The following is a 143,206-nucleotide window of genomic DNA, read 5'->3' as shown; positions in this document are numbered from 1 at the left end:
TGTTTTCTATAAAATTTAAACTGGAAAGGTCTAACCTCCATTGCTCAGGATGTTTATCACATGTCTACCCTCTCCACTGAAAAATTGTTGTCCTTCAGAAACAGAGTTCCAACATTGTTCGAAAAACAAGTGAGAAATGTCAGGCATGGCTGGAGGCCAAAATGGCAGGTTTCTGAACTGGTTAGGTTTCTGAACTGCCACTTCCCTTTCTGATACAACCAAAGCTACAGCAGATGCTGATGTGCTGCGGGGGCATCTTCAGAAGGAGACCTTGGTGGAAGTGGTGCCAGCAGATGGCAATGGGATTTTGTCCAATGGCACACAGAACACGGGACAGCTGAGAAAGACAGTGGGATCAGTGAGTATTTGCACCTTACCAAGACAGGAGTTGCATTCCAGGAAGGAACTTCTTGTTCCACCATTTCGATGCCCACGATTCCCAAAGACCATATGTCCACTTTGGGGCCACATGGTTGACCTGTCACCACTTCAGGCGCCAGCCAGCCAGCAGCGCTGGCCACGGAGCTCCGTCTGCCCTGCTCAGGGCTGAGCTGAGCAAAGAGGCCAAAGTCAGCTGTGGAGAAAACAACAAACCATGAAAGCCAGCTCCAATTAGGAAACCAAGCAACTGAATTCCCCACTCTCAGGCTAACAATGTGCTGTTGGATCTCCTGGAGAACTGTCCATGCTCGATTTCCTTGGGGCTTTCCAAAAAATCCCAGGTTTCTTAACGCTGCTCACAGCAGTGGACTTCATTCCCCTGAAGCTTTAGATTGTAGCTCCCTCTGTCTGGAAGGGACACACACAGAGCAAGGCCACTCTTGACTGCTTGTGGTTCCTTCTACCTCTGTGCACGTTGCAACTGTGCCCTCAGCTCGCAGCAGGGGTCCCTGCACTGCCACCAGCACCATTTCTGGGGAGCTGGCAGTCACTCCAAGCAGCCCCACACCCACATCCCTGGAACGCCTGCACCTGACCAAGAATATACTGACCCAGCTTGACAGAACCGTCAGTTATGAGAAGGATGTTTCTGCTCTTCACATCTTGGTGGATGACGTGGTTTGAATGAAGAAATTGCAGTCCTTGCAGGCACTGAGAGAGAAAACAGAAAGAGGAGGTCAAAAATGAGTGATGTGATTTCATCCCACAAGAAAGGAAACAAAGAATCGAAAAAATTCCCTCTCCAGGGGAATGGGGAGTAAGGGCAGAACAGTAATGGCCACTGAGAGGAAGAGCTTGCTGCTCCAACACTTGCAGAGCAGGACCTTTCTGAGGAAAGGCACGTCAGCCTTTGAAAGAGCAGCAGCACCTGCTGTTGTAGGCTGTCCCCTGCCAACCAGCCAGGATGACTCCTTCTGCAGTAGACGTGCTTTTTCCTTGCAGAGGACAAAGGAGGGGTTTGGAAAGGAAAAGTCCCTCCCTTTGGTCTTTAGTGGATCACTTTTGGGTGGGAGGCTGCATGACAAAGATTTTCTTGCTGGCCTCAGCACAGGCTTGGATGTATCACACCAGTCACTTTGTGGAAGCAAAGAGCATTTTGGCTGCACTTCTATCCTTTTCAGCTGAGTACTGTGAGAAATGAGTCTTTTTTCTTTGCTGATCATTTCAAATCCTGCCACCAGCACCTTTGCTTTCACAGGCAAGGAATGCAGTGAAGACAGACTCCAGGCAAACATTTAGAGAGGCAAGGTGGAGAACAGCAAATACAAATACAAGAGACAGAGCGAGAATACAACAGCAGGAGATAAGAGTACTGGCACTGAGTACAGGGAGTGCAGGGGCACTGGCAGGCCTTTCACTTGAGATGCTTTTACTTGCCCATAGAATAGCAGCAACACAGAAACAAAGCTTGGCACAGGAAATCACTCCAGCTCTGAGGCCCTGTTTCCCAGACAATGCTGCCCAAGCCCTTGGAAACACAGATGGGATTGCTGACCTCCCTACTGATGGCTGCCATCTCATCTTCCGACAGGTAGGTCTGGCTGATGACATTGCTCAGAGTGCCTCCATCCATGTACTCCATAACCAGGGACAGTTCCTCACCCACAAGATAGCTGAAAGAAGGAAACAAGGGCGTGGAGATGAATATACATGGCTAGGTTGCTGTTTGGAAAAGACGGGTTGACTCTTCTTTTCAGATCCCTTTGAGACAAAGACAAAATAAAGGAAGAGACATCCACTCTTGGCTGTGCATTGTTTGCCATCTGTGCAGTCTCAAAGAGAAAGGCGCAGCTGCGAAAAAGGAGATGTCTTAGATGGGCAGCAAGCAAAATGTGCAGCTTAGAAACAGCCCAGATAAAAAGCCTGTCATGCATGGTGTTTCTGGAAAAAAGCACTTAGTCTTCCTGGCATGCATAGCAATGGAAAACAGTGGCAACAATCCAAGGGAAAACCTTGTTAGTTTACCTGGATGTAAGAAGACACTTGAAAAAAATCAAGCTCGAAACCAAAGTGGTGGCTGTGAATATAGAGATCATTGATTTAGTAAGACACAACTCATCCGGGTTTTTGAACAATTTTCAAATGCCATGTGCCAGCAAAGACTCATGCAAACAAAATGCAATCTCTTCCCATCCACTGGAGATGAAAAGAGCAATCATAATTAGCCAATAATTACAGCTCTATTTTCTGCCAGTGACCAAAGTGGGATTTTACCTTGCATGTTTGCAATATGTGAACAAATATTCATAGGACAAAAGCACAACACACCTGTCTAAACAGTTGACCAGGTTGGGATTCCTGTTCACCTTCATGACCAGGAGTTCATTGACTTTTAGTTCCTTCATCTTCAGTCCTTGAACATGTATTTTCTTGATGGCCACCTAAAATGACATTGATAATCAGTAACTTGAGAGGTTGGTGGCACGAGACAACAAGGCATGTGGAGCAAGTTATTTTGCAATGACACAGCTGAGCTGTGCCAAACTGCCTTGTGATTAGGCAGTGCTGTAATCAGGAGCTGACATTCCAACAGCCCATTTCTCTGCTCCCTTGGGAGCCAGTTACAGGACACATGGGGCCACTGACATTTTGCCTTGACCACTTGGTAACAGCAGTGGTCACCCACAAACCTCTGACCACACTCTCTGCTGTGTCATTTGGGATTCAGAAGAAGTAATCCTTGCCTTAATACTCTGTGGATACATCTTGTGATATCGGCAGGGCTTAGGGCTTTCAGGGACGCCTTGCTGATCTCTCCCTATGTGCAGTTCCCAAGTGCAGAACTGCAGGTGGCTAAGGATCTGCCAGTAACTTTGAGATGGATTTGCTGGCAGCCAGAAATGAGAATTCAGGACTCTGAAGCTGTAGCCCCAAAGAACAGTGAGGTGCTCGAAGGCACCACCTTTGTTTTAGCAATGGAGAGCGAGTGAGCGCGTCCTTCTCTGAAAGGAACCGCTGCCCTCCGTGCCTTCCTTCCGGCAGCTGAGGAGGACAAAGTCCCAAATGTGTTCTGTGGGCTGGCACCAGTCTGTGCTTCTTGTGCCTTTTCAGTACAGCTCTGCCCAAAGCTCCAGCCACAGCTCACACCAGAGGGGAAAGCCCTCGAGTGCAGCAGAGTCTGCAGGGGCTGTTGACATTTACCTCTCCTCCTGTGGCAGTGTCGAGTGCTTTACAAACATCTCCAAAAGTCCTAGAACCAAAACAGAAGCAGAGAAAGGAGAAGCCATTTAGATCTTGCAGTGAAAGCCAGCGCAAACAGGAGATCTGTGCTGGAAATGCCTAAGACCTGCAGGATACTGGAAGCATGGAGATGTCTCTGACAGTGCCTTCTGAGCACACTTAGAAATTCTGATCAGCACTGACAATCTAAGCCCAGTGCCTGAACACACTTGCAGCTTGTCTGACTTTATACTTGATACCTATTCCACACGCAAAACACCTGATGCATAGTTTTGTACAATTAACATTGCTTGGACTCACCCACTGCCAATATTTTCCAGTTCAATGTATTTTAGAATAGGATTTTCCATCTTCACTATTCTCCCTGAGGGAAACAAAATGCAAGATGTTCACTTCAAAGCAGAGATCCCACCTTCTAGGTATACAAAAGGCAGCCCCACTGTCTGGGGCTCTGAGCCTCCCTTAGTGGACAGCTGGCTAACAACAACAGGAACAGGAACTGGAACAACAAGAAAAGAACAGCAGGCCCACAGCACAAGTGGCTGGCACAGAGACTGATTTCCATCATCCTTTGAAGAGAGAGACCTCTTGACAGCAGGCACACAGGGAAGCACAGGGAGATATATTCAGAGGAGACTGAGATCAGAAGAGAATACCTACCTAGGCAAGTAAGTTTGCCATCTAGAAACATTAAGGAGAGCTGGAACTAACAGTGCCTTTGTTTTCTTGGGAATAAACACTGTGAGATTTAGAAAAGGTTTTCTACTTGCTAAGATTAAATGCACCTGGACATCTGGAATCAATTCCTCTGAACAGATGCCAAGTTCAGAATATTGCCAAGTGTTCCCATCTTTTCCACCTTGCAGCAGTTTGCCAGAAGAATGCCTCTGAGTTTGTAAACCAGAGCAGCTCATGCTAGAACCAATCCCCACGGGGCTTTCAGCATCAGGACCCTCACCCTTTATGAGCAGGCTGAGCCCAAAGACGCCCTTGCCCGTGCCCCGCGTGAAGAACCGTGCCGCTTCTCTTCACCCTGACAGCGCGGCTCAGTCGCTCCCATTGCACTCGCCCTCTCGGCACCGCACGCGTCCTCATCTTCCCAACTCGGCACGGCGGGCACGGGCACAGAGGACAGCAGAGCTCCTCAGGCGCCCCTGTGACACAGAGAACTGCCAAGAGGAGATGCTGACCCTCTTGTGAGTCCAGGCCGTGCGAGGCAGAAGCCGGCCCAGAGCAGGGGCTGCGGCCTCAGGCAGCTCCGCGCTGCAGCAGCCGGGCAGCAGCGGGACCCTCCCAGTAAGGAAGGCTCCAGCCTCTGCATTCCCACAGCCCTCAGGGGCAGGGCAGAGACCACAACAAGGCTGGCAAAGCCCAAGCATGAGCACTGACAGGCACTGATGGGAAGAAGCCAGAGTCAGCCTGAGCCCCGGACAAGCTGTTGCCCCCATTCAGGACACAACAGGATTGGCTTTGAGATCAGCCACACTGAGGCACAGATCAGTGCCCTTTTTGTCCCAACTGGTGATGGTATACACAGAATCCACTGGGCTCTCTTCTCAACCCTACCAGATCTTATCTGAGAGCACAGCACTGGCAGGGCAAGAAGCAGATTCATTGGGTTGTGCTGCAGAATCACAAAGGGCTTGATGTGTTCTCCTAGAGACTGATCTCAGCAGGGCTTCTGCCAGTGGCTGGGACTCAAGCAGTCACAGCCTTCTGCTGATCCAGGAACAATCCCTGCTTCTGCCTTCGGCAGAGAGGGAAGCCCAGGCAAACTCCAGCCAGTCTAAGCTGCCCTCAGAGGCAGCAGGAACACTCAGAGCTCTCTCTTGCTGCCTCGGAGCACTGCCAGCACTTCTGTGACACTAAACTGAGCAGAACCCTTTGGTACAGCTGTGCTGACACGTGCACACAACATACTGTCCCTCAGATGAGAAAGATACCAGACGTACTCTGCTGCTCCAGGGAGTCACCCGCCGTCTCCTGTTGCTGAGCAGCAGCTGGGTCAGCACGGGAGGTGAACCAAGGGCTCAGGCTCTATTTCTTCAGCTGGGGAGCAAAGGCTCCTTGGGACGGCACTGCTGCTTCTGCAGCAGCTTCAGTGTCAGTGTCGGTGTAGATCTGAGACAAGAAATGAATTGATGTCAGGAAGGTGTGGCAGAGATTGCCCTGAAATGCAAGAGAGATTGCCATTTGAAATGCAAGCCCTTAGGAAGCTGCTGTCAGCCACATGCAGAGCTCTTCAACTGGATTGCTTTGGATGTCCACTTGTGAAACCAAATGGTCAAAACAAAAGGCTGCTTTTACTCGAGTCCATAGCCAGTTTCTTGTTCTAAAGGATGACTGCAGCAACGACTGCTACACTTCTCTCAAAGATTCCTTTCCCCCTCCTAGGTCTGCAGATACATTTGCAGCTCCTCATTCTAATGTTCTACCTCCTGCCATGAAATTCTCTTTTTCTGCACCTTCCTCGGGACGTGCTTATCCTGCAGCATCTCTGGATGGGTCAGTTCCTGGGCCTCATGCCAGCCTCGGGGCTCTTGGTTGCCCGTCATTTGCTGGAACTCTCTGCAGGCTGCCAGGTAGGATGGCAACACTTCCACCTCAAGTCAAACAGAACAAGGCAGTCAGAGACTACAGCTTGTCCCTGTCAGCCAGGAGTCATCGACTGGGAAGAAAGTAAAGGACAGGAGCAGATCCGCAAGGGATACAGACAGTTTGTAGCTTGTATTGCAAATCTATGTGAGTGACCTGTTCACCTGCAAAAACAGCTCAAGAAACAAGGCCACCTGGAAGAAACCAGCAGGAGTTTATTCAGATGACTGCTGGCTAAATGGCCAGAGGAGTAATGCCACTGTCTAGAGCATCAGCTGAGATCCAGCAGAGCAGGAAGTGTCCTTGCGAGCAGCTCTGACAGAGGCCTCATCAGGATGGCACTCAGAGGCATCACCCACCCCTGCTGCTCTGCACTGGAAAGGCAGGGCAGGCAGAAAGCACCCCTTGGGTGACTGCAGTGCCTAGTGCTATTTCACTCACTTGCTTTTCTAGAGCCTTTTGCTCCTGAAGGAGGCAATTCATTTTCTCTTTGATCATTTTAATTTTTTCGTCTAGCCTCTTCTTCCTTACCTTGATCCTAGCCTCAGTTTCCTGCAGCTGTGCCTCCAGCTGTTCGTCAATTTTCTGTAAACAACAACGGAAAGGACTCTCTTTCATGAGTAGAGTGGCTGCCATTCCTTCATTCACCTGTTTTTGTTGATGGCCCCTCTGCATAGGGAGATTCTTCTCCTCTTGGATGTCTTCATTCCTTCTCTTCGCTGCCATGATGGCACTCTGAGCTTCAGGCAGCTCTGCTTGTGGCTCTGCCTTGATGTTCTGTGCACACAAAAGCAGAGCAAGGGACTGAGAGCTGCCATCAGGCTCAGCTTTTCCCTCTTTTAGCCTCAAAATCACATTTATTCAGCCCCTTCTTTCTGCTTCCCTACCCAGCTCTGCTTCCACTGTAACCCTTCTGTGCTGGTGCTGATCTCTGCAGATTCCAAGGCTCTGTGCTTCCAGTGCCTGTGGGACCCCTGGCCTCCTCAGTCCCAGGAGCTCTGGTTTATTTATGCCCCTCTTCCTGCCCTTCCCTCTGTCACCTGGCCAGTCAGGCTTACCTGGCCATTCTCCTGTGGCTCTTCCACCTGCTGCCTGAGCTGCTCTTCCTGCCCTCGGGCTGGGAACAGCTCTCCCTGAGTCTGGCATGGCATCTCAGATGAGGCAGTGTGCTCCTGCTCTTTCTCTAGAAGCACCTGCACAGAAAGCAAGAGAAGATGGGTTTCAGCTTCCCATACGCCCTTTGTGGGCCAAGACTCAAAGGCTGCTGGGCTCACACGTTCCCAAAGCACTGTACTGCTGCTCTCCTGGGTCGTTCTCTGCCCAAGTGGAGGCACAGATTCCAAAGTGACCCTGGCCCTACAATCAGGGGCCATCTAGGACTGAAGCTCCAGCAGCCTCTCAGGCAGTTGACAGGGAAGGGGTGGCATTTCTCAAGGGTCTGGTGAGGGCCTCCCTCTGCTTCTGCCATGTCCTGTTTGTCTTTCAGTAGTGACTGACTCCCCGCCCAGTCCCACAGCTCCATCCTGGCTCTGCAGGGGCTTCCTGGGTGAGCTCACTCCTTGTGAGAGACACTTCTGGAGTTCACATTCTCTCCAGGCCTGCACCAGCATTCCTTCCTCCTGACATCCACACTCTCGTTAGAAAACCGGGTCATTCAGGAGATAAGGATGCACGCAAAGATCTCTGATGGAAGTCAGAGAACCTCTATGGCCATCTCAGTATATGGAGGAGGACCAAGGTTTTTCTTCTCCCTCTTTTGTCAACTGAGAATTCTGACCAGCAGTAACAGAGTTTCTCATAGGGCCCCATTAATGAATGCACTTACACAGCCCTGGGGATGCCAGTGAAGGAAACCATGTGTCATGTAATGCATGTACGAGCAAAGTCGCCAGATCCCAGCTACAGCATGGGATAGTTCCACTCCCTTAGGAAATGCAAAAATTTAAAGAATAAAAAGAAGGCTTCAAGGCACAAGAGGTTGGAGAGGAAAACAGGAGGGGCAGAAACAACCATCTCTGGAGGGGGAAACATCTCTGCCTGCTCAGGATCCATCAATGGAACTTGTCGCTACTCCTCTCCTGAAGGGATGGCTTTAGGTGAGCTTTGCATCTTCCACTGCTTTGGAGCAGAGCCAGAAAGATTCAAATAGATAGATAGACAGATCTCACTTTTATAATCTCTCTTTACTGTGCTGTGGTATTTACATTCTTTGAACACAGAGAGATATAATTCCCTCTCCTAGGTTTTTTTAAGGGAAGGTAGTGAGAAACTTAGAGAAGAAGAGAAAACAATTATTATCTCTACTGGCTGTTCTTTTTGTTTAGTACATGTAGAATGTGTCACAGTGATTGTTTACTGAAAGTGATTTGTTAATTGGATTTTAGTGATAGTTGTTTAGCTTGATTAGCTAATTAGATAAAAGCTGTGTCATGACTTTCTGGAGACAGTCACGAGTTTTTCTTTCGTAGCTTTTTAGTATAGTATCTCTTTAGTATAGTTTTAATATAGTACTAGTGTAATATACCATAGCTTAAGAAAGCATTTCTTTAACCTTCTAAATCATAGAGCCAAAGCACATTATTCCCCACGGGGGGTTACCCTGAATCAATACTGTCCTTTCTGTCACTACACACATCAGCACTCGGCAGCAGTGCCCCAATCAGCAGCCATCCTGAACTTGCTCTCATGTTGCTTCAGTAACCCACACTCTTGGGGAATCTGGAGCATGTGGGTCCCTACGGAATGCAACCAGACCCAGAGCATTGCACTGGGAACAGCACTCTTTGTGCATCTGTGCTCGGGCAAGTTCTTCTGTTGGACTCGGCCACACTGATGGTGCTGAAGTGGCTGGAATCAAAAATGCAGCCCAGCCCCTCCCAGCTCCTCTAATCTCTGAGCACCAGCTGGAATGCCAGGGCATTGATTTCCTGCTCAATTCCCAAACACAACAAAAACTGATTCCCTAGGCTGCCAAAAGACACAGGAGTCATTAACCTGAAAGTGATGTGTTTCTGTCAGTGCTGGAAAAGGGCAGGAAAGATTGAGAAAAAGCTCCCTTGCTCCCTGGAGAAGGAGAAATTACCCAAGGCTTGTCCTTCTAGCAAACAAACAAATAAACAAAATATGAAAGTGTTACCTACTCCAGTGTCTAAAGCACTTGGATGCAGTGAAGGGATGTTTGGCAGGGAAACAACCCTCGTGCTGAGCATTGGCTCTATGGATCCAAGGCAGGGATCAATGGCAGTCTGCCTGAAGGTCCCTCATGAGCCCCCATTGTCCAGGCTAAAGCTCCCTCAGCACCTCCTCCCTGGCCTTGTGCTGCACCCCTTGCCCAGCTCCCCTGTCCCTCTGTGCCCACGCTGCAGCCCCTCCATGACTTTCTGCTTCCCAGGGCCCACAGCTGCACACAGCACTCCAGCTGTGGCCGCAGCGCTGCCCAGCACAGGGCCACGCTCCCTGCCCTGCTCCTGCTGCCCCACTGCTGCTGGCACAGCCACCGTGCCCTTGGCCTTCTTGGCCCCCTGGCCCCACGCTGCCTCATCTTCAGCTGCTCACGGCCGCCAGCCCTGCGTCCTTTGGACCCACGCAGCTCCCCAGCCACAAAGGTGCCCATTGCACTTCAGATACAGCAGGCACTTTTGCAAGATGGCCTTCCTGTTCTACAACGATATCTTCTAAATAGATATCATAAAGTTTGATAAGAATAGAATTGTAAGGCACTCTGACTAAATCAAAATAGTCTAACTCAACTGTACAGGAAATTGCTCTTAAGTAAATATTCCACCCTATCTGCCGTCAGCAAGCAAGGTTCTCTCTGCAAAACTGGATTTGTAGTTCTTCAAAGCTCTGAGATGGAAATTTTAAAATATCCACTTATGCCTTTGTAATTTTGGTTGCAGGCATGAAAATTGATTTTCTTTCAGCCTTCCTAGCTGGCCCTCTACACGCTATTGCTACTGGCCAAGCTCTCAACTTCCTCTACAATTCTTAAACACCAGGAACATGAAATGTTCCTTTCTCACTCACCTCAGGGCCAGCACTGCTGATTACACGCTTCAGGTGACCTGTAGTGGGCAGGGAAAATGAACCAGATGGTGTGTGAAAACTGCTTGGGCTGCTGAATCCAACAGAAAAGTCAACCCAAACAGAGAAGATTTCCCATTTTGTAACATCCCTCCAGGAGGTATATTTCATTCACACAGCCAGCAAGGAATCAGGACAGCATTCTTGCTTTTGCCTATACTTCAACCTGTTTAGCCAGTAAATGAATACAAACATGACCAATAAAATCCAAATTGTTCTTTAACACTCAATGCTCCTGTTCTAGAAAACACATAAAACAGCTTTTTAAATCCACTCCTTCAGGTCTTTTTTTTTGGTTTTTTTGTGTTTTTGGTTTTTTTTTTAATCAACTGCATGCACTAATTCTCTTTTATTTGCTGGAAATGCTTGCCCAGAAATGCTTCCCCAAAATCCCCCTGAGCTGTGGCAGACACTCACTGCTTTAGAGTTTGCATTTCCTTGCAAAGAGAATCACTAGTTAAGCACTTGGTAATGGGTCAAGTTAGACAGTTAAATCCTTTCATGACAAAATTTAAACAGAAATAAGCTTTCCCTGAATTCTGGGAACAACTGCAGAGATTTTAAAAGGCATTCCAAGAAGGTCTGCCAGTCTGCATTTTCAAAGGTGTCTTGCTTGTCCCAGCAAACTGAGGAAATGACAGACTCTGCTGCCACAGACTCTCCCGTGCAGGGAACGGAAGCCCTGCCGGTTCCCCTGCAAATGCTGCCCCTGTGGCTACAGACACCCCCTTTGTAGCTGAACGTCATGACGGGAGCTTTACCAAAGCACTGGCATCCTAATGCTCTTTCTGTTTCAAAATCAGAAACTCCGTCAATAAGAAAGAGCAGGAAGACATACAAAAGCCAGGTTAGTTTACACCCTAACCAAGCAGAAGGGAAACCTCTACTTACGTGCAAAGTGTGTTATATAATAAATAGAAAAGGAAACGCCATAAGCAGCAAAAGCTGCTTTGGCAAGGTGGTGAATCATGCTATTAGTGTTGTGCAAGTTTGCCCCAACACTAAAAGAACAAGCCTCTTGTCAGTGGGCAGCTTCCCACTGACAAACACCCGGACCAGGAGGGGACTCCTGCTCTCAGCAGGCCTTGGGCTGCCCTGACACTCAGGCCTTCCGTGCACCAAGGCAACCTTCTGATGCCACTACGACAACGTGGCAACCATGGCCTGACATCACAAAGGGACAGCTCTTTGTTGGTCTGTGAGTTTATGCACAGCAATAACCAACCTTCCCTACAGCAAACACAAAAGAGCCTGGGAAGTTCTTCTCTGTCACAAAGCAGCACAAATTCCCCTCATGAGCCAAACCCTATTGTTCAGGGGATCCAAGAGGAACTCCAAGAGTGTCTCAAGCACCTACAGCCTGTATTCCAGCTGAGCACTCAATTGGGACCCAAGCAAAGGAAACCAGACCAAGACAATGGCCCACAGCATTGCACATGTGAGAAATGACTCTCACTTTTAAAATTTTAAAGGTTTAGTAAACCTTAACAAAGGACTGACTAAGAAAAATTATTGCAATGGGAGTCTCTGTGACTAGCAGCCACCTGGTCATTTACAAAAAGGACGCTCTGTCTTTCATACTCTCAGCTCCTCCAAAAGTTTTGTCAGTCAACTCTTTCTCTGCTGTCCATTGGTGGAGATTACTTTCCTGCATCCTGACTGGAGGTCAGGTGTTGTTACACCCTGCCTGCTGGTCACAAGCCAGCCCTCCCCAAATGCCCTGACTACCAAGGCTATTACAAGGGGGATGGGAAAGAGGACTATGGGAGGATATATTACAATGCCATCACTACACATTTGAACATCCACATAACATCTGCTTCTTAATTGTCAGAGCCAACCATTGCATTACTCATCCAGAACACACAGAACCAGGAGAGAGGCCACTGTTGGCATCACAGCTGAAATCCTTCCTAACAAATCTCCCCACATATTTGCACCTTTATTGGACATGCCCAGGGCTCCGGTGCGGGTACATCTCTGCCTTTCTTCCCCTTTGGCAGCAGTTGAAATGGCAGCATCTGCCCACCAGCAGCAGCTGCTCCAAGCTGGGAACGCCGCTGGCCGTGCTGATTTCCAGAGGCTTCTGTGTGCCAGGGGAAGCCAAGGCAGGAGCGGGTTGAACGGTGCTGGCGCTGCTGCTGCTCTGTGCCAGAGAGCCCCGGCTGGGCAGGGCACGGTGCCCACTGCGCTGCGGGCTCCTTCTCCTGCCACAGCTGGGCACACCTGGCAACAAGGCATGACAACCTATGGGCAAGCCAAGGGGTGTCTGGGGCTGCACTGCTCTGCACACACCCAGCACAGCTGCAGCACACAATTTTAACCCTCAAACAGGTAAACTAAAGGGAAACAGCTGGAAAAGATTTCATTTGAACCATTCCTTATGCTTCAATAGAAATGACCAAAATGAACGTTACTGAGCAGGGCCCAATCCACACTGCCAACTCAGTGTGAGAAAAGAGGCATTACTTTATTTCAGTGCTGGGTGCATGAGGAATCACTTCCCTGAAACATGCACACCCACGGGTTAGTATCCACGGAACTAAGACATGACTTTCATTACTTTTATTCATTACTTTGCTCAAACTCACAGGCTAAACATTCTCACAAAGTGTTTGACATGTTTAAATCACTTCCCCAAAATTACTGACATTTAGAGTAGGGGTCTCTTGAGGGTCTCTGGTGGTCATGTGGTGAACCTCCTGTTCCTCAAATTCTCCTTCCATGGTTAAGAGCCTTCTTCTCCTTGAATGCATTGCAGCTATGTCCTCATTAGGCCCGCTGTCTTTATTCTCAAGGCTAAGACATCCACTTGCACACATTAACCACTGGCGTGAGGGAAGGTACGACTAAGCACTGCCTGTTAAAGATTAACACATTCACAATTTGTTGCAGGTCAACACTTCCCCAACATCTCTCGTTCCTTCTCTGGGAATCAAACACAAGCATTTTGTGATCCCTGAGCCCAAGGCCGCCTCCAGCCCTCCTGTCACCCAGCAGCCCTTCTCTCCTCACAAACAGCAGGCCCAGCAGGGCCTTCCCTCACTGGCTCCGTCACCAGCTGTGTCAGGAGTTCTCTGTCACACACTGCAGGACCATCCTGGACTGTTTGCTCTCCGCTGCACTCTGTTGCCAGCAGACATCCCCACCCTGCTCCATGCCCCTTGCAGAACCCTGCACCTGCTGTCCATGGGCACCTGGCAAGGGGAGGCACTCACGGCAGAGATGCACCAGCTGCCCTGGGCAGGAACCAAAACCCTCTGGCGGCACAGCTGCTGGCCTGGGTCTGGCACAGCTCTGCACGCCCCACTCCTCATGGGCTTTGGGCTGGAAATGCAATTGCATTTTCTGCCTCATGGAGAAACACCAGGGCTGCACAAACAACGGCCAGCAGGCCACATCCCAAAGGCACTGCAGCATGGAGCTGAGAAGGAAGAAGATCCTTCCCCAATTCCTAACCATACCAAAACCACCATAAATGGGATTTTTAATCTTCTGAATGTAGAATTGATTCACAGGGTGACAAGGGAATCTTCCAATGGAGTTGAAGTTTGGTAGAGTTTTTATTCTGAGTCCTACTCAGACTGTTGATTTGAAAATTTATTTTAAAATATTTTTAAAAGGCTGTGCAGTCATACAGTTTTGTTCTAATACCAAAATGGCTAGGTGAAATGTACTGGCATTTTAATTACATCCAAACTGATTAGACTGTAAAAGCTTTCCTGCAGAATAGCCACTAAACAAGAAATGAAAATTTGTGGACTGTTGACTTTGCAAATTTCTACTAAACTTATCAGACAATGAGGCATTTTTAGGTAGATCATAGAGCAAACTAATTCCCATGGATAACTTGATTTGGATGAACCTGTTGATTTCAAATTAAAACTGCCAGCACATACTAAGTGGAAATCTGAATACTCACTTCCATGAGCTCTGAATTATTAGATAGTCATTGTTTGCCATATTAACAAAAATAACATTCTGGCTATATTTTTACTTACAGTCAGCTCTTCAACACTCTTTGTAACACCAGAATGAGAGTTTGTAGCAATGTGAACCATGGGTTGGTGGAGCATTGCAGAAGGCTCTTATGCCAGCACTAAATGTTCACATTTACCATAGCATCACTTCTTGCATTTAATTTCAAGCTCAGTTCCTGCAGTATAGATTCACACTTGTAGTCTGTATTTGCAGTTGGTTCTTACTTTCCTGTCCAGAAAAAAAATAATGCTTGGATCTCATATCAAAATAAAACGAGGAGAGAGTCAGGTTCTGGATAGGTATAGCAAGAACTAAGAGATTTATTTGCAAATATGTTGAAGAGTTTTTTGTACATGCTGCAAAACCAGCAGATTAAAAACTTGCACTCTAACTTGCAAGCTGAGGTTTGCCTGTTCTCTCTGGACTGATTTCTTGAGGCCAGACACTGAACCTAACCAGTAAGAAAATCAAAACCACAGGAGTAGTTTGGAGAATATTGTAAATTATTCTGTCATGATGCTTTTTGCCAAAAAGTTCTGGCCATCATCCGATTGGAGTAATTAGAGGAGATCGAAGCCATCACACTGTGCCTGTGCACACAATTCCTTCCCAGGAGTAATCCATGAAGCAACGCTGACAAATCCACACCAGCAGCTGCTGCCACACAGACATGAAGCAGAGAATATGTATTTCTGCTACACTTGGACAGCTGAAGATGCCTCTGCTGAGCTAATTTTAGGGACTGCCCACCACAGATGAGACCTTGTGGTCAGTCTCCAGCAAGTGAGGGCAGTTAATATTCTGCCTAGATGAAGTAAGTCTAGCAATACATAGACCATGGAGCCTGAGGAAAGCCAGAAGCTGTGGGAGATTAAATTTGTTTCCGTGTCTTTCTTTTTACTCATTAATTACAATCAATTATTTAAAGAATGGAAACTTTTGGCATACCATTGGCTGGAAGGTTGGTCAGTCTTCCATTCATGACTCCTCTGAAAGCATCGCCACAGTGTTTTTATCAGTAGCTCTTCCATCATCATGGCTCACACAGCATTTCCTGCAGCTCTTGCTGGAGTCAGGGAAAGGCACCAGGAGAAGGGGGAGGAAGCTGTGTGCAGAGACTGTGTCAGCTGAAGAGACATTTGTTTCCTCTGATTTGGCTGAATGGCTGCAGGAACCTTGCTGGCACTGCTGGCGGGGTGGCCTTTTGCAGGGCTGGGCAGAGTTTGGGGCCCAGGATCCCTCCTCTCGGTGGGACACCAGGGTGAGCAGCCCCTGTCCCAGGCAGGAGCAGAGGTTCTGTGGCTCTGCCCTGGGCACAGGGACCTGCCACTGCCATGAGCTCCTGCCGCGGCTCCTCTGGGGCAGCTCCTGCTCTGCAGCGATGATGGGCGCAGCTGGGAGTGGCTGCAATGGAGGGGGGCTTCCAGAGGGCTCTGCTGGTCTGCCACACTGGAGCCAGCAGAGCTTCTGGAAGGAGTCTCCTCTTGTGAGCTGCTGGAGCTGGAGCTGGCACTGGCCACAGAGCCGCTGTGTTCATCCCTGACAGGACCAGAGCACAGCAGCCTCTGGGCCTCCTTGCTGCACGATGGCACTGAGGAGGCCATGGACCAGAGGTTCAGTATGTGTGACTCAGTTTCCTGATAAACTGCGCTAAGAAAACCCTGCAGATCTAAGACACTCCAAGAAATCTGTTGGCACGTTGGGAACTCAGAATTGTTTGCATTTTGAACAATTGTCCTATGAGCGCTTTTGATTGTTTTTGTAATTTTGTGTTGATTCAGTTGATCCTTCAGAGAAGCTTTCCTAATAATATAAAACACCGGGAATTGTGGAGACCCTGGGGGGCATTCCCTGGTCTAGGGAGACACAAGAAGCTTCCCTCAAACGCTGTTAGACCCCATTGGCTCCTTCCCCTGTTCCTGTGTCTGTTACTGTGCTCCTGAGCCACACCTTCCCTATTCCCTGATTGGCCCCCTTGTCTTTGTACTGCCCCGAGATCAGGGTCAGCCCCCAGGCCCCTGTGGAGACAAAGTGAGACCCTCTGTGTGTGGGTGCTGGGAGCTGAACATCTCCCTGCACAGCTGAATAAAACATCTGTGGAGATTATGCAAAGGTCCTTTTTGCTTCTTTACCCTGGACTATGCTAGCAGCAATTCAGACTGCTACAGAGGAGAAGCTGCAGTACTGGCACCAAGGTTTTGGCAACTTGACCATAGGCACAGAGGGTGTGCAGGATGCTGCTCTATGAATTCCTTAACCAGCCATCTCTGGTGCTGGCATATTCCCTCCAGCTTCTGGTGCAGCCAGGGCCACCTTTGGTCCAGCAGATGACATTGTTATTTGAAAAATTGGGCCCACTCCTTGGGCAGGAGGCCATCCACAGGCTCTGGTCCTGCAGCCCCTGCTCAGCTGGGGACAGTGTTCCCTGTGGGGAAGATGGAGCAGACATCACAGGGTCTGGGGGGTTGTTTTCAGCAAGGTGGCCAGGCTCTCTCTCTGCTGGACTCTAGCAATTGTTTGGGGGAGCTGATGGCAAATTGTATGTAGTCCTGTTCATCCTACTCAGAAAACATGACAGCTTCTATCATTCTTCTGCAGATTTGGCACGCTGGATTTCTCTTTGTCCGCTGCAGGATGCAGCCCAGGCAGAACTGGTGGTGACAGGGCAGAGAAAAATTCACATCCTTCTTAGAGCCCTGGCAGATGGGGCAGCTCTGTTCTGTCCCCATAGCCATGTCTGTCTGTCACAGCAGCAGGGAAGAGCTGAGGACCTTGAGCTGCTCTCATCAGCAATCTTGCTTGGCCAGAGCCCAAGCCCGAGCCAGAGTGGTCCAGGCTCTGTCAGTGCCCAAATATAAGCAGGAAGGGATGTTGTATCACAATCCATTCCTTGGTGAAGGAGGTCCATAGCAGCCTCAAGAGGCACCTCAGACACTCAACAGTCAAGGCAGTAACATATGGACAGGACACAGATGGCAGTTCACGGCTGGGAGAGCATTCGTAGGCATATCCAAGGACAAATTTCCCAGGAACTCTCCACAGCTCTGGAATCTGCCCACCAGCTTTGTCAGAAGCTTCAGCAGAACAACCAAAGTCCTAAAAAGCAGCTCCCAGACACTTTTCCTACCATCCTGCCTGAGTAGCCAGGTTGCCTGTTGCAAAACACTCTTTTTCTCCTCTTCCCCAATGCCCTGTGGACACTTGCGGCCAAAATAAAAAGCTCCTGGCCCTCTGTGTGATGTGACAATACAGTTTTTATATTTCCATGCTGGGATGAAAGAAAGCTGTGCTGTGGGTCAGGAGAGGCCCGGACCCACTTGGCCTTCCTGCAGGCTGAGGGGGTCCCAGCAGACATCCTGCTGCTTTTTTGGGGAATGTGTGAGGGGGAGTGGAGGGGGTGACAGAGAGGCCGAGATCACAGAGTGGAAACTCAGCTCCAGAGTGGCAGTGCAGACTCTCCCTGCTGAATGCCTGCTGGGGCTGGCAAAAAAGGAAAATGCCCCAATAACAACCCGGTGGCACTGTGTCTCAGGGACAGGTACAGGGAGGTGACAACAAACAGCAGCATGGCCCAGTCGCACAGCTCCTAGGAAGCAGTGACAGAGGGGCCTCATGTGCCAGAGATTTCAGAAAGGCTGTCTTCTCAAATGGCCACTCTGAAACCCCTCTCTTTGCCTCTTGGGTTTGTGAATGCTTTTGACAGCCACAGCATCCTGGGGCAACGCGTTCCATTATTTCATTAAGCACTCCTTGAAAAGCACCTCCCATTGTTCAACTGAGCTGCTAGCCTGGTCATTTCAGAGGGTGCTGCCTTGGTGGAGAGAAAAATCAATCTTGTGCCTTTCAGGGAGCTGAAGGAGGAGGGACTCTTCACCATCAGACACCTGGCTGGGTCCCATTCAGAGGTCCTGCTTTGTAGACTTGGTGAGGTTTGCTTGGCAGTTACCAGTGAGGTGAGAACATTGTTCTGAATTGTCCCCCATACTTCATACACAGTGTGTAGAGTAGGTATGTGCTTGTTCATCTCCATGTGTGCTCAGGGTCTGCCTTCATTTCTGGTTTTAGACCTGATACTTCTAGTGTCTGTCAGCTATCTGTAGGAACTGTGGGTACATGCTGCTGTATTTACTGGCAGGTTCGGTATCTGACACTCATCTTTGAGTGTGGAGCCTTTATAATGCAATGTGCAAATGCAGAAACTGAGACACTATCGACGTTATTTGCCAGAGTCCCAGTCTCTGCCCAAGATGTAATACAACACTGCAAATTATTCTGTCGACCTGAGCCTGCGTTTTCTGTTTCCTGGCATAGTACTTCAGCTGCTGGTGTTGATTTTTTGAACAGGAGAACCTGACTCTTTTACCTTTATGACTTTTTCCTTCATGATTTGAAAGCAGCTCTTTATTTATTTTCTAGTAAAAGGGCCTAAAAACAAAGATGTGGACATTTAAGAAGGATTAAATAGAACACTTAATGAAATTTTTATTTACGCCTGCAGTAAGCAGGTCTGAAGCCAGAAATTGGTGCCAGAGTAAGTGCCTTTTTGTGCTTGTGCTCTCCTGCTCTTCTGTCCTTGTATGTTCCTCTGGACACAGTGGGATGTGTTGTCATTTCCTGGGACTTCTGTTGAAGGCAACTGGTTTTCTTTCCAAGGTGATTCTTATGTTTCCCCTCATGGCTTCCACAGGTGACCAATCTCGGTTCCAAGGTGTCCTGCTCTGCCATTGTCACTCTGGGAGAGCTCTCTGTGACCTTGAGGAAGGACATGGACTCTGAGGTGGATGAAGTTGCTCGGGTCCCTCTCCAGATGGTGTCCAGCTCTCCAGAATTTGTTCAGAAAGCAGCCAGTCAGAGCCTGGGGATCCTGGTGGAGAATGTGACTCCTGCACGAGCAATGACTGCTCTCATGGACATGGGAGTCAAGTAGGTTCTTCTTCTTTTAGTGATGTTCTTCACCTTTGTGTGTGTGGGAGGGAGAAGGGATGAGACAGAGAAGGGGAATGGTGGGAGGGAAGGGTCCTGTATCCTGCATCTTCTGTGAACTCAGTGACTTGATTCTCCAACCAACCTCACTTCTGTCCTCTCATCACCTATTTCTGCCCTCCTGCAGCCCATCAGTTCTCAGAATCACAGAAGTGCAGAATATGGGGAGCTGGAAGGGGCCCATCAGGACCGTTGAGTCCAGCTCCTGGCCTTGCCCAGAACAGCCCAAGGGTCACACCAAGTGCCTGAGATTGCTGTCCAAATGCTCCTTCAGCCCTGTCAGGCTTGGTGCTGTGACCACTGCCCTGGGGAGCCTGTTCCAGTGCCCAACCACCCTCTGGGTGAAAAACCCTTTTTCCTGATGTCCAAACTAAAGCTCCTCTGACTCAGCTTCCTGCTGCTTCCTGGAGTTCTCCCAGTCTGTCAGATTTTCCTAGATGTGGTGACTGATGGGGAAGGGAAAGTGCCTGCAAAGGCCAAGGATAGAGCCTTGTGCTTTTGTGGGCAGAGGGACAATTGCAATTGCAGCTGTGAGCAGTGTTTGGTATTTCACAGTGCTAACCACAGAGGCCCTGGGAAAACCACGTCTCCTCATGATGCCACTAACTTGAGAAATGAGGAGGGTCCTTGCCCCCATGGAGCACATGGGGGACAATCTGCTGGGTGTGGCACAGCCTGCACAGCAGGTGCAGCTCCTGCCAAAGGAGTCTTGTATGACTGTCATGGCCTTAGAGCTCTACTTTCTATTCAAAGTGATGTTTCATGTTAGCCTTGAGATGATGAATCACTTTACGGGCACGTTCACAGGCTGACAGCCATGGGACAGTTGAAGCAAATGCTGCCTTAAATGTTGGTGCTGGGCCTGATAGTTCCCAAGAGACACTCTCTAGAACAGGACAGCCTGGCTAAACTGCCTGCCACCCTTTCCTCAGCTTTGCAATAGGGTAAAACATTCAGATGGATCCATTGCCAAGCCCCACAGAAGAAACAGGCTGCATTGCTGGATATTCTGCAACTTCATAGCCCACAACGTGTTTTCCCTGCATTTTTTGTTTTCCAAAGTTCTGCAGATTTGGGGATACATGGGTAAAAAGAGCCTCAATCCTGCAGCAGGTCTCTGTGGTGGGCATCTGCCCCTGCTCTCTCCATTGCCCTTCCTACTCATGGCAAGGGGGGCCTGAAGCAACTCCAGACTGAGGACAAGGTGAAGGCAATCATGGCTGAGCCTCACACAGAGGTGAGGGGGGAGCTGGGCCAATCTCTGCTGGCAGGAAGGGTCTTGTGGCAGCCCAGAGAGGCTGTGCACATTGCCAGGGAACAGCTGTGCCCTGCATGTGCCCCTGCAATGAGCTGTGCTGCTGCCAGTGCCCCTGGAGCTGTGGGGCTGCTGAGCTGTGGGGCAGGCAGAGGAGCAGGAGGGTGCATGTGCAGCTGAGCCATTCCTGGGGAGCACAGGGCTCTGGGCTCCCTGCTGTCCCAGGGCAGCCCAGAGGCCAGGCTGGGCCTGTGCCAGCTCTGGGCAAGTGGCTCAGGGTTTGCCCTGGCCTGCCTCGGTGTCTGCCAGCAGGAGCATGTTTCCCTGTGCAGCTGTTTGGACATTTCCAGGAAATGTGTCCCATGAAATATGGAGCTTCAGATGCTTTAGGTTTGCATGGTGGCCTCTGTTAAACTTTGTGTCTCCGCTTTGCAGATCTGACTTGTTACAGTCTTACCGAGAAGTTTTCTCTGGACACTTCCGATGTTCCCTCACCCACAAAGTCCTCGCCTCCCGTCCAGAAGAGCTCTCTCTCCTCCAAGCTCAGGAAGAAGCTGCCGCCTGTATGGAGAGTGTTTGAAGAATAGGATTGATGCGTTAGGCTTGATAGTTACAGCTGTACATATGTTCTGATCTTTAGATGTAGTTTTGAATTAATGTGTTTTGATTCTGTCTTTAAGTTTTGATGACATGTTTTTAATTCTATATATTTTATTTTGATGATGAAAAAAGTAAATAAATAAACAAAATTGAAAAAACCAAGAGGAGAATGTGAGACCAGGACCTGCCAGCCTAGAGATTATGGGACTGCAGCTCCCTCAATGTGCCAGTGTCTCACCACATCCTTTCCTCATTGGGCCTCTCCTCTTCCTCTTTGGCCATGGTTTCTTTGTGTCATTTGTGCTGCTCTTTGTTACTTAGCATTACAACAGAGTCACCTGTTGACCTGTTTGAGGGACAATGGATCCAAAAGATCCTGTCTAGTCAAAGGTTTTCTACCTAGGTGTGTTCTGTGCTCACCAAAGGCCTGAGCAAAGAAACCAAGAGAAGTGTGCCCAAATCCCAAAGCTTTGCTCCTTTGCAATCTCCCACAGATCTGGCTCACAGGTGTCTTCAATCACAATTCCATAGGTAAGAAGAGGTCGTGTATTTCACTGGGAAATGATACACTGCTTTGGCAAAGTCACCTGTACGTATATTTACCCGGGACAGCAGTGCAGCTGTGTTGTTTGCACCTTGTTTGCAGAAGGATGAGTGCACTGTGAGGCCAATAACAAGTGACAAGGGTTCCTCAGATCTGCACTGCAGCCTGGGTGCAATTCAGCCCAGAGCTAGGGATCATTTGTTCCCATGGACCAGTGCTTGCCAGTGGAATGAATTCCTGCACAGCAGGAAGAAGCAATTCTGGATTCAGCTCCAGCTCTTGGTGGGCTGCATGATCATTGACAATGCTGCCTTCCAGAAATTATTCTGCAGTTTCCTTTCATAGTCATTTGCAGCTTTGAAACTTCACATTTCAATTTGCTTTGCCTTAGGGAAAAACACTTCTGGGCCCAGTGCAAACTGAAACCTTTTGACAGCAAAGTCCTTATGGTTGCCAGCTTCTGATGTTACACAATGTCACCTGGCTCCATGTGTTTGTTTAGCTCTGGATCTAGTCCCGGCCTAGTAAAGCCCAGGCAGGCTGGCACATTGCAGGGAAAACTGGTCCATGAGCTTATGGGGTTGCCATCAGCGGCAGAGTGAATGTGCCCTGTGGGGATTCCTCTGGAGACAAAATTAGGGACCTACCCCATGCCACAATATTCTCTTAGATCTTTCTAAAATATCCTAGAAAAGGCTGTGAAACTTCACATCTCCTTGCACACCCACTGTTTGGAGAGGGGCGTTTTTGTCCCTCCTCAAAGTCATTGCTCTTGCACATCAGAAACATGAACATCCACCAACAGGAATGATGCATGGTCCTGCTGCTGCTGCTGCAGAGCTCTGGGAAGGTCAGACCTGGGTGTTACCAATATGAGCACTTAGTTAGCATTCCATGCTCCTTCAGGCTGTTCAGATCTCAGGGCTTTTTGTTTCAAAGCAGCCACTGCACCATCTCTAGGGAAGAACAGGAAATGGGAAACAGTGACTTGCAAGGGTGTGGGGGAAAACCTGAGGTGTCTGCATCAAAAGATGAATGGGAAGAGTGTAATTGCCAAAGCAAATGCTTCATTAAGATAGCAGGACCAGTTCTTTACTGCATGCTTGCATGAAGATCATTTGGGATCTCCTTTTTGTATCTCATGCAGAAAAGGAGCTCTTAATAATACCACGCCACTTAAACCAGATTGGGATGCAGCTCTGTAGTGGTTCACAATGAAGCAGACTGCCTGCTTTGTCACTGCCAGCCTGGTGAGACTGCAAGGGACCAGAGTGTATCCCATGCCTGTTTTGCCTCCAAGCAGAGCTTGGTTTTCCTCATTAGTGTGGAGTAAATACAAGTGTAATAAAATGGACAATTAAACTGGCCACTTTGGAGGATATGCTCATGCTTTCACACATCAGTCATGTACCTCATACACCCACGGCTTGTTACTCATCAAGAAGTATTTTAACAAAAAAACCTCAGCTCTCATGTTACATATGAAGAAAATTGCACAAGATCATCAAGAATTCTGCTGTCAGGAACAAGACAAGAGCCTTCCGACACTCACTTGCAGCTGTCCTGGATTGCTGCAGCCCTTTGTGAAAAGCTGCAGCTGACAGAGTGTTTGGAGTTGGTTTGGGCCTTTATGAAAGATCTGTGGAGCAGTGTGCAGGGCTCTCCTGGCAGGAAACTGTTTGTCCAAGCCCAGGGACACGGTGCCGGCAGGAGCGGAGCTGCCCCGCTCCCAGCCCGAGAGTCTGTGGGCTGAGCCACGCCGGGGAGACAAGGCAGCGAGGGGCTCCAGCCCAGCTGCTTCACTGCCCTGCCCGCTCCATGGAGCTCTGCCATGGGAGAAAGCCGACGCCGGACGAGCCCCCGAGCTTCCATCAGCTGCTGGAACTGCTCCGTGACAGCTCCTGTTCTTCCGAGAGAGACCCCAGCGCCTTCTTGTAACGCGTGTCATGGGAGGATTCTGTTTGTTAATAAACTGTTGGGGTTTTCCACTTTCATCTATTAGTAATAATTTCCTATTGCTGGAAAGGGGTTGTTGGAACACTTTAGAGGAGACAACTTATTGCACAATATCCTGTTTGAAGTTGTCTGAAACTGTGTGAGACAGATGGCTTCACACAGGAGCATCCCCAAGGCTGCTGAGGGAAAGGCACAGAGGAGGACAAACCCAGTATTTCTGAGGGAGACTCCTTGACACCAAACCAACCTGAGTGGTCAAACAGCAGACCTGATGTTTCGAGACATGGGCCACAGGGGAAACCTTTCAGTGTGTTTGGTCCAGGCTGGGTTATGCTCGAGGCAAAGGTGTGTCAGTGTGTTGGATAATACTCTTTTCTTGACCTAGAGATGGTGACACTGAGAGGTGTTTTAAAAACTTTTATTCCTTTTTCAGTCTCATGAGAAGGGTGAGACAATACAGATGTTATAATTCACGCCATCACAATCAGAAGCCAACTACTTCCTAATTATAATACATTATAAGCATTTCTTGGTCTATCAGCCTTTTCGCCATGGCATGTTGTAGATGCCTTAAAGCCAATTATTTGAAACTACTCCTAGTGGGTCCCACTACAATGCATCTTTCATAGCTCTGTTTTTCCAAAGTCTTATTTGCAAGGCCATCTTTAGAAACTTTTTTCTAGCTCCATTTCTCTCTCAACAATATCTGTCCTATTCCATGGAAATTTTTAAGTTACCATTCCTTGTCTCAAGATTTATATACATATTCATACTTTGTGGGCCTTCTATTAGGCTCTAAAAACTTTCTACAAAACCATTTTCCACATCAGTGCACTTGGCTCCTTCTCTCCTCATTGTGCCTGGCAAGCACAGGAGCCCAGAGCTCCTGCAGAACCCATCACAGCACTCAGTGGGAGCAAACTTGTGTCCAGTCCTCACCTGGAGCTGTGGTGCCCAGCATTCCACCACATTGGAATGAGGAACTGTTCCTGCTCTTTCAGAAGGAGCTAAGGAGCTTTGGCCTCCAGATCAATTGTCTGCAGGCTCCTGCAGTGCCTGGTGCTGCTCCCTTGCCAGAGGCACCCCAGGCCAAGGGGGCACATCTGGGCTGCTGTGTCTGGCTCTGGGGCTCCCTGTTCTGGGCAGTGAGGAGGAGCTGCAGAGGCTCTGCAGGACTGACAGGATGGGCTTTGGGGCTGGCAGGAGAAGCTGAGGGACCTGGGCTGCTGGAGCTTCTGAAGAGGAGGCCCAGGGCTCCTCCTGCAACTGCTGCAAGGGTGGTTTCAGAGAATCCCAGAATCAGCAAGGGTGGAACAGGCTGTGGAGATCATCAAGTCCAGCCTGTGCCCTGACACCACCTTGTCTCCCCTGAGCCTCCTCCAGGATAAACAACCCCAGCTCTCTCAGCCACTCCCCACAGCTCTTGTGCTCCAGACCCCTCCCCAGCCTTGTTGCCCTTCTCTGGACACGCTCCAGCCCCTCCATGTCCTTCCTAAATTGGGAACACCAGAACTACAAACAGCAATCGAGGTGCTGCCCAAGCAGTGCCCAGCACAGGGGAACAATCCCTGCCCTGCTCCTGCTGGCCACACCATTCCTGAGCCAGGCCAGAAGCCATTGGCCTTCTTGCCCACCTGGGCACACTGCTGCCTCATGTCCAGCCTGATGTCCATCAGTCCCTGCAGGTCCCTTTCTGCCTGGCTGCTCTCCAGCCCCTCTGGCACCTGGTTGAGGGAGGGATGCAGGGAGGGAACGGGTCCAGATCCATTCCTTCCTGAAATGTGGTGTTTGCTGGCACTGCCAGTTCCCAGATCTTGATATTTCCCTATTCTGGCACAGCCTAAGTGCAGCAACTTGCTGGCAAAGAAAGCCAAAGCCAAAACCAAGCAAATACAAGGTACCTACAGCAGCCCGATCTCGGGTTTGCTGACACCGCCAGTACCCAGATCGGGAATGTTTCAGATGCCTGCACAGCCTAATTCCAGCAGTTTGCTGGCACAGAAAATAAGCATCTGGCAATTTCCCAGTGCCGGCACATTCCCCACCAAGATCTGGCAGTGCCCACATCTGGCAATTTCCCTCTTCTGGCACCACCCATATCCAGAATTTGCAGGCAAAGAAAGCTAAAACCTGGCAGTTTCCCCTTGCCAGCACCGCCCAATCTGGAGTTTGTTGGCAGCAGGATCCCAAAAAAGATGGAATGAAAGAAGGAAAGAAAAGCGGAAGGCATCCAGACCCAGTCCTTCCTGGAGCCTGGAGCCTGAAATGGGCTGTTTGCTGGCACTGCCAGTGCCCACATCTGGAAATTTCCCTATTCTGGCACAGCCCAAGTGCAGCAATTTGCTGGCACAGAAACCCAAAACCTGTGGCAGCTTCCTGCTACTGGGTCTGGCACCACCCCCACATCTTGTGTTTCATGTAACCAGAACCCAGATTTGGAAATTTCTCAGTGCCAGCAGAGCACAAATCTGGAAGATTTCTGTCATTGGCAATGACACCACCCAGATTTGGTGTTGGCTGGCAGTGCCAGTGCCCAGATCTGAAAACTTCCTGGTGCTGGCACAGCCCAAGTCCAGTGATTTGCTGGCACAGAAAGCCAAAATTTGGAAATCTGCAGGTTCTGGCACCAGCACCATCCAGCTCTGGTGTTTCCTGGGACCACCAGTGCCCAGATTTGGAAATTTCCCGATGCCTTCACAGCCCAGGTCTAGCAATTTGGTTTTAGCTAGCTTAGGAAGAGAAGTTCCTTGGACTGTGACTTTCCTTTTTCTCGGAACTATTTAAACCTGCTCTGGACTGAAAACCCAGACAAACACCGGCAGCAGCTAAACACCTGTGGCCCACCAAGCTCTGGGACGCTGCATTCCAGCGCCAGAGGGACTTAAAAGAGACCGAGTGAGCCAACTACAACTCACAAAAAGGACTTTCTGAATTTGCCATCTCCACCACTGTCAGAGGTTTTATTTAATATTATTCATTTTTCATGCTTGTGAATACTTCACTTGTTAAATAAACTGGGGCTTTTTTCACTTTTCTCGAGGGAAGTCTTTTCCTGAACTAGTAGGGGGAGGGGCCATTTGAACTTGCTTTCTAGAAGGACCCCTTTTGGAGATTTCCTCCCAAAATTTGCCCTAAGCCAGCACAGTCATCATGAAAATTTCACCAGTGGCGTAATTTCCCGGTGGCAAATCTTGTGACAGAAGCTTGACCTTGTTCTCCATGAGAGATTCTTGGGAAGAGCAGACAGGAGAAGATTCCTGGAAAACTGAAACAGCTTTCCAGAACTAAAATGAAAGAAACAATCCAAGATGTTTTCCTCTATTTATTTCTATGCTCCCCTTTTCTATGTTGCATCCCAGTAATTCCAGATGCACCTCACCTCTAAGATTGGTGACTTAGTGATTTTTAGACACACTAAAATACCATGAGCCACACACAGTTTTCCTTCCCCTGTTTTTACAGGAAAGCAACACTGGAGATGTAAGTGCAGTGTTGGGCTCAGGTAGGAATCCTACCCCAAGGGAAGGTGGCCCTACAGTGTTTGACCCTCAGCAAGGACAATGCACAGCAGCAAGTGAGGGGATCGCTGTGCCAGCGTGCAGGAGTCAGGGCTCTGCATCCGGGCTCAGCACTGCAAAGTTCCCTTGTTTGGGCAGACGGAGGGGCTGTCCCCGGGGCGCGCGGGGCTCGAACGTGGGGCTCGTGGGGCGAGCGGGGAACGGACACGGGGACGAACGGCCCCGGTGCTTCAGTTCCAGCAGCAGCAGCGGCGGCAGTGGCAGCAACAGCAGCGGCGGCAGCAGAAGCGGCGGCAGCAAAGAGATATTTTGGATTACTCTCTTTCTTTCTCTTCTCTCTTTCTTTCTCTCTCTCTCCCTTTCCCGCTGTCGAGCACCCTTCTCTCGGGGTCCCTTGCCCGGCGTCCCTCTCCTCTCCCCGCCTCCTTCTCCCCTGCAGGGCTGGGCCATGCCCCCGGCCCGCCCCCGGCCCCGGGCGGGGCTGTCCAGTGCCCGGCCCCGGCCGTCCCGCCGCGGTCTCGCCTCCGCCCGGCTCTGGCCGTACTGGCGGTGGCGCTGCTGGGCGAGCATCGGTGCCTGGGGCGGAGGCGGCATTGCCGCCCTTTGCCTCCGCCTGGCCCCACCCCGGCCCCAGACCCAACCCCGGCCCCGCCCCCGTCCCCGGCCACAGCCCCGGTCCCAGCCCTGGTCCCGGCCCCGGCCCCGGCCCCAGCTCCTCCCGGGGCCCGCGGAGGACACACGTGACGCGGCCGCTCCCGCCGCCTCCGCTGCGGCTTCCCCGGCCCGAGCTCCGCCGCTCGGCAGCGCGGCCGCCGGCCCCGAGCCTCCCGTGCTGCGTTCCCGGGAGCGAACGCCTGGGCATGGCCGGCCCGGGGCGGGTGAGGGGCGCTCGGGGACCGTCGCTGGCCCCGGGCCGAGCGCTGACAGCCGCGTCCCGCCCGCAGGGATGGCGCAGGAGGCCCTGCAGGAGCAGTACTGGCTGGGATCGCTGCTGGGGCACGGCGGCTTCGGCAGAGTCTTCGCGGCCACGAGGCTCTCGGACGGCGCCCTGGTGAGTGGCGGGGCCGGCGGCGGGCGCAGGAGGAGGGGATGGAGGAGGAGGAGGGCGGAGGGCAGAGGATGGGGCTCGCAGTGCGGGCGGCGAGCTCACCCTGCTGCTGCCCTTGGCTTGCAGGTGGCCATCAAAAGGGTGCCACGGAACCGCGTCCGGCACTGGGGCGAGCTGGTGAGTGAGTGGGGCCAGCAGCCGGGGCTGCCGGCCAGGGATGAGCCGGGGCCCGGCACAGTGGGAGACACCAGGACGCCCCGAGGGAGAGCGGGCGTGGGGCCAGCGCAGGGCGCAGAACATCCCGGGCTGGCTGAGGGCTTCCCCAGGCCTGGCACGGCATCGCCCCACTGACGGCATCGTGCTCCTCCCGCAGCCCGACGGCACCAGCGCACCCCTGGAGGTCGTGCTGCTGGCCAAGGTGTCCACTGGCTTCCCCGGTGTGGTCCAGCTGCTGGAGTGGCTCGAGCTCCCCAACTGCATCGTGATGGTGCTGGAGCGGCCAGAGCAGTGTCAGGACCTGCAGCGTTTCATTCGGGCACGGCGGTTCCTGCCCGAGGAGGAGGCGCAGGAGCTGTTCCGCCAGGTGCTGGAGGCCGTGCGGCACTGCACCAGCTGCGGGGTCCTGCACAGGGACATCAAGCCAGAGAACATCCTGGTTGACCTGGACACCGGGCAGGCCAAACTGATTGACTTTGGCTGTGGCACCTACCTGCAGGACACAGTCTACACTCACTTTGCAGGTGAGCCTACACAGGGCTGTGCTCCCGCTGCTAACATCTCATGGCCCAACATCTCTCAGCCCAAGCTGGCTGGGGCAGTGGGAGTTCTCCCTTTTGCTGCCAGTCAGGGCACTGAATCTTCAGCTGAGTTGCTTTAGAGCGGGGCTGGGTGGGCAGCCATCTTCCAGCCCTGCTGGCAGCCTTTGCCAGCCACTCTGCCCAGGACTGGGGCTGTGCTAGGGCAGCCAGCCCGATCAAAACCCCCGTGGGTGGGGGTAGCAGAGAGGGAGGGTGGAACCTGTGCCCCAGCCACTTTGGTGTGCAGATGAGAGGAAGGGCTTGGGCTGCTCCACTCGCCCTGTTTGCCTTGGCTTCATTATATTTTTGGGGCAATGCAGGCAGGGAGGATAAGGGCACGTTTTTCCCCAGCATGGAGTGGGTTTTTCCTTTGCATGTCATGGGTGGGCCTATCCAGGGCTGCCCTCTTCCAACACCAGAGGCTTCTTTTCCAACCCTAACTTTGTGCACAAGTCCCAGGTGCTGGCGAGAGGGCAGTGGTCACCCTGTGTGCCCCTGATGCAGCCCCCGCAGGCGCAGGGATGCTGGGGCCAGGCTCTGGGAGCAGCAGCATCCCCCTGATGAACTCCATCTGTATTCCATAGGAACACTGTCCTACAGCCCCCCAGAATGGAACGACTTTGGCTGGTACCATGGCGAGGCAGCAACGGTCTGGTCCCTGGGCATCCTGCTGCACCAGATGGTCTGCGGGGAGCACCCTTTCAGAAGGGGCCAGAACCTCAGCTGGGGCCAGCTCCCGCTGCCACAACGGCTCTCTCAAGGTGGATCCTCTTCTCTGGGCACGGGGGGAATGCCAGTGCTGGGAGACAGCAGCGGGGTCGTGGGCATCCCACTCTGGCAGCTGCTGAGGAGGTGGCACATGTGCTGCTCTCCTCCAAAACAGGGAATTGATGGGAAAGTTTAGGCCCAGCTCTGAGCACATCCAGCATGGCCTGGGCACGGGAATAGTGAGGTAAAGCAGACAGGAGTGTGGAGAGCATTATTAATAATTGGTTAGCTGAGAAAGGCCACACTGATATAATGCCACTGGTTAAACTGAAGGAGAAAAGTCAGCAGTCAGCAAGCTGAAAGGAAGAGTCAGCAGTGACCTTGCTGCAACATGAGGATAGGGAGTTGAGATTAGTCCTGAATACATCCTAAGAATATGTAGAATGTATCAAAAGTAGAACCATAGGAATGTAGAAGTAGGCGTAGGTGCTGATATGTAACTGACCAATCCTGAGATCAACTTTTGCAATATGTATGAAGCTCATTATTAACTGTATTTAACCCGCCGTACTGATCAATAAAATCGAGCCTGTGATGATCAAACTGATGTCCTGGTTCCCTTCCGTCGACAAATGGTGGAGAATGCGGGCATAACCGAATCTCTGCCCTTTTTCTCGGATTAAAAGGAAAAGGGATTACGCCACGTTCGAGGAAGTTGGGTTTGGGTCCCAGCAGCCGGGACGGTGCCGGAATTTGAAGCACCCTTAAGGTTCACAACTGTGACTTAAGCCAATACGTGTCCGCCGGAGCCTGGAGAGCTGCAACAGCGCGCGCTGATTAATAGGTATGGATAGGCAAGCGGCATATGATTTATTTACCGCCTATTTAGAGCGGCGTGGGATAAAAGGGATAGATTTAAAAAAGGAGTTACCAGGGTTATTAGCTTATGGCCATGCTAAGGGTATCTTTTCTAATCCTCATACAGTTCATGAGTTATCAGAGTGGAGAAAGTTTGGGGAAATATTGTGGGATACAGTACTAGATGATGATAAGTCAGCAAAGAAATTCGGGAAGTTATGGCAGGTGGTGTATAACACGTTACTTCAGCAGGTCTCTGAGAGAAAGGCAGCAGAAAGGGCAACAGAAGCTCATAAGAGGAATATAGGGTATGGTCGTGAAGATGATCCCCTGGCACCTTCTGTAACTAAGGTACTTATGCCTAAGAGTCCCCAGCAAAGTGGTGTGGAGGATTTCTCTATAGGCGCAGTGGAACCGTCTGCACCTTTCCTGTCAGAGGGGGAGGGCGAGTCGGATGGTGGGGGTAGGAGCAAGCCAGCTTTGCCTCCGCCACCAGCTTCAGGCGGGTCGGATGGTGGGGGTAGGGGCAAGCCAGCTTCGCCTCCGCCGCCAGCCTTGCCTCCGCCGCTTCCCCTCAATGAGCCGGCTCAGGTTACAGCTTCGGTGGGGGGGTCACCTCCCCCACCCGAGCCGGCTACAGCGGGGGGGCGGATTGCCCCCCGCAGGCTGGCTCCGTGTGAGCCGGCTCCGGTTTCACTGTCAGCTCCAGCGGGGGAGGGGGGGCTCCCGCTTGCCCCGCACGAGCCAGCCTCTGCTTCACTGCCCCCCCCGCGCGAAAGCTCGGTGTCTGCACCGAAGCGCCAGCAGCATAGCACCCTTAAAGGGCCAGATCCCATCCCAGGGGCACACCGTGATCCGTGGGGGGAGATGGCTAAACAGAGGAGGGAAGCTTGGGCTGCTTTGGCGAAGGAAGTAATGCAAATGGGGGATGGTGAGGCGGTGGAAATAGCTTCTAGTCTTGCATGTCCAGTCACATACACACCACAGTATGATGCACAGGGGAACCTTACGCATAATATAGCAGAATATACTCCCTTAGATTGGAAGTTGTTAACTCAGCTACGTTCTACGGTTAGTCAGTTTGGAGTAAAAAGTGAACCTGTTAAGCAAATGTTAGATTATCTTTTTAATACTCAGGTTTTATGTCCTAATGATTTAAGAGAAATAGTTCGGTTGATATTCACTCAGCATCAGCAGTTATTATTTAATGCCCATTGGCACGTGTTGGTAAATGAATCGGTTGCTGTACAACGAGCCCAGGGAGACCCATTACATGGGGTGACAGTAGAGGAGCTGATGGGCTTAGGGGCATATTTGCGTACAGAGGCACAGATGATATCGGGAGCTGATAAACTTAGAGAGTCTATGAGGTTGGTGCGTGCTGCAATAGATATGGTTAAAGAGCCAGGAGGGTTACCGGCTTATATGGGTATTAAGCAAGGAAGGGAAGAATCATTTGGAAATTTTATTGATAGAGCAGCTACTGCTATAGATCGTGCAGGTGTGGCAGATTATATGAAGAGGGCGCTATTGAAGCAGTGTGCTTTGCAAAATAGCAATCCAGCAACCCAGAGAGTGTTGGCTACTTTAGGGGCAAATTGGACTATTGAGGAAGCATTAGAGCGAATGGCATTAATGCCAACAGCTTCACAGGCATTTATAGCAGAAGCCTTAAAGGAATTAGGATTGGGGTTGCAAAAGCAAGCAGAGTCCACTCAAAATCAGGTGCTAGCTGCTCTTGCTCCTCTCCGAAATGGCTCTCTGGCATTCACTCAAGGAGGTTTGAAGCCATTCCTCAAGTGTTACCGATGCGGCAACGAAGGACATACACGCCGAACGTGCCGAGCAACTAGCGTATGGTGTCAACACTGCCGATCCAGCTCCCACAACACTACGGCTTGTAGGCGCCGGTCGGGAAACCATTTGCAGAGCGCGCATCTCGGGGGCCGCGCCCAGACACAAGTTGCCGCCGTGACATCGGAGACACCAGCAGCTGCCGTGACATCGCTGCCACCTCCTGTCTGCAACCCGCAACAACCGGGAGCCTCGGCTTGGACTTATCAGCAGCAGTAGACGTCACACTAATGACAAACCAGCCTGAGAGGATACTCACTGGAATAAAGGGTCCTCTTATATTAAATGGACAAACATGTGGAGCATTATTGCTGGGACGTTCCTCTATAACTATGTTGGGATTATTTGTTTTGCCTGGTGTTATCGATGCGGACTTTACAGGGGAAATACAAATTATGGCTTACACCCTTTATCCTCCGATTAAAATTACAAAAGGACAACGCATTGCACAATTGGTACCACTGTCACAAATGACATCAGGAATACAATCATTTACTGGACAAGCACGGGATGAAAAAGGTTTTGGCTCTACTGGTGTTACACTTTTAACTGTGGATTTACAAAATAGACCAAAACAAAAGGTTGAAATTACCTATGGGCATCAAAGCATAACCCTTTATGGATTATTGGATACAGGAGCAGATACTAGCATCATTTCTCCAGAAGCATGGCCACAACATTGGCCTCTATTTCCCTCATCAAACATGCTCACAGGAGTAGGAGGATTTACATTGGCAAGCAGGTCGCCGTCTTTGTCTGTGTGCATTGAGAATCAACAAATATCTGCTGTGTTTTTAATTGTTCAACTGCCTCCTACAGTTTCCTGTTTAATTGGAAGGGACATTTTAACACAATTGGGAGTGGTGTTAACTAATCAGCACCCTTTGGGGTAATTGCCATTGCTTGGACTTTCCCCATTCCACTCACCTGGAAAACGGATACACCGGTGATGGTTAAGCAATGGCCATTAAAAGGGGAGAGTCTTATGCATGCCCATGAATTGGTACAGGAACAATATACAAAAGGGCACCTACGACTGTCCACAAGCCCTTGGAATACACCTATTTTTGTAATCAAAAAGAAATCAGGGAAATATCGTTTGATACATGATTTAAGGGCTGTAAATGACCAAATGGAACCAATGGGGGCCTTACAGCCTGGTCTTCCAAATCCAGCTATGATTCCAGAACACTGGCCACTTTTAATTATTGACCTAAAGGATTGTTTTTTCACTATTGGCCTGCATCCTGATGACATGAAGAGATTTGCTTTTACTTTACGAGCAATAAATCGTGGGGAACCAGATAAAAGATTTGAATGGACATCTCTTCCGCAGGGCATGCGCAACTCCCCCACTTTATGTCAGCTTTATGTTGATGCAGCATTACAGCCACTACGTCATAAATGGCCAGCAATTATAATATATCATTACATGGACGATATTTTGTTTGCACAGCAACAGCCATTCTCCTCTTTACAGATTAACACCATTATAAATACTCTTGCTGCATATTCACTTGCTATTGCTGCAGAGAAAATTCAGACTACAAAGCCCTGGAAATATTTGGGATGGACTTTGACGGATCAAATAGTGACACCACAAAAATTGGAATTACAATTGGACATTAAAACTCTACATGATGCACAGAAGTTGCTGGGAGACTTACAGTGGCTGAAGCCTATTGTGGGAATACCAAATAATTTATTAGAAGCCCTACGGCCTTTGTTAAAAGGTGTGGACCCTACTACTCCTGTACACCTGACAAAGGAGCATCATCTTGCCTTGCAGCAAATTAGTAACTGTGTACAGCAAGGGTATGTGTCTCGTCGACAACTCGACCACCCCATTGACCTTACTATCTGGAATAGCCCTTGCCACTTGCTTGGTGCTCTCTCTAAGTTGCAAAAGAAAACGGGGGAGATACAGGTGTTGGAATGGTTATCACCACCACTACAGCATAAGAAAACAATATCTTCAAAAATTGAACAATTGGCTGCATTAATCAAAAAGGGGCGTCTCAGAATTCTTGAAGTGGATGGTAGAGAACCTGCTACTATTAGATTGCCTATGGAAAAAGAAACCTTGGACTGGTACTTGATAAATTCAAAGAATTTACAAGAAGCATTATTGATGTCACCTGCTAAAGTAGAGACTAGTAAATTAGTGCCTAGAGTTTTGCAATGGATGACAGAATGGAACTGGATTACTCGACCTTTAAGAGAAGAAAACCCCATAGAAGGAGCTATTACAGTTTTTACAGATGCAGGAAAGAAATCAAGGCGTGCTGCTGTTACCTGGCAAGAAAAAGGACAATGGAAGCATCAACTCCTCACAGCAGACCCTGCAGATAGCTTACAAACTTTGGAATTGTTAGCAGTAGTATGGGCGGTGTCCAACTTACAGGAGCCTTTAAATGTGGTCACAGACTCTATGTATGTTGCAGGAGTAGTCAAACGAATAGAGGAAGCAGCAATTAAGGAAGTGAATAATAAACGATTGTATGAGTTACTGATACAGTTAAGGAAGGCTTTACGAGAAAGAAAGGCAGCATATTCTGTGATTCATATTAGGAGCCATAAGTGGTCTGAAGGTTTAGGAGAAGGGAATGAACATGCAGATAAATTGGTTACCCTACCCATTGATAATTCTTGTCCTATTGACAAGCACACATTGGCCAGAGAAGCACATAGTAGATATCATCAAAATGCAAGAGGTTTAGCAAAACACTTTGAGCTGAGTTTGTCAGAAGCCAAGGCCATTGTCAGAGCATGTCCAACATGTAGTTATCATAATGGTGGGATAGGTCTAGGCATTGGAGTTAATCCTCGAGGTTTAAAAATAAATGAGATATGGCAAATGGATGTTACACACATAGCTAGATTCGGTAAAGTCAAGCATGTGCACGTCACCATAGATACATACAGTCATTACATATGGGCTACGGCTCAGGCAGGACCGAAAGCTATACAGGTTATCAGACATCTGTTAAGTTGTTTCGCTGTTATGGGAGTTCCAAAGAGTATCAAAACAGATAATGGTCGAGGTTATGTAAGTGCTAGGGTCCGGAAATTTTTGAATCAGTGGTCTGTTAAGCACGTGACAGGTATTCCACACTCTTCTACTGGACAGGCAATAGTGGAAAGAGCAAACGGTACCCTTAAGCAGTATATTGAAAAACATCAAGATTTGACAGATCCACAAGCATGTTTGGCTAAGGTTTTATATGTGATTAATCATTTATGCATTTTTGGGGAAGATGATACCCCCCCTGCAATGAAACATCATCCAAGGTCAGGTCAGGAAAATACTAAGGAAACAGAGGTCTGGGTTAAGTATAAGAACCCAAGTACAGGATTATGGGAAAAACCTGCAAAGGTATTATATTGGGGTCGGGGGTATCTTTGTGTTTCCTCATTTACAGGGCCTTTGTGGGTGCCTGCTAAGTGGACTAAACCTGTTTTTCATGCAGCCTCTGGTGGATCGCCTTACAGAGGAGGACAAGGAGTGGCTGGGGAAGAAACTGCTTCTAGTCCTACAACCACTACTGTTTCAATTGAAGGGGTACTCGGAAGTGGTGGACAGAGCACTGACACGTCACTACCGGACGGCCCAGGAGTTGATTGGTTTCATTGACTCATTATCAACTTTTCATTTAACAGATCCAGCGAAACTACATTGCCTTGACTGTCACAATCAAAATTGTGCTGCCTGGATAGCTCTACGTTGTGGGGGTTGTAAAAGAACTTTTTGGATAGAACAATCTTTATTACGGGATTTGTGGTGTCATACTTGTGAACACGAGCATACGTGGGGAAAAAGCTGGCAAGATGAATTAAGGAGACAAACGGGGCAAAACGCATATATAGCTTTAAATCTTTATGAGTCTCCTGAACAGAAGGTTCTTGCTTATTATCGATGGGAAATACAATGTATTGTAAATAGAATTAAGGTTCAAAGTAAATCACGTATAGTTTCTATAAGGTGTAGGAAATTAGTGCCTTTAACACAGCATTCAGTTGTAGGACCGTTCCAAGGGGATCCTGATAGAGCATTAGATTGCTGCATTGATAAGTTGCAAAAATTAAGTTTGAAAGTGGCAGGACCAGTGAAATTAGGAGCAGCAAGATTGAAGACAGATAAGAAAAAGAAGGCAAAAAAGGGAACGGTCTCATTTGAATAGGGGTATCAGTGATTGCTAATTAATTTTCTATGATTAGAACAATTTTACTGTTGTGGGACCCTCGGGAGGATATAGTTGTTGAGGAGGATAACGAACAAGAACTACGATTACGAAATAAGATACACCTTGTGTTAAAGAAAGACCTTGAGCTGTTAGCCTCATATAGTAAAAAGGCTGAAGAGGCTTTGCAATCACCACCATTGAATTGGTTGCATTGGGTTGAAGATACACAATTTTATACTGGTCCATACTTACATTCGCTTCCTTGTTATGTTTGCAAAAAGGATAAAGATAAATGCTATGCATGGGTAGCTTTGCATTGTGCAGATTGTAATCAGGTTTATTGGTATTCACAGAAGTCATTGGGATATTTATGGTGTACATCTTGTTTTGGAAAGTGGATTCGAAATCATATCTGGGTTAGAGCTCTTGAACAAAGTACTGGCCTGCCAGGACGGACAGGATTACAGCTCTTTGAGAGTGCAGAACAAGTGGTTATAGCATATCTTAGGTGGAAGTTACAGGAAAACCTTAGAATATTTGAAATTACTAAAGCCTCACGCATCATAGCAGCTCGCTGCAAAGCTGATTTGCCTTCAAACTTACCTCGTGCTATACTTGTGGGCAAGGATGCTGATTTAGAATTAGATCAGTATATTCAAGAATTGACTCAGCCTTACAATAGACAATCTAGCAAACCAGGGAAAAGACAGCGAAGAAAGGAAAAACAACGTAAGCAGAAGGAAGAAAAGGAGAAGCAAAGCAAGCAGAAAGAAAAATGAGGTTTGTTTTTGTTATACTGCTCAATGCTGTAGCAAGTGAAGCAGTAGGAGTAACACACTTTAGTCAACCAAGGGAAAATTTATGGGTAACACTTGCTAATCAAACTAACCAATCATCACTTTGTCTTAGCCTTGGAGGAGTCACTAACCCATTTCGAACATGCCTGGTGGGACTTCCGGTGTGGTCTCCTGGAGAATTTTGCAGTTTGATAAACAATCAAACCTTATGTATGTCTAACATGTCAAACATCACATTGCCGGTGCAACAAGGGTATACTGCAGGTCAGAGTGATGGCTATCGTCAATGCTTACTAATCCAATCACTTAACACCTCTTTGCATTCTCCTCCTGAAGAATTGGATCTTTTTGGAAGTACAAATGCCAGCATATCTAACACTACAGCTGGTGGATGGTTTAGCTTCAAACTTTCGGGTGCTCAGAATTTAAACCAACCTGAAGAAACATGGGCCACCCTAGATTCATCCCTGAATGTGAGTGAATTCTCTCCACAGCATTACAGTCAATGTAACGGCACAAATATCACAGCACCAATGAAATTACCCACAGGAATATTTTTGATTTGTGGAGACAGGGCATGGAATGGTATACCAGCTAAACCACAGGGTGGACCCTGTTTTTTGGGAAAATTGTCACTGTTTCATCCTAATGTGTCCTTGCTAATGCAGCTGAGTCAAAATTCAAACAGGAGAAAACACAGCATACATGACTTAGACTGCAGCAAGATAGGAGATCCACGGTTTTGGGGCACATTCAAACAGGTGGTGGTTTCAACTATCTTGCCAGGAGGATCTGCCAATAAAGCCATGAATTTAGCAAAACAATTAGGATGCTGGGCAAAGGATGAGCTGAACAAGACATCACAAATTCTAGACATGTTAACTGCAGATGTGCAAAGTGTTAACCATGCTGTTTTGCAAAATAGAGCTGCTATAGATTTTTTGCTCTTAGCACAAGGGCATGGATGGGAAGAGTTTGAGGGAATGTGTTGCATTAATCTGTCTGATCATTCAGTGTCCATTCACACTAAGATAAAAGAATTACAACAGGGACTTCACAAACTTAAGGAAGAAGACGGTTTAGGAATTGACGAATGGCTTAAAGGCTTGGGACTCGGACCGTGGCTGAGGAACCTTGTGATCTATGCTATAGGACTGCTGGGTGTAATTTTACTGTTTTTGCTTATTTTGCCTTGTATCTTTAACTGTATTCAAAACATGGTCAGCCGTACAATAGCAAAAACATGGCAAACTAATCTCCTTGCACAAGAAGAAAACGGGGGAAATGTGGAGAGCATTATTAATAATTGGTTAGCTGAGAAAGGCCACACTGATATAATGCCACTGGTTAAACTGAAGGAGAAAAGTCAGCAGTCAGCAAGCTGAAAGGAAGAGTCAGCAGTGACCTTGCTGCAACATGAGGATAGGGAGTTGAGATTAGTCCTGAATACATCCTAAGAATATGTAGAAAGTATCAAAAGTAGAGCCATAGGAATGTAGAAGTAGGCGTAGGTGCTGATATGTAAGCTGACCAATCCTGAGCTCAACTTTTGCAATATGTATGAAGCTCATTAATAACTGTATTTAACCCGCCGTACTGATCAATAAAATTGAGCCTGTGATGATCAAACTGATGTCCTGGTTCCCTTCCGTCGACACAGGAGCCTTCTCCGGCTGACTGTCACTTTCTGCTTTCTCTCCCCAGAGTGCAAAGACCTGATCAGGTGGTGTTTATCCGTGAACCCCTTGGACAGACCCGCACTGCAAGACCTGTTTTGTGATCCTTGGATATGGGATATTCCTGTGCCATAGAAGAAAGGAGAGAGCCACAGGCACACTTTGATCCAGAGCCCTGGTAAGTTCCAGCTCCACACATGCCTTGGCAATGAGAAGCAAAGGAACCCAGAGCTTTTTGTGCTGCCAGTGTCACTGCACCGGGGTCATGGGATGGGAACACACAGCCCTTGTGCTGGAGCTGAGCTGCTCTGCCCAGCACTGGTGGCCGCCATCCCAGCTGGTTTTGCTTGTCCTGGTTCCCTGACAGCTGGGGCCCTGGGCAGAGCCCTGAGAGCCTGGTCTGCACCCAGGGAAGGAGAAGGAGCCCCTGGAGAAGCTGTACCGGGTGGGGATGCTGCTGCTGCTGCTGCTGCTGCTGCTGCTGCTGCTGGAGACAGCGAGGGTGACATCAGTAATGACAAGCTCTTCCTCAGCCTGGCCACAGGAGGCTGAAGGTGATGCACTTTGATTCTGGCACCTTCTTCAAAGCCAAACTCAACAGGGAATTTGCAGATGAGTCCCCATCTGGGGAAATTCTGCCAGATTTGGGCATGACCCAATGTGATGGGGAACCAAAGGCTCCCCCTTTGCTGGGGCAGATGCAGCTCATTCTTCAGTGGCTGCCCAGCTGCTTTTGGCAGGGCTGGGAGGATGGGCTGGTGTGGGTACGAAATGGGAGTGGGCTCCTGGCCCTGCCAACAGCCCCCAGCACCCACCGTGCCCCGGTCTGGGGCTGGGATTGGGGCAGCCAGCCCGACACAAACAAAGCCCCATGGTGGGAGCAGAGGTGGGATTCCAGAACCTGTGCACAGCTGCTTTGCTTTGCAGGCAAGGAAGGGCTTGGGCTGCTCCACTGCCCTTGTTTGCTTTGGGGTCACCGTGATTTTGGGGGACAGTGCAGGGGGGAAGAGAGAAAAGTGTGGGCTTCCCTCACCCAAGAGGGAGCCTTCCTCAAGGCTCTGACAGAGATAAGACTTATTACCATTTTTCTTGTTTTCCCTTTTTGTCTCTAATCTCTTTTCAAGAATGTGTTGTTTATTTTTCCAGAGGAAATGTTCCAGGTGGTCCAGTGTGGATGGGGAAGTGCTGGGGAACAGCTGTGGCGTGGATGGGCCGTGCCCTTGGAGAAGGCTGAGGCCGTGGTTTGGGAGCAGCTTTTATTGCAGCCGTGCCTGGCGTGAGGTGGGTCCCTGTGTGCTTGGCAGGGTGGGATCAGAGCTTTTGGGAGCTGGCAGCGAGCACAGGAGCATCCTGCTCTGGGCAGCTGCTGAGGGCTGAATGTGCCGTGGCTGGCTGCAGGCTGGGCACATGTCCTGCCCTCCTGCTCTGCTGCCAAAGGCAGCAGGGATGGACAGCTCTGGGCACAGCTCTGGGCACAGCCAGCATGGCCTGGGCACCGCAGGCCTTGGCACAAGGGCACAGGAGCCCTCAGCTGACGGGCACTTTCTGCTTTCTCTCCTTGCAGCCGGGCTCTGCGGGTGCTGAGGCTGCTCTGGGCTCTGCCAGGGCTCTGCTGGGCTCAGCCCTGGGCCCAGCTGGGCTGGCTCTGCCCTCACATTGCTCTGACAGCTCTGCATCAGACGAGCCCGTTGCGAGCACAGCGCCTGAGCTTTCTGCTTTGGCAGGTGAGTGAGACTCTGCTGCAGGCCCAGAGATTGCAGCTGGGGACACACATCCAATTGGCAAGGACCCAAACTCTCCACAGTCCCAGCTGAATTCCTCGATCTGTACAGGGTGTTTTGTGTGTCCCATTCTTCCTTCTTCATTGTCTGGAATTGTGCAATTGCACTTTCTTCCTCCTCTAGAAGTGCCACGAGTGGGCCAAAGCTGGCAAGCTGGCCGTGCTCCTGAGGCAGTGCAGTCTGGAGCTGGTGGATGGAGAATTGCCCATCTGCACTGCCAAACCAGAGCAAAAAGCTGTCAGTGGGACTTTGTGTCTCTAAGAAATCCCTGACAGTTTCAAAAGGAATGTGTAGCTTATTCAAAGGCTGAGAAGGAAGATCATCTTGGAAAGGATTTGGGCTTTGACAGAGTTTCGATTCCCAGTCCTGCTTGGAGCTGGAATGGCACAAAGCAATTGCCTCTTTCTTCGACCACAATTTAAAATAACAATATTGGAAACAATCCCCAAAAACTTTTTATAAAGATTGCTGAGGTAAGTAAGATGGATCCATGCCATCAGCACATTTACAAAATAAATGAGTACTGTTTCAAAAGATCAGTTACCTCTTAAATCAAAGTTTGAGAAGATTTTCCACTGCAGACTTGGGTTTTGTTTTATCTTTCACATTTTATAAAGTTTTTTATTGCCTTTTTTTTTTTTCCCTCTAAATAGAAAACATGTCCTACAAAAGGAATGTTCTTTGCTCCTGGTTCCCGTGTGGAGCAGCTCCCTTCCTGCTGGCTGAGCTGCTCAGGCAGAGCCCGGCAGCTCCTGGCCCTGCAGGGCTGAGGTGTCGGGAGTTTAGTTCAAGCATGGCTTAAAGAAAAAGGCCATGAAGGCATACAATTGAGAGAAAAGTAACAGGTAGCTGTGAAGCAGTTCCCAGCCTGACTTCTATAAACAATTAGACTCTTTCGGGCATCACTGTATAAACAATAAAGTTCTCAGGCAGTCTTCTCATAACAAGTGTAACACTCTCTCTGGGAAAAGATGGCACCCTGAGAACAGATGTGGAAGTTTTGGGAACCGTTCATATCACAGTGAGAACACTGGTTTTGTTTTGTGTAAACAATCAATGGTGTAGTAAAACAAAAGGTGTGGTTAGAGTTTTCTCTGTTAGCCTATCATAAACCTGTATTTCAGAATATGCATGAAGTTCGTTAACACTATTATTTAAGCTGACTGATCGATCAATAAATCGAGTTCGATGCATCACAGGATGGTCGTTCTCCCCTCACTTCAACAAATGGTGACCACCCGGACGTGATAGCGGACACGACGATCGCGACCACCACGGGGATTGCGAACACCACGAGAAGTGAGGACTGGTTCAGGCTCCGAAGCAGCCGGAGCGGCAAATAAGCGCGAAACCAAAGCGGAGGAAAAAAAAACCGCCGATACGCGCCGTGCCCTGGCGACCATATAGATGGGACCAGCTGATACGTGTGGCCGACGCCTTGGAAAACGCTGCTAGGTAAAAGTGCGCACTTAAAAGAGGTATGGAAAGGCAAGCCACATATGAACTTTTTATTACGTTTTTGCAAAAAAGGCAAATTAAGGGAATAGACTTACGGAAGGAATTGCAAGTTCTTTTGGCTTATGGTCTGGAATGGGGAGTCTTCGTGAATCCCCACACAGTTTACGAGTTAACGGAATTGCGTGAATTCGGTGATTTATTGTCAGAGGCTGCTTTAGAGAGTGGTAAAACTGCCAAGAAGCTAGGCAAGCCATGGCGAGTGATATATGGTGCACTGTTTTACTATCTCTCTGAGTGCAAGACAGCGGCCACAGCTCGTGGAGCTTGCGGGGCTGTGCTACTCCGAACTCGGCACGGGCGCTCCGCCATGGCGAGCAGCCGCGGCGAGCGACGCGGGAGCGGAGGCAGCGGCGGGGAGAGCGGAGCCGCAGCCGCGGGAGCCGAGGCGCGCCGCCCCGGGAGAGAGCGAAGCCGCCGCGGGGGGAGCCGCCACGGGTGCAGCGGTGCCTGCAGCGGAGTCAGCCTGCCGGCGAGTAAACAGAGAGCCGAGCGCAGCGGGGGGGTTTTCGCCCGCTCCGACACACGCGCCGCGGGACTGGAGCACTTTTTGCAGCGGGAGCGTTTCTCCCTCCCCCCACAGCCGGCAAAAGCTTCAGTTTAAGACCTAACAGCCTAATGGATGCCTCGGTCTAGGACATAACAGCCTAATGGATGTAACTTTTGTCAGCAAAAGGAAAAGATCCCTGTTGAAATTAAAAAACAAGTGATGGTAAACAAGGAAAGTTAAAGGCACTTTTGTTCTTCCTGGCAGAGACTATGAAACTGGAATCAGCGTACTGTATGCATGGGTCAAATTTCGGCCGATTTGGCTCGGCATTGGTTATGCTGTTTTGAAATCACCTGCATTAACGTAGATTTTAACATCAGAAGCCCGGATGGTTCAGTCAGTGGAACATCAGACTCTAAAATTATATTTTGAAAAGTTTAAAAATGTTAAGATGTGTTGGATTGATTGTATGAGTGAGATGTTGTGAGTGTGCTTTTTGGTATAGAAATGCTATAGCAAACACATGAAGAAAGTTATTTTAGCTTAATATTTTAGAATCAGGCCTGTAAGTAAGTTATAGTAAATGCTATATTTTATTTCTATAGTAAGTTTTATCCGTTGCTAAGTAGTTTAAGTTGAATTATCTATTAAGTGCCGTTAAATGTTAAATACTGTTAAGGTTTAGTTTTGTTAAGTTGATCTCCTGTTAAGTTTAAGTGTTATTAAGTTTAAATAAAGCTAGATTCTGTTTAAATTATATTAGGTTTAGGTTAAGTTAGATTCTGTTAAGTTTGATCTTACATTATTTACAAATAAGTCTGTTATTTAAAGTCAGTTAAGTTTTGTTATAGTTAAGTTTTATTAGAATTAAGAGATTTTACATGTAAGTTCTGTTGATTTAAAAATCTATTAAGTTTAAGTAAAGATAAGTTTAAGTAATGTTAAGATCTATTAAGTTTAAATATTTTAAGTTTAAGTATTTTAAGTATAAGTGCTATTAAGTTTAAGTGATGTTAGATAGATTTATGCTTTTACGATAGGCGTTTATTTTATGGCTTGTGTGCAAAGTGTTGTTGTGAACTTCAGAGAAACCTTGCTAGCTGAAAATACTATTTAATTATTAGAATTGCCTATTCTTATGTTGCAAAGAGTGTAACACAGCTAGCCCATAGAATTTTGAAGCCAGTTAAGTTCTGTTAATTTACAAATAAGTCTGCTAAGTTAAATATTTTAAGTGCTTTAAGTGTATACTATTTTCTCACCACTCCAAATCAACAAAGGACTGAGGTTCGCCCAGCTGATGCCATTTCAGCCAAATGACTAAAGGATTACAGACTGTAAAACTGATTTTGAACTTTTCTGAGAGGCCTGGGGAAGGGGTGGATGTGAAAATCTCAAGGACAAAAAGGATTGTTTTCAGAATTGCCGTTCACCTCCTCTCCAGGTTCGCATGAATGAAAACAGCTAACAGCTGTCTTTTCTTAGTCCAATTACCACCTATCTTGCAATGCCTGATAAGGCCGGACATTGTGGCTCAGCTGGGGGTGCGTTTAACCCTTTGGGATACAACGCCGTTGCCGGACGACCAGAGAACTGATTGACATTATTGAATCATTATCATCTTTCCATATAAAAGGACCGGCAAAAGAGAACTGTCTTGAATGTCACAGCCCACATTGTGCTGCTTGGGTTGCACTGTGTTGTGGGGGTTGTGACAGGACCTTTTGGGTGGATCAGTTGTCACTTTTTCGTTTATGGTGTAATACCTGTAATTATAGACATAACTGAGAACATAATTGGGAGTGGGCATTACAGAATGAAACAGGACTAAACACTGCCTCAGCTTTAGATCTTTATGAATCGCATGAGCAGAAAATCTTGGCTTATTATCGGTGGGAGGTACAGTGTATTTTGAAAAGGGTTAAAGCTCAAAGTGCATCATATATTACCTCTGTCAGGTGTAGAAAACTGGTGCCTTTAACACAACATTCCATTGTAGGGCCTATAAAAGGAGATCCCAATCAGGCATTAGACAACTGCATTAGAAGGTTACAAAGGTGTGGTTTTCGGGCCTCGGGAACAGTAAGGTTAAAAACTGATAAGAAGAAGAAGGTCAAAGTAAAACCAGAAAAATGAGGTTTCCTTTTATTATATTACTTGGTGTAGTGGTAGCTGAAGAATTAAAAGAAACACATTTTAGTCAATCTAGAGATAATGTATGGTTAACACTTGCTAGGCAGATTAATCAGACATCGCTTTGTCTCAGCATTGGAGGAGTTACTAACCCCTTTCGCACATGTTTGGTAGGACTTCCAGTATGGTCTCCTCAAGAATTCTGCAGTTTTATTAATAACCGTGCCTTATGTATGCGCAGTATGGTAAATATTAAATTGCCTAAAGGGTATACTGCCAGTCAGAGTGACGGCTACCGTCAATGCCTGTTAATTCAATCACTTAATATTCCTTTGCATTCTCCACCTGAGGAGTTAGAGCTTTTCGGAAGTGCAAATGCTAGCATGACCAGCACTTCTGACGGTGGGTGGTTTAGCTTTGATTATTCTAATCCTCAAAAGATGAATCAACATACACAAATGTGGGCTACCCTGGATTCAGCTCTAAAGCCAAACATAGTGTCTAAACAACTCTACAACCATTGTAAAGGCTCTAGCATCATAACACCTAAGAAATTACCTACGGGTATATTTCTAATTTGCGGAGATAGAGCCTGGAATGGTATACCTGCTCAGCCGCAGAGTGGACCTTGTTATTTAGGCAAGTTATCTCTATTCCACCCTAATATATCTGTGCTAATGCAATTAAGCCATAAGATAAGCAGGCAAAAGCGTAGCTTACATAATTTAGACTGTAGTCAAATAGGAGATCCGTGGAGTAAATTTAAGCAAGTGATGGTTTCAGCTTTCCTACCATGGGGTGCTGCAAGCAAAGCATTGACTCTAGCAAAACAAATAGGGTGTTGGGCTAAGGGTGAACTGAATAAAACTTCACAGATATTAGATATGTTAACTTCAGATGTACAGAGTGTTAATCACGCTGTTCTACAAAATAGAGCTGCTATAGAATTTCTTACTATTAGCACAAGGCCATGGGTGTGAGGAGTTTGAAGGGATGTGTTGCATGAACTTATCTGATCATTCTGTATCTATTCATGCTAAGTTAAAAGAGCTACGGCTAGGATTCAACAAACTTAAGGAAGAAGAAGGATTAGGTATTGATGAGTGGCTTAAAAGTTTCGGATTGGGACCCTGGCTAAGAAACCTTATAATATATGCTATAGAGATATTAAGTGTACTCTTATTGCTATTACTTATATTACCTTGTTTCTGTAGCTGTATCCAAAAGATGGTTAGTAGGATGATAGAGAAAACCTGGCAAACTAAACTCCTTTCTCTTAAAGAAAAAAGCGGGGGAAATGTCGGGAGTTTAGTTCAAGCATGGCTTAAAGAAAAAGGCCATGAAGGCATACAATTGAGAGAAAAGTAACAGGTAGCTGTGAAGCAGTTCCCAGCCTGACTTCTATAAACAATTAGACTCTTTCGGGCATCACTGTATAAACAATAAAGTTCTCAGGCAGTCTTCTCATAACAAGTGTAACACTCTCTCTGGGAAAAGATGGCACCCTGAGAACAGATGTGGAAGTTTTGGGAACCGTTCATATCACAGTGAGAACACTGGTTTTGTTTTGTGTAAACAATCAATGGTGTAGTAAAACAAAAGGTGTGGTTAGAGTTTTCTCTGTTAGCCTATCATAAACCTGTATTTCAGAATATGCATGAAGTTCGTTAACACTATTATTTAAGCTGACTGATCGATCAATAAATCGAGTTCGATGCATCACAGGATGGTCGTTCTCCCCTCACTTCAACACTGAGGCTTTTCCCCGTTGCTGGGCACAGACTGATGGAGCAGCACTGCTGAACACGGGCACACAGAGGGAGCAGCAGCAGCGGCCTTTGGCCACCTGAGGCTCCAAGGCCCAAACTCTGAGCAGCCAGGGCTGGAAGAGACTGGCAGGATCTGATCCCTGATTCTGGGCCAGGGCTGCACAAATGACCCCGCAGCAGCAGCAGCAGCAGCAGCAGCAGCAGCAGCAGCAGCAGCAGCAGCAGCAGCAGCAGCAGCAGCAGCAGCAGCAGCAGCAGCAGCAGCAGCAGCAGCAGCAGCAGCAGCAGCAGCAGCAGCAGCAGCAGCAGCAGCAGCACCAGCAGCAGCAGCAGCAGCAGCAGCAGCACCAGCACCAGCAGCAGCAGCAGCAGCAGCAGCAGCAGCAGCAGCAGCAGCAGCAGCAGCAGCAGCAGATGTAGCTGACTTTGAGCACAGCCCCTGCCCCTCTTGCCTCCCGTGTGCAGCGGTGTCACAGCAGCCTGAGGCACCTGGGAGCCCCCAGTGCCAGCAGGGACTGGAGATGGCAGCCCTGGGCTCCTGGAGGCTGTGCAAGGAACGGAGCTGGGCACTCCCTGTCCATGGGGAGCTTCCAGATGGAAAAGGCTGCTGTGCCCAGGCAGCTGCAAGGGCACAGAAAGGAGGCTCTGGAGCACTGGATCTGTGCCAGTGCCACAGTCCTGGGCAGCAGCCAGCGAGCCCTGGGGGAACAGAGGGCACAGCACGAGGGACAGAAGCAGGCAAGGGCAGAGACTGGAGAGAGCCAGGCCTGGGAGCAGGAACAGCTGCTCCATTGCGCTCTTGGAGAAAGCTCTTGGCTGGTTCAAAGCGCTGAAAGGCGTGAAGGGCAGAGAGGAGGCCACAGCAAACAATGCTCCTGTTTGCACAGCCTCCTCTCTCCGTGTCCCAGAAGGAATTGCATGGACTGTGTTCTTCTCTCTGAGTCGTCTCGTTCAGCATGAGCAGCTCAGCGCCAGGAGCTGAAGCCTCAGGCCACAGGAGCTGGGCAAGAGGGAACTTTTGGAGCAAAGTAATGCTGCTAAAATAGCCCCTACTGAATGCAGTGGATAGAATCATGGAATCACGGAATCCTCTCTTTTGGAAAAGCACTCTGAGCTCACCCAGCGCAGCCGGTCACCCAGCAGTGCCAAGCCCAGCACTAAAGCACGTCCCTGAAGTGCCGAGGCCTGGACACCAGCCCTGAGTGAGGCCTGGACAGCAGGCCCTGAGCCAAAGGTGGCCTCTGGATGAACCTTCCAAGCAAACGTTATCTTTGTATCTGCTCCCTAATGAAATGGGCATGGATTTTAGCACTGAGATAGATGTAGCCACTCATTAGTGAAACATGTATTGACCTTTGTGTATTTAGAAGCCAGACAAGGCCATGAAATCTGACATCTGGCCTTGTTTGGGGCTGTATGGTCAAAGTCACCTCCCTTGGTTCCTCCTTGAGCCCTGGCCAGGCTTTGGGAGGGACCCAAGAGCAGGATGAAAGCAGATGTTGCCACATTAGCAGTGCTGTCAGTTTGTTCATTCAGCACTGTCAGAGCTGGGCCCTCTCCCAGCGGGGTTGGAGCCTCACCTGGGGCTGGAGGCACCTGCAGGAATTCCCAGTGCCCTGGAGTGGCTCTGCAGCCCTTGGCTGTGACAGCTTCCCCAGCTGCTGTGTGGGTCTGGGGGATGGTAAAGGCTGAGGGTAAATGCTGCTGGATCTTTCTTAATCACTGCAGGCAATCTTTGGTGGGGATGGTTGGGTACATTGCTGAGCTGCTCCTTTTGTGATTCTTTGCTGCTTGGAGCTGCAGTGAATGACACTGATTCCTTCAGTTGGACTCTGTGTCTCTGGTGCTGACCCTGCCCACTGGTAAAACAAAAACTGGCACAGTCTGTCCAGATCCCAAAAAAATGTCACTTGTTCAATGTAAATGTGAGGAATCAGTGCCATCAGAAATTCCCAGCTGGGAAGCCCTTCCCTGGAGTTCCCTGGCTCTGGAGTGGGCTGAGGTTGGAGCCCTGTGTGGGCCGTGGGGCAGTCGGGTAAAAGAAGCTGAACCCCTGGATGTCTTCAAATGCATCCAAAAATTGCACATGGAAAAGGAAAAGACCTTGTGGGTTTGGGCAGACAAAGATGAATTTGTTGAGAGTACATAGGAAACAGCACCTTCAGAAGAAACAATTATGGTTGGAATGCTCCCACATGGAGCAAGAGAAGAAGGTTTTAATCTTGAGCTCAGATGCATTTGTGCAAGTGAAATATCTATATACATAATAATTATATATGTATTTATAGTATAATAAGACCTCAATATATCTATTTATATATATTTATTTATGTCTGTATCTATCTATATTTCTATATCACTATCTATGTATAAATAGATAAATGTATAAAATATCACTATCTATGTATAAAATTATATAATAATGTGAAATAGTGCTGACAATGCTAATTTGGTAGCTTTGGCTGCTCAGGGATGTAACACTAAATACCCTACAGAACAGAATTGGCCAGGACCCTAATGTCTGTGGTCAACTTTGTGAGATTGTATACAACGGAAAAAGGAGGAAGGGATGAAATTGGCTATTCATGCAGGGTGTGCTGATACTGTGATGCAGAGTTCTTTGTCTGTTCCTGTGAAAAATACAGTGATTTTGCCTGCAGGGTTTTTCATGTACCAGACTATGCACGAGCTGCAGGAAGGGTTGAAAGGGTGAAGGGGTTGTTAAAAGAGCAGTTGGAAAAATGAGGAGATGGGAACCTTTGCCCATGGAGAACCCATCTCCCAGATGTGCTCCATGTCCTTCACAATGGCCCACTGGGAAAATGGAAACCCCCTGGCTGTGCATGGCTGACCCCAATTTGCAAATCCAGCCATGGGCAGTGAAACTTGGGCTGCCTGGGAAATTGTTGTGGCTGTGATGGCCCCTGGCAGGGCCAGCCCAGAGGCTGCAGGGCTGGGCCTTCCTGCATTGGAATTCATTAGGAGAAATTCAAAGCAAATGAGAGCTATCAGTTCTGAAACAGGAATTCAGATTCCTCCAGGACACTTTGCTTTGGTAACTGCTCCCTTGGAGCTTGGCCTTGTAAAGTGTTCCTGTCATGGCAGGAGGAATTGATGCAGAATATCCAGGAGAAATTACAGTAATTCTGTTAAACAATAATGAACAAAATTGGATTATTCAACCCCATGACAGGGTAGCACAATTATCAATCTTGCAATTTTAAGAATGATTGTGAAAAAAGGAGATCCACCTCCAGTCACCACCATTTGTGGAGATAAAGGGTTTGGATGCAGCAGCCCTAATAATGGAGCCAGAGTGTGGGTCCAGAGGCCAAAAGGCCCTCCCGAGGCAGCTGAAGGAGCAGCTCCTAGGAAAGACAACTCTGAGTCCTGAAACCTGGGCAGGAACAAAGGGAATGTGTCCCTGCAGCCAAGGATTCTGTGTGAGAACAAGTAGATCTGCCAGGAGATTGTTTTATATGTCCTGCCAGACCAGATCTCCCTGTTTGCCCCAAGGGCCCCTTTGGAAAATGCTCTGATCCACGGGACCCCATGGGAAGGCTGCTGTGACCCTGAGGGACTTGCACAGGAATTCCATCCAGGAGCCTGGGTGCCCCTCAGGGACTGGGACCCGGCCCCTTCCAGCCAGAGGGGAAAGGGTCCCCCAAGCCTTGTTAGCCACAGACAGCATGGGAAAGCTGAACAGCAAAGGGCCTGGGGGCATTATTCTGGAATTAAAAAGGTGCCAGCTCCATGGACAACAGAATTCTTGTTCCTAATTGGAATGAGATTGAGAAAAAAGAATGAGGAACGGTGTCACTAAAGTACTACTGATGTCTGTAAGGTGTACCTTGATAGTCAGCCAGAATCTTTGTCTGCTGCAAACACCTCTAGTGTTTGACCAAGGGATTGGTCATCAAAATGTAATGATGAGTTATGATGGATTGCTGAGCTTCTTTTGTAATTCTTTGCTAATGATGATGTGCTTTGCTGAGCTTATCCTTTTGTAACTCTTTGCAGCTGTGCATGATATAAATGACACAATTCCTTAAGTTGGTGTCTGTGTCTTTGGTAGCGACCCTGCCCACTGGTGAAACAGGGCCCCCTCTTGCCTAAGTGTTCCCTGGCAATGCAAAAGCCCTCACTCCAAAATTCCCCGCTTCCTCCCTGTTCCCCCCTTCACACCCTGAGCATGATGTGCTCTGGTCTGGGGTATGCCCGGGCTCAGTTGGGGTCCCCTGTCCTGGCTGTGTCCCCTGCCCAGCTCCCCCGCAGCCCCAGCTCCTCCCCAGCATGGCTGGACGAGGGGCAGGACAGGCCTTGGCTGTGCTGCAGCTCAGCAAGAACAAAACCATCTCTGCGTGCTCAGCCCTGTGCTCAGCACCCGGCCCAGCAGTGTCTCAGTGCTAGGGGCTGTGCCCTCAGTCCCTGCCAGGGGTTTCCATGGCAACTGCCAGGCCAGGTGACCCAGGTGCCCCCCAGTGCCGGTTGCCCTGGAAACAGTGCCCAGCCCTGCCCCTTTCTGTCTGGCTGACCTGGCCTTTGGCCCTGGCAGTGCCGGTGGCTGCTGGTTCCTGGTGCCTGAGCGGCCAGCGCGGCACAGGGCAGGTGGCCATGGCACAGCCCCCAGCAAGGGATCCCCTCTGGCTCTGGGCACTGACACCAGCCCTGAGCAAGGGGCCAGGGCAGCTTTCCATGGCCACCAACCACCACAATGGGGCCGGGCATTGGTTGCCATGGCATCAAACCAAGGAATGGGTCCCCGTGGATGTTGCCATGGCACCTGGTGGCACCAATTCCAGGTACAATTGTCACTGGAATTGTACCTGGAACAGCCCTGGCACCGCTTTGTCCCAGGGTTGCCATGGCAGCTGAGGACAGCAACAGCTCTGCAGGCAAGTGGCCATGGAACCTGGCTTCAGAAATGGCTCCTTGGGCTGGTTTCCAAAGAAACCTGAACTGATGGGAGTTGCCATGGCACCCAAACCCAGCAGTGGGGTCCTTGCAGTGTCCATGGCAACAGTCCCTTGCAATGGCACCACTGCATGTTGGGATGATGATCCACCCTCACAGCTGGCCCAGGGCAGGTCTGGAGTGCTGCTGGTGGCAGCTTGGGCTTGGCACACACTTGAGGAGGATGTCTGTTTGCAATGGGGAAACTCAGGAGTTTTAGATTGCTTCAAAAATCAAAGAAGGAAAATCCCTCTTTGGCTGTGTGCAGCCACTTCTCCAAGCAAAGCAGGTTCCAGGTGAGTGAGGAGAGACACAATGGGCTTGGGGAAAGTGGAGCAAGGTTGTCCACACTGGCTCAGAGCTCAAGGCACCGCTTCTCTGAGCAGGCCAGGGCTCCTTAGGAGAGTCCCTGCATCAATATCAGTCACTGAATGCTGCAATCACCTCTTGTGTAATAGGAACAGCAATAAAAGACACCCTTTAAAATAGGACTACATATTTCCTTCATGGGCCCACCCCTGGGGTGGGAATGCCAGTTGCTTGTCCAATCAGAGCCAGGGTAGGCACCAGCTGCTAGTGTGTGATTGATTGATTAACATCTGGGCTAATCAGAGCTGGGTTAGCACAGCCCCTGTTGTGTGATTGACAGCTCTGCCAGACCAGGGCTAGGGGCGGGGCTCTGTCCCACCACAAACCTGACCCGGTCCTGGCCCCACACGGGCATTCCGAGCATCCCAAGGTGTCTTGGGACATTGTTCTCATGCAGTCTCTGACAGCGACCATGGTGACAGTACGGAACCTCATGGAACCAAGGGTCAGTTGTGACAATGCATGTCCAAGGACACCACAGTGACACTACGGAACCTCATGGAACCAAGGGGCCATGGTGACACTGTGGTGCCTCATGGAACCAAGGAGATCATTGTGAAACTTGGGGGCCCCAAGGAACCAAGGGTCCATGGTGACCTTGTGCAGCCCATAGTGTCACAGAGTAGCCCCTGTGACACAGCGAGGGCGCATGGAGCCGAGGGGCCATGGTGACACATCAGAGGTTTGTGGAACCAGGAAGCCATGTCGAGGGCTGCTTCTCATCAGCCCCTGAAGCACTGGGGCTCTTGGCTTTCCTTCCTATGGGAGATAACTGTCCTTCTCCTCCAGGGGAGCATGGCCAAAATTTAAATTCCTCCTCCAAATTTCCATATATGCACAGATTGTTCTCAGATGAAATCTGCCAGAAGAGACAGGTCCACCTGCCTTGGCCACCCAGGGGCCACCTCTCATCTGCCTTTGAAACACTGGGACCATGTGCTTTTCTTGCTTAGGGGAAAATAACATCCATCTCGACCAGGTGCTCATGGCCAAAATTGAGAATCTGCCTCCAGAATTCCCAATATCCAAGGATAGCTCCCAGACAAAAGCTGCCAGGACTGACAAGTCTGGCTGGCCTTGGCTTCCTGAGGGCTGGCACTCTTCTGCCTCTGAAACACTGGGACTCTGTGCTTTCCTTCCTAATGAAAAGAACTCTTCTTTCTGTCCAGGCACCCACGCCCAAAATTGATGTTCCACCTCCAAAATGCCCTATGTCCAAGGAGAGTCCCTAAACAAAAGGTGCCAGGACAGACAGGTGTGGCTGTGTTGGCCTAAGGGTGGCCACCTCTCATCTTCTTCAAAAACACTTACACTTGGCATTTTTCTTTCCTATTGGCAAAAACCATCCATCCTGACCCGGTGCCCATAGCCAAACCTGGAATTCTACCTCCAAAACTCTGTACATCCAAGGATTGCTCCCAAATGAAAGCCAGACAGGTCTAGCTGCCCTTGCTGATGGGGGCTGTCCCTCACCTGCATCAAAACACTGTGTTTGATGCTTTCCTTCCTCTGGAAAAGAACCATCCTTCTTCTCAAGGAGTCCAAGGTCAAAAGTGAGATTTCTCCTCTGATATCCAAGGACCCTCCATGACAAAAGTTGCCATGACAATCAGGCCTGGCTGGCTTGGGAGCCAGGACAGGAGCCACCTGTCTCCTCTTTTGCCTTTGAAACACTTGGGCTCCATGCTTTCCTTCCTCTGAAAAAGAACTGTCATTCTTATCTACAAAGAAATGGCCAAAATTGGGATTCCACCTCCCAAATTCCCTATATCCAAGGGTTGCTTTCATACAAAAGCAACTAGAACAGGGAGGTCTGGCTGACTCAGGCCTCTGATGGCCACCTTTCGTTTGCCCCTCAAATATCAGTGTTCCCTGCTTTCCTTCCTATGTAAAAGAACCGTGCTTCTCCTCCAGGTGTCCATGTCTGAAATTGGGATTCCACCTCCAAAATTTCCTATACCAAGGGTCGCTCCTAGGTAAATCTGTCAGTACCGTCAAGTCTGGCTGGCCTTGGCCTCTGGTGGCTGCCCCTGCAACACTGGGGTTTGGTTCCTTCCTTCCCATGGAGATCACTGGGACACTGTTGGGACCACATGGAACCAAGGGGATCCTTGTGGTACCACTGGAGCCCATGGAGCCAAGGGGATCATTGTGGCACCACTGGAGCCCATGGAACCAAGGGGATCATTGTGGCACCACTGGCGCCCATGGAACCAAGGGGGCCATTGTAACACAATGTGGCTTCATGGAACCCAGAGACCATTATGACTCTGTGGGGCCTGATGGAACCATGGAGACCATTGTGACCCTTCAGGGCCTCATGTCACCAAGGGGGCATTATGACATCTCAGGTCCTCATGGAAGCAAGGGACCATTGGGACACTGTGGGGCCCCATGGAACCGAGGGAACAGGGAGCAGGTCTGGCTGCAAGCACTGAGCCCGGCCAGGGTCACGGAACCATCTGCAGGCCCAAGGTGAGATATGAACTCTTTCAGTGCTTCCATCCTCCCTCGAGTCAGAGAAAAGTACAAAGTGCAGGCACATAGAGGGGCAACATGAAGACACCGAAGTCAGTGAAGAGGAAGTTGAGTCCCAGATGGGAGGGATGAGGAGATGTCCTGATCTTGGGGCTGAAATCCTCTTGTAACGCTATGGAGAAGGATGTAACTAATACATCAGACTCTTTTTTTCCCTGTATTGCATTGAAAAGTATGGGGACATGACTTGTTCAGCAAAGGCCTGCATGCTAAAGTAGCAAATGTCAAAGTAGCTGTGATCCCATGAGAAGTTTGAACATGGAAAAAGGGAAGCGTGATGAGATCCTGTGCCTTCACAGGGAGAAGAAAAAGATGTCCTCAGAGATGAAGATGATTTCAGAAATAGATGAGGAGAATCTTTGCTCTTACACAGCTCATCTTTTAACTAATACCCCATAAGTTGACATGGCCCATAAACACAACTGTAAAAGAGCTTCGAAAAACTGGGAGGGATGTCACAGATTTTTCTGGGCAGTTGCTATTCATGGAAATTGAGAGTGACAAGAGAAGTGTCTCTTCTGGACAAGTCTCCGTAGCATGAGAGACAGACTCCTCTCCCTAAGAGAACTCAAGAAAGACTATTCTAGTTGGGGTAAACTGACTGAAAATTCTAGGTTTTTCTCTTTATATTGTCAGTAAGAAAGAAAAGGTTGTAGGGAGAGGAGAAGTTTTCTGAAAGTTGTGTTCTTATTACTCTTTCTTTTAGTTGCTCTTAATGAACTTTTCCTTATACCCTCTTAAAGTATTGAGCCTGCTTTGCCGTTCTCCTAATCTTATCACACAGGAGGAAATGAGTAAGTATATTCTAGTGAGTGCACCGGTAATCAGCCAACACCTAAGCCACCACAATAATTGCTGCATTCTCCAAGAAATCTCAAATTGGTTAACCAAAATCACTACAGAAATATTTCTGATGAACTGCACTAGAGCAGAGGGAAATCAAGGCAGAGCCATAGTTTATCAGGACTTGTTTGATCCTAATGAGCCCCGTGGTGAATTTGGAGCTGAGCCCTGGAACCTCAGGGCCTGAGAGGAGATTGCAGAAACATTTCTAGGAGTCAAAGTCAGAAGAAAACCCCAAAGTGTCTCAAATCATGGATGCATCCCACTAAGGTCCATCCCCTAGACAGGCTCCTCATGGACTCCTTGGAGGAGAGATCTGGAGGCCAGGATGGCACAATAACTTCTCAGAGATTCAGTGTGGAAAGGAAAATCCAGAGTACCTTAAAAATCTTGAGTATCTCAAAGTATTAATGACCCCCACTACATGTCAGTGCAAAGCTCTCAAGGGACTCATTAAAGCAGATAATTAGGACCATGATTGCAGAAACCTCTCACAGAGTCTGTATCAAAAGGGAAACACCAAGTACCTTAAAATAATTGAAGTACTTTAAAGCATAAATGAGCCCACTGAATGTTGTTACTGACAAAGGCTCTCCAGGGACTCATTACAGCAAATAACTGGAGGCCATGATTGCACAAATCTCTCAGAGACTCAAAGGCAAAAGCCAAACCCAAAGTCCTTTCAAAAACCTGCAGTCCCTACAGGGAGAATTAAGGAGCCCCCAAGGGCATTACTGAGCGAGGCTCCCCAGGGACTCCTTCCAGCAGATCCTTGAAGCCCCTGGGATGTGGGCTAGGGGGGGATGCTGAGGGCAGGTTAAGGGGCTGACGGTGCCCAGCCTGGCTGAGGCTGTGCCAGGAGGCCCCAGGGCCTCAGGACAAGGTGTCTCCTCCCAGCCCTTGGTGGCACAGACACTGCTGCTGTGCCCCAGGGCACCAAGACTTGGCTTCTCTTTGTCCCCACCTGTCAGCACTGCCTGCAGTTCTCTGCTCTGCCTGGGGCCTGGGGACACTTTCTCAGTTGTGTCCCTCAGTGGGACCCATTAAAAGTCCAAGAAAGTTTGGAGTTGGATTCTGACTTGGAGTTCTGGAGAGGTTTCTTCAGCTCCCTCTCAGGGAATGATGTTCAGGGCCTGAGCACAAAGCCCCAGAGGCTCATTCAAGTCCTTGTGCTGTGTCTGTGCCGTTGAGCTGTGCTGGGCTCCTGGCACAGAGGCAGCTCCTGGTAACCAAGAAGAGCTTCAAAAGCACATTTCTCTTGATGAACAGCTCTTCTGCCAGCCAGCAGGGCTGGAGCACTGCCTGCAGCCACCCCGGGCACAGCACAGAGGCACAGAGAGCTTCAATCAGTCAGGGCTGGGAAGGTGCTGCAAAGTGCCTGGGGCAGAATCACTGCCAGCCCTTGGCACAGGAACCTCTGGCTGCAGGACAATGCAGCTGCAGCTCCTGGAGCCACATCCTGAAGCTGGAACATCCCACTGCCTACAGACTCTCTGAGTACAACTCTGAGTATTTTTGGTGCAGGGGAGGTGAAATGCTCATCAAACTCTGATATGCTGAGGGGTTCTAATCAGTCATAGAATAATTCCAAGTCAAGGATTTTAACAAAAATGAGAAAATTTCCTAAGACTTTGAAATCAGTTTCCTGCTTTTGGAGAATTGCAGGGAGCGGGGATAAATATTAAAGGTAGGTTATGAATTATTAATTATGAATTTTGACAAGTGTCTGAGGCATCTGAACTGTTACTTTTGGTGATTATAGGGTCACAGGAGATCCCTAATGTGCTTTCAGTCACTCTGCCCATGGACAGCACCAGCATCACCTTTGATGGAGCCAACAGACTCAGTCTGAGCTGTCTTTTCTCCAAGCTGCAAACAGAACCTGCCTCCAGCCAGTGCCCTGCAAACAGGCAGGGTTCTGTCAGGCCAAGGAGAGTGCACAGATATTTGGGGTCTTGTGAGTGGTGACAGGGAGAGATCAGGCACAGGGAAACACCTGCAGGAGGAAAATCTGCAGGAAGCAGAGAGAAGATCAGGCAAGGAGAGAAAGCAAAACCCAGCAATGCTGTGGCAGGGAGAGTTTAGAGATGTGCACAGGACCCCCTCCAGTGCAGCCCCTCCCTCTGAACAAGCCCCCTCCCTCCTGTGCCCCAGCCAAGCCTCTGCTCTCAGGGCCGGGGCTCCAAGGCATGCAGCCCCTCCTGTGCAGGCAGAGCTGCAGCAGAGCCATGGGGCAGCTCTGCAGCCCCGGGCCCAGTTCCCTCTGCAGAGCACAGGGCTGGGAGCAGCTGCCCGGCCCTGGGGCCTCTGGCAGGAGGCACAGCTGGCTCAGGGTGACGCTGTCCCCAGTGCCTGGCTCTGGGCAATGCTGTCAGTGCAGCCAGGGAAGGAGCTGCATCTCCCTTCATCCAATGTCAGCATAAGGACACTTGGAAGTGTCTCTGAGATTTCAGTCCAAGCTGGGAGCTCCAATCCAGGGTGCAAACCTGTCCTAGAGCATCGCTGAGTTATAAGATTGATGGGGAAAGGCAGAGGTGTTGTGACACAGAAAATGCTGCTGGGTTGGAGAAATGAGCAATATGAGGTTTTGGCTTCAAATGTGGAGCTGGGCTGTGGTGGATCCATTTGCTCTCACCGGGACCTGGTGACATTATAGGGGAATCATTGGAATGTGACCCCCCTCCACCTGAGAAAGGTTAAAGCCCAGAGAATCTCTGAACAGGTCCGAATGAGAGACCATCTACCCTCACTTTCCATTCATCACTTTACCTCACAGAATGCACTCTGTTTCCCTGGAGGGAGCAGAAATTCTAAGACTTTCTGATATCCAAGAATAGCAGCAGAGAAAGGGAGAAGCTTTTGAAAAGAACCCCAGATCTCAAAAAAAAAAAAAAAAAAAAAAAAAGAGTGTGTGTGTCTATTCCAGAGGAGGGTATATGGAAAATGGCTTGTATTTTGGTGACAGGTATCTCCTCTAAATCTTTGCTGTCCTTTCTTCATGAAAAGGTCCCCATGGCCAGCGGCAGCAAATGTCCAACAGCAGCTCCATCAGGCACTTCCTACTTCCTCCTGCTGGCACTGGCAGACACACGGCAGCTGCAGCTCCTGCACTTCTGTCTCTTGCTGGGCATCTCCCTGGCTGCCCTCCTGGGCAACGGCCTCATCATCAGCGCTGTAGCCTGTGACCACCACCTGCACACACCCATGTTCTTCTTCCTGCTCAACCTGGCCCTCAGCGACCTGGGCTGCATCTGCACCACTGTCCCCAAAGCCATGCACAATTCCCTCTGGCACACCAGGGACATCTCCTATACTGGATGTGCAGCCCAAGTCTTTATGATTTTTTTTTTTCTTGCAACAGAGCTTTGCCTCCTGACCATCATGTGCTACGACCACTACGTGTCCATCTGCAAACCCCTGCACTATGGGACCCTCCTGGGCAGCAGAGCTTGTGCCCACATGGCAGCAGCTGCCTGGGCCAGTGGCTTTCTCCATGCTCTGATGCACACAGCCAATACATTTTCCCTGCCCCTGTGCCATGGCAATGCCCTGGGCCAGTTCTTCTGTGAAATCCCACAGATCCTCAATCTCTCCTGCTCCAAATCCTACCTTAGGGAATTTGGGCTGCTTGCTGTCAGTGTCTGTTTATCATTTGGTTGTTTTGTGTTCGTTGTTTTCTCCTATGTGCAGATCTTCAGAGCTGTTCTGAGGATCCCCTCTGAGCAGGGACGGCACAAAGCCTTTTCCACCTGCCTCCCTCACCTGGCCGTGGTCTCTCTTTTCTATAGCACTGGCACATTTTCTGACCTGAAGCCCCCCTCCATGTCCTCCCCATCCCTGGATCTGGCCCTGTCAGTTCTGTACTCAGTGGTGCCTCCAGCCCTGAACCCCCTCATCTACAGCCTGAGGAACCGGGAGCTCAAGGCTGCCGTGTGGAGACTGAGGACTGGATGGTTTCAGGAACATTAAACTGCTGGCCAGTATTTGCAAATCACGTGTAATTAAAATAACCTTTAATACTTCTTGTTAGTTTCATTTTGGAGGTTCTTTGTCCTTGTATAAAATTTTAAATATTTTCTACAAAGTGATGTCATTGTTTGTGCCAACTTGGTGTTGCCAGTGCTGCTGCCATGGCCCTGCCCCGCTGCCCTGGTGGCCCTGGTGTTGCTGCAGGGCCTGATTGCTCTCGGGGCCGGGCACAGCCCTGGAGGTGGCAGTGCCGGGCTGCAGCAGGGACAGGCCATGGGCACTGCTGGGGCAGCGCTGACACCTCAGGCCAGGGCCTGGGGGCTCCAGGCTCCTTGCCCAGGCTCTCTCAAGAACACACCCAGGCCAATGCTCAGCACAGAAAACCCCTGTGAGCAGCCCCAGGCTGGCCGTGGGCAGGCTGGGGGCAAACAGCATGGCTGGGGCTCTGCAAGGGCCCTGGGGCAGATGGGAAGGAGCAGCAGAGCAGGGCCTGATCCATCCCCAGTGCGCTGGACAGCCCAGGGCAGCGTCCCAGAGTGTCCTGATGGAGCTGCCAACAACATCCCCCCTCTGCAGCCCTGGCCTCTCCCCCAGCTCACACAGGTGCCCCATCCTTGCAGGCACAGACACGGCAGCACTGGCTCAGCAGCCCCTGTTTGCATTGCACACAGCAGGTGGGAGCACCCCCATGCTGTAGCTGTGGGGAAATGAACCTGAGGGAGCACAAATGCCATCAGCCCCTGGGGCCAGCAAGGGCTGGGGGACACCAGGGAAACCACTCAGCTTTGTCCTGGCCTCTGCAGTCAGCCAGGAAGTTTGTTCCCATCAGCTGGGAGTTTCCTGTGCCACTGCAGACGCTGTTGCTCAGAGCCAGCGCAGCCTGGCAGCCACTCCCAAAATGCCCTGAGCATTTCCTCTGCTTCACCTTGGCTTTCTTTACATTTCGTGATACAAATTTCTTCTAATTCCCCACCCCAGGGGACCCAGAACTAGAAACAGCACTCGAGGTGCTGCCCAACCAGTGCCCAGCACAGGGAAAGAATCCCTGCCGTGCTCCTGCTGGCCACACCATTCCTGATCCAGGCCAGGAGCCATTGGCCTTCTTGCCCACCTGGGCACTCTGCTGGCTCATGTCGAGCCTGCTGTCCATCAGTCCCTGCAGGTCCCTTTCTGCCTGGCTGCTCTCCAGCCACTCTGACCCCAGCCTGTAGTGCTGCAGGTGTTGTTGTGGTCAAATTGCAGGACCCGGCACTTGGACTTGTTCAACCTCACCGTGTTGGATTTGGGCCCTGGATCCAGCCTGTCCAGGGCCCTGTGCACAGCCCTCCTACCTCCATCCTCCATCAGATCCAAACTCACACCCACTTTGGTGTCATCTGCAGATTTGCTGATGTTGGACACAATCCCCTCATCCAGACCATTCCATTCAGACATTGGAATCCATGCTTCCTTGCTCTGACCCCTCGGCTATCCTGTGGGTGCCCTGTGATGGCACTCAGGGTGATCTGTTCCATAATCTTGCTGGGCACCCAGGTCAGGCTGATAGGCCTGGAGTTCCCCAGCTCCTCCTTCCAGCCCTTCTTGGGGATGGGCTCACACTGGCACCTGCAGTGCTCTGGGCCCTCCCTGCTGAGCCAGCACTGATGGTAAATGATGGAGAGCAGCTTGGAGAGCTCATTCACAGCTCCCTCATCCCCCTGGGATGGATTCCATCCCATCCCACACACCTGTGAGCATCTGAGTGGCTCAGCAGGTCACCAACTGCTTCCTCCTGGATTCCAGGGGCTGTTCTCCTTCCTGTGCCCATCTACCAGCTCAGCAGAGCACTTGTCCTGAGGTCAGCCTGCCCTAATATCTAAAATTGAGAGAAAGAAGATGTTAAGTAGCTCTACCTTCTCCTTATCTTTAGTTTCTATATTCCCCACTGCATCCTATAAAGAGTAGAGGTTTTCCATACCCCATGTTTTGCTATTAATTTAATTGTGGAAACGTTGTCTTTTTTTCTTCACAGAAATGGTCAGGGTAAACTCCAATTGAGCTTTCACCTCTTGACTTTTTTTCTGCACGACTTCACAACATCCTTAAACATTTCCTAAGCTGCTTGACCTTCTGTCCAAAGTTGATGCACCTCTTGTTACCCTTGAGTTCCCACAAAATCTCCATGGCCAGCCAGGCCAGTCATTTTCTGCACTAGCTCATTTTTTGCCACACTGGGACAGGCTGCTCCTTCCCCTTAAGATTACTTCCTTGAAATATGTCCATCCTTCCTGGACCCCTTTGTTTTTAAGGGATGTTTTCCTTCAAAAAATCAGGACCTGAATTGGTACTCCCAAAATCAAAATCCATAACAGGTCAAAGTCTGCCCTTCCTAATTCCAGTGTAGAAGTTTTGTTGCTGCCCCTCCTTCTTTCCCAGAACGTTGAAAACTTGATTATTTCATGGTCACTGTGCCCCAGGCAACCTCTGAGCCCAACATCTGCAACCAGCCCTTCTCTGTTTGTGAACAGTAGCAGACAGAGCTTTCCTTGGCAGTGGGAGTGTTACCAAAAATTCAGTAAAATAGAAACCTCCTTAACACCAATGCAGCATTAAAAAGCAGCATTATTTATTCAGGGGAATGCACGGGGGACAGCTCCTCCCAAAGCCATGCAGGCTGAGTAAAGGAAAGTTTCTGTTTACATTCTGTATATTGCACACATATTCATTGATTTTCCCAGACTAAACATAAATATGATAATGGTTTCCCCAAAATCATTCACATATTTCTCCTCCCCTTCACCCATGTGTTGTTCTGTCTTGGGGTCTCCCTGGTGGTCCCTGGTGGTCGTGGACCCCAATGTTCCTGTGGGCCTGGCTGAGCTGGCAGGACACTGAGGCTGCTGAACTTCCAGTTCCCCTTCTCACACAATGGGCATTGTGTGGTTTCCACAGGCCTGGGGTTTTGGAGAACAAGGTCCAGGTGTCAGCTCACCTGGTGGAGACAATTTATCATCTGGTAACATGAGGTAACAGAGTGGGCTTTGACATCACAGAGCAGGTTATGTGAGGTGTTTGAGCAGCTATGACATCATATACTGCCCCTGTGACATCACAGAGCCATCTGTGACATCAGAGGGCAGAGGTCTGACATCACAGAGCAGACTGTGACATCACAGAGTTGGCTGTGACATCAGAGACCAGCTGTGTGACATCCCAGCAGGGCTGTGTCAGGTCACTGGGTTGGTCACACCACCCCAGCTCCCCCTCACTGTTTCTCCCAACAAGTCCAATGCTGTTCATGCCCAGCAGGGTCCCTGTCCCCCGGGATCCCCCTGGCCCACCTGACGCCACAGCCTCCACCAAAGGATGTTCCACAGGATCCACCCCAGAGCCCGACAGGGGACAAGGGGCCAGGACATCAAGACTGTGTGACCAGGACATCAAGGACAGGGATTATCCAGGTCACTGTGGCCTAGTTTTGGCTCCCCAGGACAGGAAAGATGTCTGGCAGCTGGAGCAGGGTCTGGGAAGGGCCTCCAAGGTGGGGCTGGAGCCCTTGGGCTGTGAGCAGAGGCTGAGGGAGCTGGGCTTGTCCAGCCCGGAGCAGGGAAGGCTGAGGGGCTCCTCATGCCAGCCTGGCAGTGCCAGCGAGGAGGGGATGGAGAACACAGAGCCAGGCTCCTCACAGGGGGCTGGGGGGAGACAAAAGCCAATGGATAACAGAGGAAAGAGGGGAGATCAGCCACGGCATGAGGAGATGAAATGAGTCAGGCTGCTTTCAGCTTTTCCTCAATACCAAGAGCAGCCTGACCTCCCATCTCCATCCACCACTGAGAACTTTGCAAATCAGGAATAGTTTGAGCTGTTTTTCCCGCACTCCAGGATGAGCATCCTGATAGAACTTTTTTTGAACAAGAACTTAATTGTTTTTATATCTATCACAGAACCACATTTGTCTAAAATTACTTTTTAGTATGGAAATCACTTATGGATGGTGGACTCATCAGGTACTGCTGAGACACTATGCATAGCTCAGGGAAGAGCGTGATTGTTAGTAAATTCTGTCCTGTTCCACTGTGGTCTGTTGGCCATGAAGAGAAACTTTCTGTGCCTCTGAGCCTCACCAGTTCCTGATCCCTCAAAAGACAAAAACCTGATCAGTTGTGGCTCCCTCTCCAGTGGTGGCACTTGGACATCCCTCCACATGCAGAATAGAGCTCCCTTGTCCCAGAAAGTCCCTGGCAATGCAGGGATGAAGGAAACAGGACAGGCTGTGGGGATCAGGGGCAGGGCAGAGCCAGGGAGGAGAATGACTTTTGCATTTTACAGCGCTTTGCCTTCCCTTGGCTTTGTTGGCTGTCAAGAAATGAACATCCCTCTGTGTCTCAGGCAGCTCCTTCTCAAGGAAAGCAGGTGGGAGCTGGAGCCAAGGAGCTGAAAGCTGCAGGTGCAGCCTGGGCTGGAGGGAGCTCAGATTTGCACAAGGCTGCTCTGAGTGCCAGGGCTTGAATGGAGGTAATGGTGTGGTGGGGGTAGGGACAGAGTCTGATTGATTGTCCGCCATGAAGGGTCTTGATTTTCATATCTACGTAAACTGCATGAGGAGGTACTTGGATTCAGTGTCAGCTGGAGATAGGACGTATCAATTAATTGACAGGGAAAAAAACCCTAAATTTGACCTAAGTAATCGTTTCTCACTGTCTTTTAAAATAGAATCTATTCAACTTGTATAGACTACTGGAATTTGTCTAATTAACCACAAAAGATTTGAAAATTAAAATCAAATTACTCCCAGGGGCTTGCCTTATTAAGGTGTTCTCAATGTTAATGAGCCCTGGGACACTGAATTCCTGCACTCAAGAGCTGAAGGCTGAACAAACCTCTGGAGCAGGAAAATTCAGCAGCAGCCTCCAAGTTGCTGAGGATGTTAGCAGCCCCCACTGAGGCCATCCCATCCCAGAGATCGTGGGGGAATGGGCAGACAAGGAGAGCGTCCCTGGGGCTGGGGCAGCACAACTCAGAGGCAGCAGCGGCTCCAGGTGGGAAATGGAGTGTGGAATGTGGCTGGGAAAGCCCTGCCTGGGCTGGGCCAACCAGGACACACAAGCCCTGAAACCCCATCTCCCAGACAACTCTCTCAAGGAGACATTTAAAAAGATTTAAAATTATTTGAGTATTGTGACTTTGACTCACTGGAGAAATACCAACAAGAATTTCTCAGGAGCTCAGAAGAACTTTAGAAAATCAGAGAAACTTTGGCAAAAATTTTTCATGGCACTGTAGTGATTTTGGTTTGTAATGATGTTTGAGTTCCTGGGATTTTTGAAGTAATGTATAGATGAGTGTGGTGGGTTTTAGTGTCAATTAATTATTTATGTATTTCTTTTTTTGTGAGATATGATTAGGAGAAAGGTAAAGTAGCCTTAAAATTTTAAAAGGGTATGAAGAAAATTTTTTTAAAAGTAACTAAAAAAAAAGGTAGTAAGAATTAAAGACTTTAGAACACTTATTTTTGTTTACAACTTTTTCTTTTTACTGACAATGTAAAGAAACTAAACTTAAAATTTCTCGTTGCTTTACTCTTTCTAGACTAGTCTTTTTTTTTTAGATTACTTTGGGAGGGATGTTTTTCTTGGTAAATTTATGGAGATTTTTTTTTTACAGGAGGAAAAAAAATTTTTTGTGGTACCTAATTTTGTCATGGATAACAGTTGTCTGGGAAATTGTTATTGTGAAGTTGTTTTTATTGCTACAAGCTTTTGTACAGCTTGTTGATGGGCCATGTTGACTTATGGGGTATTGTTTTTAAAATAGTTCTTTAAAGGTAAAAGTTTTCTTAATTTACTTTTAAAATTATTTTTATCTCTGGGAATATGTGTCTTCTCTTGGAGATTCTGGATTACTTCTTTTTTCCCCTGTTTAAACTTTTTATGTAATTACAGTTATTTTAACAGTTCTTGTCTTTTAGCATGGAGGTTTTTCTTTGATATTAATTTGAATTTTTTCAATAGTTTTATGTGTTTTAATGAAAAATAATTTTTTGAGATTTAATTTCTTCTTTACTGACTTTGATGGCTTTGTGTTGTTTTTTTATATGCTTGCATTTTGTTTTTCTTTTACTCGAGGGAGGATTGAAGTATTGAAAGGGTTAACATCTGACCTGTCAGTATCTTGTGGTAGAAGTTGTGGTTGGGTTAGGATTGGTTTTATGGTCCATTTTTGTGAGGTTTTGTGTTTAATTTTGGTTGCAGGGTTATTTTGTATGGGTTGTGGGTTGTAGGGGTTTTTGATTTTAATTGTCTTGGGGAGAGGGGACTTGATGGTAAGATTCTAGTAGCTGTGGCTAGCTTTGTTCTGGTTGGGGTTTTGTAGCCTCTTTTGTTTTCTTGTTTGGTAGTTGTTGGGGTTAGGTTTGGTTAGAGTGGGGCTGATGGGGAGGGGACAGCCTGGGGAGGGGGGAAGTGGCTCAGCCCACAGCAGGGTTGCTTGGCTTGGTTTGGTTTGGTTTGGTTTGCTTTTCTTTGCTTTGCTTTAGTTGAAATTGAGGCTGGGGCCGGGGCTCACTACTTCTTTGTTGACTGGAAAAGAAAGAGGAGGTTCCTGGGTTTTTTCATCTTTAACATTTGTGTTTCACAGAGGTGTGTTCAGTATCTTAGTGGTTTAACAGGTTGTCAGTTACACAAAAAGTTTTGTATTACTTTTTAAAATTCTTCTCATGTCAAACTATAACAGACTTTGAATCAACATAAAACACTTCTCAAGGCATTGACTTGGCCCATTCAACTTCACAAACTCTAAGCCTGTTTAATTGAATGTTACTCAAAATTTGCAGGAGCACAGAAACAGAAGAAGAAGACACAGAAAGAGAGAAAAACATAAAAGATTTAGAGGAGCACACACATAGCTACCAACTCCTGGATTCCAGCACTGTTCAGATGGAAATTCCAAGAGGAGTTAGGATGCAGAGGTGTGCATGCCTTGTGGTCAGCCTTAAATACACCTTGGTTTTCCTGGGCCCTTCCCCCAGGTGGGCCTTGGGCTCATTTGGTCCCTCAGGAGCTGGGCTGGGGCTGCAGAGGTGGCTGTGGAGCATTGCCTGTGCTGTGCCAGGGACTGGCAGCCACTGCTGGGCTGGGATAGAGGCTCTGGGGGGATTGGGGTTCCAGGGCAGGGCAGGGCTGGGCTTACAGGGCAGGGCAAGGCTGGACCTACCCCTTCTTCCTCCCCCACACATGAAATGTTTCCAGCCAACAATCTCCTCCAGTCTGTCACAACAGGCACTGTTGGAGGTAAAATCCCAATTCTGGGCATGGGCACATGGATGAGAAGGACAGTTCTATTCCATAGCATCAAGCCCCAGTGTTTGGAAGGCAGGTGAGAGCCTCACTAGGCCTAGGCCAGCCAAACTTGTCATGAATGGCAGATTTTGTCTGGAAGCATTCTTTGGAGATAGGGAATTTTAGATGTGGAAGCCCAGTCTTGGCCATGAGTGCCTGGAGAAGCAGGACAGTTCTTTCCCATAGGAAGGAAAGCACGCTGCCTTCCCCAGTGTTTCAAGGACCAATGAGAGGTGATCCTTGTTAAACCATTGCCAGCCAGACTTGTCCTGGCCATATTCCTATGGGAACAATCTCTGGATATAAGGAAATATGGAGGTGAAATCCCAATTTTGGCCACGGGTTCCTGGAGGAGGAGGAGAGTTCTTTTCCATGGCAAGAAAAGCATGGAATCCCAGTGTTTCAGCAGCAGATGAGAAGTGACCCTCAACATGCCAAGGTCAGCTGGACCAGTCAAGTGGCCCCTGGGAGGCCAAACCAGCCAGACCTGTTCTGTGTTCCCTTAGTTTTGTGAGGCCCCATAGAGCCAAAATGGATTCATGCGGCCCCACAGTGCCAAAATGGTGCCTTGTTTCCATAGAGTCCCACAGTGTCCCAATGGTCCTTTGATTACAAGAAGTCCTGTAGTGTCAAGTGGTCCCTGGGTTCCAGAAGGCTCTGCAGTGTCACAATGGTGCAAATGATTCCATGAGGCCTTGCACTGTCACAATGGTCTCTGTGGTTCCCCAGGCCCCCACAATGTCATGTGACTCCTCTGTTCCATGAGCCCTGCGATGTCACAATGGACTTTTGGACCCTGGGGGTTTGCAGTGTCACAATGGTCTCCTTTGGCTCCACAGTGTCACAATGGACCATTGATGACATCAGGCCCTGCAATGTCACAATGGATGTTTGGTTCCATGAGGCTGTGAAGTCTCTTAATGGTGTCTGCGTGGTTCTAGGAGGCCTTGCAATGTCACAATGGACCTTTGGCTCCGTGGAGTCTTGCAGTGTCACAAGGGTCCCTTGGTTCCATGACACCCCAAAGGGTCACAATGGCCTCCACTCCATGCTTCCATGAGGCCCCACGGTGTCACAGTGGTCTCTTGGTTTGATGGAGCCTCTCAGTGTCACAATGATCCCTACATTCCACGGAGTCACACAGCATCAATACGGTCCCCTTAGTTCCATGAGGCCCAGCAACGTCACAGTGGTCTCCATGATTCCATGATGCCCCACAGTGTCACAATGGTCCCTTGGTGTCACAGGGCCCCACAGTGTGACAATGATCCCTTGGTCTCACAGGGCCCCACAGTGTCACAATGGTCCCTTGGTCTCACAGGGCCCCACAGTGTCTCAATGGTCCCTTGGTTCCATGGCCCTGTGCTGCTGCATTCCGTCCTCCCCTTCTCAGGCAGCCCTGCCAGCTGAGAAATGCTCCTTGGGCCTCGGCCTTGGCCAGCAGCCCCTGGGCTCAGCTCCTCTGCAGCTCATCACAATCACTGTCTGCTCCAGGCACTGCTGCTGCCCAAACAGCTCCTGCTTTCTATAGGATCAGCCCTGGGAACTGTTTTTGTTCCCTCAGTGGCACAACATCCCTGTTCTCACACTGCCAAAGAAAGCTGTTGGTGCCAAGTCCCCGAGCCATTGCTGGGACTGAAGCCCCTCTCTTGGGGCCCTGCAAACAGCGCTCCAAAAGGAGCCCTTGGAGCTCTCCTGGGCCAGCGACTCCCTCTGAGTGGGGCCTTTCCCAGCCGAGAACTCTCCCTGTTTGCTGCACTCAGGGATCCTGAACAACCACAGAGCCTGGGCCGATCCCCCCACTCCTCCAGGCTCAACCCTTTGCCCTTTGCTGAGGAGATGCCAAAGGATCCACAGTGATCATTGCCTGCCCTCAGGGGAATTTCTCACAGGTGCCTTGCGCTGACTCTTTGTGTCTGTGTGCACACAGGAGTGCCTGTGCTGGGGAAATGTGGCAGAAATGCTCCTCTCTGAGGGGTTGGAGTGCCTGGGGTAGCTGAGTCAGTCAGGCCTGTTGAGAAAGTTAAATCACAAGGCCTAAATGAAGTTAAATGCTGCTGAGAGGTTTTCTTTTGCTAAGCGGTTTCCTTTAGTATAAGTTATATGTTAAGTTCAATATTGTTAAGTGTTATTCCTCTGTTAAATTGCAAAATCATAGGTTTAAGTTAGGTTACATACTGTTATACTCTGCTCTTTTGCTAAACTGTGAGGTTGAAAGTATCAGTTAAGGTTAATGTATAAGTAAAGTCCTGTTAGGTTTGAGGTCTGTTAAGCTTTCAGGCCATGTTCCTTTTATCCTTGCCCTTGCTGTCCTTGTCACACACACACACACACACACAGGGACAGTTCTAGGTTAATTTCTGGTTTTATTGCCTGGATTCTCTTTGGTTTTTTTGTTACTTTGTTTCCTTGGTGTGCCTGAAGTGCCCAGTGAGGAGCAGAGTGACTCTTGCCAAGAGACTTTGTGCTGCTGTCCCTTAATATTAAATCTGGTTTTTGCTGCTCCCTTGCTGGGAATTTTTTCAGCGCTCTCAAGGCCTCGTTGGTAACAGGGTGAAGGAACCCTGGCCCAGGCTCTGGCCCTGGGGGACACGGGGACGCTGCCGGGGGGTCCCTGTCCCCCTGTGCCACTCCCAGGGCCCCGGCCCCCCGTCCCCGTGTCAGGCTCTGGGGTCGATCTCGTGGAACATCCTCTGGGGGAGGCTGCGGATCTGGGGGCGGGGGGACCCGGGGGGACAGGGGACCCTGCTGTGCATGAGCAGGTTTGGACTGCTCTGGGGGGAACTGTGAGGGGGGCCGGGGCAGAGTGACCTCCCCACTGACCTCACAGTCCCTGTGATGTCACACAGCACCTGTGATGTCACACAACCTTGGCTCTATGCTGGGCAGCCCCAGCCCCATCCCAGCAGTGGCCTCTCTCTCCTGCCCTGTCCCTCAGCCGGTGCCACCCTTTGGTCATTGGGCCTTGGCTTTCTCTTCTCCCTGGTTATCCCCTGCTGCCCACCCACCCAGCGTGTCCCGGGAGCTGCTGCCCCTGAGCCAGAGGTTCTGGTCCGCTGTGCTGGGCACACCAGGGCTCCTGAAACACCCCACGGCCAGGGCAGGCCCCAAGTGTCACCATGTCCCCTTGGTTCCATCAGGCCCTTCAGTGTCACAGTGCTCCCTGCACTCCCTGAGGCCCCACATCACCCACCCCCAGGCCATTGCCGGGGTTCCAGTCAGTGCCAGTATGATCCCAGTGACTCCCAATCTCTCCCAGTATATCCCAGTTGTCCCCAGCATGCTCCCAGTCACTCCCTCTTCTCCCAGTTGATTCCAGCATGGTTCCAGTCAGTCTTAGTGTGGTTCCAGTTGCTCCCAGTGTATCCCAGGAGTTCCCAACATGGTGTAAACTGCCCTCAGCATGCTCCTACTCACTCCCAGTGGGATTCTAGTCCCCATCTGTATTGTCCCAGTTGCCTCCACCATGGTTCCAGTTGCTCCCATATTCCTCCCAGTATGATCCCAGTTGCACCCACTTGCCCCAGTATAGTCCCAGTCACTGCCAGTAAGATCTCAGTCACCCCCAGTATAGACACAGTCACTCCCAGTTGCTCCCAGTTTCCCCCTCAACATGGTCCCAGCTGTTCCCAGTGTTGTCCCCTCCAGTATCGTTCCAGACACTACCAGTATATCCCAGTTCTCCCCAGTTGCCCCCAGCATGCTCATTCCCATTCACCCCAGTTGCCCCAGCATGGTACCAGTTGCCCCCAAGATGACCTCATTCATTCCCAGTCACCCCAGTTGCCCCCAGTATGCACCCATCATTCTCAGTTGTTCTCAGTAGCCCTCAGTGTGCTCCCAGTCACTCCCAGTATTTCCGTGTCTGTGCTCCAAGTGCTGCTCCCAGCCCTGATTCGTGAGGATGGGAATGTCCCGCTCCCTTGCTGGGGCAGGGTCACACCTGAGCCAGATGTGCAGGGCAGGACCTTGCCCTGACCCCAAGCACTGTCCCAGCTGTAGGATCTGCTTCCTATCGGCCTCTTCCTCCTGTGGCCCTGAGCCCAGCCTGGTGCTGAACAAAGGGGCTGGGCCGGGGCCATCCCCCAGCAGGGGCTGCTCACCCCCTCTGCCCCCTCCCCAAATTCCCTGGAGCTGGGGGAGCAGGAACTGGGGCAGGAGCCCTGTGAGGAGGGACAAGGGGGTGACACTGGGATGGGGGGATCACACATGCTCTGGGCACACACAGTCCCTGGGAACCCCCCCTCACCTTCTCCTGCAGCACCAGGAGGATGGACCCTAACATGGAGCCCCTGACCCTTGGCAGTATTTTGTGGGGTGGGGTCTGATGGCAGCTTTGGGGTTCTGGGGGGTCACGACCACCCAAAAACCCCCTCCCAACCCCACAGTCACTCCTGGACCCCTCAAAACACCCCACAGCTCCTGGCTCGGACATCCCTCACCACTCCCTGCAACATAAATGTCCCCAAAAATCACAAAACCCCTTTCCATCTCCCCCAAGACCCACCCAAATTCTCTCCATAACACACAGCTCTGCCAACACACACAAACCCTCACAACCTTGGGTGGGGGGAACCCGGCCCAGGCAAAAGGAGAGGCAAACTGGGAAAACTGGGGGCTGCACGTCCAAACTGGGCCTTGCTGGGGACCCTGCCTGGGGACTGCCAGCCCTTGGGGCTCCTCTTGGGAGATCCAGGACGGGGGAACACAGAGAAGGCTGGAGGGATGCCAGGAGTGGCATCACTGGGAGGGACTGGTTTGTTCTGGGATCATACTGGGATCACACTAGGAGTGAGTAGGAGCCTGTGGGAGGGCAATTGAGACCATGCTGGAGGCAAATGGGATATACTGAGAGTGAGTGGGGATCATTCTGAGGGTGACCAGGAGCAGCTGTGAGCAACTGGGATCACACTAGGAGCAACTAGGTATGACTGGGATTGACTGGGTGCATGCTGAGGGTGATGGGAAGCTACTGGGCTTATACTAGGATCAACTGGGATCATGCCGGAGGTGACTGGGATCACACTGGCACTGTGAGTTTGACTACACTGAGGCTGACTGGGGGTGGTTGTGAGCAAATGGGATCATGCTGGAAGGAACTGGGAGTGACTGGGAATGTGCTGGAAGGAACTGGGGTCAATTAGGGGAGACTGGGAGAGACTGGAACAAAAGTGAGGGTGAAAGGGCGCAACTAGGACCATGTGGGGCACAACTGGTTCATACTGGCAGGGACGGGGAGCACACTGGGCTCATCTTTGGGTCATACTGGGAGGGACTGGACTAATACTAGGAGTATCTGAGAGCGACTGGGAACACACCATGCACATCATCCCCCATACTGGGGGGGACTGGGAGCAACTGGGAGAATGCTGGGAGCAAATGGGATCATACTGGGACTGACTGCACTGATCTAGCTGGAGGCAACTGGAACCATACTGGGAGTGATTGGAAGTTACTGGGATTATACTGGGATCATACTGGGAGTGATTTGACATAACTGGGATTATACTGGAACCATACTGGGAGTGCTGGCATGTGACAAGGATCATACTGGAGGTAACTGAGCTCCAATTGGTGATGAAAGGGAGCAACTGGGATCACACTTGGGGCTACTGAGAGCAATTGAGAGAAACTGGGATAATGCTGCAAGCAAACTGGAGGAACTGGGAATTACTGGATGCATGATGGAGGCAACTGGGATATACTGGATGTGACTGGGATCATACTGGATTAACAAGCACCTTACTGGGATCACTGGGAGTATCTGGGAATGACCACAGACATGCTGAGGGCACCTAGGATATACTGGGACTGTCTGTAACCACACTGGGAATGACTGGGAACACACTGGGAACAACGGGGACTGTGCTGGGGAGAACTGGAATCACAAACTGGGAGAAACTGGGAGTGAGGGGGAGTGACTGGGTCTACACTGGGGCAACTGGGCATGACTTGCACCATGCTGGGAGGAACTGGGATCATATGGGCAGTGACTGGGACTATAATGGGGGCAAATAGTATCACACTGGGAGCAACAGGGAGCAACCGGAACCATGCTGGGGGCAACTGGGATCCTACTGGGATCACTGTGGAGGAGGCTGGGCCCATGCTGGGATTGACTGGGATCATACTGGATCTTACTTGGAGCAACTGGGACTCGACTGAGGGTGACTGGGAGTGGCTGTGAGCAACTGGCATCAGGCTGGAAGCAACTGAGGACAACTGGGACTGACTAGGAACATAGTGGGAGCAACTGGGATACACTGGGAAAGACTGAAACCACACTGGGTTAAATGGGAGCAACTGGAACCACACTGGATGATCATGGGAGCAACTGTGCCCATGCTGGGGTCATACTGTGTTGCGGTGTGTTGTAATATCATGTTTTAAACTTCTGGGTCCCTTCCCCAGGTGTGCCAATACCTCCCTTCCCCCCCTAGCCCCTGCTGGGCAGTCAATCAGTTTTAACATTCCAGCAAGGCATCGTGTGGTTCGTCACTTTCAAAGGATGCCCCTCAGGCCCGGGGGTCATTGGCCTATCTAGGTGTCCCTCGTCCCTTGAGACCCTCCCCTTCCCACCTGGTTGGTGGCTCACCTGTCCCTTCCCTCCCCCTCCCCCTGGAGCTTAAAAGGTAATCAAGCCATGCGGTTGGGATTCTGTTGGAGCTGTTACCACGATTCAGATATCTGTGACCATGGAATAAAGCTCTGGACATTAACCCTCCGGCAGAATCCATCTCCTTCCTCCTCATCATAGCCTGAAGCCTTCTCTCCTGAGGTAAACGGAGTTCCTAACAAGCCTGGACTTGTTTCAGTGCCTGCTGCAACCTCCAGCAAGCTAAAGGTGTCTCTGGGGTGAAACACCACAGTTGCCGCCTTTGGCCCAGCAGCAAGGGTCAGACTGGCCCAGGCACAATCTACTTGGTAATATTGGGATTCATATTCCAATAATACTGGAACTGGCTGGCATCATAATGGGATTGACAGGAATAGTACTGGGAGTATCTGAGAGTGGCTGAGTTCATACTGGAACCAGACTGGGAGTGACTGGAAAGGTGCTGGCTATGATTGGAACCAAGCTGGAGGTGACTGGGAGAAACTGGGGCTATACTGGGAGTGACAGGGAGTCACTCTGGGCATGATTGGAATCATACTGGGAGGATCTGGGAGTGATTGGGATCATACTGGGGGTGGTTGTAACCATACTGGGAGTGACTGGGTGCAACTGGGATCATCCTGGGAGCCACTGGGACTACAGCAGATGAGAATGGATCCTGATGGGGGTTACTGGGAGCTACTGGGCCCATGCTGGGAGGAAAATGTGGACACGCTGGGAGCAGCTGGGATCAACTGGAAGATACTGAAAGCATGCTGAGGGGACTGAGACTATAACTGGGATCATATAGGGAGCAACTAAGACATTACTTCAGGCAACTACCAGAAACTGAAATCATGTTGGAGGCAACTTGGAGGAACTGGGAAAGACTGGGATCATTCTGAGCTAACCAGAACATTACTGGGCACACTGGGATATACTGGGAGTGTCTGTGACCATAATGGGTGGACTGGAACCACACTGGGAACAGCTGAGACCATGCTGGGCACAACTGGGAGTGAGTGGGACCATGCTGAGAGGGACTGGGACTATTCTAGAGAAAACTGGGATCATACTGGGAGGAACTGGGAACAACTGGGACTATTCTGGCAGCAGCTGGGATCATACTAGGATCACAGTGGGAGCAGCTGGGTCCCTGCTGGGTGAGACTGGGATCAACACTGCAGGTGACTGGAATCATACTGGGATTAACTGGGAGGGGCTGTGGGCAACTGGAATCAGGCTGAAGGCAACTGGGAGGAAGTGGGAGTGACTGGGAGCATGCTGGGAGTGACTGGGATATACTGGGAGAGACTGGGAGTCATGAGGATCATAGTGGAGGCTACTGGGGTCCTGTTGACATTGACAGGGAGCAACTGGGATCCCACTGGGGGCCACTGGCATCATACTGGGGGTGACTGGGATCCTACTGGAATTATAGTGGGTGTCAATAGACCCTGACTGGGATTACTGGGAGCTACCAGGCCCATGTTGGGAGCTGACTGTGCACACACTGGGAGGAACTGGGAACAACTGGGAATGACAGGATGCATGCTGGTGACAATTGGGATGTCCTGGCAGTGACTGGGATAAAACTGGGGGCAGCTGAACCACACTGAGGTAACTGGGAGTGCCTGGCAATGAGTACGAGTATGTTCAGGGCAACTGGGATATACTGGGAATGCTGAGATCATGCAGGTGGTGACTGGGACCAAACTGGGAGCCACTGGGAATGTGCTGGGGGAACTGGGACCGTGTTGGGGGGAAACTGGGGGCAAGTGTGAGTGACTGGGGTCCTGCTGGGAGAGACTGGGATCATACTGGGAGTTACTGGGACTATACTAGGCGGAAGTGGTAGAACTGGGAACACACTGGATGAAAGTGGGAGCAACTGGGACCATGTTGGGGACAAATTGCATCAAAATGGGGAATGACTGGGAACAACTGGGCTCATACTGGGAAGAGGAGGGATCCTGCCAGGAGTGAGGGGAAGTGACCAGGATCATCCTGGGAGTGACAAGGAAACTGGAAGCACACAGGGGCAGCAACTGGGCTCATGCTGGGAGCAGGGCTCCAGGACAGGATAGATGCAGGGGCCAAACCCAACAAGGTGAGGTTTAACAACTCCAAGTGCCAGGTTCTGCACTTTGGCCACAACACCCCCTGCAGCACTACAGGCTGGGGACAGAGTGACTGGAGAGCAGCCAGGCAGAAAGGGACCTGCAGGGACTGATGGACAGCAGGCTGGACATGAGCCAGCAGTGTGCCCAGGTGGGCAAGAAGGCCAATGGCTCCTGGCCCGGATCAGCAATGGTGTGGCCAGCAGGAGCAGGGCAGGGATTCTTCCCCTGTGCTCAGCATTGACTGGGCAGCACATCGAGTGCTGTGTCCAGTTCTGGGCCCTCAGTTTAGGAAGGGCATGGAGGGGCTGGAGTGTGTCCAGAGAAGGGAAACAAGGCTGGTGAGGGGTCTGGAACACAAGCCCTGTGAGGAGTGGCTGAGGGAGCTGGGGTTATTTATCCTGGAGAGGAGGAGGCTCAGAGGTACCACAAGGCAGTGCCAGGGCACAGGTTAAACTTGATGATCTCCATGGCCTGTTCCAACCTCGCTGATTCTGGGATTCTCTGGAACCATCCTTGGAGCAGTTGCAGGAGGAGCCCTGGGCCTCCTCTTCAGCAGCTCCAGAAGCCCAGGTCCCTCAGCTTCTCCTGCCAGCCCCAAAGCCCATCCTGTCAGTCCAGCAGAGCCTCTGCAGCTCCTCCTCAGTGCCCAGAACAGGGAGCCCCAGAGCCAGACACAGCAGCCCAGATGTGCCCCCCTGGCCTGGGGTGCCTCTGGCAAGGGAGCAGCAGGAGGCACTGCAGGAGCCTGCAGACAATTCCTGCAGCACTTGTAGGATGATACTGCTCCTCCAGGGACGTTCCCATGGTGCCAAGTCAGGAACTGCAATGGGGAGTGGGGCCACAGAGGAAAGGGCAAACAGGGATGGGCTGTTTGCAGGGGAGGGGACAGCAATGGGACACAGGAAGGAATCTGGAACAGGGATGAGGAAAGAAAGCAAAGGTGAAGCCAAGGAAATGCTCAGGGAAGTTTGGGACTGGCTGCCAGGCAGCCCTGGCTCTGAGCAACAGCGTCTGCAGTGGGACAGGAAACTCCCAGCTGATGGGAACAAACTTTCTGGCTGACTGCAGAGGCCAGGACAAAGCTGAATGGTTTCCCTGCCATCCCCCAGCCCTTGCTGGCCCCAGGCGCTGATGGCATCTGTGCCCCCTCAGGTTCATGTCCCCACAGCAACAGCATGGGGGTGCTCCCCCTGCTGTGTGCAATGCAAACAGGGGCTCCCGAGCCAGTGTCTGTGCCTGTAAGGATGGGGAACCTGTGTGAGGTGGGGGAGAGGCCAGGGCTGCAGAGGGGGGATGTTGTTAGCAGCTTCATGAGGACACTCTGGGACTGTCCTGGGCTGTGCAGCGCACTGGGGATGGATCAGCCCCTGCTCTGCTGCTCCTTCCCGTCTGCCCCAGGGCCCTTGCAGAGCCCCAGCCATGCTGTTTGCCCCCAGCCTGCCCACAGCCAGCCTGGGGTTCCTCATGGGGGTTTTCTGTGCTGAGCATTGGCCTGTGCATGTTCTTGAGGCTGGGCAAGGAGCCTGGAGCCCCCAGGGCCTGGCCTGAGGAGTCAGCGCTGCCCCAGCAGTGCCCATGGCCTGTCCCTGCTGCATCCCCGGCACTGCCACCCCCAGGGCTGTGCCCGGCCCCAAGAGCACTCAGGCCCTGCAGCAACACCAGGGCCACCAGGGCAGGGGGCAGGGCCATGGCAGCAGCACTGGCAACACCAAGTGCTGCTGCTACTGGGCACAGCTGCTGTGCCAGCACTGATCTGCCCCAGCTCTGCACACAGACATTGCTGCTGAAGCTCCAGAGAGGCAATAAAAGGGCATCTCTGCAGAAAAGTTTGCTAGGAATTCCTTTATTTCTTTTAAAGTCACCCAGACAGCAGCCCCTTATTGACACAGTCTGCGGCCACAGGGAAGTTGGAGAGAAAAAATACTGGAAATGATGTTTATTTGTGGACTATATTTAAACATAAAACAAAGGAAAAGAACCTCCCCACTTAAGCCAACAAGAAGTAGCAAACACGACTTTGATTACAAGTTATTTGCAGCTATTGCCCAGCACTTTAGTGTTTCTTAAAGCATGCAGCCATCAGTCTCCACACTGAAGCCTTAAGCTCCTGGTTCCTCAGGCTGTAGATGAGAGGGTTCAGAGCTGGAAGAACCACCGAGTATAGAACTGACAGGGCCAGATCAAGGGATGGGGAGGACATGGAGAGGGGCTTCAGGTAGGTAAAAAACCCAGTGCTGACAAATAGGGAGAGCACAGCCAGGTGAGGGAGGCAGGTGGAAAAGGCTTTGTGCCATCCCTGCTCAGAGGGGATCCTTAGCACAGCCCTGAAGATCTGCACATAGGAGAAAACAATGAACACAAAGCAGCCAAATACCAAACAGGCACTACCAGCAAGAAGTCCCAGTTCCCTGAGTTGGGATTAAGAGCAGGAGAGCTTCAGGGTCTGCGGGATTTCACAGAAGAACTGGCCCAGGGCATTGCCATGGCACAGGGGCAGGGAAAATGTATTGGCTGTGCGCAGCAGTGAATTCAGAAAGCCACTGGCCCAGGCAGCTGCTGCCATGTGGGCACAAGCTCTGCTGCCCAGGAGGGTCCTGTAGTGCAGGGGTTTGCAGATGGACACGTAGCGGTCGTAGCACATGACGGTCGGTAGATAAAATTCTGATCCAATGAAGAACATAAAGAAAAAGAGCTGAGCAGCACATCCTGTGTAAAAGATGTTCCTGGTGTCCCAGAGGCAATTGTGCATGGCTGTGGGTGCCCTGGGCTGCAGGACCCTGCTCTGCACGACAGCCCTGCGCACCCCTGGCTGCTCTGCACAAGAGACAATCAGAGAATGTACTCACAGGGTCGGTGGGCATTAGAATGTTCCAGCTTTAGGAGATGGCTCCAGGAGCTGCAGCTGCATTGTCCTGCAGCCAGAGGTTCCTGTGCCAAGGGCTGGCAGTGATTCTGCTCCAGGCACTTCTCAGCACCTTCCTAGCCCTGACTGATTGAAGCTCTCTGTGCCTCTGTGCTGGGCCCGGGGTGGCTTCAGGCAATGCCCCAGCCCTGCTGGGCTGGCAGAAGAGCTGCTCATCAAGAGAAATGTGCTTTTGAAGCTCTTCTTGGTTACCAGGAGCTGCCTCTGTGCCAGGAGCCCAGCACAGCTCAGCAGCACAGACACAGCACAAGAACTTTAATGAGCCTCTGGGGCTTGGTGTTCAGGCCATGAACATCATTCCTAGAGAGGGAGCTGAAGAAACCTCTCCAGAATTCCAATCAGAATCCAACTCCAGAGATTCTTGGACTTTTAATGGGTCCCACTGAGGAACACAACTGAGAAAGTGTCCCCAGGCCCCAGGCAGAGCAGAGAACTGGAGGCAGTGCTGCAAGGTGGGGACAAAGAGAAGCCAAGTCTTGGTGCCCTGAGGCACAGCAGGGTCTGTGCCACCAAGGGCTGTGAGGAGACACCTTGTCCTGAGGCACTGGGGCCTCCTGGCACAGCACCAGCCAGGCTGGGCACTGTCAGCCCCTTGTCCTGCCCTCAGCATCCCCCCCTAGCTGACATCCCAGTGGCCTCAAGGATCTGCTGGAAGGAGTCCCTGGGGAGCCTTGCTCAGCAATGGCCCTGGGGGCTCCTTCATGCTCCCTGTAGGGACTGCAGGCTTTTGAAAGGTCTTTGGGTTTGGCTTTTGCCTTGGAGTCTCTGAGAGGTTTGTGCAATCATGGCCTCCAATTATCTGCTGTAATTAATCCCTGGAGAGGCTTTCTCAGTAACAACACTCATTGGAGCTCATTAGTATTTCAGCCTACTTCAGTTATTTTAAGGTACTTGGTGTTTCCCTTTTGATACAGACTCTGTCAGAGGTTTGTGCAATCATGGCCCCAATTATCTGCTTTAACGAGTCCCAGGAGAGCTTTGTACTGACACTCAGTGGGGCTCATTAATGGCTTCAGATACTTAAGGTTTTTAATGTACTTTATGGATTTAAGAATACTTTTAGGTACTTTTAAGGAGTTCCTTGCCCACACTGAGTCTCTGAGAGGTTTTTGTGCCATCCTGACCTCCAGTTCTCTCCTCCAAGGAGTCTATGCGAAGCCTGTGTTGGGTATCTTCCCTCTTTCTGTTTTACAGCCAAGATGGAACTGAAAGAATTTTGTAAGGCTTTCTGAAAGCATCCAAACAAACATGACACAATTGACAATACAACAACAGCTAAGAAAATAAATGTCCTGTTTTAGCTCAACATCATCCAACCCTTTAGTCCCTTGGATTGGAAGAGTTCATTGACCCAGTCTTTGTTTTCCACTTGAAGCTTCTTCAACTCTTCATTCAGTACTTGAATGCTCTTGTGGATTGACTCCCTGTGGCTGGAGGGGTTCATGCAACACATGCCCTCTGAGTCTACACTGCCATGCCCATGTGCCCAGAATGAAAATTCTACCACTGTTCTGCAAGGTAGCATGTCTGATGGTCTCTATGTCTGAGAGCAGGCCACTCAGTGTGAGGGAGTAGCATTGGTTTGCTTACTTAACAGGCACACAAGATGGTCTGATTGTCCTGAAGCTTTAGCTGCAGCCACCCAAGGTAGTCCAAATTGGGGGTACTACGTTGCAATATCTGGATTAAAGCTTGCAAAGCCATCTCTTAGATATCATCCAATACTTCTCTAGGGATACCTGCTGCTTGATCATCTGGTCAGCTTTGCTGTCCTTCTCCAGCTAGATGGTTGATTGTCAATTCTGCCCTTGCCTCATTATTAGCATAGTCTTATATTAAATGATTCAGTAAACACTTCCATCCCCCTTCCCACAGGGCATATTCTGTAGGTGCCAACAACATGGTCCTAATACATTTTAAATCATAGGGTGTTATGATGTGCTGTAAACATGGCCCTCATTAGGCCATTAAACAAAGTAAGTCCTTCCTATGGTCTTTATTTTCCCTACACAGATCCTTGATTTCCCTGTAAACCACCGGCTGATACCTGGGATTCTGCCCCCTTTTTTCATAACATACGGGGGAAATGAGGGGTTCAAGACTATTTGCCAGTGTCCTTCCTTAACTGCTTCCTTCCGAATACTTTCGTAGGGACCTTCTGGGGTTGAAGGGAAAGGTGGCTCTGGGGAATCCAAACTGTCTTCTGGAGAGGAAGAATAACTTGGAGGAGAAACATTTGGATTAGAAATAGTGTGACAGTTGGGCTTAGTATCTTTGACCACGGGCTTATATTATTGCTGGAGGGTGAGGCAAAGGGCACTGCCATTTTCTCACGTGTTGGGGAGGAAGGGCTTTGATTTACGATGGCAGACTTCCGGGGTAGAGTTCTGGAGGCATTGCCCAGGGTGAAAGTGGAATGATTGACAGTAGTGACATGACCCACAGTTTTGGGGATGTAGTCTGGAGGCTTGTTCAGGGTGGAAGAGAAGGTTGTGGTAGCAGGAAGTGGAGGAGCCAAGATGGAGGGAGGATGATCCGGCTCCCAAGCCACGTTCAGGCTCCATCCATCTTGAGTCTCCAGGGCATGATATTCCAAGACCATGTGGCCATTGCCATCTTGGACCCTTGTGGAAGGTCTGAGAAAGGCATGTTTGAGGGGAGGTCCTGAGTTAGGAGTGACCAACGGATTGAATTTTTGAGACATTGCTTGCTGGTGAAGGGTCTCAAGGATGGTATGGAAGATGGGGAGCATATGTGCTGCAATGGGCTCCCTTTTGATCGAAAGGTTGTACAGTTTAAGTCCCACTGAGTCCTAAAATTCAGTGGTATGGATTTCATCAGCAGAGGCATCTGGAAAATTTTTAATGATCCACCTCATGATTGATTTTTATTTGTTCTTTGAAAATATTTTGTCACGATCTATTAGAATTAACTTAAAGCATCCATATAAGCTCCTTTCTACTTTGGACATCTGGCTACCCATTTTTCTCCTTCTCCACCTTAGGGGCAACAGCCAGAGCACACCAAATCAATAATGGGACTTGGGCGCATATTGTAAAAACACAGTGGCAAAATGGGCAATAAATGTCTTGCATTTCCCCAAACCCACCTGAAATCCTATACAGGTGCAACCATTTTTGCCCCTGCCGATCCCGGGCCGAGGTCCCTTGAAGCAACAATGAATCCACCAGGCATGGAACAATTCAAAATCCCGGGGAGCACTGACCTATCCATCAGCTAACCCCAGCTGACATGACTGACACAGGGATCCCTGAATGTCATGGTCCCTGGTCGGGTGCCAAATGTCACAATGAGGGTGGCTGCAACAAACCTCTCTGAGTCCCTGACTTCAGCAGGGCAAGGGTGGCAAAAATGAAAAGGAGTGGGTTCGATGGAGTTTCCCAAAAAGAACTCTAATTACAGGGTGGAAAACAATAAACATGGAGAAGTCGAGCACGGTACGAGGGGCAGTATCCTAAAACCTGAGACAAAGAGGAAGACACAACATAGACCCTTGGGGCTAGAAAACTAGAACAATAACCATATAGAAGAAACAAGTAACCAATAAACCAATACAGGAGTAGAACTTGGACAACTTAGCATAACAACACTAAAGGCTTATGGGAAAAGTCTCAAGCTCACCCTAAGTAAATTGAATGATTCCTAGAACTGGAAACTCACACCCAGTTCTTCCAGGGTAAAATCTGTCTGACTCTGAGTTACAGCTGGGCTAGCTCCCACACCGCTGCTTTGCACTGGCCCCTTGGGACCATGCAGCCAAACAGAGCCACAATGCTGTCCTTGGTTCCACAAGGCTCTGCAGTGTCACAATGGCTCCTTCATTTCACAAGGCTCTCAAATGTCACATTGGTCTCCATAGGAAGGAAATCGCGGAGCCCTCATGTTTCAGGAGCTGATGAACAGAAATCACCAGAGGCCAAGGCAAGCCTGACCTGTCTGTCCTGGCGGGTTTGTTTGGAGCAACCCTTGGATATTTGAAATTACGAATGCGGAGTCCTAATTTAGAATACTTGTGCCTGGAAAAGAGAGATTTTTTTTTTCCATACAAAGAAAAGGACAGAGCCCTTTCCAGTGCTTGGAAAATAGATGAGGGCTGCCACTCAGGAGTCAATGACCAGCCAGACCTGTCTGTCCTGGCAACTTTAGTCTGGCAGCAATCCTTGAATACAAAGATATTTGGAGATGGAATCAGAATTTTGGCCATGGATGCCCAGAAAAAATGGACAGTTCTTTTCCATAAAAAGAAAAGCCCAAAGTCCCAGTCTTTCAGGGGCAGATGGGAATGGCCTTCAGCATTCCAAGGTCAGGCAGACCTGTCAGGTGACCCCTGGGAAGCCAAGGCAGCCACACTTATTTCATGTTCCCTTGGTTCCACAGGGCCCTGCAGTGTCACAATGGCTCCTTGCTTCCATGAGGCCCTCAGGTGTCATAACGGTCACTTGATTACACGAGTCCTTAAGGATCTTAATGGTCTCCATGGTTCCACAAGGCCCCACAGTGCCATAATGGTCTATTGGTTCCATGAAGTCCCACTGTGTCCAATGGCCCCTTGGTTCCATCGGGGACCAGTAGTGCAACAATGATTCCCTTGGTTCCACAACTTCCCATAGTGTCACAATGGCCCCTTCCTTCCATGAGACCCTGCAGGGTCACAATTGTCTCCCTGATTTCATGGGGCCTTGCAATGCCACAATGCTCTCCATGGATCCACAGTGTCCTCCAGGATCACAATGGGCCTTTGGCTCCACAAGGCCCTGAAATGCAGCAATGGCCTCTTGGTTCCACAAAGTCCTGCTGCTTCACACTGGCCCCTTGGGACTGTGAGGCCCAACTGAGCCACATATTCTTGGTTAGAAGAGAACAGAAAGATGTTCTTGGTTCCACAGGGCCCCAGAGTGTCACAGTGGCCCCTGGGATCCATGGTACCCTGCGGGGTCACTTGCTTCCACAAGTCCCTAAGTGTCACCATGGCCCATTGGTTCCACAATGCTCTGCAGTGTCACAATGGTCTCCATAGGAAGGAAACAAGTGAGCCCCAGTGGTGCAGGGGCAGTCACCAGAGAAGCAGTCACCAGAGGTCAAGTTTAGCCCAACTTGTGTCATCCTGGCTTTTTAAGATTTTCTAAGCCTTCTGATGTTGACATTCTTGTAGTGAACTTTCTCACATACTTTCTGTAAATAACTCATTGTTTTGCATTCCTTTATGGAGGAGGAGAGAGTTGAAGGCTGTTGGTTTGATCAGTGTCATTGGAGAGGTGGCACTGTCACCTTCCAATCCACTGTCACTTTTGGAAAACTATAAATGTTGGAGTCAGAATATAAACTTCACATTTTTTCTTCACCTTGAGAACAGCGATGTGTGCTTCTGTTCTTTCCTGTCCTCTAGTGACATCAGGGGAGTGCCAAAGTGTACTGCAGCCTAGGCTGAGTCAGAGTCTGGATTGCCGGTGAGGTTTTATTGTCACCCCTCTTTGGTGCTTTGCCTGCTGTTCTTGGGGTAATGGCAACCTCTGTGGGTTTCAAGGAGGATTCCCTCATTTTGGATCTCTGCAGGGGGGGTCCTGCAGTGGAAACAAGTTTCTATTTCCTGGAATGATTTTGAGCGATTGCTTCTGTGGGCCCGAGACCGAGGGCTCTTTTCGGACTCTGCAAAGCCATTCTCCAAGGAGGAGTGGTCTCTTCTGGGGGTACACCTCATGGAGGTCCTCTTTGATGATTGCACCGTAGACGTGGGATCGCTGCTGGTGCAGTGGAAAAAGTGTGAGGATCTTTGGCGGGGGTCTGGTTCTTGGAGTTCCCAGAGGAGCCCTTCTGTCTCGGACATGGACGAGGGGAAGTTTGAGTTTCTGTGCAATGTGGAGCTCTCTCCCCACTCTGGGACGGTGTGCTGGGGGACGGGTCCAACACGGGGGATGGCAATTGTTCCCCTGGGGTGGATTTGGCTGTGCCAGGCTCCCTTGTGCCGCTCTGCAGTGATGCGGCTCCACAGGCTGCACCTCTCTTGGCACCCCTCCCCTCCTCCATGTCGGGGACAGGGCCCAACGCCGGTCTCATCCTGTCGCAGGCATCTTTTCATTAAAATCCGTTCATTAGGATTTTTCCTCCCAAAGCTGAGACCTTTCAGCAACAAAGTGTAAACAATGGTTATCTGCTGCTGTGCAATGCAACAGGTGGATCCGTGATTGGTCTCCTGTGGATGTTGGATTTACTGACCACTCATGGCAGAGCTGCTCTTGCTCTCTGTGGCAAGGAGGATTGTGATTGCAAACCATGTGAGGTGTAATTGGAATGATGCTTGTAGAAGGGTCATAGTGGCTCTGCCTGGTTTTCCTACTGTCTCTCAAATGGCAGAGGCCTGTGCGGACATCATCCCCTCGGGTCAGAAGTTGGCTGCCGTGGCTGCCGCTGTGCAGCCAGTCTGGGCAGCACCGCAGGGCGGGCGGCCACAGCAGGGGACTGCGCAGGCTGGTAAGCAGCAGGGGAAGAAAGCACAGAAGTTCAGATTTCCCATGTTCTTATGTGGTCAGTGTGGTAGGTCGAATCACATGTCCAATATCTGCAAGGGGACTGTTCATGTTAATGGCCAGGGTTTACCGTGCTCGGCAAATGTGAAGCGGAGTGCGCAGCAGGGACGTGCCCAGACACAAGCTTCTCTCCAGACCCCGGAGCCGATGGAGGTCTCCTTTGCCGGCTTGCAGCCAGCACCCGCGGATCAGCAGGTGTGGATATCTGCACCACAACAACAGTTGTCTTAGAATCTTGTAAAATACACAAGGTTCCCCTGGATTCCTTTGATCCCTTGGGTGGGGGCATGAGTGCTCTCCTGATGGGAAGATCTAGTGCCACCCTTCAGGGCATCATTGTGCCCCTGGGGCTCATTGATGCAGATTTCACAGGGCAGATTTGTGCCATGGTCTCCACACCCAACCCCTCCCATCACGATCCCAAAAGGGGCACAACTTGCTCAACTTGTCCCTTTTAAGTCTTCTGTTTGCAGGACAGCTGACCGGTTGCATGTAGCTGGTGGCTTTGGATCCACTGGGCCGCCTCAAGTTCGCTGGTCTGCTGTCCTGACCAAGGACTGTCCCAAGATGCTGTGTACCCTCTCTGTTCCTGGTGTGACGCCATCGGAAATCCACCTCCGCTGGCTTCTCGACAGCGATGCTGATGTCATGGTTCTCTCCCTTGCTGCCTGGCCAGGAGAGTGGCCCCTGGATCCTATGGGGATGTCTGTTGCAGGTCTGGTAGGGACAGCGCAATGCTACTTGAGCCTGCGGCCCATGCTGCTTGCGAACCCAGAGGGACAGACAGCCTGGGTTAGGCCTCCTGTTACTTCAACTCCTCCCAGCCTCTGGGGGAGGGATCTTCTTCTGTCTGGGAGTGCACATTGGGATGGATTTTTGATGGAGGCCACTGCAGTGAAGGGCGCAGAGTGTCTTACGCCTCCTATTCGGTGTCTGGTCGACAAACCTGTCTGGGAGAAGCAGTGGCTTCTCCCTCAAGACAAATTGGTCGCCCTTCAGAAAATGGTGCAGCAGCACTTGGATCAGGGTGAAGCTGGCTGAGGGGCTTTGTACAAACAACGAACCAGACAGGGCTGCTGTAGAACACGCCTCGAGCTGCTTTAATTTTCAGCATCAGTCTCATTACATGGTTATGACAATGGGAAGATGCCAGCAGCTCACATTCCAGGCAGCAGACCAGGAACTTAATGTTACAACTTACTTTATAAGTTTTTTGACCAATCACACAAAGCAAAAGCATATTGACAGCTGTTCTAGCCAATCACCATAAGCACACATACCTTTGGTTAAAACAATGCTTTCCTATTTTGAATACAATACCTGCTTGTAAGCCTTAAAACACAATGCACAGAGCTCCATTATTAAGCTTTAATCTTCCTAATATCTTGCTAGATAAACTTTCTGTAGCTTACAGAGCTATTCTAGACAAGTGTTAATACACAGACCATTGTTCTAGTTGCCCTTGCTTTTCTACAGTTTAAATAATTTTTCTGCTGACCTATCTCATGGCTGCTGCATAGCTCTGCTCACAGTTATGCTGTGTCTGAGGCCTGCATCTTGAAGCTTTCCCAAAATCCTCTAATTTTGTGGATTCCCACACAGGGTCATCTGGAGCCTTCTACCAGACTCTGGAACACTCCTGTCTTCTGCATCAAAAAGAAATCTGGGAAGTAGAGGTTGTTGCAAGATCTCCGAAATGTTAATGCCGTGATGGAAAGCATGGGGACATTGCAGGTGGGCATGCCATCGCCTACCATGCTTCCCTCAGACTGGTCGGTCCTCATTGTGGATCTGAAGGATTGTTTCTTTACGATTCCTTTGCATCCCGATGACAGACTGAAGTTTGCCTTCTCAGTGCCAGCGATTATCGAGGCTGAGCCCGCACAGAGATATCAATGGAGGACGTTGCCCGAGGCATGCAGAATTCTCCTGCCTTGTCTGGAGTTCACAAGCAGTTTTCTGATGCATGTCTGTATCATTATATGGGCAACATTCTGGTGGGTATGCCCACCCAGGATGAGCTGCTGAGGATTCAGCCTCAGTTGCTCGATGCTTTGCATGCTCATGGACTGCAGGTGGCTCCAGAAAAGGTTCAACAGCAACCACCTTGGAAGTACTTGGGGGTCAAAATTCTGGAAGGGATGATCTGTCACCAGGAGGTGCAATTTGTGCATTCTGTGAAGACACTGAATGATGCTCAGAAATTGTTAGGTGTCATCACTTGGTAACGTCCGTACTTGGGGCTAACCGATGCACAGCCATCTCTTCTGTATGATCTGTTGAAACGAGACTCTGATCTAAAGTCACCTCGCATACTGACCCCTGAGGCATGTAAGGCGTTGCAGGTGGTTCAGCAAGCTGTTTCGGCTTGCCAAGTTTATCGCATTGATCCCTCTGTTGATATCACTGTGTTCATCAGCACTCCAGATTCGCATCCCACGGGCATTATTGGCCAATGGAGTGAGAAATGGTCCGATTCCTCGCATATGTTTGAATCAGTTTTCCTGCCTCATCAGCTGCAGAAGACGGCAACTGCATTGTTTGAGCTGATTGTTCGCTGGATAATCAAATGCCGGCAACGGTGTTTGCAATTGATGGGTGCGGATCCTGCAAGGTCATACTCCCGGTGCAACAGGAGGATTTTGACTGGAGCTTTGCAAACAGTGTGTCCCTGCAGAGTGCTCTGGAAAATTTTTCAGGGCAGATCATTTGTCATCTGCCCAGTCATAGGCTACTGCATATGGTGAAATTCACACAAATGTCTTTGCGGCCCAAAAATAGCCAGGAACCTGTGCAAGGACCCACCGTCTTCACTGACGGTTCAGGGAGAACAGGAAATGACATTGTTACTTGGAGAGACCAATCAGAGTGGCAGGTTCTGGAAGCTCATGAGGATGGGTCAGCCCAATTGGTTGATTTTCCCAGGAACCTTTCATCTTGGTCACGGATTCCACCTATGTGGCCAATACCGCACAGAGTTTGGGTCATTCCGTTTTGAAGGAGGTCAGTAATCCTGCCTTGTTTCATTTACTGAAGACCTTGTGGTGTGCCATTCAGGCCCGGGTTCATCCATTCTATGTTCTGCATGTGAGGAGTCACCCCAATTTGCCAGGCTTTATAGTGGAAGGTAACACAAGGGCTGACAAGTTGGCTAACCCAGAGTGGGTAGCGCCTCAGCCTGATACACTTGCGCAGGCCGAGGCATTGCATGGGTTTTCCCACCAAAACGCACATACCCTGCAGAAGCAGTTTCAGCTGATGCCAACTAAGGCTCATGACATTGTTGAATCATGTGTTGACAGCCACGCACTTGCTCCGCCTTTGCCAGCTGGGGTAAACCCCAGAGGCCTTAGGGCCTTGGAGCTTTGGCAGACCGATGTCACCCAGATTGCCGAGTTTGGCTGACTCAAGTATGTTCATGTCATGGTGAACACGTTCTCCTCTGCGATGTGGGCTTCGGCTCACACATTTGGGAGAAGGCCCATGATGTCCTTGCCCACTGGAGGCAGGCCTTTGCCGTTCGGGGCATACCTTCTGCTGTGAAAACTGACATTGATCTTGCTTACGCATTGCAAAAGGTGCAGCAGTTTCTGCAGTTGTGGGGTGTCTCGCACAAGTTTGGTATCCCTCATTCTCCGACTGGTCAAGCTATTGTAGAATGCGCTCATGGTACTCTGGACTGGGTTCCTCAAAAACAAAAACGGGGAATGCAGGATGAAACCCCGCACAGTCGGTTGGCAAAAGCCTTGTGCACAATCAGTCATCTCACTGTGCCCCTGTTTTGCGGAGAAAAGAAGAAACCTCACAACTTTGTAAAATTTGTAAAGCCTGGTATGCTTTTATTACGACGCGCACCGGATGCAAGCCTCCCCAAAAAGGCAAGCGTGCCTCTGAAGACCTCGGGTCTTCTTTTATCCCCCTTCCAAATGCATATGCATACAGTTTCACAATAAGTTCATACATATTCATTCCGCGTGACATTTAGCACCAGTTCTTCTTTATCAAAAGAATTTCTAGGTGTGGGGCAGATTGACCTTGTGGTCATTTCTGTTTTTCTTTCTCTGTCTCCTTGCTGTCTCTGGAATGCGGCTTTCCTTCAGAGCTTTGGCCCCACAGACCCCTCACCTCTTCCATTCAGAATGGATCCCACTCCATCTCATTCCCCCCTTTCCTAGGAAATAAGTAAATTATTTTACTTAAGGAAAACCTCCACGACAATAAGTGTCTTTTAACGCTTCACCATGTACATTTGACACAGAGGTTAGTACAGCTATTTGTTGTGGCATTCTCCTGTCCCAAATTAACAATATAATAGATAATCCTAAGCTTATCCCAACTAATATTAGTGAAACTACAATGGAGTGGCACAACTTATTAAAGATTCCATTTGCAGTTTGTGACCACCCAAAGATCACATCCCACCAGTGATGATCCATATTCTGTTTTATTCTTTGTAGAACCCTGGTTATCTCCTTTCTATCGTGTTGGACAGTAATTAAGGTTTTCTTTCCACTCTCTTGGATTTCCTTTAGGATTTCCAATAGGTCTTGGTGCTTAATTAATTGTTTCACTAATGTAAGGTTCATCCCAATAGGGGTAGGTGGTAGTCTGTGATACATCGTGTAATTAGCTTTAATCAGCTGGTGGGATGTCACTGGGGCCAAGTACGAAAAATCACATCCGATAATCTTAACAAAATTACAAATACAGAAGTTAGAATTTCTACTAGACAGTAGAATTAGTTAGATTTCTACTAGACAGAATAACATCATTGCTATCAATTTTTACTGCAGCACAGGCAGTCCTCAGTCACACACACCCTTTTCCAGTATATACAAGTACAGTTTTCTGGTCAGTGACTGGATGAACTTCAAAGTGACAAATACTCTGTTCAGTGTCCAAACACACATCCTGAGCATTAATAGTATTGCTTTCACAAATGAATCCCATTTGTTCTCTAGTAATGCAGGATTCTAAGTTTACTGTCTACCACTTTCCATTCATCTTTCGTGCCCACACTCTATGTTCTGAAGGATAGAGTATTGTTTTTTCATGGTTTAATCCTAGGGCAATGATGGGATGGATAACATAAACAGTGGCATTACGTATGGTAAGCACAAAGGCAGTTGCTACTTTAGAAACAGGATCATAGGTGAAATTCACCATAGTCCACCAGGATTGAAATTTCCTTTCAAAATCAATTGCATTATCCCACACAATCTTCCGAATTTCAGCTGGAAAATTACCTTCACTCCCTTCCCGTATGATCAGAGCTGCTGTTGCCTGCACCCATAATTGTGCTTGTATACAACTGAAAGCTAAAGACACATTATCTTGAACTGTACTAAGTGCTTCTAGTATCAGCTTGTGGTCTTGGTCCCCGGCCGTTTCCCACTTTGGCAGTACTTTTGAAATCTGCCACTGGCTAGTTCCTAATGCCAATAGAGATGACTGTAAGGGTTGCTTCAATTTTGTTAGGATATCTCATTTAAAACTCCTAATCTTGTCCCTAATAAGCCAGTTAGGTCCTTTCTTGTTCTGCTCCTGAGGTATGCCTGTTTTTGCAACCATGTTGTCCAGCCCTCAAAGGAAGTTTTTAGGAAGGAGGAGCAGGCTGGTTGGATTTTTGAGATGTTAATTTGCATTATCAACATCACACGTTTGAGAGACCTTTCTGGATTGAATAATAGTTGTTGCTCACCCACATTCCTTACTACATAGGGGCCTATTTCATACACCTCAGGTTCAAGTTTGGGTTGAGTCTGAACTATTTGAGTCTTGGTGTGGACTGTATAGGATCCTGTTGTGGTAAAAGGTGTAGTGTCTATTTTGAATTTAAATGAAAGCCCGATATCTTCGTGTGCCCAGAGGCAAGTTATTTCTACAGGCTGTATTAAGGTGAAATTACACCAGCAGTCTGATTCATTTAGGCTATCACAGATTTCCTGGTGTTCATATGCACCAGGAGAGGCTGAGACACTAATTTCATTTGGTCTCTCATAAGCTGTCCCATTTATCATCCGGCACCCTACCTTGATTTCTTCTCCTCTAATCCCTTGAAGTGTCCACAGCTTCCGTTCCTGCCATTCTTGCTCCTCATATACCTGATCTCCATGAATTACCACAGTGGATAGGTTTAAATCCTTTATCTCAGAAGGTTTTCCCATGGATCCAGTATACTGATTAAACGTCTGGGACCAAGGTCATTCAGCATTGCTCTGAATAAAGGTACTCTCAAGTTCTAAAACTTCAGTTATGATTACACACAAAACTATTCTACAAACTAAAATATGAGTTACTCCCGACCGCAATATACTCATTTTGCCCGAGTAAGTTTTAGTCTCAGTTCATTGTCTCCTGGCGTCACTCCTCAAGGGGTTTCTGGGCCTTCTTCACCCGAGAGTGATGAATCCAGGCGTTCTGCTCCTTGATTCTGATTGCAGTGAAGGTGGTGAGAAGCACTTGGAACGGTCCCTCCCACTGTGGTTCCAAGGTCTTTTCTGCAAGAGACTTAACATATACATAATCTCCAGGTTGTATGTTATGTACTGGCCCATCTAACTCCCAGCTCCGAGTTCCAGCCACATGTTTCTCAATTTCTCTGAGCTGTTTGTTTAAGGCCACCATGTAGGTGGCTAGTGTTACCTCTCCAATATGGGTGGACACTCCCTTTTGTATTCCATATGGTCTTCCAGAGAGTATTTCAAAAGGGCTCAACTTTTCTTTAGCTCGAGGTTTCGTTCGAATTCGCAATAGTGCTAGTGGAAGAGCTTGGGGCCATGGTAGATTAGCTTCCTGCCACAGTCTTACAATTTGTTGTTTAATCAAATGATTCATTTTCTCCACCTGGCTGCTTGATTGGGGGCGGTATGTGGTGTGAAGTTCCCAGTCTATGCCCAGGTGGCTACTAATCTGTTGCACTATTTTGGAAATGAAATGTGATCCTCTATCTGAGGATATTGTGGCTGGAACTCCAAAGCGTGGTATTATTTCTTGTAATAATACTCTGGTCACTTCTCTAGCTTTGACAGTTCTGGTGGGGAACGCTTCTGGCCACCCTGAAAATGTATCTGTCAATACCAGCAAATATCGATACCCCCCTTTCCTTGGGAGTTCTGAAAAATCAATTTGCCACTGCTGTACAGGCCCACGGCCTCTCCCAATCTGACCGAGCTTTGGTCTGGGGGTATTTTTGGGGTTAGTCTGGAGGCAAAGATCACACTGTCGGGTCACTTGAGTAATAGTGGCATATAAATTACTAGCAACAATTCTTTCAATCAGGTATGTGTATAGGGCATTTATTCCCCAGTGCGTTTTCTGGTGTTCTTCCCTTACTAGTGACCACAATAGATGGGAAGGGATTACCAGTGTCTTTTCAATCGTAGCCCACCCTTTTTGGTTATACGTCCCTTTTTGATCTTCAATTAATTTCCTATCTCTCTTGTTGTATTCTGGCTTACCTTCAAGGGAGATTTGTCCATCTGGAATAAGGACTCCTTCAGTAGCTACCTCACCTTTTGCTGCTTCTTTTGCCTCTCTATCCGCCAGCTCATTTCATTCTTCCAATTCTGAGCTCACTTTTTGGTGTGCCTTAATGTGCATAATTGCTACCTTTTCAGGCAGCTGAACTGCTTCCAGCAGCTGGATTATCTCTTGTGCATGTTTGATGTTCTTTCCCTGTGAGGTAAGCAGTCCCCTCTCCTTCCAGATGGCCCCATGTGCATGTACAACTCCAAATGCATACCTCGAGTCTGTGTAGATGTTTATTCTCCTCCCTTTTGCTCTTTTCAAGGCACGGGTCAGGGCAATTATCTCAGCCTTCTGCGCGGAGGTACCTGTTGGTAAGGGTCCAGACTCGATTACCTCTCTGCAGGTGGTCACTGCATACCCAGCATGTCGCTTCCCATTGGCAACATAGCTGCTCCCGTCAGTGAACCAGGTCTCTGCATCATCCAGAGGGGTATCCTTTAAGTCTGGGTGGCTGGAGTAGGTAGCTTCAATGGTCTCCAGGCAGTCATGGTGTACTGCTTCTCCTTGATTTCCACTGAGAAAGGAAGCTGGGTTGACAATATTAGTCACCACGATCTCTACATCATCTTGCTCTACCATGATGGCCTGGTATTTCAGAAACCTCTGTGGTGAAAGCCAGTGGCCACAAAGTGGCCACCCTTTACTTCCAGTGCTGCGGACACTGTGTGGGACACTAGCACAGTCATTTTTGTCCCAGGGTAAACTTGCGTGCCTCTTGAATGTTCAGCACAACTGCTGCTACAGCTCTGAGGCAACCTGGCCATCCTTTGGCTGTTGCATCTAGCTGCTTAGAGAGGTAAGCTACTGCCCTCCGGTATGGACCCAAGTCCTGAGCCAGTATTCCCAGGGCAATTCCCTGTTTCTCATGGGAAAATAGGAAGAATGGTTTACTCACATCTGGAAGTCCCAAAGCTGGAGCTGACATGAGAGCATCCTTCAGCTGGTGAAAGGCCCGTGTTGCTTCTTTTGTCCACTGGAGATCTCTGCTTCCATCGGCAATCAGAGCATAGAGGGGTCTGATGAGCAGTCCATAATTATAAATCCACAGCCGGCACCATCCTGCCATGCCTGAGAAGGTTCGGAGCTCTTTTATTGTCTGGAGTTTTGGGGTTGGGCATATGGCTTCCTTGCGAGCCTGCCCTAAAGTCTGTTGCCCAGCACTCACCTCGTACCCCAGGTAGATAACTTTCTGTTTCACTACCTGTGCCTTTTTCTTTGATACTCTGTATCCTTGGAGTCCTAGGAAATTCAAAAGGCTTACCGTCCAGGCCACACATGCTTCTCTCGTCCGAGTGGCCACTAGAAGGTCATCCACATACTGCAAAAGCCTTCCTCCTTCCTGTGGAGCTTCCCAGGACTCCAGATCCTTTGCAAGTTGTACCCCAAACAAAGTAGGGGAATTTTTCCAGCCTTGGGGTAGTCTGGTCCATGTGAGCTGGGTATTGCACCCACTTTTAGGGCTTTCCCATTTGAATGCAAAGATTTTTTGGCTGGCTTCATGGATGGGGAGGCAAAAGAAGGTATCCTTTAAATCTAAAACAGCACACCAGGTTAGCTCAGGTGTTAGGCAAGTTAATAAAGTGTATGGATTTGCTACCACCGGACACAGATCTTCTGTTATTTTACTGACAGCCCTCAAATCCTGTACTATCCGGTATGACCCATCAGATTTCCGAACAGGTAAAATTGGAGTATTGAAATCAGATTGGCATTCTTTCAGTAATCCTAACCGCAGAAAATTTTCGATTATTGGGCTGATTCCTTCCCTATCCTCTTTCTTTAGGAGGTACTGCTTGATTCTCACTGGTTGCACCCCCTCCTTGAGTTTGATTACTATGGGGGAGGCATTTTTCACCCTCCCTGGCACATCAGAGGCCCACACCCCAGGAAATACCTGACCTAGTATTTCTTCATCAGTTTCTTCCTTAATGCCAATAGCTGTCAGAGTTGAACTTAATACCTCTATGTACTTTTGATCATTCACCTCCAGAGTAATTTCCCCATTTTTGAATGTAATAGTTGCTTGTAATTATTCCAATAAATCTCTCCCTAAAAGTGCTTTTGGTGAATTAGGCATGTACAAGAATTTATGAATACTCTATTGTTTTCTCAATTTATACTTCAAAGGTTTACAAAAATATGCCCTTTCAGACTGGCTAGTTGCTCTTTGCACTACAACATAATCATTTTCTACAGGTACTAAAGCTTTATTTAAGACTGAATATGTAGCTCTTGTGTCAACTAAAAATTCTACTCTTTTCTTTTCTTCTCTTAGCTTCATTGTTATGGATCTGCTGGGGTAGAATCCCCCGGTCCTCTTCAGTTGTTTTGTACGTGTGCAGCTATCTGTTGGTCACTCCTTCTTCGTTCTGGGCATTGGCTTTTCTAGTGACTAATTCTTTTGCAGATTGCGCACTGGTTCTTGCTCAGCTGTGGTGGTCTTTGTCTTGGCGGTCTCTGGTTGTATTTCTTCTGCTTTTCTTCCTGTACTACTGCCACTAACTTTTTCATTCTTTGTTTATATCTTTCTTCTTGGTTGCTAAATACTCTCTAGGCTTCTTCTAACAAGGCTTCAAGATCCTTCTCATCTGGTCTCTGAATTTTCTGAAGTTTACGCCTGATATCTCTAGCAGACTGCTTTAAAAATGAATTAACTAGTTGATTTGTCCCTATCTCAGACTCCGGATCTAATGATGTATGACGACGCATAGTATTCCTTAAATGCTCTAGAAATTCAGATGGAGTCTCAGAACGCTTCTGCTTACGGGAATATAAGGCAGACCAGTTTATGGTTTTTGGAATAGCTCTTTCTACTCCTGTTGCTATCTACTCTTGATACTCTGCTAATTTCTTTACCTCTGCCGACACATTAGGATCTCATTCTGGGTCTTGGAGGGGGAAACGTTCTTTCACATCTAGCTGTGTGGCTTTACAGTAATCTTCTGCCAAATTCTCTGCTGTCTTTAGGATCAGCTGTTTCTCTGTTTCAGTGAAAGCATCTAGTAGTAGCTGGATGTCAGCCCAGTTTGGATTGTGTTGTTTGCTAACATATCATAGGCGTTTGGCAGTGAGTATCGGGTCAACAAAATAATTCTTCACAATCTTTTCTCATGCTTCTAAATCAAGGGTGGTAAATGGCACTTTAATCATTCATTTGGCCCCTTCTGGTCCCACTGCCTGTCGCAGAGGGGCCTGTAGCACTACTTGCTTCTTAGTTCTAGATGCAACTGGACTCCCACGGGTGGGGTGGGTTCTAGTAGATGTGCTTTCTCTACTTGAGTCCTCCTCCTTTTTGGGGAAGTTCTCTTCCTCTTCATCTTCAGTTTCAGCTTCAATTTCTCTAACCTCCCCCCCTCGGGGAGGAGGTAGAGGAGCTTTCACTCACTCAAATGTGTCCCGTTCTTGCTCCTCAGAACGATATACCTTATCTGATCTCATACACTGTTGTCCTATACTGCATGCTGAACAACAGTGTTTGATTTGCCCTCTCTTTGCCTTGTTATCTTTTTCAAGGGCCAAGACCAGTGGGTCTGAGGGTGATGTAATCCCACAGTCCTTTTGCCACTCTTGGTGATTTCTTAAAACAAAAAACATATCAGCATATGAGACCTCATCCCATTTACCTTCCCGTCTTAAAAACAACATTAACTGCAGTAAAGTATTATAGTCTAGGGTTCCAGTGGGTGGCCACCTTGCTCTGTCCCCTAATCTGTATAAGGGCCACCAGTGTGTGCAATACTGGATTAGATCCTTTTTATTCTCAGAGCCCCTCCGGCTAATGACTTCCTTCCAGTGGGCTAAGATGCACCCTAAGGGGCTGGCCCGTGGAACTTCCTTGCTCTGGTTAGTTCCCATTATTTCCTTCTTGCCCTATCTCGCTTCCTCCCAAACCTCTTTTCACAGGACTTCACAGTAGCTTCCCAGTCTTCCTCCCACACACTCCAAGTGGCAGGTATGAGATGCGATTTCCCACACACAAGTTTTAAGATCTTAGCCTCTGAATCAGCTTGATCAGAAACCTCTAATCTACACTTGGGGCACGTGCCCCGCCGCTTGTTAGAACAGCAATACCAGCGTTTCCCACAAACTATGCACTGTAATAATACCCATGCAGCGTGCCAGCCCCTTGATGCACCAAAGGCTACTCGAAATTTCCCGCAAAGGCAAGCTATTCCATTTATTACAGGGAGCTCTAAATCCTCTATGGCAAGCTGTTCTCAGTCCAGATTTACAAGAGTGCCAGCTGAAGTCCGGTAGAGCCCCTCTAAATGAACTCGTTCTCTCTCCCCTATCTATCCAATAATCCACCGGATTCACAAACTCCCAAGGGTCGAGTCCAAACCACTGAGGCAGAGGAACCCCTCGGGTTCGTCTAGCCACAGTGAAAGCATGCACAACCTACATCACAATTTACCACCTTTACTCAATAAATGTCCTCACCCATGCTTTTCCACAGTTTACTCTGTTTTCTCTGTCGGGCACTCCCCGCCCCCACAGCCTGCCTTGGCCGGTGTCTACTCAGCCTCTCCAGTGGCGGGTAGGACTTCCCCCCCTGCACAGTAGAGCGCTATGGATCTACTCTCTTTTATACAACATACACTTTATACACTTGCACAATTACAAATACAGCGCGCTGATCACTCAATGCATCATACAGCAACACAGTGTCAGGACACCACTCACACACACACAAACAAAGAAAACATACGCGGGTTCAGCTCTGCCCTATCAGATCAATGAACCCCAATACACGCATACACGGGTTCACCCAGCTCACCCCCAGAGCTGCTGGCGGTTCCGCTCTATCAGAACGATGAACCCCGTCTCTATACAGCTGCTCTATCAGCTGGACCCAGACGTCTCTGGGTGATTTACTCTCTTGCTCTCCTTCCTCCTCCCCGGGTGCCCCTCAGTACATACCGTATCCTCCTCCACAGGCCAGCAGGTCCTTGTCTGTCCCAGCAGGAGGCAAGCCGAGATGAGCAGAGCCCCACCAGGAAAATCCTGGGGCGCGCCTAGAAGTCCGTCGGTCCCCCCCTGCTCCTGCGGGGACAGACATGGAGACGGAAAGTATCTCCTTCTCCTGCCTGGCTCGCCAAGAATGTTTTGCGGAGAAAAGAAGAAACCTCACAACTTCGTAAAAGTTGTAAAGCCGGGTATGCTTTTATTACGACGCGCGCCGGACGCAAGCCCCCCAAAAAGGCATGCGTACCTCTGAAGACCTCGGGTCTTCTTTTATTCCCCTTGCAAATGCATATGCATACAGTTTCAGAATAAGTTCATACATATTCATTCCGCGTGACATTTAGCACCAGTTCTTCTTTATCAGAGGAATTCTTAGGTCTGGGGCAGATTGACCTTGCGGTAATTTCTGTTTTTCTTTCTCTGTCTCCTTGCTGTCTCTGGAATGTGGCTTTTCCTTCAGCTTTGGCCCCACAGACCTCTCACCTCTTCCAGACACTTCACCTAATTCAGAATGGATCCCCACTCCGTCTCAGGCCCCATCACACCAAGGGTCCATTGTGCCAACACGGGACCTCATGGAACCATGGAGAAAATTGTGACACCTTGGGGTGTCATGGGACCAAGGGGCCTTTGTGGCGCTGCAAGACCCCATGGAGCCAGAGGTCCATTGTGAGATTGGAAGGCCTCATGGAACCATGGAGAGACCATTAAGATACTTCACAGCCTCATGATACCAAGGCATAATTGTGACGCCTTGGGGCACCATGGCACCAAGGAGACTATTGTAACACCGAGGGGACTCTTGGAATCATGGAGACCATTGTGACACTGTGAGGCCCAACGGAATAAGCAAAGCATTGTGACACTGTGCGGCCTCATGGAACCAGTGAGACCATTGTGACCCTTGGGGTCCCCACAGATCCAAGAGGGTCATTGTGATACTGTGGGGGCTTCATAAACCAGGAGGCCTTTGTGACACTTAGGGCTGCATGGAACCAAACATCCATTGTGACATTGCAGGGCCTGATGTCATCCATGGTCCATTGTGACACTGTGGAGCCAAAGGAGACCATTGTGACACTGCAAACCCCCAGGGTCCAAAAGTCAATTGTGACATTGCAGGGCTCATGGAACAGAGGAGTCCTGTGAATTTGTGGGGCCTGGGGAACCACGGAGACCACTGTGACACTGCAGGGCCTGATGGAACCAAGGTGTCGTTGTGACACTTCAGGGCAGCATAAAACTAAGGGAACATGGAACAGATCTGGCTGCTTTGGCCTCCTGGGCCTCCTTACTGGTCCAGCTGACCTTGGCATGTTGAAGTTCTCTTCTGATCTGCTACTGAAACACTGGGGCTCTGTGCTTCAATTACTATGGAAAAGAACTGTCCTTCTCCTCCAGGTGCCCATGGCCGGAATTGAGATTTCACCTCCAACATTGCCTATTGTGAGAGATTGGAGGAGATTGTTGGCTCAAAACATTTCATGTGTGGGGGATGACAGGGAAGGTCCAGCTCTGTCCTGCCCTGTAACCACAGCCTTGCCCTGGAACCCCAATCCCCCCTGAGCCTCTATGCCAGCCCAGCAGTGTCTGCCAGTCCCTGGCACAGCACAGGCAATGCTCCACAGCCACCTCTGCAGCCCCAGCCCACCTCCTGAGGGACCAAATGAGCCCAAGTCCCACCTGGGGGAAGGGCCCAGGGAAACCAAGGGATATTGAAGGCTGACCAAAAGGCAAGCACACATCTTGGCCCTGCCTCCTCTTGGAATTTCCATCACAACACTCCTGGAATCCAGGACTTGGTAGCAGTGTGGGTGCTTCTGTATATGTTTTTTGTTTTTCTCTTTCTGTGTATATTTCTTCTATTTCTGTTCTCTTGCAAATCTTGAGTAACTTAAAACTGCACAGGCATAGAGTTTGTAAATGTGAATGGTCCAATTTAAAGCTTTGATAAGTGTTTTTTTTTTCATTGAATGTCATAATAAACCATTTCCCAAGTTTCCATAATTTTCTAATATAACTAGTAAAAGCTGTCTTGTTCTTTTGAGCTCCTGATGATCTCTTGTCAGATTTTCTGCACTGCGTCCAACTCAGAGGAAACAAACAATTGCAATTCATTTAAAACTCTCATTGAGAAAGTTTTCTAGTGGATGGGAGTCAGGGCTTGTGTGTCCTGCTTGGCACAGCCCAGGCAGGGCTTTCCCAGCCACATTCCACACTCCATTTCCCAGCTGGAGCCGCTGCTGCCTCTGAGTTGTGCTGCCCCAGCCCCAGGGACGCTCTCCTTGTCTGCCCATTCCCCCACGGTCTCTGGGCAGGGATGGCCTCAGTGGGGGCTGCTGACATCCTCAGCACCTTGGAGGCCGCTGCTGAATTTTCCTGCTCTAGAGGCTTGTTCAGCCTTCAGCTCTTGAGTGCAGGAATTCAGTGTCCCAGGGCTCATTAACATTGAGAACACCTTAACAATCCAAGCCTCTGGGAATAATTTGATTTCAGTTTCCAAATCTTTTGTGGTTAATAACAGCGATTTTAAAAGTGCATTCAACTGAATATGTTCTATTTAAAAATACGGTGAGAAAACATTTTGTAGGACCTGTTTATTTTTTATTTTTTTCCCTGTTAATAGCAATCTCCACTTGACATTGAAACCAAATACCTCCTCATGCAGTTTGAAGATACAAAAATCAAGACCCTTCATGGCTGACAATCAATCAGACTCTGTCCCTGCCCCCACCCCACCATTTCCCCCATCCAAGCCCTGGCACTCAGAGCAGCCTTGTGCAAATCTGAGCTCCCTCCAGCCCAGGCTGCACCTGCAGCTTTCAGCTCCTTGGCTCCAACTCCCACCTGCTTTCCTTGGAGAAGGAGCTGCCCGAGACACAGAGGGATGTTCATTTGTTGTCAGCCAACAAAGCCAGGGGAAGGCACAGCTCCATCAAATGCACAAGTCAGTCCTGTCCCTGGATCAACCCCTCACCTGATCCCCACAGCCTCTCCTGTTTCCTTCATTCCTCCTTTGCCAGGGACTTTCTGGGACAAGGGAGCTCTGCTCTGGCTATGGAGGAAGGTGGAAGTGCCACCACTGGAGTGGGAAGCACAGCTCATCAGGTTTGTGTCCTTTGGGGGTCAGGAAATGATGAGACTCAGAGGCACAGAAAATTTCTCTTCATGGCAAACAGGCCCCAGTTGAACAGGACACCATTTCATAACAATCACAATCCTCCCTGAGATATGTGCAACGTTCCAGCAGCATCTGATGAGTCCACCATTCATAGGTGATTTCCATACTAAAATTAATTTCAGACTAAAGAACAATTAAGTTCTTGTATCAGGATGCTCATCCTGGAGTGGGTGCAAAACAGCTCCAACAATTCCTGATTTGCCAAACTGTCAGTGGTGGATGGAGATGGGAGGTCAGGCTGCTTTTGGTGTTGAGGAAATGCTGAAAGCAGCCTGACTCATTTCATCTCCTCCTGTCCTGGCTGATCTGCCCTCCTTCCCCTTCCACCCATTGGCTTTTGTCTCCTCCCAGGCCCCCTGTCAAGAGCCTGGCTCTGCGTTCTCCATCCCCTCCTCGCTGGCACTTCCAGGCTGGGATGAGGAGCCCCTCAGCCTTCCCTGCTCCAGGCTGGACAAGCCCAGCTCTCTCAGCCTCTGCTCACAGCCCAAGGGCTCCAGCCCCACCTTGGAGGCCCTTCCCAGACTCTGCTCCAGCTGCCAGACATCTTTCCTGCCCTGGCCAACCCAACCCAGGCCACAGTGACCTGGATAATCCCTGTCCTTGATGTCCTGGTCACACAGCCCTGGCCCCTTGTCCCCATGTCAGGCTCTGGGGTGGATCCTGTGGAACATCCTTTGGTGGAGGCTGTGGCTCCAGGTGGGCTGGGGGGATCCCGGGGGACAGGGACCCTGCTGGGCATGAACAGCATTGGACTTGTTGGGAGAAACTGTGAGAGGGAGCTGGGGCGGAGTGACCAACCCAGTGACCTGACACAGCACTGCTGGGATGTCACACAGCCCCTCTGGGATGTCACAGCCTGCTCTGTGATGTCACAGCCCATTCTCTAATGTCACACAGCTGTCTCTGATGTTACAGCCAAATCTGTGATGTCACAGTCGACTCTGGAATGTCAGACTGCTGCCCTGTCACAGCTGGCTCTGTGATGTCACAGGGGCAGTATATGATGTCATAGCTGCTCAAACACCTTACGTAACCCACTCTGTAATGTCATCGCCTCATCTGTGACCTCATGTTACCAGATGATATATTGTCTACACCAGGTGAGTTGACACCTGGAGCTTGTTCTCCAAAGCCCCAGGCCTATGGAAACCACACAATGCCCATTGTGTGAGAAGGGGAACTGGATGTCCACCAGCCTCAGTTTCCTGCTAGCTCAGCAAGGCCCACCAGAACATTGGGGTCCACGACCACCAGAGACCACCCCAGGATAGAAGAACACATGGGTAAGGGGAGGGGAAATATGTGAATGATTTTGGGGAAATGATTATCATATATAGGTTTTGTTTAGGACAATCAATGAATAAATGTGCAAAATACAGAAAATAAACAGAAACTTTCCTGCACTCAGCATGCACAGTTTTGGGAGGAGCTATCCCCTGTGCATCCAGCTGAATAAAGAATGCTGCTTCTTAATGCTGCATTGGTGTTAAGGAGTTTTCTGTTTTACCAAATTTTTGGTGACACTCACACTGCTAAGGAAAGCTCTGTCTGCTGCTGTTCACAAACAGAGAAGGGCTGGTGGCAGATGTGGGGCTCGGAGGCTGCGTGGGGCAGTGACCAAGAAATAATCAAGTTTTCAATGTTCTGTGAAAGAAGGAGAGGCAGCAACAAAACTTCTACACTGGAATTAGGAAGGGCAGACTTTGGCCTGTTTAGGATGCAGATTTGGGGAGTACTGAATCAGGTACTGGTTCTTTTAAAGAGAAACAGCCCTTAAAATCAAAAAGTTTCAGGAAGGACCGACACAGTTCAAGAAAACAATTTTAAAGGGGAAGGAGCAGCCTGTAGCAGGGAGCCAAAAAATGATCCTAGTGAGGATAATGACTGGCCTTGCTGCCCATGGAGCTTTTGTGGGAACTCAGGGGTAAAAAGGACTGGCAATGCAGGGAGTGTTTAAGGATGTCCAAAGATTATCCGAAAGAAAATTAGAGAGGTGAAAATTAGATGAGAACTTAACCTGGCCCATCCTTTAAAAAACAAGTTTGTGAAAAAACACATAAAGCTAAAGGAGGGAGAAGGAGAACCTCTATCTTCATTGATTGCAGTGGGGAATATAGTTACTAAAGATAAGGGAAAAGCAGAGCTACTTAACAGTGTGTTTGTCTCAGTTTACAATATTAGGACAGGTTGTCCTGAGGAGAAGTGTTCTCCTGAGCTGGTAGATGGGTACAGGGAAGAGAACAGACCCCTAGAATCCAGGAGGAAGCAGCTGGTGACCTGCTGAGCCACTCAGATGCTCACAGGTGTCTCTGGGAGCAGATGGGATCCATCCTAGGGGTATGAGGGAGCTGGTGGATGAGCTCCCCAAGCTGCTCTCCATCATTTACCATCAGAGCTGGCTCAGCAGGGAGGTCCCAGGGGACTGGAGGTGCCAGTGTGAGCCCATCCCCAAGAAGGGCTGGAAGGAGGATCTGGGGAACTCCAGGCCTGTCAGCCTGACCTGGGTGCCTGGCAAGGTTATGGAACAGATCACCTTGAGTGCCATCACAGGGTACCCACAGGATGGCCGAGGGATCAGAGCCAGCCAGTGTGGATTCCAGTGTCTGCATGGAATGGTCTGGATGAGGGGATTGTGTCCAAGATCAGCAAATTTGCAGATGACACCAAACTGGGTGTGAGTGTGGATCTGCTGGAGGGTAGGAGGGCTCTGCACAGGGCCCTGGACAGGCTGGATCCAGGGCCCAAACCCAACAAGGTGAGGTTGAACAAGACCAAGTGCCGGGTCCTGCACTTTGGCCACAACAACCCCTGCAGCACAACAGGCTGGGGACAGAGGGGTTGGAGAGCAGCCAGGCAGAAAGGGACCTGCAGGGAGTGATGGACAGCAGGCTCGACATGAGCCAGCAGTGTGCCCAGGTGGGCAAGAAGGCCAATGGCTCCTGGCCTGGATCAGGAATGGTGTGGCCAGCAGGGGCAGGGCAGGGATTCTTCCCCTGTGCTCAGAACTGGTGAGGCCACACCTCGAGTGTTGTGTCCAGTTCTGGGCCCCAAATTTTGGAAAGCCATGGAGGGGCTGGAGCGTGTCCAGAGAAGGGCAACAAGGTTGGGGAGGGGTCTGGAACACAAGTCCTGTGAGGAGCAGCTGAGGGAGCTGGGGTTGTTTATCCTGGAGAAGAGGAGGCTCAGGGGAAACGAGGTGCTGTCATGACACAGGTTTGATCTCATGATCTCCAATGAGATGATCCTGGAGATGATCTCCAGGATGACCTGGAGATCAGCCAGCCTGGCCTGGCTGATTCTGTGATTCTCTGGAACAACCCTTGGAGCAGTTGCAGGAGGAGCCCTGGGCCTCCTCTTCAGAAGCTCCAGCAGCCCAGATCCCTCAGCTTCTCCTGCCAGCCCCAAAGCCCATCCTGTCAGTCCTGCAGAGCCTCTGCAGCCCCTCCTCACTGCCCAGAACAGGGAGCCCCAGAACCAGACACAGCAGCCCAGATGTGCCCCCCTGGCCTCCTGGCCTGGGGTGCCTCTGGCAAGTGTTGGGAAATTTAGGTGACTAGAGACTGCAAAAATACAAAGCCGTGGCTAATTCCAAGTTTTGCACCTGCTAGATAGTGTGTCCTTGGGCCTAGCTGTAGTAGGATAACAACCCCTAAGGAATGAGGAAGAGTTCATGGTATAGTTTAACCAATAGATTGCTTGGCTTACAGAATATTTATAAGCCTATTATTTGCTGTATAAATGTTTGATGCTTTCTTTAATAAACTGGACCTGTGATGAACCATCTGGTGTCCTGGTCCCCTTCCTACGACAAATGGTGACCTCGAATGTTGACTCCTCGTCTCGCACTAAAAGAAAAAGGGGGAGAACACGCCACGGTCAAGGAAGTTGGAGTTGGGTCCTGTTTGCAGCTGGGACGGTGCCGGAATTTTGAAGCACCCTCGGGGTTCACATCGGTGACTTGAGCTATACATGTCTGCTGGAGCCTGGAAAGCTACAAAGAGCACTCACGAATAGGTATGGATAGGCAAGCAGCACATAATTTATTCGCCGCGTATCTAGAATGGCGAGGGGTAAAGGGGATAGATTTGTTATTAGCCTATGGATACGCTAAAGAAGTTTTCCTTAACCCACATACGGTCCATGAACTCTCAGAATGGAGAAAATTTGAGAAAATACTGTAGGAAGTGGTGTTAGAAGATGATAAGACAGCAAAGAAACTGAGAAAGCCATGGCGGGTAGTGCACCATACACTGCTTCAGCATGTCTCTGAGCAAGGCAGCAGCCGTGGCTCGGGGCACGTGCGGAGCTGTGCTACTCCAAACTCAGCATGGGCGCAGCGGAGGTAGTGGCGGCAGCCACACGGGGAGCGGAGCCACCACGGGGGGAGCGATCCACGCCGCGACGGGTGCAGCGCACGCAGTGAGTCAGCCTGCCGGCAAGTCTCGCGAAACAAAGAGCCCAGCGCGGGGGGGTCGCCCGCCCCGACACAAGCGCCGCAGGACCAGAGCACTTTTCCAGCGGGAGCGGTTCTCCCTCCGCCCCGCAGCCGGCAAAAGCTTCATTTTTAGACCTAACAGCCGTAACAAATGTGACTCTTGCCAACAAAGAAGAGACCCCTACTGCAATTAGGAAACCAGTGAAAATAAACAAGTGACACCAAGGAGCATTACTATCAAGACGTTTCTCACCTAAGTTAAAAAGACTTTTTGTTCTTCCTGCAGAGACTGTAAAAGAGCAATCAGCGTAGTGTGTGGAGAGTATTATTAATAATTGGTTAGCTGAGAAAGGCCACACTGATATAATGCCACTGGTTAAGCTGAAGGAGAAAAGTCAGCAGTCAGCAAGCTGAAAGGAAGAGTCAGCAGCGACCTTGCTGCAACATGAGGATAGGGAGTTGAGATTAGAACCATAGGAATGTAGAAGTAGGCGTAGGTGCTGATATGTAAGCTGACCAATCCTGAGCTCAACTTTTGCAATATGTATGAAGCTCATTATTAACTGTATTTAACCCACCGTACTGATCAATAAAATTGAGCCTGTGATGATCAAACTGATGTCCTGGTTCCCTTCCGCCGTAGTGTGAATGCATGGGTCAAATTTTGGCCGATTTGTCTTAGCATCCGTTATGCTGGCTTAAAATCACTTCTATTATCACAGACTATAAACACCAGAAGCCCAAATAATTTAGTCGGTAGAAAATCAAGCTCTGAAGTTGTATTTTGAAAAATTTAAAAATGTTAAAGATGTGTTAAAAAGATTGTATAAGCAAGATGTTATGACTGTGCTTTTTGGTATAAAAATGCTGCAGCAAATATGTGAAGAAAGTTGTTTTAGCTTAGTATTTTAGAATCAGGCCTAAAAGTAAGTTATAGTAAATGCTATATTCTATTTCTATAGTAAGATTTATTTGTTATTAAGTAGTTTAAGTTAAATTATCTATTAAGTGCTATTAAATGTTCAATATTGTTAAGTTCTGTTAAGTTTAAATCTTTTAAGTTTAAGTATTTTAAGTGCTATTAACTTTAAGTGATGTTAGATAGATTTATGCTTTTATGCCAGACGTTTATTTTATGACTTGTGTGTAAAGTGTTGTTGTGAACATCAGAGAAACTTTAGTTAAAAAGGACAATCAGAAGCATTTATGAGTAGAGCCGTTCCTGTTTGAAGTATATCTGCTGTTTGAAAATAGAAAGCAAACTTACCAGTCAATCGACGCAGATGAAACCTGCGCACATGTTACTCCTTTAGCTTATTTTTGTGGGTTGTATTAGCACACCTGAGTTTTGTTTGAGCCTTGTAGCACATAGAATTCTTTTTGTATCTGTTGTATAGCATATCCTATAAATAATGATAGCTGTTTTGGTTTGTTTCCCTGGCTTAGATCCCTTGTAAGAGAGAAACCTTGCTAGCTGAGAATATTGTTTAGTTGTTACAATTACCTATTCTTGTGTTGCAAAGAGTGTGACACAGTTAGCCCATAGAATTTTGCTTTGCATAAAAAATAAAAACAGGGGAAGTGTTGGGAAATTTAGGTGACTAGAGACTGCAAAAATACAAAGCCGTGGCTAATTCCAAGTTTTACACCTGTGAGATAGCGTGTCCTTGGGCCTAGCTGTAGTAGGATAACAAATAGTGAAAGAGACATGAGAAAAGAGAGATGTAACCCCTAAGGAATGAGGAAGAGTTCATGGTACAGTTTAACCAATAGATTGCTTGGCTTACAGAATATTCATAAGCTTAATATTTGCTCTATAAGTGTTTGATGCTTTCTTTAATAAACTGGACCTGTGATGAACAATCTGGTGTCCTGGTCCCCTTCCTATGACAGGCAAGGGAGCAGCACCAGGCAATGCAGGAGCCTGCAGACAATTCCTGAAGTGACACGAGGACAAAAGACAAAGGTGAAGCCAAGGAAATGCTCTGGGCTGCTTGGAGGTGGCTGCCAGGCAGCCCTGGCTCTAAGCAACAGCGTCTGCAGTGGCACAGGAAACTCCCAGCTGATGGGAACAAACTTTCTGGCTGACTGCAGAGGCCAGGACAAAGATGAGTGTCTTCCCTGGTGTCCCCCAGCCCTTGCTGGCCCCAGGGGCTGATGGCATTTGTGCTCCCTCAGGTTCATGTCCCCACACCAACACCATGGGGGTGCTCCTGCCTGCTGTGTGCAATGCAAACAGGGGCTCCCGAGCCAGTGCTGCTGTGTCTATGCCTGCAAGGATGGGGCACCTGTGTGAGCTGGGGGAGAGGCCAGGGCTGCAGAGGGGGGATGTTGTTGGCAGCTCCATCAGGACGCTCTGGGACACTGCCCTGGGCTGTCCAGCACACTGGGGATGGATCAGGCCCTGCTCTGCTGCTCCTTCCCATATGCCCCAGGGCCCTTGCAGAGCCCCAGCCATGCTGTTTGCCCCCAGCCTGCCCACGGCCAGCCTGGGGCTGCTCACAGGGGTTTTCTGTGCTGAGCATTGGCCTGGGTGTGTTCTTGAGAGAGCCTGGGCAAGGAGCCTGGAGCCCCCAGGCCCTGGGCTGAGGCGTCAGCGCTGCCCCAGCAGTGCCCATGGCCTGTCCCTGCTGCAGCCCCGGCACTGCCACCCCCAGGGCTGTGCCCTGCCCCGAGAGCACTCAGGCCCTGCAGCAACACCAGAGCCACCAGGGCAGTGGGGCAGGGCCACGGCAGCAGCACTGGCAACACCGAATACTGCTGCTGCTGGGCACAGCTGCTGTGCCAGCACTGATCTGCCCCAGCTCTGCACACAGACATTGCTGCTGCACCTCCAGAGAAGGCAACAAAAGGGGGATCTCCTTTGAAAACTCTGCTGGGAGATCCTTTAGCTCCTCTAAAGCCACCAAGAGACCAGCTCCTCATTGACACAGTCTGAGGCCACAGTGAAGATTAGAGAAACAAAATAAGAAATTGCAGAAAAAATTGCCTTGGTTTAGGGAGAATAGTAAAAAATGAAAACAGAATAAAAAAACATAACCAATCCAACAAGTAGTATCAAAGATCACTTTTATTTCCAGAGATATGCAGAAATTGGCAACCAATTTAATGTTTCCTAAATGGTCCACTCATCAGTGTCCACACCGCAGCCTTGAGCTCCTGGTTCCTCAGGCTGTAGATGAGGGGGTTCAGGGCTGGAGGCACCACCGAGTACAGAAGTGTCACTGCCAAATCCAGGGATGGGGAGGAGATGGAGGGGGGCTTCAGGTAAGCAAATGTGGCTGTGCTGATGAACAGGGAGAGCACAGCCAGGTGAGGGAGGAAGGTGGAAAAGGCTTTGTGCCGTCCCTGCTCAGAGGGGATCCTAAGCACAGCCCTGAAGATCTGCACGTAGGAGAAAACAATGAACATGAAACAACCAAAACCTAAACAGACCGCAAGCAATGAAATCCAAATTTTTCTGATGTTGGAGTCTGAGCAGGAGAGCTTGAGGATGTGTGGGATTTCACAGAAGAACTGGCCCAGGGCATTGCCATGACACAGGGGCAGGGAAAATGTATTGGCTGTGTGCAGCAGTGAATGGAGAAAGGCACTGGCCCAGGCAGCTGCTGCCATGTGGGCACAAGCTCTGCTGCCCAGGAGGGTCCCGTAGTGCAGGGGTTTGCAGATGGACACGTAGCAGTCGTAGCACATGATGGTCAGGAGGGAAAGCTCTGCTGAGATGAAGAACATAAAGAAAAAGAGCTGAGCAGCACATCCTGTGTAGGAGATGTCCCTGGTGTCCCAGAGGGAGTTGTGCATGGCTTTGGGGACAGTGGTGCAGATGGAGCCCAGGTCAGTGAGAGCCAGGTTGAGCAGGAAGAAGAACATGGGCGTGTGCAGGTGGTGGCCGCAGGCTACGGCGCTGATGATGAGGCCATTGCCCAGGAGGGCAGCCAGGGAGATGCCCAGCAAGAGGCAGAAGTGCAGGAGCTGCAGCTGCCGTGTGTCTGCTAATGCCAGTAGGAGGAAGTGGCTGATGGAGCTGCTGTTGGACATTTGCTGTGCCTTAGCATTTGGATCTGTAAAAAAAGTGATCATGGAATAATTGGGTTTGGAGAGGACCTTAAATATCCCAGCACAGCTTGGGGGCACATTCCACACACTCCCTACCCAGGGCTCTGCTGGCTGGAGCTGTCTCTGCCAGCAGCTGCTTCCCTGTGCCCAGGGCTGGGCCCTGCCAGTCCTGCCAGAGCTCAACCCAGTCCTGGGGGCTCAGCTCTGCCCTGCAGACCCCTCCCAGCTCTGGCATTGCCCAGGGACAGCTCTGGACCTGCAGGCTCTGATGGCAACGTCAAAGCAACCCTGAGGAGGCTGGATAAACAAGACAAAATGCAACTTCTAAAGGGCCCTCTGCTGTTTTCTGTCACTGCCTGGTTTAGCAATATCTGAGAAAATTTTTTTTTCTCATTCTGGACTGCCAGACGAATATCTGTGTGCAATTTGCCATCAAGACAACCCAGAGCAGTACTTTAAAAAAGCAGGATTTTCCCTTTTATGCAGTCCCTGCCTCGCTCCGCTCCCTGCATAATCTACTTGGAAATGTTCTGCAGTTAAATGCCATGCTGGGAGCAGTCCTGAACCATGCAGCATCCTCCCCACAAAAGGAGAACACTTCCAAGCCTTACCAGCTATCTCCTCCCACCCAGATCTTGTCCCCCAGTGCTGGAAGCAGCTGCCAGGGCTGGCTGAGAGCTGCTGGCAGGCAGCAGAGTCCCTGCCCCAGCACAGTGCCCTGGGCTGCAGGACCCTGCTCTGCAGGACAGCCCTGGGCACCCCTGGCTGCTCTGCACAAGAGACAATCAGAGAATGTACTCACAGGGTCTGTAGGCATTGGGATGTTCCAGCTTTAGGAGATCACTCCACGAGCTGCAGCTGCATTGTCCTGCAGCCAGAGGTTCCTGTGCCAAGGGCTGGCAGTGATTCTGCCCCAGGCACTTCTCAGCACCTTCCCAGCCCTGACTGTTTGAAGCTCTCTGTGCCTCTGTGCTGTGTCCAGGGTGGCTTCAGGCAGTGCCCCAGCCCTGCTGGGCTGGCAGAAGAGCTGCTCATCAAGAGAAATATGCTTTTGAAGCTCTTCTGGGTTACCAGGATCTGCCTCTGTGCCAGGAGCCCAGCCCAACTCAGCAGCACAGACACAGCACAAGGACTTTAATGAGCCTCTGCGACTTTGTGCTCAGGTCCTGAACATCAGTCCCTGAGATGGAGCTGAAGAAACCTCTCCAGAACTCCAAGTCAGAATCACACTCCAATCTTTCCTGGACTTTTAATGGGTCCCACTGAGGTTCACGACTGAGCAAGTGTCCCCAGGCCCCAGGCAGAGCAGAGAACTGCAGGCAGTGATGACAGGTGGGGACAAAGAGAAGCCAAGTCTTGGTGCCCTGGGGCACAGCAGCAGTGTCTGTGCCACCAAGGGCTGGGAGGAGACACCTTGTCCTGAGGCCCTGGGGCCTCCTGGCACAGCCTCAGCCAGGCTGGGCACTGTCACCCCCTTGTCCTGCCCTCAGCATCCCCCCCTAGCCCACATCCCAGTGGCCTCAAGGATCTGCTAGAAGGAGTCCCTGGGGAGCCTTGCTCAGCAATGGCCCTGGGGCCTCCTTAATGCTCCCTGCAGGGACTGCAGGTTTTTCAAAGGACTTTGGGTTTTGCTTTTGCCTTGGAGTCTCTGAGAGGTTTATGCAATCCTGGCCTGCAATTATCTGCTGTAATTAGTCCCTGGAGAGGCTTTGTCAGTAACAACACTCATTGTGGCTCATTAATGCTTCAAGGTACTTCAGTTGTTTGAAGGTACTTGGTGTTTCCCTTTTGATACAGACTCTGTGAGAGGTTTGTGCACTCAAGGCCTCTGTTATCTGCTTTAATGAATCCCTTGAGAGCTTTGTACTGACACTCAGTGGGGCTCATATAGCCTTGAGAAACTCAAGGTTTTTGAGATACTTTATGGATTTAAGAATACTTTTAGGTACTTTTAAGAATTTTCCTTCCCACGCTGAGTCTCTGAGAGGTTTTTGTGCCATCCTGGTCTCCAATTCTCTCCTCCAAGGGGTCCATGAGGAGCTTGTGTTGGGTATCTTCCCTCTTTCTGTTTTACAACAAAGATGGAACTGAAATAATTTTGTAAGACTTTCTAAAAGCATCCAAACAAGCATGGGACAATTAACAATACAGCAACAATCAGTAAGAAAATTAATAGTCCTGTTTTAGCTAGACAACATCCAACCCTTTAGTCCCTTGGATTGGAAGAGTTTATTTACCCAGTCTTTGTTTTCTACTTAAAGCTTCTTGACTCCTTCCTTCAGTACCTGAATGCTCTTGTGGATTGACTCGCTGTGGCTGGAGAGGTTCATGCAACACATGTCCTCAGAGTCTACACGGCCATGCCCCATGTGCCCACAGTAAAAATTCTATTGCTGTTCTGCAAGGTGGCATGTCTGATGGTCTCTATGTCTGAGAGCGGGCAACTCAATGTGAGGGAGGCAGCATTGTTTTGCTTACTTAACAGGCACCCAAGATGGTCTAATTGTCCTAAAGCTTTAGCTGCAGCCACCCAAGGTAGTCCATATTGAGGGTGCTACTATCCAATACCTGGATTAAAGCTTGCAAAGCCATGTCTTTGATATCATCCAATACTTCTCTGGGGATACCTGCTGCTTGATCATCTGGTAGGCTGTGTTGTCCTTCTCCAGCTAGATGGTTGATTGTCAATTCAGATCTTGCCTCATTATTAGCATTCTCTGCTATTACTGATTTAGTAAACACTTCCATCCCCCTTCCCACAGGGTGTATTCTGTAGGTGACAGCAACATGGCCATAATACATTTTAAATCATAGGGGGTTAAGACATGTGCTGTAAACATGGCCCATGTCCTTCCTATGCTCTTTAGCTGCCCTACACAGATCCTTGATTTCCCCATAAACCAATGGCTGATACCTGGGATCCTGCCCCCTTCTTTTATAACATACAGGGACAATGAGGAATTTTGAGACTACATGCCAGTCTTCTTACTTTCCCAGGGATCTTCTGGGGTTGAGGGGCAAGGTGGCTCTGAGGAGTCCAAACTGTCTTCTGGGGAGGAAGAATGACTTTGAGGAGAAACATTTGGATTAGAAATAGTGTGACAGTTGGTCTTAGTACCTTGAACATAGGGTTATATTGTTGCCAGAGGGTGATGCAAAAGGTGTCAGGTGTTGGGGAGGAAGGGCCTTGACCTAGGATGGCAGACTTCCAGGCTGGCCTTCTGGAGGCATGGCCCAGGGTAGTGGGGGAATGATTGACCGTGGAGGCATAACCTGTGGTTGTGGGGGTGGAGTCTGGAGGTTCATTCAGGGTGGAAGAGAAGATTGTGGTAGCAGGAAGTTGAGCAGCCAAGATGGAGGGAAGACGGTCAGGGTGAGGGACATCTGGAAAATTTTTAATGATCCACTTCATGATTGATTTTAATTTGTTCTTTGAAGATATTTGGTCATGATCAGTGAGAATTAACTTAAAGCATCCCTGTATGCACCTTTCTACTTTGGACATCTGGCTGCCCATTTTTCTCTTTCTCCGCCTTAGGTGGAACAGCCACTGGAACATCCTAAATCAGTTATGGGATGTGGATGAGTATTGTAAAAACACAGTAGCAAAATGGGCATTAATTGTCCTGTATTTCCCCAAACCCACCTGCAATCCTACGCAGCTGAAACTGTCATTGTCCCTGTGGATCCTGGCTGAGGTCACTCGAAACAATGATGAATCTGCTGGCCTGGCACAATCCAAAATCCCGGGGAGCACTGGCCTATCCATCAGCTAACCCCAGCTGACATGACTGAATGTCAGGGTCCCTGTTTGTGCACCAAATGCCACAATGAGGGTGGCTCTGACAAACCTTTCTGGTTCCCCAACTTCAGGGCAAGGGTGGTGAAAATGAAAAGGAGCAGATGCTGGGGAAGATGAAAGAGGAAAGCCTTATAAATATGATTGCCTGGCAAAAGATTTTGAGAATAGAGAAACTGTAAGTGAGATTGAAATGAAAGCAAGCTTTTAGATACCAAGCCTTAGTTACGGAACAACTGGAAAACAATGGTATGGCCAGCTGAAGGTAGTCTTCTTTTGATGAAACAATTCCCTCTGCTTGCAGACAGGTCCAAGGGTCAGAGCAGACCCTACTAGTTTGGCAGAAGGGGTCCAAAGAGTAGTTTTTACGGTTTAAAATATAACACAGTATGGCAATGTAAAGTTTCTTATAGGTTGTATGTAAATGCCATAAGATTTGTATCTTGCATTAGAGTGGTTAGTGAAAATTAGAATATGTGTCACAGAAGAAGATTTATTGTATTGTAACAGGAACTCCTCTCCTCTTTTGGACATCCATTTTGGGTGCCTCTTTTGAGCTCCTCTTTTGGGCCTGCTCCAAGCTGTGGCTGGCAGCTCCAAACAAGGCCCCTGCACCCACACCTGTTGGGATGTCTAGCTGGTCAGATTGACCCTGAGAAAAGTTCAAAAGTTTCTTTTCCCAGCCCAGCGCTTGAAGAAGGAGTCAGGGCTCTTCATTTCTCCATCTTAAGGTTGTTTATTTTATGTTATCTGTAAAAACTTTTCTCCTGCCCTGCTGAGGTCAGCTCAGCAAGACAGTCCGAGGCATTCTGCCTGCCCCTGGGGCAGTGTTATGTCTTTATACTAAAAACTACATGTACAATGTTTACAATTACTTTCCAAAACCTATCACCTATGTTAGACAGTGAGCTTCTACTCTAAAGCAATCCCTAAGTGCCAACATCACAGCAGAAGATGGAGGCCAAGAAGAAGAAGGAGAAAGGCTGGATACACCCAGTTCCCTCCATCCTGCCTCCTGAACCCCCATACCAAAAATTCTAAAATCTACTTTTCTCCCCTGTGCTAAATTCACTGATATTCTACTTAACCTCTTGTGCCCTGCTGACCTTCATACAATGTTGGTAATTTGCTCCATGGGTCATAATCAAAACCACAGGCATTTTGGGCTCTGTGCCAGGGTCTCTGAGACCCCTGGCAGGGGTCTTGGTGCTCAGGACAGCCAGAGGGTTGTCCTGGGTCCTGACACACACCCTTTGCAATAAACCACAAGTTCAAGACCTGGCTTCAGAGATCTATCATCTCCATCCATCCCAACCGTCCTACCCCCCGATGCTCCTACAAGCAGGATCAATGGAGTTACCAAAAAAAACTTTAGTAACAGGGTGAAAAACAATACACATGGAGAAGTCGAGCACAGCAGGAGGGGTGTGGGATCCAAAGATCTGAGATAAAGGCGAAGCAACAATGTATACACTTCGGGATAGAACACTCTAGAACAAAAACCAAAGAGGGGAAACAAGTAACAAATAGGGGAGGAGAACTTGGACAACTTAGCATAACAACACTAAAGGCATATGAGGGAACTCTCAAGCTCACCCTAGGTTAAACAAATGATTCCCAGGGCTTCAAACTTGCGCCCAGGTCTTCTAGGGTAAAATCTGGCTGACTCTGAGTTACAGCCAGGCTAACTCCCACACCGCTGCTTTGCTCTGCCCCCTTGGGACCATGTGGCCCAACAGAGCCACAATGATGTCCTTGGTTCCACGAGGCTCTGCAGTGTCACAATGGTCCCTTGGATCCATGGTGCTCTGCAGTGCCACAATGGCTCCTTCATTTCACAAGGCTAACAAATGTCACTTTGGTCTCCATGCACAGGAAAACACAGAGCCCCCATGTTTCAGGAGCTGATGAACAGCAACCACCAGAGGCCAAGGCAAGCCTGACCTGTCTGTCCTGGCAGGTTTGCTTGGAGCAACCCTTGGATATTTGAAATTATGGATGTGGAGTCCTAATTTAAAACATTTGTGCATGGAGAAGAGGGATGGAGTTTTTTCATAAAAAGAAAAGCACAGAGCTCTTTCCAATGTTTGGAAAACAGGTAAGTGGTGCCCCTCAGGAGTCAAAGACCAGCCAGACTTGTCTGTCCTGGCAACTTTTGTCTGGCAGCAATCCTTGGATACACAGAAATTTGGAAGTGGAATCCAAATTTTGGCCATGCATGCCTGGAAATAATGGACAGTTCTTTTCCAGAAAAAGAAGAGCCCAGAGCCCCAGTGTTTCAGGGGCAGATGGGAGAGGCCTGCCACATTCCAAGGTCAGCCAGACCTATCAGGTGACCCCTGAGAGACCAAGGCAGCCACACATATTTTATGTTCCCTTGCTTCCTCAGGGCCCTGCAGTGTCACAATGGCTCCTTGCTTCTATGAGGCCCTAAGGTGTCATAATGGCCCCTTGGCTACACAAGTCCTTAAAGGATCTTAATGGTCTCCATGGTTCCACAAGCCCAAGGCCCCACAGTGCCATAATGAACTTTGGGTGTCCAATGGCCCCTTGGTTCCATTGGGGCCCAGTAGTGCAACAATGATTCCTTTGTTTCCACAACTTCCCATAGTGTCCCAATGGCCCCTTCCCTCCTTGAGGTCCTGAAGGGTCACAATGGTCTCCATGATTCCATGGGGCCTTGCAATGCCACAATGCTCTGCATTGATCCACAGTGCCCTGCAGGATCACAACAGCCCTTTGGCTCCACGAGGCCCTGAAATGCAGCAATGGCCTCTTGGTTCCACAAAGCCCTGCTGCTTCACACTGGTCCCTTGGGACCATGGGGCCCAACAGAGCCACAAAGATATTCTTGGTTCCACAAGGCCCCACAGTGTCACAGTGCCCCCTTGGATCCGTGGTACCCTGCAGGGTCACAATGTTCCTCTTGGTTCCTTAAGGCCCAACAGTGTAACAGGTTCCAAAAGGGCTTGCAGTGTCACCATGGCCCATTGGATCCACAATGCTCCGCAGTGTCACAATGGTCTCCATAGGAAGGAAACAAGTGAGCCCCAGTGGTGCAGGGGCAGTCACCAGAGACCACGTCTAGCCAGACTTGTGTCACCCTGATTTTTAAGATTTTCTAAGTCTTCTGATGTTGACATTCTTGTAGCGAACTTTCTCAACCACTTTCTGTAAATAACTCATTATTTTGCATTCCTTTATGGAGGAGGAGAGCGTTGAAGGGCTGTTATTTTGATCAGTGTCATTGGAGAGGTGGCACTGTCACTTTCCAATCTGCTGTCACTTTTGTAAAACTATAAATGTTGGAGTCAGAAAATAAAATATCCCTTTTTCCTTCACCTTGAGAACAGTGGTGTGTGCTTCTGTTCTTTTGTGTTCTACAGTGAGATCTGGTGACCACCTAAGTGTACTGCAGCCCAGGCTGAGACAGAGTGCAGTTTGTCGGTGAGGTTGTATTGTTCCCCCTCTTTGGTGCTTTGCCTGCTGTTCTTGGGGTAATGGCAACCGCTGTGGGTTTCAAGGAGGATTCCCTAATTTTGGATGTCTGGACAGGGGTCCTGGAGTGGAAACAGGTTTCTGTTTCCTGGGATGATTTTGAGAGATTGTTTCTGTGGGCCCGAGAGTGAGAGCTCTTTTTGGACCCTGCGAAGGTGTTCTCCAGGGAAGCGCGGTTTCTCATGGGGGTCCGCCCCATGCAGGCCCTCTTTGATGATTGCACTGTAGAAGTGGGATCGCTGCTGATGTAGTGGAAGAAGTGTGAGGAGCTTTGGCAGGGGTCTGCTTCTTGCACCACTCAGATTTCCCAGGGATGCACTCCTGTCTTGGACGTGGACGAGGGAGAGTTTGAGTTTCTGTGTGATGTAGAGCCCTCCCCCTGGACCTAGGAGTGTGTTTTGGGGAACAGGTCCAACTGGGGGATGCCTCTGTGGATTCGGCAGGTCATCTTGCCTCGCCCTGTGTGGGCGGCAGGGCGGAGGGCGTGCTGTCCTCTCTTTGTGCCTTCCAGCCTTTGAGGATCAGCCTCTGCCTCGGATTGAGTCTGATTCGGTGACAACTCTTTGTCCAAACTGCGGTGTTTCCACAACGTTCCCCCTGAGCACGGCAGGAGCAGGTCCAACCGCCTTCGAGTTGGGCTCATTGGTGGGGAGGGTGGCTTAACCCATCTCTGAGTCTGTGCAGTCTGCCAGGGATGCGCAGTCAGTGGAAGCTGTGGGGGTGTGGGGCCATGGACAGTGTTCTGTCTGGCCCCACTCTGGTAGGCAGGCAGCCTGCCCCACTCCACTCGGCCGGGGCAGTACCCACTGTGGAGTCTTGTGGTTCAGGATGGACGCTCATAGGGGCTGTGCCAGTCTCCCTTGTGCTGCTCTGCAGTGATGTAGCTCCGCAGGTCCCGCCTCTTATGGCATCCCCCTCCTCCCCCATGTTGGGGGCCAGGGGCCCCACGCTGGTCTCATCCCAGTCCACACTGGGTTTGCAGGCCGTGCTGGCACCTGCGCCTGTCAAGGCGCCCCCTGCTGCATCTGCGTTGCGACAGGGTGCTGAGGTATTTACCTTTAGTGCGAATGCCGACACGGCCAGCGGGAGGCTAGTGGGTTCCCGGGGCCGTGGCGCCTCCTTGTCAGATTTGTGGATGTTTCCCTCATGCCAGGTGACTGTGTGTCTGAGGAACCCTGTGTGTTTCTGGCAAGAAGCCAATACTAAAACCGATGAGATGTCTGAGCCTGCCTCCTCACGGCATCCGCAGGGTTGCAGAGTGGGGTCCTCTGGCTCTGCCGGTGCTGCAGGGGGCGCAGGGGTGAGTGGTGTTGAGCTGCCTCCCAGTCGATCATCTACCCTTGTCCCTCTGGGGCCCAAGGACCGGGACACAGCAGGTGCTGTGGCTTTGCCAGGGGCTTCCCAGGTTTTCCCTGTTCTCAGGGGTGTTACTCATAACACCCATCAACCCCTTTCGTATAAGCTGGAGGGGGAAGTCCGTGATGCGGTTGCTCAGCATGGTTTGGGGTCTGCTGAGGTTATGCAGACTCTCCGGACGGTTGCTATGGACGTGCTGACGCCTCATGACCTCCGTCGTGTGGCATCCGGTCTTTTTGACCCTGTGCAGTTTGATGTTTTTGAGACCAAGTGGTCTCATTTGGCAGCCGATGCGGTGGAGCAAAATGTGCTGGGGCCACAGGACCCCAGGTGTGTGGATGTCACTGACATGCTGTTGGGAACAGGGATTTATGAAAATACTCAGGGGCAGAGTGGATTCGATCCCCTTGTGCTTGACCAGTGCCACACACTGGGCATGGCAGTGATTGTTCAGACCCTGGAAGTTGCTGCTCCGAGGCAGCCATTTGCGACCATTGTCCAGGGGGATGATTTGATGATCCTTTCATGGCATTTGCAGCAAGGCTGACTGCATCTGTGGAGAGGCAGGTGCCTGATCCTGTGGCAAAGAGGATTGTGATTGCAGACCTTGTGAGGTGTAATTGCAATGATGCTTGTAGGAGGGTCATAGCGGCTGTGCCTGGTTTTCCTGCTGTCTCCCAGATGGCGGAGGCCTGTGCGGACATCATCCCCTCGGGTCAGAAGTTGGCTGCTGTGGCTGCTGCTGTGCAGCCAGTCTGGATGGCACCGCAGGGCAGGTGACCACAGCAGGGGACTGCGCAGGCTGGCAAGAAGCGGGGGAAGAAAGCACAGAAGGTCAAATGTTCTTGTGTGGTCAGTGTGGTAGGCCGAATCACATGTCCATTATCTGCAAGGTGACTGTTAATGTTAATGGCCAGGTTTTACCGGACTCGGGAAACGTGAAGCAGAGCGTGCAGCAGGGACATGCCCAGACGCAAGCTCTCTCCATACGCAGGAGCCAATGGAGGTCTCCTTTGCCAGCAGCAACCGCAGCAACAGTTGTCTTAGAATCTTGTAAAATACACAAGGTCTCCTGGATGCCTTTGATCCCTTGGGTGGGGGCATGAGTGCTCTCCTTATGGGGAGGTCTAGTGCCACCCTTCAGGGCATCATTGTGCACCTGGGGCTCATTGATGCAGATTTCACAGGGCAGATTTGTGCCATGGTCTCCACACCCACTCCCTCCCGTCATGATCCCGAAAGAGACACGACTTGCTCAACTTGTGCCTTTTAAGTCCTCTGTTCGCAGGTCAGCTGACCAGTTGTGTGGAGCTGGTGGCTTTGGATCCACTGGGCTGCCTCAAGTTCACTGGACTGCGGTCCTGACCAAGGATTGTTCCGAGATGCTGTGTACCCTGTCTGTTCCTGGTGCGACGCTGTCGGAGATCCACCTCTGCAGGCTTCTTGACAGCGGTGCTGACATCCTGATTCTCTCACTTGCTGCCTGGCCCTCGGAGTGGCCCCTGGATCCGGTGGAGACATCTGTTGTGGGCCTGGGAGGGACGGCACAATGCTACATGAGCCTGCGGCCCGTGCTGCTCATGAACCCAGAGGGACAGACAGCCTGGGTTAGGCCTCACGTTACTTCAACTCCTCCCAACCTCTAGGGGAGGGATGTTCTGTCTGTCTGGGGGGTGCGCATCGAGACAGATTTTTGATGTGGGCCACTGCGATGAAGGGCGCAGAGTGTCCTGCGCCTCCGATATGGTGGCTGCTGGACAAGCCTGTCTGGGAGAAGCAGTGGCCCCTCCCTCAAGATAAATTGGTCGCTCTTCAGAATCTGGTGCAGGAACAGTTGGACCAGGGTCATCTGGAGCCTTCTACCATTCCCTGGAACACTGTTTTTCTGCATCAAAAGGAAATCTGGGAAATGGAGGTTGTTGCAAGACCTCCGTAAGGTTAATGCCGTGATGGGCATGGGAACATTGCAGGTGGGCATGCCATCGCCTACCATGCTTACCGCAGACTGGCTAGTCCTCATTGTGGATCTGAAGGATTGTTTCTTTACGATTCCTTTGCATCCCGATGACAGACCGAAGTTTGCCTTCTCAGTGCCAGCGATTAACGAGGCTGAACCTGCACAGAGATATCAATGGAGGACATTGCCCCAGGGCACGCACAATTCTCCTGCATATGCCAGTGGTATGTGGCCTGTGCCTTGTGTGAAGTTGGCAAGCAGTTTCCTGATGTACTTCTGTATCATTATATGGACAACATTTTGGTGGCCGTGTCCACCCAGGATGAGCTGCTGAGGATTCAGCCTTGGTTGCTCAATGCTTTGCATGCTCATGGACTACAGGTGGCTCCAGAAAAGGTTCAAAAACAACCACCTTGGAAGAACTTGGAGGTCAAAATTCTGGAATGGACGATCTGTCACCAGGAGGTGCAATTTGTGCATTCTGTGAAGACACTGAATGATGCTCAGAAATTGGTAGGTGTCATGACTTGGTTACGTCCGTACTTGGGGCTAACCGACGCACAGCTGTCTCCTCTGTATGATTTGTTGAAAGGAGACTCTGATCTAAAGTCAACTCGCACACTGACCCCTGAGGCACTTAAGGCGTTGGAGGTGGTTCAGCAAGCTGTGTCAATGCTTGCCAAGGTTATTGCATTGATCCCTCCGTTGATGTCACTGTGTTCATCACCACTCCAGATTCGTATCCCACGGGCATCATTGGCCAATGGAGTGAAAAATGGTCTGATTCCTTGCATGTGTTGGAATGGGTTTTCCTGCCCCATCAGCTGCAGAAGACGGCAACTGCATTGTTTGAGCTGATTGTTCGCTGGATAATCAAATGCCGGCAACGGTGTTTGCAATTGATGGGTGCGGATCCTGCAAAGACCATACTCCCGGTGCAACAGGAGGATTTTGACTGGAGCTTTGCAAACAGTGTGTCCCTGCAGAGCGCTCTGGAAAATTTTTCAGGGCAGATCATTTGTCATCTGCCCAGTCATAGGCTACTGCATATGGTGAAAATCACACAAATCTCTTTGAGGCCCAAAAAATACCCAGGAACCTGTGCAAGGACCCGCTGTCTTCACTGATGGTTCAGGGAGAACAGGAAACGCCATTGTTACTTGGAGAGACCAATCAGAGTGGCAGGTTCTGGAAGCTCATGAGGTTGATTTTCCCAGGAACCTTTCAATCTGGTCATGGATTCCGCCTATGTGGCCAATACCGCACAGAGTTTGGGTCATTCCGTTTTGAAGGAGGTCAGTAATCCTGCCTTGTTTCATTTACTGAAGACCTTGTCGTGTGCCATTCAGGCCCGGGGTCATCCATTCTATGTTCTGCATGTGAGGAGTCACACCAATTTGCCGGGCTTTATAGTGGAAGGTAACACGAGGGCTGACAAGTTGGCTAACCCAGAGTGGGTAGCGCCTCAGCCTGATACACTCACGCAGACCGAGGCATTGCATGGGTTTTTCCACCAAAACGCACATACCTTGCAGAAGCAGTTTCAGCTGACGCCAACTGAGGCTCGTGACATTGTTGAGTCATGTGATGACTGCCATGCACTTGCTCCACCTTTGCCGGCTGGGGTAAATCCCAGAGGCCTTAGGGCCTTGGAGCTTTGGCAGACCGATGTCCCCCAGATTGCCGAGTTTGGCCGGCTTAAGTATGTGCATGTCAAAGTGGACACGTTCTCCTCTGTGATGTGGGCTTTGGCTCACACTGGGGAGAAGGCACGTGACATCCTTGCCCACTGGAGGCAGGACGTCATTCTGGGCATACCTTCTGCTGTGAAAACCGACAATGCTCCTGCTTACACGTCGCAAAAGTTGTGGCAGTTCCTGCAGTTGTGGGGTGTCTCGCACAAGTTTGGTATCCCTCATTCTCCAACTGGTCAAGCATGGTACTCTGGAGCAGGTTCTTCAAAAACAAAAACGGGGAATGCAGGGTGAAACCACGCACAGTCGGCTGGCAAAAGCTTTGTGCACAATCAGTCATCTCACTGTGCCGCAGAACTCAAATAACCTTGTCATTTTGAATCACCATCTCTAATTGCAGGCTGCGGACGAGGCACATCAGCCTTGAGTGAAGGTACAGGTGCCGAATTTAGTCACCAAACAGTGGGAAGGTCCTTATGACCTTATCGCTTCCGGGCGCGGGTATGCTTGTGTATCCACACACACTGGGGTATGCTGGGTACCTTTGAAGTGTGTTCACCCTGACCTGCAACCACAGAGGCAGAATCCAGCTGATGAGCAAGATGGAAACCGTGACCATCCTGGAAGGCATCAAGCGGGGGAATCATTGAGTGATGATTCGGATGCAGATGATGAGAGTGATCACTCTGATGATTCCTCACCAAGTGGACACTGAACAGTGTTCATGTTTTCTTTATCATATTGTTCATTTTCTTTTTTTTTTTTTTTTTTAAGGAAAACAGTGAGATGTTGCCCTGGTTTTTTAAGATTTTCTAAGCCTTCTGATGTTGACATTCTTGTAGTGAACTTTCTCACACACTTTCTATAAATAACTCATTGTTTTGCATTCCTTTATGGAGGAGGAGACAGTTGATGGACGGTTGGTTTGTCCAGTGTCATTGGAGAGGTGTCACTGTCACCCTCCAATCCACTGTCACTTTTGGAAAACTGTAAATGTTGGAATCAGAAAATAAACTTCCCCTTTTTTTTTCACCCTGAGAACAACGATGTGAGCTTGTGTTCTTTTGTGTCCTATAATTGCACTCCTGGGCCAGCGACTCCCTCTGAGTGGGGCCTCTCCCAGCCGGGAAGTCTCCCGTTTGCTGCACTCAGGGATCCTGAACAACGACAGAGCCTGGGCTGATCCCCCCACTCCTCCAAGCTCTGCCCTTCACCCCCTGGGGAGATGCCAAAGGATCCTCAGTGAGCATTCCCTGCCCTCAGGGGAATTGCTCACAGGTGCCTGGCACTGACTCTTTGTGTCTGTGTGCACACAGGAGTGCCTGTGCTGGGGAAATGTGGCAGAAATGCTGCGCTCTGAGGGATTGGAGTGCCTTGGATAGCTGAATCAGTCAGGCGTGTAGGTAAGGTAAGTCACAAGGTCTAAGTGAATTTAAAAGCTGCTAAACAGTATTTAACTTAAATTATAACCCATGACTTAGCAATTTAAAAGAGGACTAACACTTAACAATATTTAACTTAGCTTATAACTTATATTAAACTTAAAACTTAGCAAAAAAACAACTCTTAGCAGCATTTAACTTCACTTAGACACTTGACAGCCTCATGGAACCAAGGGGCCATTGTGACACTGAGGGGACTCATGAAATCATGGAGATCATTGTGACACTATGAGGCCCCATGGAATAAGCAAAGCATTGTGACACTGCAGGGCCTCATGGAAGCAGTGAGACCATTGTGACCCTGGGGGTCCCCCATAAACCAAGAGCACCATTGTGATACTGTGGGGCCTTGTGAAACCAAACGTCCTTTGTGACACTGCAGGGCTGCATGGAACCAAAAGTCCATTGTGACTTTGCAGGGCCTCGTGTCATCATTGGTCCATTGGGACACTGGGCCACCAAAGGAGACCATTGTGACACTGCAGGGCTTCACGGAACCTCGAGGCCATGGTGACATTGTGGAACTCCATTGAATCAAGGGTTCATTGTGACACTGCAGGTCTTCTTGTAATCAAGGGACCATTGTGACACTGCTGGACCCCATAGAAACAGGTCACCATTATGGCACTGTGGGGCCTCATAGATCCAAGGCACCATTGTGGCAGTGTGGGGCCCTATAAAACCAAAGGAACAAAGAACAGGTCTGGTTGGTTTGGCCTCCCAGGGGCCACCTGACTGGTCCAGCTGACCCTGGCATGTTGAGGATCTCTTCTCATCTGCTGCTGAAGCACGGGGACTCCATGCTTTCCTTCCTATGGAAAAGAACTCTCCTTCTCCTCCAGGAACCCATGGTCAGGTTTGGGATTTCTCCTCCGAATTTCCTTATATCCAGGGATTGTTCCCATAGGAATATTGCACGTACAAATCTGGCTGCAGTGGTTTCACAAGGGTCACTTCCCATCTGTCCCCAAAACATTGGGGAAATCTCTGTGCTTTCCTTCCTATGGGAAAGGACAGTCCTGCTTCTCCAGGTGGCCATGGCCGAGATTGTGTTTTCACCTCCAAAATTCCCTAAATCCAAAGACTGCTCCCAGACAAAATCTACCATTCCTGACAAGTCTGGCTGGCCTTGGCCAAGTGAGGCTCTCACCAGCCTTCCAAACACTGGGGCTCTGTGCTTTCCTTCCTATGGAAAAGAATTGCCATTCTCTTTCAGGCGCCCATGGCCAGAACTGGGGTTCCACCTCCAACATTGCCTGTTGTGACAGACTGGAGGAGATTTTTGGCTCAAAACATTTCATGTGTGAGGGAGGAAGGGGCAGGTCCAGCCTTGACCTGCCCTGTAGCCCCAATCTCCCCAGAGCCTCTATCCCAGCCCAGCAGTGGCTGCCAGTCCCTGGCACAGCACAGGCAATGCTCCACAGCCACCTCTGCAGCCCCAGCCCAGCTCCTGAGGGACCAAATGAGCCCAAGGCCCACCTGGGGGAAGGGCTCATGAAGACCAAGTGGTATTGAAGGCTGACCACAAGGCAAGCACACATCTTGACCCTACCTCCTCTTGGACTTTCCACCTGAACAGTGCTGGAATCCAGGAGTTGGTAGCTGTGTGTGTGCTTCTCTGCATCTTTTTGCCTTGCTCTCTTTCTGTGTCTTCTTCTGTTTCTGTGCTCCTGCAAATTTTGATTAATATTAAATGGAAGAGGCTTAGAATTTGTGAAGTTGAATGGCTCAACTCAATGCTTTGAGAAGTTTTTTATGTTACTGAATGTCTGTTGTAATTTGAGATGAGAAGAATTTTAAAAAGTAAAACTTTTTCATGTAAGTGACAATCTGTTTAACCACTGAGATACTGAACACGTCTCTGTGAAACACAAATGGTAAAGATGAAAAAGTCCAGGAACCTCCTCTTTCTTTTCCAGTCAACAAAGAAGCAGCAAGCCCTGGCCCCGGCCCCCATCTCAACCAAACCAAACCAAACCAAACCAAACCAAACCAAGCAACCCTGCCATGGGCTGAGCCCCTGCTCCCCTCCCCAGGCTGCCCCCCTCCCCATCAGCTCCATTCTAACCAAACCAAACTCCAACAACTCCCAAACAGGAAAACAAGAGGCTACAAAACCCCAACCAGAACAAAGCAAGACACAGCTATTGAAATCTTACCAAGTCCCCTCCCCCCAACACAACTAAAACATAAAACCCCTACAACCTACAACCCATACAAAATAACCTTACAACTAAAAACTTAAACATAAAAAAAGCCAAAACCAACCATAAAACCAATCCTAACGCAACCCAACCACAACTTCCACCACAAGTTACCGGCAGGTCAGGTGTTAGTCCTTTCAGTGCTTCAATCCTCCTTCAAGTAAAAGAAAAAAAACCCAACAAAATACATGCATATTAAAAAAAAAAAAACATCCAAGTCAGTAATGAAGAAATTAAATCCCAAATAAAAAAGGGGAAAAATACCTTAATCATAAAACTAAAATCCTTTTATAAACTATAAAGAAAAACAACTTTTTTTTATAGTCCAAAAAGCAATAAAAAAATTAATATCAAACAGAAACCTGCATGCTAAAATTAAACAAATGTTAAAATAGCAGTATTTTCATAGTACATTTAAACAGGGAAAAAAAAAAAAAAAAGTAATCCAGTATCCCCAAGAGAAGATCTCTATTTGCAGAGATAAAAATAATTTAAAAAGTAAAAAATAAAAACTTTTACACTTAAAGAACTCATCTTTAAAAAAATACCCCATAAGTCAACATGGCCCATCTATAAGCTGTAAAAAGGCTTGTAGCAACAAAAACTTCACAATAAAAGAGTTCCTCAGACAAATGTTATCCATGTCAGAATTAAGAATCAAAAAAAAAAAAAAATTTCTTCTTGTAAAAAAATCTTTATAACATTTACAAAAAAAACTTCTCTCCCAAAGTAAATTTAAAAAAGACTATTCTAGAAATAGTAAATACCTAGAAATTGTAAGTTTACTTTACATTGGCAGTAAAAAGAAAACTTTAAAAAGAAAAACCAGTGTTCTAAAGAATTTATTTTAATTTTTACTACTTTTTTCTTTTTGAATTTACTTTTAATAAAAATTTCTTGATAGCCTTTTAAAATGTTAGGCCTACATTACCTTTCTCCTAATCCTATCTCACAACAAAATTAATACATAAATAACAAACTGACACTAAAACCCATTACACTCTTCAATGCATTAATTAAGAAATCTCAAGATTAGAAAAATGTTAAATTAACCAAACCAAAACCACTACAATGTCATAATAAACCATTTGCCAAATTTTCTCTCATTGTCTAAAGTTCTCAGTAAAGGCTGTTTTTTTTTGTTTTGAGCCCCTGAGAACCTCTTGTTGGTATTTCTCCAGTGAGTTTAACTCAGAGGAGACAAACAATTGTAATTCCTCTAAAATGTCTCTTTGAGTGAGCTTTTTGGGGGGAGTCAGGGCTTGTGGGTCCTGCTTGGCCCAGCCCAGGCAGGACTTTCCCAGCCACATTCCACACTCCATTTCCCAGCTGGAGCCGCTGCTGCCTCTGAGTTGTGCTGCCCCAGCCCCAGGGACGCTCTCCTTGTCTGCCCATTCCCCCACGGTCTCTGGGCAGGGATGGCCTCAGTGGGGGCTGCTGACATCCTCAGCAACTTGGAGGCTGCTGCTGAATTTTCCTGCTGCAGAGGCTTGTTCAGCCTTCAGCTCGTCAGTGCAGGAATTCAGTGTCCCAGGGCTCATTGACATTCAGAACACCTAAACCAGCCAAGCCTCTGGGAATAATCTGATCTCAGTTTTCAAACCATTTGTGGTTAATTCAACAGATCTCAGTAGTATATCCAAACTGAATGCAATATATTTTAAAATGAGTGACAAAACATATTTTATGGTCTTGTAATTTTTTTCCTGTTCATTCATTAAAATGTGCAATCTCCAATTGACACTGACTCCAAGTACTGCTCCAGAGGCTTGTTCAGCCTTCAGCTCTTCAGTGCAGGAATTCAGTGTCCCAGGGCTCATTAACATTCAGAACACCTTAACAAGCCAAGCCTCTGGGGACAATTTTATTTCAGTTTCCAAATCTTGTGTGGTTAACAAAGAGAGATTTCATAAGTGCATTCAACTGAATATATTCTATTTAAAAAGACAGCGAGAAAGCATTTTTTAGGTCCTATTTAGTTTTTTTTTTTTTCCCTGTTAATAGCAATCTCCAATTGACTTTGAATCCAAGTACCTCCTCATGTAGTTGAAACAGATATGAAAATCAAGACTGTGATGTTTTTCACAGGGGTTCTTGGATGAGGGAAGAGATGAGGATCTGACTCCATGTTTCAGAAGGCTTGATTTATTATATTATGATATATAATTCATTAAAACTATATAAAATAATAGCAGAAAATGTTTCATCAGAAGGCTTAGGTAAGAAGAGAAAAGAAAGAAATTATAACAAAGGTTTCTGGCTCGAGCTCCATGTCCAAGCCAGCAGGGCTGTGATTGGCCATTAATTACACACAACTACATGAGACTAATCACAGATCTACATGTTGCCTTCCACAGCAGCAGATAATCATTGTTTACATTTGGTTCCTGAGGTCTCTCAGCTTCTCAGGAGGAAAAATCCTAAAGAAAGGATTTTTTCATAAAAATTCTCTGCAACAGAGACACTTCATGGCTGACAATCAATCAGACTCTGTCCCTACACCCACCCCACCATTTCCCCTGGCACTCAGAGCCACCTTGTGCAAATCTGAGCTCCCTCCAGCCCAGGCTGCACCTGCAGCTTTCAGCTCCTTGGCTCCAGCTCCCACCTGCTTTCCTTGGAGAAGGAGCTGCCCGAGACACAGAGGGATGTTCATTTCTTGTCAGTCAACAAAGCCAAGGGAAGGCACAGCTCCATCAAATGCCAAAATCATTCCTCTGCAAGGTATTAAATCCACTTTGCACAGCAGGCATCTCAGAGCAATGGAAAACACCTTCTGTGCCCAGCACAGATCCCAACAGATCCTCCCGTGCAAACCCTCCCTGCCCCAATTCTGCCCAGATTCGCTCTTTGCACACACGAGTCACACACGGAAGTCAGGAGCTCCCTCCATACCCAGAGGGTGGAAAAGTGAGAAAAGAGATGAAGAGCTCTCCTGCACAGAGCCAAGGTCCAAGTGCCCCTGCAGTGGGAGCCACAGCTCATCAGGTTTGTGTCCTTTGGGCTCAGGGACTGGTGACTCTCAGAGGCACAGAAAGGTTTCGTGCCAACAAACACAAATTGAATATTTGAACAGTTTAATAACCATCACAGCTCTTACCTCAGCTCTCTGGAATGTCCCAGCAGCATCTGACATGTCCACCATCCCCAACAGATTTTAATGCAGGAACAGTTTTAGACATAGATATAAGAAAAGGTAATTCTGTGATAGATATAAAGACAATTACGATGTCGCCTTACGTGATATTTATTTAAATTTCAGAAAGTTTGGGCAACTCCCTGAAGCTCAAAGCATGAAACCAGTCAGTTATGAGGCACTTGAATGACAACAGAGCATCAGGTGGAGGAAATCTGGGACCAGTGGCAAGAAGAAATATCCAGCTGGTCTGGTGAAGAGATGTCCTTAGACATGGCCATTTAACCAAGAGAGATGGAAGCACTTGATGGAAAAGAGACGGATTAAATAATAGACTAATTATTGGTGACACAAGTAGATGGGAAGATCAGTATTTCTTCTCCTGCCATCAGTACGCTTCCAGGAAATCCCTGTTTCTGGTGGGAAAAGGTTGCCATTCCTTAAGAGTATTCAAATTGCACAGATAATCAATATTTGCTTGTATATTATGGAACTAACAGGTATTAAAACCTGAGCCCCTTTCCAGGCAGACATCAGTTGTGTGCCCATGAAAAGGCAGGGCCACTTGTGCCCTGAGGTGCCCAGCTTCGATTGGATCACTGCAAGAGCACCTGAGGGAGAGCAGAGCACCTTGCAAGCTACAGGTCCCTGACAGACCCGCAGGGCTCCTATCCCATCAACATCTGCTCTGCTCCAGTCTGAAACAGGGCCCAGCATGGTGCCAGGATCATCAGAGAGCTGAGGTGTGTGCTGGAAATCAATGTCCTCTCCATCCCGCAGCAGCCCTGCATTTCCCTCTTGCAGCCTTGGTCTCCAGCACAGCCATGGAGGCTCTTTGGGCTCTGGACTGTTCCTGCAGCCCCCAGGGCAGCTGAGCTCTGCCTTTGGCACAGTCAGGCCTGGCCAGCACAGGCCATGCTCAGCAATTGCTTGTGTGTGCCTGGCCTTGCTGTCAGCCCTGGCAGTGGCTGCGTGGCCCCTTTGTGGCCCTGTGCTGGCCCAGCCATGGTGGCCCAGCCCCTGTGCAGGCCCAGCCCAGGCCAGGAGCATTGCGGCTGGGAACGGCCCCCGTGCCGTGGTGCCCACAGCAGCCTTGGGGCTCTGTGCCCCATGGCCTCCCTGCTGGGCAGCCTCTCCAGCTCCTGCAGAACCCGTGGCACCTGTGGGGCTGCACAGACAGCCCTGCCCTGGGCTCTGCCAGCCTCTGGGCCGGCAGAGAGGCAGCCAGGGCTGGCCATGGCTGGGAACAGGCCCTGAGCCCTGCAGGAGGATGGAGCTGGGCCAAAGCCAAACTCAGCCCAGGCCAAAGCTGGGCTCAGCAGCCAAGGCTACCAATGCATGGGCACAGAGGCTGGTGCTGGCAAATGTCCTGCGCCCCCTCCCTGCTCTCTCCATGCCACCAAGAGCACAGAGCAGCCTCCTCTCTGGGCCACTGCCTGTTTGCAATGCCTTGCACAGGCACTGGCCCTGCCCCACAAGGCCTGGCCTGAGTCCTGCCCCTGCACGCTCAGCCAGGCTGAGATGGACACTGATGGTTTCTGGGGCAGGCTCTCTGAGCCCAGCCCAGCTCCCTGCAAGCTCTGCCAGCTGCCCTGAGCTCTGGGCAGCACCAAGGGCTTCTCCCCAGCCCAGTCCAGCCGGCTCTGGCCCCACAGCTCTGCTCAGGCCCGGCTGCTCTGGGCACTGCCTCACGGCCTCAGCCCCTGGCAAGGGCACAACAGCAGCTGCCACAGGACTCAGCCCCAGCCACGGGGGAAGGTGCTTGGCCAAGGCCAAAGGAGGCTCCCTGGCTGCCCTGCTCCCCTCGGGCTGAGGTGCTGAGAGCTCTGCAGCCCCTGCTGCCATCCCATCTGCCCAGGGCAGAACACGAGCCGCTGCCTTGGGGCCCTCAAGAGCTGCTCCTGCCGCAGGCCCAGGGCCCATGCCAAAGCTGGGCCTGCCAAAAAGCTGTTCCCATTTCTGTTCATTTCTGCCCTGATGGGGATGGGTTCTCAGCCACTTGGAGGTTGATGATGAATTTTATTACTCCAGAGGCCTCTTTTTTCTTGAGGTCTTCCGTTCAGAAATTCAGTGTAAAAGGCTAATAAATATTTGTTCCTAACACACCTGAACAAGAAAAGCCCTTGGGAATAATCTAAGTTTTCATGTGTTCTTTGGTTAATTAGACAGATTTCAGAAGTCTATTTAATGTGAATATACTGTATTTAAAACAATGCAGAGAGAATTGTTTTTTCCTGTTTTCTTATTTTGTTCATAGATTGATATCAGCAATGTCCAATTGATATTGATCCCCAGCACCTCTTCATGCAGTCTGAACAGATATGAAAATCCAGACCCTTCATGGCTGACAATCAGTCACACTTTGTCTTTATCTCCTCCTCACCATTTCCCTCATCCAACCCCTGGCACTCAGAGCAGCTGAGGAATGGAGTCACATCCAGGGGTGTCCCCAGTGCTCAGAACTGGGGCTAGGTCAGTTCAATCTCTTTATTGCTGATCTGGATGAGGCCATTGAGAGTACCCTCAGTCAGCTCCCAGGTGAGCCCAAGCTGGGTGGGAGTGTGGCTGTGCTGGAGGGCAGGAAGCTCTGCAGATAGATCTGGACAGGATGGAGCCATGGGCCCAGGACAATTGGATGAGGTTCACCACAGCCAAGGGCCGGGTCCTACCCTGGGCTTACACACATCCCAAATCCCTGGCCCTACCCTGCCCCTGATCCCCACAGCCTGTCCTGTTTCCTTCATCCCTGCATTGCCAGGGACTTCGTGGGATAAGGGAGCTCTGCTCTGGCTATGGAGGGAGGTCCAAGTGCTACCACTAGAGTGGGAACCACAACACATCACGTTTGTGTCTTTTGGGGGCTGTGGAACTGGTGACACTCAGAGGCACAGAAAATTTCTCTTCATGGCAAACAGGCCCCAGTTGAACAGGACACCATTTCAAACCAATCACAATCCTCCCTGAGATATGTGCAACGTCCCAGCAGCATCTGATGAGTCCACCATTCACAGGTGATTTCCATACTAAAATTAATTTCTGACAAAAGAACAAGTAAGTTTTTGTATCAGCATGCTCATCCTGGAGTGGGTGCAAAACAGCTCCAAAAATTCCTGATTTGCCAAGCTGTCAGTGGTGGATGGAGATGGGAGGTCAGGCTGCTTTTGGTGTTGAGGAAATGCTGAAAAAAGCTGACTCATTTAATCTCCTCATGCCCTGGCTGATCTCTCCTCTTTCCCCTTCCACCCATTGGCTTTTGTCTCCTCCCAGGCCCCCTGTCAAGAGCCTGGCTCTGTGTTCTCCATCCCCTCCTCGCTGGCACTGCCAGGCTGGGATGAGGAGCCCCTCAGCCTTCCCTGCTCTGGGCTGGACAAGCCCATCTCTCACAGCCTCTGCTCACATCCCAAGGGCTCCAGCCCCACCTTGGAGGCCCTTCCCAGACCCTGCTCCAGCTGCCAGACATCTTTCCTAGCCTGGGGAACCCAACCCAGGCCACAGTGACCTGGATAATCCCTGTCCTTGATGTCCTGGTCACACAGCCCTGGCCCCTTGTCCCCTGTCAGGCTCTGGGGTGGATCCTGTGGAACATCCTTTGGTGGAGGCTGTGGCTCCAGGTGGGCCGGGGGGATCCCGGGGGACAGGGACCCTGCTGGGCATGAACAGCATTGGACTTGTTGGGAGAAACTGTGAGAGGGAGCTGGGGCAGAGTGACCAACCCCGTGACCTGACACAGCCCTGCTGGGATGTCACACAGCTGGTCTCTGATGTCACAGCCAAATCTGTGATGTCACAGCCCATTCTCCAATGTCACACAGCTGATCTCTGATGGCTGGTCACAGCTGGTCACAGCCAACTCTGTGATATCACAGTCTGCTCTGTGATGTCAGACCTCTTCCCTCTGATGTCACAGATGGCTCTGTGATGTCACAGGGGCAGTATATGATGTCATAGCTGCTCAAACACCTCACATAACCCGCTCTGTGATGTCAAAGCCCACTCTGTGACCTCATGTTACCAGATGATAAATTGTCTCCACCAGGTGAGCTGACACCTGGAGCTTGTTCTCCAAAACCCCAGGCCTGTGGAAACCACACAATGCCCATTGTGTGAGAAGGGGAACTGGAAGTTCAGCAGCCTCAGTGTCCTGCCAGCTCAGCCAGGCCCGCTGGAACATTGGGGTCCACGACCACCAGGGACCACCAGAGAGACCCCCCAGGAAAGAAGAACACATGGGGAAGGGGAGGGGAAATATGTGAATGATTTTGGGGAAACCATTATCATATTTATGTTTAGTCTGGGAAAATCAATGAATATGTGTGCAATATACAGAATGTAAACAGAAACTTTCCTTTACTCAGCCTGCATGGCTTTGGGAGGAGCTGTCCCCCGTGCATCCCCCTGAATAAATAATGCTGCTTTTTAATGCTGCATTGGTGTTAAGGAATTTTCTATTTTACTAAGTTTTTGGTAACACTCCCACTGCCAAGGAAAGTTCTGTCTGCTACTGTTCATAAACAGAGAAGGGCTGGTGGCAGATGTGGTGCTCAGAGGTTGCCTGGGGCACAGTGACCATGAAATAATTAAGTTTTCAATGTTTTGGGAAAGAAGGAGGGGCAGCAACAAAATTTCTACACTGGAATTAGGAAGGGAAGACTTTGGCCTGTTTAGGATGCTGATTTTGGGAGTACCAAATTAGGTCCTGATTTTTTGAAGGAAAACATCCCTTAAAAACAAAGGGGTCCAGGAAGGATGGACACATTTCAAGGAAGTAATCTTAAGGGGAAGGAGCAGCCTGTCCCAGTGTGGCAAAAGACGAGCTAGTGCAGAAAATGACTGGCCTGGCTGGCCATGGAGATTTTGTGGGAGCTCAAGGGTAACAAGAGGCCCATCAACTTTGGACAGAAGGTTAAGCAGCTTAGGAAATGTTTAAGGATGTTGTGAAGTCGTGCAGAAAAGAAGTCAAGAGGTGAAAGCTCAAATAGAGTTTAACCTGACCACTTCTGTGAAAAAAAAATAGACAATGTTTCCACAATTAAATTTATAGCAAAACATGGGGTAAGGAAAACCTCTACTCTTTATTGGATGCAGTGGGGAATATCGACACTAAAGATAAGGAGAAGGCAGAGCTACTTAACATCTTGTTTCTCTCAATTTTCGATATTAGGGCAGGCTGTCATCAGGACAAGTGCTCTGATGAGCTGGTAGATGGGCACAGGGAGCAGAACAGCCCCTGTAATCCAGGAGGAAGCAGTTGATGACCTGCTGAGCCACTCAGATGCTCACAGGTGTCTCTGGGAGCAGATGGGATCCATCCCAGGGAGATGAGGGAGCTGTGGATGAGCTCCCCAAGCTGCTCTCTATCATTTACCATCAGTGCTGGCTCAGCAGGGAGGGCCCAGAGGACTGGAGGTGCCAGTGTGAGCCCATCGCCAAGAAGGGCTGGAAGGAGGAGCTGGGGAACTCCAGGCCTGTCAGCCTGACCTGGGTGCCCAGAAAGGTTATGGAACAGATCACCCTGAGTGCCGTCACAGGGCACCCACAGGATGGCCGAGGGGTCAGAGCCAGCCAGCGTGGATTTCAATGTCTGCACTGATGATCTGCATGTGGGGACTGAGTCCAGCATCAGCAAATTTGCAGATGACACCAAACTGGGTGTGAGTGTGGATCTGCTGGAGGGTAGGAGGGCTCTGCACAGGGCCCTGGACAGGCTGGATCCAGGGCCCAAACCCAACAAGGTGAGGTTTAACAAGTCCAAGTGCTGGGCCCTGCATGTTGGCCACAACAACCCCTGCAGTGCTACAGGCTGGGGACAGAGTGGCTGGAGAGCAGCCAGGCAGAAAGGGACCTGCAGGGACTGATGGACAGCAGGCTGGACATGGGCCAACAGTGTGCCCAGGGGGCCAAGAAGGCCAGTGGCTCCTGGCCTGGATCAGGAATGGTGTGGCCAGCAGGAGCAGGGCAGTGATTGTTCGTTCCCCTGTGCTCAGCACTGCTTGGGCAGCACCTCGAGTGCTGTGTCCAGTCGTGGGCCACCCAATTTAGGAAGGACATGGAGGGGCTGAAGCATTTCCAGAGAAGGGTAAAAAGGCTGGGGAGGGGTCTGGAACACAAGCTACCAACTCCTGTGAAGAGCAGCTGAGGGACCTGCAGTTGTTTATCCTGGAGAAGAGGAGGCTCAGGGGAGACAAGGCGGTGTCAGGGCACAGGTTGGACTTGATGATCTCCAAGGTCTTTCCCAGCCTTGCTGATTCTGGGATTCTCTGAAACCACCCTTGGAGCAGTTGCAGGAGGAGCCCTGGGCCTCCTCTTCAGAAGCTCCAGCAGCCCAGGTCCCTCAGCTTCTCCTGCCAGCCCCAAAGCCCATCCTGTCAGTCCTGCAGAGCCTCTGCAGCTCCTCCTCACTGCCCAGAACAGGGAGCCCCAGAGGCAGACACAGCAGCCCAGATGTGCCCCCCTGGCCTGGGGTGCCTCTGGCAAGGGAGCAGCACCAGGCACTGCAGGAGCCTGCAGACAATTCCTGCAGCACTTGTAGGATGATCCTGCTGCCCAAGGGACATTCCCATGGGGGCAAGTCAGGAACTGCAATGGGGAGTGGGGCCAGAGAGGAAAGGGCAAACAGAGATGAGCTGTTTGCAGGGCAGGGAACAGGGGTGGTAAATAAGAAGAATGTGTAGCAGGAAGCGTAAAGAAAGCAAAGAGTAAAGAAAGTAAAGGAAAGTGAAGCCAAGGAAATGCTCAGGAGAGTTTGGGGGTGGCTGCCAGGCAGCCCTGGCTCTGAGCAACAGCGTCTGCAGTGGGACAGGAAACTCCCAGCTGATGGTAACAAACTTTCTGGCTGACTGCAGAGGCCAGGACAAAGCTGAGTGGTTTCCCTGGTGTCCCCCAGCCCTTGCTGGCCCCAAGGGATGATGGCATTTGTGCTCCCTCAGGTTCATGTCCCCACACCAACAGCCTGGGGGTGCTCCCCCTGCTGTGTGCAATGCAAACAGGGGCTGCTGAGCCAGTGCTGCCGTGTGTGTGCCTGCAAGGATAGGGCACCTGTGTGAGCTGGGGGAGAGGCCAGGGCTGCAGAGGGGGGATGTTGTTGGCAGCTCCATCAGGACGCTCTGGGACGCTGCCCTGGGCTGTGCAGCGCACTGGGGATGGATCAGCCCCTGCTCTGCTGCTCCTTCCCGTCTGTCCCAGGGCCTTTGCAGAGCACCAGCTGTTGCTGTCCTCAGCTGCCACGGCAACCCTCAGGAAAAAGCGGTGCCAGGGCTGTTCCAGGTACAATTGCAGTGACACTCGTTGGTGCCACCAGGTGCCATGGCAACATCCACGGGGACCCATTCCTTGGTTTGGTGCCATGGCAACTAGTGCCCGGAGCCGTTGTGATGGTTGGTGGCCATGGAAAGCTGCCCTGGGCCCTTGCTCAGGGCTGTGTCAGTGCCCAGAGCCAGAGGGGATCCCTTGCTGGGGGCTGTGCCGTGGCCACCTGCCCTGTGCCGCGCTGGCCGCTCTGGCACCAGGAACCAGCAGCCACCGGCACTGCCAGGGCCAAAGGCCAGGTCAGCCAGACAGAAAGGGGCAGGGCTGGGCACTGTTTCCATGGCAACCGGCACTGGTGGGCGGGGGGACGACACCTGGGTCACCTAGCCTGGCAGTTGCCATGGAAACCCCTGGCAGGGACTGAGGGCACAGCCCCTGGCACTGAGACACTGCTGGGCCAGGTGCTGAGCACAGGGCTGAGCACGCAGAGATGGTTTTGTTCTTGCTGAGCTGCAGCACAGCCAAGGCCTGTCCTGCCCCTCGTCAGCCACGCTGGGGAGAAGCTGGGGCTGCGGGGCAGCTGGGCAGGGGACACGGCCAGGACAGGGGACCCCAACTGACCCCGGGCATAGCCCAGACCAGAGCACATCATGCTCAGGGTGTGAAGGGGGGAACAGGGAGGAAGGGGGGAATTTTGGAGTGAGGGCTTTTGCCTTGCCAGGGAACACTTGGGCAAGAGGGGGCCCTGTTTCACCATTGGGCAGGGTCACTACCAAAGACACAGACACCAACTGAAGGAATTGTGTCATTTATCATGCACAGCAGCAAAGATTTAAAAAAGGATAAGCTCAGCTAAGCATATCATCATTAGCAAAGAATTACAAAAGAAGCTCAGCAATCCATCATAACCCATCATTACATTTTGATGACCAATTTCTTGGTGAAACACTAGAGGTGTTTGCAGCAGACAAAGATTCTGGCTGACTATCAAGGTACACCTTACCGACATCAGTAGTACTTTAGTGACACCGTTCCTCATTCTTTTTTCTCAATCTCATTCCAATTAGGAACAAGAATTCTGTTGTGCATGGAGCTGGCACATTTTTAATTCCAGAAAAATGCCCCCAGGCCCTTTGCTGTTCAGCTTTACCATGCTGTCTGTGGCTAACAAGGCTTGGGGGGGCCCTTTCCCCTCTGGCTGGAAGGGGCCGGGTCTCAGTGCCTGAGGGGCACCCAGGCTCCTGGATGGAATTCCTGTGCAAGTCCCTCAGTGTCACAGCAGCCTTCCCATGGAACCCCGTGGATCAGAGCATGTTCCAAAGGGGGCCTTGGGGCAAACAGGGAGATCTGGTCTGGCAGGATGTGTAAAACAATCTCCTGGCAGATCTACTTGTTCTCACACAGAATCCTTGGCTGCAGGGACACATTCCCATTGTTCCTGCCCAGGGTTAAGGACTCAGAGTTGTCTTTCCCAGGAGCTGCTCCTTCAGCTGCCTCAGGAGGGCCTTTTGGCCTCCAGACCCACATTCTGGCTTCATTATTAGAGCTGCTGGATCCAAAACCTTTTTCTCGAACAAAGGTGGTGACTGGAGCTGGATCTCCTTTTTTTTTCAATTGCTCCTAAAGTTGCAATATCAATAAATATGCTACCCTGTCATGGGGTTGAATAATCCAATCCTGGTCACTATTGTTTAACAGAATAACTGTAATTTCTCCTTAACATTCTGCATCAATTCCTCCTGCCATGACATGAACACTTTGCAAGGCCAAGCTCCAAGGGAGCAGTTACCAAATCAAAGTGTCCTGGAGGAATCTGAATTCCTGTTTCAGAACTGATAGCTCTCATTTGCTTTGAATTTATCCTAATGATTTCCAATGCACGAAGGCCCAGCCCTGCAGCCTCTGGGCTGGCCCTGCCAGGGGCCATCACAGCCACAACAATTTCCCAGGCAGCCCAAGTCTCACTGCCCATGGCTGGATTTGCAAACTGGGGGCAGCCGTGCACAGCCAGGGGGTTCCATTTCCCCAGTGGGCCATTGTTAAGGGCATGGAGCACATCTGGGAGATGGGTTCTCCATGGACAAAGGTTCCCATCTCCTCATTTTTTCAACTGCTCTTTTAACAACCCCTTCACCCTTTCAACCATTCTTGCAGCTCGTGCATAGTCTGGTACATGAAGAACCCTGCAGGCAAAATCACTGTATTTTTCACAGGAACAGACAAAGCATTCTGCATCACAGTATCAGCAAACCCTGCAAAAATAGCCAATTTCCTCCCTTCCTCCTTTTTCATTGTATACAATCTCACAAAGTTGACCACTGACATGAGGGTCCTGGCCAATTCTGTTCTGTAGGGTATTTAGTGTTACATCCCTGAGCAGCCAAAGCTACAAAATTAGTATTGTCAGCACTATTTCACATTATTATTATTTTAAATATAGATACACATATTGATATACATATAGACAGATAGATACATATATATATAAATATATATATAAAGACATATATATTAATGCCTTGTTATTCTATAAATACATATATTGTTATTTATTATATTGATATTTCACTTGTACAAATGCATCTGAGCTCAAGATTAAAGCCTTTTTCTGTTGCTCCATGTGGGAGCATTCCAACAATAATTGCTCCTTTGGAAGGTGCTGTTTCCTATGTACTCACAACAAATTCATCTTTGTCTGCCCAAACCCACAAGGTCTTTTCCTTTTCCATTTGCAATTTTTGGGTGCATTTGAAGCCATCCAGGGGTGCAGCTTCTTTTACCCGACTGCCCCACTGCTCCCATGGGGCTGCGACCTCAGCCCACTCCAGAGCCAGGGAACTCCAGGGAAGGGCTTCCCAGCTGGGAATTTCTGATGGCACTGACTCCTCACATTTACACTGAACAAGTGACATTTTGTTGGGATCTGGCCAGACTGGGCCAGTTTTTTTTTACCAGTGGGCAGGGTCATCACCAAAGACACAGAGTCCAGCTGAAGGAATCAGTGTCATTTCCTGCAGTTCAGAGCAGCAAAGAATCACAAAAGGAGCAGCTCAGCAATGCACCCAACCATCCCCACCAAAGATTGCCTGCAGTGATTAAGAAAGATCCAGCAGCATTTACCCTCAGCCTTTACCATCCCCCAGACCCACACAGCAGCTGGGGAAGCTGTCACAGCTAAGGGCTGCAGAGCCACTCCTGGGCACTGGGAATTCCTGCAGGTGCCTCCAGCCCCAGGTAAGGCTCCAGCCCCGCTGAGAGAGGGCCCAGCTCTGACAGTGCTGAATGAACAAACTGACAGCACTGCTAGTGTGGCAACATCTGCTTTCATCCTCCTCTTGGGTCCCTCCCAAAGCCTGGCCAGGGCTCAAGGAGGAACCAAGGGAGCTGACTTTGATCCTTCAGCCCCAAACAAGGCCAGATGTCAGATTTCATGGCCTTGTCTGGCTTCTAAATACACAAAGGTCAATACATGTTTCACTAATGAGTGGCTACATCTATCTCAGTGCTAAAATCCATGCCCATTTCATTAGGGAGCAGATACAAAGGTAACGTTTGCTTGGAAGGTTCATCCAGAGGCCACCTTTGGCTCAGGGCCTGCTGTCCAGGCCTCACTCAGGGCTGGTGTCCAGGCCTTGGCACTTCAGGGACGTGCTTTAGTGCTGGGCTTGGCACTGCTGGGTGACCGGCTGCGCTGGGTGAGCTCAGAGTGCTTTTCCAACAGAGAGGATTCCGTGATTCCATGATTCTATCCACTGCATTCAGTAGGGGCTATTTTAGCAGCATTCCTTTGCTCCAAAGGTTCCCTCTTGCCCAGCTCCTGTGGCCTGAGGCTTCAGCTCCTTCAGCTCCTGGCGCTGAGCTGCTCATGCTGAACAAGACGGCTCGGAGAGCAGAACACAGTCCATGCAATCCCTTCTGGGACACGGAGAGGGGAGGCTGTGCAAACAGGAGCATTGTTTGCTGTGGCCTCCTCTCTGCCCTTCATGCCTTTCACTGCTTTGAACCAGCCAAGAGCTTTCTCCAAGAGCGCAATGGAGCAGCTGTTCCTGCTCCCAGGTCTGGCTCTTCCCAGTCTCTGCCCTTGCCTGCTTCTGTCCCTCTTGCTGTGCCCTCTGTTCCCCCAGGGCTCGCTGGCTGCTGCCCAGGACTGTGGCACTGGCACAGATCCAGTGCTCCAGAGCCTCCTTTCTGTGCCCTTGCAGCTGCCTGGGCACAGCAGCCTTTTCCATCTGGAAGCTCCCCATGGACAGGGAGTGCCCAGCTCCGTTCCTTGCACAGCCTCCAGGAGCCCAGGGCTGCCATCTCCAGTCCCTGCTGGCACTGGGGGCTCCCAGGTGCCTCAGGCTGCTGTGACACCGCTGCACACGGGAGGCAAGAGGGGCAGGGGCTGTGCTCAAAGTCAGCTCCATCTGCTGCTGCTGCCGTGGGGTCATTTGTGCAGCCCTGGCCCAGAGTCAGGGATCAGATCCTGCCAGTCTCTTCCAGCCCTGTCTGCTCAGAGTTTTGGCCTTGGAGCCTCAGGTGGCCAAAGGCAGCTGCTGCTGCTCCGTCTGTGTGCCCGAGTTCAGCAGTGCTGCTCCATCAGTCTGTGCCCAGCAACGGGGAAAACCCTCAGCCCTGCAGGGCCAGGAGCTGCCGGGCTCTGCCTGAGCAGCTCAGCCAGCAGGAAGGGAGCTGCTCCACATGGAAACCAGGAGCAAAGGACATTCCTTTTGTAGGACATGTTTTCTATTTAGAGGGAAAAAAAAGGAAAAAAGGAAAAAAATAGGTAAATTGTAAAAGATAAGAATAAAATCCAAGTGTTAGTGAAAAAGCATAACACAATATTAGTGAAAAAACCAAAACATAAATGCAAAGATAAATTCTTTGCATTAAGAGGTAAATGATCTTTTGAAAAAGAGAACTCAGTTATTTCCATTGCAAATGTGCTGATGGCATGGATCCATCTTACTGACCTCAGCAGCCTCTTAAAAGATTTTGTGCTTTGTTCCCAGCACTGGTATTTGAAATTGTGCTCGAAGCAAGAGGAAATTGCTTTGTGCCCTTCCAGCTCCAAGCAGGACTGGGAATGGAAACTCTGTCAAAGCCCAAATCCTTTAGAAGATGACCTTCCTTCTCACCCTGCGAATGAGCTGCACATTCCCTTTGAAACTGCCAGGAGTTTCTTAGAGTCACAAAGTCCTACTTACGGCTTTTTGCTCAGGTTTGGAAGTGCAGAAGGGCAATTCTCCATCCACCAGCTCCAGACTGCACTGCCTCAGGAACACGGCCCACTCGCCAGCTTTGGCCCACTCGTGGCACTTCTAGAGGAGGAACAAAGTGCAATTGCACAATACCAGCCAATAAAGAAGGAAGAATGGAACAGACAAAACACCCTGTGCAGATCCAGGCGTTCAGCCGGGACTGTGGAGAGTTTGGGTCCTTGCCAATTGGATGTGTGTCCCCAGCTGCAATCTCTGGGCCTGCAGCAGAGTCTCACTCACCTGCCAAAGCAGAAAGCTCAGGCGCTGTGCTCGCAATGGGCTCGTCTGATGCAGAGCTGTCAGAGCAATGTGAGGGCAGAGCCAGCCCAGCCGGGCCCAGGGCTGAGCCCAGCAGAGCCCAGAGCAGCCTCAGCACCTGCAGAGCCCGGCTGCAAGGAGAGAAAGCAGAAACCGCCCGTCAGCTGAGGGCTCCTGTGCCCTTGTGCCAAGGCCTGCGGTGCCCAGGCCATGCTGGCTGTGCCCAGAGCTGTGCCCAGAGCTGCCCATCCCTGCTGCCTTTGGCACAGAGCAGGAGGGCAGCACATGTGCCCAGCCTGCAGCCAGCCAGGGCATATCCAGCCCTCAGCAGCTGCCCAGAGCAGGATGCTCCTGTGCTCGCTGCCAGCTCCCAAAAGCTCTGATCCCACCCTGCCAAGCACACAGGGACCCACCTCACGCCAGCCACGGCTGGAAGAAAAGCTGCTCCCAAACCATGGCCTCAGCCTTCTCCAAGGGCACGGCCCATCCACACCACAGATGCTCCCTAGCACTTCCCTATCCACACTGGACCACCATGAATGCTTCCTCTGGAAAAACAAACAACACATTATTGAAAAGAGTTTAGAGACAAAAAGGGAAAACAAGAAAAACAGTAAAAACTCTTATCTCTGTCAGGGCCTTGAGGAAGGCCCAACCCCTACATGGTAGGGAAAAACCCAGCCATGGCTGTGAGAAACCCACACTTTCTCTCTTCCCCCCTGCACTGCCCCCCAAAATCACGGTGACTCCAAAGCAAACAAGGGCAGTGGAGCAGCCCAGCCCTTCCTTGCCAGCACAGCAAAGCAGCTGTGCACAGGTTCTGGAGCCCCACCTCTGCTCCCACCATGGGGTTGGTTTGTGTCGGGCTGGCTGCCCCAGCCCCAGCCCGGAGCACGGTGGGTGCTGGGGGCTGTTGGCTCCCATTTCGTACCCACCCCAGCCCATCCTCCCAGCCCTGCCAAAAGCAGCTTGGCAGCGACTGAAGAATGAGCTGCATCTGCCCCAGCAAAGGCGGAGCCTTTGGTTCCCCGCCACGCTGGGTCATGCCCACATCTGGCAGAATTTCCCCAGATGGGGACTCATCTGCAAATTCCCTGTGGAGTTTGGCTTTGAAGAAGGTGCCAGAATCAAAGTGCATCACCTTCAGCCTCCCGTGGCCAGGCTGAGGAAGAGCTTGTCATCCTTGATGTCATCCTCGCTGTCTCCAGCAGCAGCAGCAGCAGCAGCATCCCCACCCGGAACAGCTTCTCCAGGGGCTCCTTCTCCTTCCCTGGGGGCAGACCAGGCTCTCAGGGCTCTGCCCAGGGCCCAAGCTGTCAGGGAACCAGGACAAGCAAAACCAGCTGGGATGGCGGCCACCAGTGCTGGGCAGAGCAGCTCAGCTCCAGCACAAGGGCTGTGTGTTCCCATCCCATGACCCCGGTGCAGTGACACTGGCAGCACAAAAAGCTCTGGGTTCCTTTGCTTCTCATTGCCAAGGCATATGTGGAGCTGGAACTTACCAGGGCTCTGGATCAAAGTGTGCCTGTGGCTCTCTCCTTTCTTCTATGGTAGAGGAATATCCCACATCCAAGGATCACAGAACAGGTCTTCCAGTGTGGGTCTGTCCAAGGAGTTCACGGATAAACACCACCTGATCAGGTCTTTGCACTCTGGGGAGAGAAAGCAGAAAGTGACGGTCAGCCAGAGAAGGCTCCTGTCTGCTTTACCCCACTATTCCCGTGCCCAGGCCATGCTGGATGTGCTCAGAGCTGGGCCTAAACTTTCCCATCAATTCCCTGTTTTGGAGGAGAGCAGGACATGTGCCACCTCCTCAGCAGCTGCCAGAGCGGGATGCCCACGACCCCGCTGCTGGCTCCCAGCACTGGCATTCCCCCCGTGCCCAGAGAAGAGGATCCACCTTGAGAGAGCCGTTGTGGCAGTGGGAGCTGGCCCCAGCTGAGGTTCTGGCCCCTTCTGAAAGGGTGCTCCCCGCAGACCATCTGGTGCAGCAGGATGCCCAGGGACCAGACCGTTGCTGCCTCGCCATGGTACCAGCCAAAGTCGTTCCATTCTGGGGGGCTGTAGGACAGTGTTCCTATGGAATACAGATGGAGTTCATCAGGGGGATGCTGCGGCTCCCAGAGCCTGGCCCCAGCAGCACTGCGCCTGCAGGGGCTGCATCAGGGGCACACAGGGTGACCACTGCCCTCTCGCCAGCACCTGGGACTTGTGCACAAAGTTAGGGTTGGAAAAGAAGCCTCTGGTGCTGGAAGAGGGCAGCCCTGGCTAGGCCCGACCATGACAT

General features: G+C 49.8%; 2 protein-coding genes across 2 annotated transcripts in view; one reads left to right on the top strand and one right to left on the bottom strand.

Moving 5' to 3' along the window:
• The window catches only part of LOC134420517 (serine/threonine-protein kinase PAK 3-like), an 8,483-nt gene extending 4,857 nt beyond the window's left edge, over window positions 1-3,626 (bottom strand). The window contains exons 1-5 of the mRNA XM_063160674.1: window positions 3,583-3,626; window positions 2,710-2,822; window positions 1,937-2,054; window positions 993-1,092; window positions 378-574 (exon numbers count right to left, since the gene is read on the bottom strand). Coding sequence (XP_063016744.1) covers window positions 378-574; window positions 993-1,092; window positions 1,937-2,054; window positions 2,710-2,786 — 492 coding nt within the window. The 5' untranslated portion in view covers window positions 2,787-2,822; window positions 3,583-3,626. The remainder of the gene's footprint in view (window positions 1-377; window positions 575-992; window positions 1,093-1,936; window positions 2,055-2,709; window positions 2,823-3,582) is intronic.
• A 55,240-nt stretch (window positions 3,627-58,866) lies between these two features.
• LOC134420885 (olfactory receptor 14J1-like) lies at window positions 58,867-118,682 on the top strand (the record flags this gene model as incomplete). The annotated part of the gene is made up of 5 exons (XM_063161296.1): window positions 58,867-59,319; window positions 116,794-116,936; window positions 117,324-117,477; window positions 117,991-118,070; window positions 118,658-118,682. Coding segments are annotated over 5 exons (855 nt in total), but the record flags the coding sequence as incomplete, so codon positions are not given.
• Between the last annotated feature and the right edge of the window lie 24,524 nt (window positions 118,683-143,206).

The sequence above is a fragment of the Melospiza melodia genome, chromosome 7, assembly GCF_035770615.1.
Source record: "Melospiza melodia melodia isolate bMelMel2 chromosome 7, bMelMel2.pri, whole genome shotgun sequence".
NCBI classification, from domain to species: domain Eukaryota; kingdom Metazoa; phylum Chordata; class Aves; order Passeriformes; family Passerellidae; genus Melospiza; species Melospiza melodia.
The sequence above is the reverse complement of the archived record's forward strand: the minus strand, read 5'-3'. Positions and strand labels throughout refer to the sequence as shown.